Consider the following 141,489-nt stretch of genomic DNA (forward strand, 5'->3'; position numbering starts at 1 on the left):
ACCCTTCGTCAACATCTCAGGGCAAACACATGTTGTTCGTGGTTCTGCAACACAAAGGGAAAACCATTCTCCCTCCAAAGTTGAAGCCAGAAAAACTGTGCAAGGTTTTGGTTACTCGTTCCTATCTCCATACAACACCCAGGCAATGTAGAGCATCCTCCCCAAAATTAACTGTTCTCCTCTTAGCAACTGAGTAGGATACAGCATCTCATACACACATACACTCATGGAGGCCTGCCCACCTCCCTTCCATAATCAAATGACTGATTTTGTAAAGAAAAGATGTCTTACCTGGTACGAAGGTATGGTGGTTCTCAGTTACCTCCTCACTGGATTCTTCCGGGAACTATGAATGATTTTTTAAAAATCATTAGTCTATGCTCCCTTTCTGGCTCCAGAGCAACACAGCTCAAAGGCAGAGCTCCATGGTCAAATTTGTGTTTGGCCAGTTCAATCTTTGGCATATTTATTTAAAACATTTTTATGCCATCTTTCCATCCAGTTCAGGGATGCCAAGGAAACATTCAAAACATGAGAACTAATGGTACAATGCCCAAACAAAACACAAACACATACACACAAGCACTTAAACAGGAAGGAGGGTCAATGAGGAAACACCAAACAAAACAGAAAAACCTTCACTCATTGCTGGAAGCCAGTGAGCATAGGGGGTCACACAAATCTCCCCGGGGAAGAATTCCACAGTCTCAGCATCACCGGTTGACACCCACCTAACCTCAGATGGCAGAGGCAACCACATCTGGGACTCCAAAGATGACCGCAGTGGTTGGGTAACTTCATTTGGGAGTAGGCTAGGCAGTCCGTAAAGGATAGTAGATGCAAGGAAAGTTCTTTTTTTGTCCTTGGAGATCTGCTGCCAAACAAACTGACCAGAAGGCATGATGGTCTGATGGGGAGCAAGGCTGTTTCACATTTTTCCTCAGAGGGAGATTTCCTTAGTATAACCTCTGCATTCATGTAGCACCTTCAAGTGTTCCAAGCACATCACATGCACAGCCTCCTTACAACAACCCTTTAAATGGGCCAGTATTATTCCTATTTCATGCCACATTCATAGCAGAAGCAAAGCTCACACCTGAAGCATATTGCTTTGTAAATCCATCTCTTGTTTCTAGCTCTTAATTTAAAATCTCTCCAGCTATAATTCTTCCATATTTACCTTAAAATATTAATTGCCCTCCTGACCTCTCCTCAGTCCATGTACAGAGGATTTAAGGAGATATTCAAACAGTGGCATTTCCATACTCACCCTCCTTACTGCTCTACGGACAATACTTTCAGCGTTTTCAGATTCATCTGAACGGGTAATGGTTTGGTCTCCTTCTGCCAAATATTCTTGGGAACCAAAACTGTGTCTTTGCTCTCTAGGAGTATCTGCCCCGTTCATTTTTGCTGGAAATCAGGCAGAAGATTCAAATTTGGTTAAGATCCAATAGCAGAGATGATCTAGTCCCTCCCATGGTTACTAATTATAAACACTGAGACATATGAAGAAAATTTGAGATACGGGGTTCCCCTTGGCTCAGTGTTCTCCACAGTGCTTTTCAATGTTTACATAAAGCTGCTTAATTAGATCATCTGGAGCTGGGTGTCATCAGTATGGTAAGGACATACAACTATATAGGTCTTTTCCTAAGCCTTCAAGGGGCTACCACCTCAATTCTTAACCAATGCTTTGAAATTGTGGCCAAGTAACAAGGGAGAATAAATCCAGATAATATAGAGATAACATTGTTTAGAAAAGCTGATTCTCTGGAGGGTATCAAGTTACCAGCGTAAGATGAGAGTTAAGATTTGTCATTAGGTGAATCATGTAACCAGGAGTTCAGTTGAACCCAACCTTACTGATGGAAAAAAATTGGTTGGGGCTGTTGCAGAGTGTCCTCTTTTATCCACATTGGATTCAGAAATTGCCCTCCATTGCACACACTGCTATCTTGGCTACAACAATCTGTTTCTGTGACTTCTAGACTACTGCACCATATTTTATGTAGGGCTGCCCTTGAAGACAATTTATCTATATATTGCCCTTACATACTGGACCACTTTGTCATCTAATCTATCATAATATTTACTATTCATAAACACTTGACATGATAAAAAGCCTTCTTAACATTTGAGAGAGATGATACAGACAACCAGCCTATTTTAAGGTGAGCAGTCTGGTTGTCCACATGGGATCTAGTTTTAAAAGTCTATATTAATCTGCAGCAATTTGACAATCCAACATCTCCCTTATAAGCAGAAAAGAAAGGGAAAACCATCTTAGCTGCAATTTTAGAAGTGGTATGAAGCTGGATATATTGCCCCATGCTCCCCTCTTAAGTTATTGGATCCTCTTAAAAGAGAACTAATGATGTTTAACAATAAGATACAAATAACATATAATCAGGATCAAGTTATCTGCTGAGATGTGGTTAGGGAATAGCAAGTAGTACCTGTCTGGTGGCTCTGCTCCACCATTAAATATATTAGGAATATACAACTCTTTTTCTTAATTATATTACAGGGAAGGAGCTCCATATCTATCTTGGTATCTGATTTAACTTGGAGGAACATTAAAAGGATTTATAGCCCTTCTGGCTAAGATCCAAAGAGCCATTCAATAACTTCCTAATGGCTTTTATTTGAACCACAGTACATGCACACAAGTAGCAACCCAAGGGGCTTTCAAAAATACCAATTGTGATAGAGCATGAGAGAGCTGCTGTTCAAAACAAAGGCAGTCAAAACCGCTCTGGGCATACCCAAGCCCCTGGATGCACCTGAAGTGGCTGTGTGGATCACAGTATGCAAGAATAAATAGCACAGACCAACTGGAAAACTACTGTGGCAACTAAATGAACAAGATCTGGCAAAAATCCCTTAACATATTCAATTATATTAGTGAGAGGAAAGATGGTAAAGCACCTTAAAGACTGTGAACAACCTTAACAGAACAGTCTGATCACAACTGGAGCAACAAATTCAACAATCATTTATGAACTCCTTTTTCAACACATTTCTTCCTGGGCCTTCAGATCTGTTGAAAAGACCTTGTTTTTTGCATGTTTGTATGAGGGCTAAGAGAAGGAACTGCTCTAATGTGACATCCACTGTGGGGTGGGGAATGATAGCTGGGATTCTCAGGATGTTGAATTTTGCACCCAAAACCACATTCTGCAGCTTCCCTTGCTTGCATTGCAATGGAATCATGAAATACACTTGTTTCTATGGCCAATACAACAGTTCTATACAACAGCCAAAAGGCCCCCAACCCTGAAATCTCGTGTGTGGGGGGAGGGACCAAAGGTCATTTGCTAGAAAAACCAAACGCCTTTCATGATCTCAACAACCACGGAGAAAGTAGCCGCAAGCCAACCACCAGAGCAGCACTCACATGATGACGAGGCAATGATGCTCATGGAGAATACCAAGCCACCCAGACAAGCCAGCAGCATAATTGGGATGTTAGACCGATTCCCACACCCACCAAAGAATTCTGCCTGAAAAAAGCCTGCATGGCAGAGCTAGACAGAGGTTCTGCGTGGGATTCTGGGGCCAACTGTGACAGCACAATCGCTTGGAATGTTTGCCAGCCAATGGGCTGAACTTGCCCACTGTGTCTTTAGTGCCCTTCCTTGGGTTTTTATCATTAGGGCAGATCTGCACCCTGTTGCTTACCTACATGCAAAGATGATGGGTAGTATGATAGCTAAGGAGAAACTGACTTTTCTGCTAGCCAGTGCAAATCACCAATAAAAGAACTGTAGTGGCACCTAACTCCCTCGGTAGTATCAGAAATCTGAACCTGAGTGGATCTTTGTTGAGAAGAAACAACACATCCCCCTGTTGTCCTCAGTGACAGATACCGGGGTGGGAAATGACTTCCTGCATCTGAATCCTTTAACAAAACCATTTGGCCAGCAGTATCCTCAAGACACGCCACATCCTCCAAATCACGTGATCAAGTGGTCACTTATTTTTAGAGCTCTACAGAACTAACAACAGCAACAACAACATTTGATAACAACAACAACATATTGCCCTTCAGGACAACTTAACGCCCACTTAGAGCAGTTTACAAAGTGTGTTATAATTACTCCTCACAACAATCACTGTGAAGTGGATGGGGCTGAGGGAGCTCTGGAAGAGCTGTGACTGACCAAAGGTCACCCAGCTGGCTTCAAGTGGAGGAGTGAGGAATCAAACCTGGCTCCCCAAGAATTGAAGGTGGACCCTTACATGCAAAGCACATTCTTTACCACTGAGGTCCGATTCTGCTGAGCTCCTCAGCACAAATGGGTGGAGTTGGGACATTTCACCTCACGCTGTCTAAAATTCTCTTCATTTTTTGGAACTTTCTAGATACATTTCCTCACAAGTATGAGGGCTAGAGACTCTTTTTTAAAAAATAAACAGATGTTCAAAAAAAGATGTTGTATCAAGGACTGCAGCCTAAGCAATTCCAAGGCTGTGAAACACGTGGATAACTCTTAAATAGGAATACATTTTATTAAGAACAGAATCTGTGAACAACAGAAGTCCACCCTAGATACCGGAAAACTCAGTTTTGCCACAACAAGGCACCCAAATAGGTTAAGTACTCCACAATACAATATTTTAGCCAGTCCTGCCTGACAGAGGTGCAGGGAATAACACAATCCTCAGGGCTTCAGCAGGAACTGACAGATCTGTCACTCCTCTCCCCATTACTACTGATTGCATATCTTTCTCTGTTGCTTGCAATATGTGTGGTTGACTGATTCCAGCCACCATGTTTCCTGTGATATCATACACAAGTATTATAGAAAAACACAGCAGCAGGGACAGAAATGGTGGCAGCAGCAAGGTGCCCTAGGACAGGTGATAGCTCAGAAGCAAGTAAGGTGGAGGCCAGGCTGGCCATCTGCAAAATAAAAGACACTGCAATACAGTCCACGTAACTGCTGCCATTTTATTGGGAACAAGGGAGAAGGACCAAAAGACTGCTTTTTCCCAGTCCCAAAACCTGGCTTGCCTCCGCAGACTTCTGAGTGGCCCTGCATTGTTCCTGTATTTGTGCCTAGCAGACTTCCATTCACAGCCTCAGGGCAGCACATAGGCCGATAACAGAGAAAGAGAGCCTCCAACTACACCAAGTGCTGACGAACACCACACTGAACCCTTTGAGGATGGGAGGCCATTGCAGTCAACCATAATTCAAAAGGAGCTGGAACAAAGCTCAGTTGCAGCTCTTGGGCAGACGGTAGACGCCACCAGAGTAGATCAGCTGCTGGTCTCGGACCTTCTTCTGGAGGAAACCCTGTAGCTCCTGGATGTCAATCTCTGTCACCATGGGGCCTGTCATCACAAAGATCTTGAGCATACTGTGAATGCGCTCCAGGGACAGACTCTCCAGGTTGGTTAACATCGCTTGGATATATGTCCAGAAAAGCTGCATGGGGCATCAAGGAAGAGGTCATAAATACAGAGGCTGCAGGCTATGGTGTGTACAAAGGAGGACAGTGCAGTGTACCAATTATGTCCTCCCAGCTGGAAGCCTAGTCTCATTAATCAGAGATATGATTTTCCTAAAAAACATGCACTCTACATATGCTCAAATATACTGTTATTAGACCAATGCTGAAAACAAGCTCTGGATCTCCACCCAGGTTCAAATTAAATCTTGATTTAAGGAAAAAGAGACATCCCATTCAGTCTAAAAGTCATGCTTTGGACAGGGACCAGCACCTGCCTTATAAAAAAAACCAAACAAACTAATTTTACAACCTGAAAATTTGAAGCACTTACGTTAGGAACTTCTACACAGAATAAATCAGGCATATTATCTGAGGTGTTGCAGAATGTGTTTGAACTGAAGGACCTAGCTTTACTTGGCATGCAACCAGAGGGCACAGGTTACGAGGCAACTAAGCTCTAGAACCCACTTGCAGTTGGTCGAGGGGAAAAACCACTCCCCCCCCCAATAACTAGGGCTCCAAGAGCACAAGCACAGCACCTGCAACTCCTCCTCCTTCTGGTCAGCTTGCGAGGCCATGGCTGAATCGCCTTCCTCATCGCTGTCAATCAGCACCACTTTCTCTGCCCGGTCCTTCTGCTCCTCCTCAATCACAGTAAATGTGCCGGGAGGCTCCTCCCGCAGCACACCTTGCTGTAGCCACAAGGTCATCTTGCGCCGAAGGGACGTCACAGGCACCTTCAGCACCTCACTCAGGTCATCCAGAGTCCAAGTACCTGAAAAGGGTCAAAGGTCACAAGTGTTACATGGAAAAGAGTCAGAAGCCAGCACAGTAAGTATGTCTGTGGGGGAGAATCAGGATAGGTCACAACTCATCAGTGGTCAAGCACAGGCTTACAGGTAGAAATTTCCAGATTGCATTGTCCGGCACTTCCTGTTAAAAGCATCACAGTTAGTAGGGAAAGATCCTCTAGCTGAGACTCAGGAAAGCAGCTGCCAGTCAGCCTGGCTGTACAATAAAGGGCTAGGCAGCCTAAATGGTCTGACTCTGCAGAAAGCAACGCCTTATAAACAGGTCACACCCTATTTCTCTTTTTTAGAATGCTCTCTAAGCTCGGATCATCTGCCCTTCTCAAGACACCCTCCCTCCCATTCAAAGTCCTTTCCTAAACCACTAGAGCCTCATCCATGCCCATATCATTGGCCACCGCGAACCCACTGCTGTGCAAAAGCAGCTGCAACTACTTTCTCCCAGCCAGGAGAGGGCAGCAGTGTATAGACTCACTCTTGTTTTGGAAGTGCAAGATGATCGCTGCGTGCACTGGTGACACAGAGAGGGAAAGGGTGCGGTCCGCCAGCTCCACATCCAATTTCACCAAGCCCAGGTGATGCTTCCAGTTCAGTGTCCTCATGGCCTAAGAACAACCAGGCAGAAGGGGATGCTCAGAAAACTGCCCCTCACATCACATCAACGAAAGAAAGGCAGGGAACAAGAGAAGGCAGCAGTAAGCACAGCACCTGGTCTCTGCCCCCTTCCCTGAGCCATCAAGTTGCCTAGTGTAACACAGGCTCCCTAGTCCTTATTGCCATGATCCCTAGAAATATAACACTTCTGCATGCATGTGCAATTACCATTAGGAAATACAATGCCAGGAAACTGCAGATTGGTAGCTACTGCAGGTAGCAGAGGAAGATGTAGGCAGTGTAAAGGGAAGATGACCAGCTGGAAAAGCTGAGGCTTCAATATGATCTGCAGGTTGCTTATCTATCTGATACATCATCATCCTGCTCTTCCTTCAAAGAGCTTAGGGCAGCTTACATGATCCTCCCACCCCCCTCACGCCACATTATTCCCATGACAAGCCTGTGAGGTAGGTTAGGTTGAGAGCGGGCAAAGGGGCCCAAGGTCATCCATCCAGCTTTAAGGCTGAATGGGAAATATGAACCTGAATCTCCTCAGGCACTCCGACAGCTATACCAGCCTGGTTCCTATCTGTTCAACAACAGGGATCTGAAGCAAAGCAGGGAAGACAACTAGGTCTCGATCAGATCCTTTGGATAATGAGACAAGGACCACAGATCAACATTTTCAGGGGGATATTTCTGAGCACTGGGCTTGGCTATTCAGTGAAAGACTTCCACCCAACCCTTGACAATTTCCAGAAGCTGAAGACTGTGAGCTTCCTGCCTGATGCTGCTGCCCCTCCAGGCTGTCTTGCTGACCTTCAGTTTCTCATATTTCTTGGAGTAGGCCTCCATGGCCTCCTTGATTTGTTCAGGAAGTTCCAGCTTCTCTTCCTTCAGTGGGGGCCAGAACTCACTGGATAAGATAACGGCAACAAGGCTAAATGGGGGCTTCTCTTCTTCTGGGAGCTTCTGCTCTTCGTCACGAATATTAGTGTTAATGCGACGAGAGTCTGCCATGTCCTGAGGAGAGAGAAAGGGGGAAACAGCACTGCTTCATTGCTAGGCTACGGAAAGAACAAGAAAATTGTCAGTTTGGAGGCACTTCCAATCAGTCATAGTCCCACCCCTTTCTGTAAAAGGTACCAGGAGAGAAACCTGATACTCCTTTTGCTACATGAACTCACAACGGGCAGTTGCCCTAGGATGAGCCACAAGACTTCAGCTTACTTATTTTTATCCTTTCTGTTAACTGGATTGACAAGACCTTGACAGTTCAGAGTTAAAGCTTTTAATTTACTAGCCATACTCAGGACAAAAAGGGTTTCTTAAGTATGCAATATTCCTTCACATATAACTTTTGCTCAGTATCTGTGGTAGACCATCAGTTTTTCTTTTTAAGCTCAGATTATGGACACATCACAACAGAATCAACAGTAATATGATCAACATGATAAACAACAAAAGCTTGTAACACGCTTCAGCACCCCCATGTTTTCCACAGATACACCAACTGGGTGGGGTATCTTTCCAAGAAGAATAATCCTCTCTGGTCAAAAGTCTAATATGCTTACCTTCGAGTCCGAGTCAAGTTCAGGGCTACATTTAAAAATGTCGGAGGGGAAAATAAAGGTCTGAATATGTATTCCACTCCTCACTCTATTATGTCTTGGCTGTTTCTAATTTATCTTCTGAATATTACTGGATTGATGTTTAATATTAACAACAATGTAATCGACTTACTTTTAACATGACTTCACAGTAGTGCATCTGGGCTTCCCCAAAACGCAGTTTCAGAAGTTCCACATTCCGGATTTCCCTAAGAGAGAAGCAAGGGAAACAAAGGCCAAGATCTAAGCAGATGAGGGACCAAGGAGTGACAGCAAGCAAACACAGAGTAGTAGTCACCAGAAGGGGCTGTTCTAAGCAAGTACCATATACCACTTGTTGCAGGTCCAGCTGGAGCTCCAGCAGTGCTGAAGGGCCAAGGTAGGTGGCATGGGTCTGGAAAGCACTGATGAGTATGTGTCATCCTTCCATGGCACTGGCAGCCAGGACAAAGATGGGCTTTGGAGGCACTGCCAGTGGCAGCTTTGACACCCTTGCCCAGCTATGGAGCATCAAGTGATTGCTTGGGTGGTGAACTAGCCCTGAGAGCACCTGCAGGAAACATGGTCATCATTTTTGCAGTGAAGGAAATCTGCCACCATGCCCCAGCAAATTTACACTAAGGACTGGAAGCCCACTGGATAGATTCTTTAATGGCTATGACTTCAAGCAGGACCCATGGGCAATGTCCAGACCTGAAGTGCCTCTCCCCTTCCTCCTCCAAACACACGCCCAGTAGTGCTTTAAGACACGGTGAGGAAAAAGTGAAATAAATCTTCACACAATGCATAAGTAGCGATGGCTACTAGCTTACATGGCTTTAAAAGGGGACAGACTATGGAAAAGGTCTATAAATGGCCAAAATGCTGTTCAGAGGCAGTGCATTTCTGAACATCAGTAGCCCAAGGTGGGAGAAGGGACCAGCATGATCTAGTTGTTGCCTTAATTCTCTGCTTGTGAGCTTCCTGGAGACAACTGGCTAGCTAGTATGGAAAGAGGATGTTGGATGCGATGGACCTTTGGTCTCACCCAGAAGAGATAAGTCTTGTGTTGTTATGACTCGATAGCCATGATAGCTATGAGACCTCCACGTTCCAATGCAGTATACCTCTGAGTACAGGATATTGGTTGGAGGGGCCGGGGAACAGGGTTGCATTCCCCTTCATGATTTGCTCGTAAGTGTCCAAAGATAACTGGCTGGCCACTGTAGGAAACAGAATACTGGCATAGATAGATCTTTAGTCTGATCCAGCAGCAAAGCTCATGTATTTCTATGATAATTCGATGGATTGCCTACTCTGTCATTTTTGCTACAACTTCTAGGACTGAGGAAGACATGCAACTTAGGCAGCAAGGCCAGCCCTCACCTCTCTGCGCTGTAGTTGAACTGGTGTAGCAGTCGGTCAGCCAGGAGTGTGCGATACTCATTGATGAACAGGTCTTTGCTGCCATAGATGCTCACCAGCAGACTGATGATATCTGAGGAGCGCCTCTTCGAACTTGATTTCCCTGGCAGGACATGGAGACAATGAGCGACCCAAAAAAAGAACTAGCATGCAATGCAATGTGGCAAAGCCATGGAAATCATCAAATTCCTGCGGAAAACCAGCTTCTTACTCTGCACCAATACTGAGGAAAGCTAAAAATCCCGCTAAGTTATGAAATCTGTTGGGTTCCGTAATTTATACTGCTCCTGCCATTCATGGGGTAGCAACCAAGATCTCTGCAGAACATTAAACCCATGATCACTAGCAGTGGTCCCTTAAATAATGCCCAAATGGTTTAAAAGTTAATCTGGCGCATAATTCAACATTTTAAAAAGGTATTTAAACTAAATTGTTCCCATACATTTGGAGAATTTCTTATGGCTGTGAAGATTTATTTATCGCATAAATGAATAAATCTCTCTAGCACATTATTATCCTGGACTTCCTTGAAGGAGTTTAAGATAGAGTATATAGCTCTCCCTTCCTCATCATCATGGTCATAAGGACTAGAACTTCAGTAAAAAATAGTAAAACAGAGATTTCCCAATATTTGTTAAACATTTATTAAAACATCTAAGATGCTGGATCTTGGCTCAGATAGCAAATTGTACCCAGAAGCACAGAACATACACCAACAGGGCTGTTGTGCTGTTTGGGATTTTTAATAAACTGTTTGGGGGACCATTTGTTAGAAAACTGTCAATCAAACAAAGCTAAAAAAAACAAACCTTGCTTCTAGAAATAAATACACATCTCACCAACCTACAAAATTTCTGTGAATGAATGAAGTAGTCTGGCTAATAAACACTCTTTTAAGGCAATTTATCTGAGTCAAAAAATCTCTGCAAAACTTCTCAACAAGCTCAGCAATTAGATTTTGCAAGGACAACTTCTGCTTCCTGTTCAGAGGGGAAAAGGAGAAGAAGAGTGTAATATAACTCCACAGCATCTGGTACCAAAGCGGTTCAAAACTTTATTGAACATAGGCCACGCCTGGTCTGGGTCCTGCTAAGCCATAACCAGCAACCAACTTAACAAGTGAAAAGTGAAACTAAAAAAAAGCCTTTTCCTTAAAAGATCATGTTAAAATAACTATAAAATACAATAAAGAAACATCATCAAATTCACAACTCCCCACGATATAACCAAGAGAAACCAAACCAAAGGGGGGCAAGCATGCCATATTTACTAACCTGGGTCAGCATCAACTGGATCAGGTACCCAGTCCTCTGGCTGAGAGATGTCATCATCACTCTCCTGACCATTCTCCAGTGTCACCGGATCAGCTTTGGAGAGCTCATTTGCTAGGTCACCAGACCCTTCAGCATCACCTGTTAGACCGGCCACAATCTGCCTCACTGTATCCTCCCTAGTTCTGTCAAAGAGGAGGTGTGCTGCTTAAAGCCCAAAAGCAATGTACAAGCTTATACAGGTTTTTGCACTAGCACTATGCCAGCACCTACACCCGCCTGCACCCTCCCTCACAAGATATGTGACAATAATAGTTTGTGAAGGGAGCTGTGAACCGTTCTTCAGCATCCACAGAAAACTACAGCTCCCAACATTCCTTTAAGGGAAGACAGGCCTACGCTTTAAAGGGCTGTTGCTCACCTCAAATATTTCCTGATGGGTTCACAGGCTACCTCCAAGATGACCATGGAAGGGTCCAGTTCCCGCAGGGCTTTGATGGCTGAGATGTAGAGGGTAATGATATCTGAAGTGTTCACTCCTAAAACAAACATGTAAGGAGATGCAGAAACTCTAGTTTCTTCCCCCACCCCCTCATTGGAAAATGCAAATATCAAGAAGACAACCTGCTCTTTGAGGTTGATGTAGCTCTGAAAATTTACAAAAAAAAGTGGAAAGGGAAGACTTGGAGAGGAAAAGAGAGACTGGGCCGAAGGGAATGCCACAAAAGAGGGGCAGCGAGAGAGCCTTGCACAGACCATATTAGGCTCTACCCAGTGAATTAAATTCAATTTCTCATATACACTGAATAATCTCTGCTGGACACCCCCACCCCAGAATCTGTGTGTGTCTTTGGCTACTAACAGTTTCAAAGCACTTTTGAACTTTATTTGCCATCTTTCCTAGTCACAGACCTTCCCTGTGAGGCTGACCACAATTACTCCTATGTTTACAACAGCAGGAATTGTAGCTGAGCAATTCTGAGCCTGGTCAGCTTCAAGATGGGAGACCCACTGCTTTGATTAGTCCCATGATGAAAGAAAGATAGATTATAAACATCTCTATCCACTTCATCCATGTGAGTCATAATTTTATAAATTTCTATCTTATGACCCTTCTCTGCTGCAACTGCAGCTTCAGGAGAGGCACAAGGTTAAATATACTCACCAGGATGAAGAAGCCTTATTTCTAAGGCGCTCTTCAGGGAGCTCAGAAGCTGCTGTCGTTGATTGGTTCGTTCTAGACAGTACTTCAGATCATCCACTGCTGGCTTTGACTCTGGGAAATCTGCATACCAAAAAGCACAGGAAGGAAAGGGAAGCACTATACATTCAGGGCATATTGCAGAGTGGCAAAATAAAGTTATGACATTATCAAGATGAAAATAATAAGCAGATTTTATAAAGTGCATTCCAAGTTTACAAAATGCCTCATTTACACTGCCTCAGTAATCCATGCAACAGCTTTTTAATATTATTTTCACTTTGGTGTAGTGGTTAAGAGTGACAGGACTCTAATCTGGAGAACCAGGTTTGATTCCCCACTCCTCCACTTGAAGCCAGCTGGGTGACCTTGGGTCAGTCACAGCTTCTAGGAGCTCTCTCAGCCCCACCCACCTTACAGGGTAATTGTTGTGAGGATAATAATAACAATTTTGTAAATTGCTCTGAGTGGGCATTAAGTTGTCCTGAAGAGTGGTATATAAATCAAATGTTATTATTATTATTATTCATAGTAATATTATCCCTGTGTTACAGGTTGAGGTTGAGAGAATGCATTGCTTAAAACTACCAAGCAAGATTTAACTGAGCAAAATTTAAATCAGTGTTCTCAACTCGAAGGCTTAGCCCCCATGATATAACTTATCTTAATCTGAGTTGACTCTGAATTTTGCTCCATGAAGTGGTGTATGTGTTGGGGGGTGGGGCAATGACTTGGTGGATAGGTTTTGTTTGTGCTTTGAGGCTGACTGATAAGCGTGTTCTGCATCAGGAATAACTATCCCACTAGGTCAGTGCAATTATCCTCAAACTTCCCATTTGAAGTTTGAACTTTTCCTGCCTTGACTTGCCTGCTAGGAGAACCCTCTGTGTCTGCCAGGAAACATTAGACCATTGCAGAACATTCTGAGGCATGTTCTAGCACTCAAGTTTATGCAGGGTGCTGGCCACACTTTCTCGGCCTCTTGTAAAGTACACTCTAAACAAGCACAACGCCCTACCACAGCTTCACATAGCAGGGGCGACCACATGAAACTGGACACCCCACATGAAACTGAGTGGAAGGTTTCAAATGGAGAAAGGTCTTTCACAGCACTTGCTACTTGAGATTATTTAACTTGCTCTACCACTCAGCCACAAATTCCAAGGTCAGTAGTTGAGGTGAAGCTTCAAGCTACCTTTCAGGGTCTGCCACTCCCAATCTTGTCATTAAGTGACCCCAATTAAACCAGTCTTACATAGGGGTTGAAGTTTCAGGCTACGATCTGCGAGATCTAGGTACAAATCTCCACTCTACAATAAAGCTCACTAGATGACCTTAGGACAGCCACACTCTCTTGGTGTAATTAATGTGAATATAAAATGGGGAACAACTACATATATCACTCCAAGATTCTTGAAAGAAGGGCAACATAAAAATTGAAGATAGGTAGATAGAGCTTTTGAGTTCTAGACCAAGCCAGGATTGGCAGACCCCATTTATATAGGGTGAAGGGAACCTTTAAAATATCATCCAGATTATTGTGAAAGGAGTGGGGGAGAGGAAGAAACAAGCAGCATTCAATAGCCTTGCACACTTTTACCTCGGATGATGCTAAACAGTTCTTCGATGCGCATGCTAGCATACAAGCGGTAGAAGAATCTCTGGACGTGGCACCGCCAGCGCTTCAGAGTGCTGTTGGCTTCAGGGCCAGGATGAGTGGCTGCCCCTCCTTGCAGAAACACTCTGCTGAGCCAGCCAATCACCTTCTCAATCCACTGTTACAAGGGGGGAGAGAGAGAGAGAGAGAGAGAGAGAGAATCAGACTCTACAGGGCTTCCAAGATGCAAAGCCATTTACTAATTTTTGTCTCGTTCATCCACAGAGGAAGTTCTATTTCATGCTCTTCTTATAGAGAGCGGAATGCAGGCTGAGAAAGAATGAGTGGCTTACAGCCACCCAGTGAGCTTTAAGACTGAGGAGGTACTGGAACTCCCAGATAAATATGCCGAAAGCTGCTATTTGTGCTTCCCTGGAACAGTCCTGTAGCTACAGCTTGTGTAAAGCTAGCCAGCGAGGACACACAAAACTTCCTTATACTGAAGTAGACCATCAGTCAATTGAGGTCAATACTGTATACTCAGACTGGCAACAGCTCTCCTGGGTCTCAGGCTGACGTCTTTCACACCACCTTCTACCTGATCCTTTTAACTGGAGATGCCAGGGATTGAACCTGGGGCCTTCTAGAGCCTGTCAAGCACATACTCTATCACTGAGCCGTAGCCCCTTCCCCTACACCAAAAATGGCCCAAGGCGGTAGCTATTTTGAACAGAAACTTGGGTTTGTGCCCTGCTATACTGGCATGCTCTGTAAGGAACTGGCTTATTTAGGATTCTAATTCTGTAAGAATCCCTAATATTGTAACATGAGGGAGTACTTCAGGACATAGGAATTAAACTACTTGTTCAGATGCATGGGCCTTCAAGACAGACTTGCAACTAAGTCTATGCAAGTTACTCATCCTAAGAGTTCCCTACTGCCCAGCTCACTTGCCCACAAATCTCTCTTAATAATTTGACAGTGCAATCCTGTTGAATTCAGTGGACTTAGACTTGAGTATATGCACAAAGAATTGCTTCCAAGGAGACACTAAAAAGGTTGAATAGAAACTCTTTTTTCCAGCTCACAAAACTTTTGCTGCTTGGTAGCCTGGAGGTGATCTTTACTTGCCATATATGACGGGCTGCTTGCAAACTACTCAAAATTTGCCCATGGTGCGATTGTAGAATCAAAGAGATGTGGGTTCAAGCCTCACCTCTGCTATGTGGCAAAACACAGACTCTCAGGTGTGAGTTGATAAAATAGTATTTTATCTTCATGGGAAGGGGTGGGGTTTGCAAAGGTAAACCTTAAGACTGTAAACCAATCTAGCAAAACTAATAGAGGGACTGGGTGCTAGAGTAACTGTTTTCCAAAGTTTTGCTTTGGGCCAGTGGTTTTCAAACTGTGTTTCAAGGAACCCAGGGGTTTTTAAGAAGGTTATTAATATTTCCTCAGCATGGACTAGATTTTCTAAGGAGAGAGCTTTCCAACTGTTATTGAACTTTCTCTGCAACAAGCAGTCACAGAGGAGTGCTAGGTTGTGGTTTATGGCTTGAACGGTTTATGGCAATTAACAATGAGGCACGACAATCAGAACAGCATCCCATAAGGACACAGGATGAGCCCCAGAATCCTTTGCAATGGATATGGTTCCCAAGTCAAAATCTATGGAAGAAATTTCAAGGCCACCAGTTGAAGCACCCCATTTCAAAATAACTCCCCACAGAAATTGAAGATGGGACATATGATCCTTGAAAAGAAGTAAACCTTGGATTTTGAATACAACATGCAAAGCTGTCTTATAGCTTGTCATGGCATCGCTTCATGCAATTCAGTATCAACTACTCCAAGTGACATTCCAGGGTCACAAGGCTTTTACAAAAGGCCTTTCCTCACAGCCCTTTTCACTAGTGATGCCAGAGATTCTGAGACCTGATGCATTCAAAGTATGTGCTCTGCTACTGAGCCATAACCCCAGCTACCATCACCCTACTCACCTCTTGGAATTCATTCAGAAAGGAGCGTTCATATTCCCCCCGACATCTCCACTCCATCCGCTCCTTGATCATTCTGTGCAAGATGTTAGTGACGGCATCAGCACTCACTCGTTCCAGCAGGTTGAGCCTGCAACTGAAGGAACAAGGGTCTTTGCTCAGAAGTCAATACAAAAAACCTTAAATCATCCCAATATGTTCAGGAAACAGGAAAACATTTGAACAAATCTAGCTCCCTTTACTGAGCATTTTATTTTATGATCACTTAGTAGTATGTTCCCATTAAAATGATCTCTCACTCCTGTTTCTCAGCTTGGACTATCAGGATTATGTGGTACAGATGTGCTTGGGAAGACATATAAGCAAGTGTGGGGCGGGGGGGGGACACACAGTTACACTGGCCTTTTGTCATAAGATCTACTGTATTATTTTTGATGACGGACAACACTCTATCAGGTTATATTTTCAATTATAGCCAAGTATATAATAAACAAGAGAGTGGTACTAAACCTTATCCAGCACAAATTCCTCATCCTGATTTTCAAAATCCTTTGTGACCTTGACCCATCTTATTTCTTTACCTTTCTATTCCAATATACCCTACCCATAACCCTTCCAGATCCACCACGTTCAGCTAGCCAAAGGTCTTCTGGCCCTTTAAACAATACTTCCCACCCCTTGGGATCTTTCTTCCTGGAACCCTCTTCTAGAACATTTGTGAGGCTACCTCTCCTTTTTCTTTCAGATCCCCTCTCATAACGTGCTTTTTCCATTAAGCCTTTGGTAGAACCTTAGTACTAACCACCCACTAAAACAAAGCTCAAGTATGTGTAACAAGACTAAATGACCATTCTTCCCGACTTCCTTCTATTCTTCCTCCTGAGTTCTAACGTAAAGTGTATTAACTTAGAGCAGGTTGTCGTCTGTTTGCTTGTGTTACTCTGCCATGCATCCAGATAGAATACACAAATAATAAACTAAACAGCATTAGGCAAGACAATCTCCCCAGCCCCATTTTGCAATGTAGGGATAATACTGCTACCGGCCTGCCTTACACAGCTACTTAAGAATTACTGGGATAAGACAATGGAAATGCTCTGAAAATTCTGAAGCTCTACAAAATTGTCAAATGTTGTCACAAATAACCCTGTCATGTCAGCCATATTGTTATCCCTGCATTGTAACAGGAGCTCTAACAGCAGGGCTTGCCTAAGGTCCTTTAATGAGTTTACATCTGTCCCAGCTATTAACCACAACATTACATCCTTCATTTCTGTGTTCTGTACATACAATTAGCACACAACTAATTAGCAACAAGAGCCTTCAGTTATGGTTTGTCCATTTTCAGGCCTTAAAATGTACCCACAGGATGTCATTGAGCTGCTGAAACTGTTCCATGGCTGTTGGGCACCAACACTGGGCCTTCTTAAAGTTGCAGCCTGCACATTGCAGGCCCCCTCCTCCAGGTTCACCATCCTCCACCTCACTCTCTTGCTCATTGTCACTCATGCTGTTTTCTGCCTCATTTGCCTTGTCTTCACTTCTCTTCCACTGCCACATATAGATCTTGAAACTGCGGCTGTAAAACTGTTGGATCATCTCCTGGAAGGTTTTTGTGGTAGAGAAAAAGAGGATGGCTCTGAACATGGTGTAGACTTTCTCCTGCAGCCCCTGGGATCCAGTCCCAAGGAGCAAACCTGCTTTAGTCCATTTCTCCAGTAGATCCATGCTGTGAAGGTAAGGGTCCAGACGACACTTCAGTAGACAAAAGGCATCCAGGAGCAGAAGAGAGCACTGCGGCTCTTCAGCTGTGTTTTCATACTGTGCAATACAGTTCCAGAACTCTGGAGCAATGTTTGCCTGAAGGTCAGTCTGCAGAACTTCCAAAAACCATTCCTCCACAAATGAGTGCAAGTCATACCGCTGCAGTACCTCTATGGCAATCTGCAAGTCATAGTCCTTTGGTGGCCCTGACAAGCTGGATCGAGGCGCTGCCTATAAAATAAGACACCAAATGAAACATCAAAGAGACCTAGAAAAGGTTAGATAGAAGGCTGGTTGTATGCCACCCTCATGATTCCAAACAGAAGACTTCTTCAGCTGTGCTCTCTCATATTTAACTGAAAATGACCAAGGCATGTGCTTTGTGATGAGGCTATGCTTCAGCCCACCTCGCAATAAATGAGTTCCAAAGAGGTTCTTGTCTGTGGCCAGCTTACCTCAAGGCAAGGCTGCCCACCCCAGAAGACAAGTTCTGGGGTACCACTAAAAGAAAGAAACTTGCTAAATTTTTTTCAGTTTGTTATTATATTTTTACTATATAGGTGGCCCCACTTAACTTCACTTGTGCCCTTTCTGCTCCAACACTAGTAAGTACAACTGGTACATGAGGGGGTCTATTTTACACATCACCAACCCAACAGCTATCTGCTAATTATATCCAGCACACAACTGTGATAGAAGATTCCGTTCTATTTCACTTCCTTAGCAATTTACATCCCTCCAGCCCCCCCTTTTCCACCCTTCCTCTTGATCAATAGACGACTTCACCCCAGAAGTGGTAACAAAGGAGGAAAAAGGTCCTCTCACCCTCCACGCCCCTATACCCACTTGATTCGACCCTATCGGGCTGCCCACTTTTGCTCCTGTGGACCCCATTTCTGCGTCCCTGCGGAGTAGCCTTCTTCCTTCGTCACTCCCCAAATCCGCATCTGGAGACCACCCCCCCCATAGGGCAACTCCCCCCCACCCCACCCCGCTTTCCCTATCTGCGTCCCGTTTTGCACCCACCAGACCGAGGGCAGCGGGCGGTACCAGGCCGGTACTGAGCGTGTGCCAGGCGGCCGAGAGTTCCATGATAGGCTCCCCACGCAGGCCAAGCCAGGCGCTCGGCGGGGACGGTTGAAGGAGGAGCAAGGGGGAGGAGCAGAAAGAAAAGCCCCGAGAGCGGGAAGGGCGGAGACGGCTGCAGCTACCACCGCGGCCTCGAGCTCGGCGATGACCCAGCAAGGGGCGGCCCTGCAGAACTACAATAACGAGCTGGTCAAATGTGAGCGGGGGGGGGGGGGAAGCGGGCAGGTTCGGAGGAAAGACTAGGCCGCGGGTTGCCATGGCGACGAGGGCCTGCTTGGGCCGGGGAGGAGGAAGTTGCGGGCCTATCCAGCCCCCCGGAAGTTTGGCTACCTTGGAGTATCAGGAAAGCTGCGAGGAGGGGGGGGGGGGGCTATGGGGAAATGATGGGAGGGCATGAACGTATCTTCCTGTATTGTAGGACCATGCTGTATGGATAAAATATGACCTGTGTGTTAGGACATTGGCAGGAGTTTGTGGGAGGCTGGGGTGTCTTGGTTCTGCCAAGAGTGAGAAGAATCTCGTAGGGTTGCCAAGCTCCTGGAATCACGACCTAAATGATTAGTTCTCCTGGAGAAAATGGCTGCTTTTGGAAGGTGGACTCTCTGGCATTATATCCTGCTGAGGTATTTCCCCTCCCCAAACCCCACCCTCCCTAGACCCTGCCCCAAATCACCAGGAATTTCCCAACTTAGAACTGGCAACCCTACTGCTAGGATCCTGGAAATTGGCACGTGGGGTAAAAAGGTACAGAATTGGCTGTACTTGAGAAAGCAAGACACTGCTGCCTGAGGTGAGAGTAGTGTTTGTAGGGGAAAGCAGGTCATCCTTGAACATGAAGATCTGAGAGTATGAAGACTGTGGTCAAAACCTTGAGAGAAAATTGAGGGACAAGTGAGGCGTTAACCTGGGTCTTCTGGGACTGGAAGATGCTGGAGAAGAGAGGCTTTTGAAAGTAATCCTAACAAGGCTGCTCAGAAGTAACTTGTTTTATTTAAGGGGCTTGCTTCCAGGAAAGTATTCTTACAACTGTAGTCTTTGTCTTCTGTACCATGGAGACAGAGGGAGGGAGGCTATAGGATAGTCTAGTGTGCCCTGTAGTTTGGATACCTGGGTAAAGGGTCTGAGGAAATATGGTGTCTGGGTTGTCAGCAGCCACTGCAAGCTAATTGTACGTTGAACCTGTGGGAGCTCTGTGGGTTGTATCTCCCCATTTCATTTTATTTATATTATATATCGACTACCTTTTTCACTGAGAAAGGCAGATTATACAGTGTAAATCAAATTCAATGTACCAGATGAGACATCCAATAAACAGTCATTGAGTAATAATACTATCATTTAATGCCACGCGGACTGAAATGGACACCAGCCCGCAGTGCTCTGGGTTGCTCATGGTTAGATCTGTGAAAACACTAGCAGTTGCAGACCATGCACAAAGATATATGGCTGGGAGTGCTGCTGTGATAGGTGTGTATTTAGGGAGAGCTCTGGATTTCCCCATAATACAAATCTCCATTCTCAGGTATTGAAGATCTGTGCATAAAAAGGGATGAGCTGAACAAACAGATCCGGCTAGAGGAAGAAGAGAAGGTTAAGCTGCAGAATGAAATCCGTCTCTTGACAGAGAAGCTAGCCCGTATTAATGAAAACCTGGCCCGCAAGATGGCTTCCCGGAATGAATTTGATAAAACCATTGCTGAGACTGAAGCTGCTTATATGAAGGTATTGGTTGTGGAACTCTCACAACCTGGTTTGCATTTCTTTAAGGTAGCTGGACAGAAGCGCTACACTTGTATTAGGTTCAAGATTCTTGCCAGATACCAAGAATATCCTCATACTGCTCTCTGCTTTTCAAAAATTTGAACACTTATCAGTGCAACCCAAATCTTGCAGCGCCTCCCTAATGGCTGCCATACGAGAGAGTGTTGTCTCATGGGTGGCATTTTGTAGTCTGTCCATCCCCTTTCCCCTGGTAAAATGTACTATTTAGCACATTTTCTTTGAGGGAAAATAACTTCTGTTACAATGAACAACCTACAGAATACTTCTTCAGATAGAGGATCACCCCCAAAGGCATTGGCAGTTGAGTCAAAGCACGCCCAGGACGATCCCAAGTTGCGCCTAGTTCTTCTGGTGAACAGGGCTAGGCAAGTAGGAAATTATCAATGCCCATAGTAGTGTCCTTCAACGCACAGCAAATTCTACTGCTTCTGGAAGCAGCTACTTTTTCTTCTCAATAAAATTGTTTCTTCCTAACCACCCTATGGTGGTTTCCGCATGGTCACTTTACAGTGTTTCAGAATCTATTCTGCTTCCCATGTTCTCCAGAGTTCTGCATGTGCCAGGGAGTCACAGGAAGCAGAAACAGTTCAGGAAGCAGAAACAGTTTTTGTCCATCTTTTCCCCATTTTTTCCCCCTGCACACATTCCGCAAATTTTTAAAAAGCCACTGACCAGTTGCTGATGCCCATGCAGAATCAAAAACTCCCGTTCTGCTTCTCGTGCCCCCCTTGTTCCTTTCCCCCAGGAGCTGATTGATCTGTCTGCCAGCAATCACTCCCACTCTCCTCATCTCTCTCAACTCGTTTTCCACCATTTTTATCAGTAAAGCGAGGTAAGGGTCATAAGGCTGCTTCTCTGTTCACTTCCTTCCTCCTGGGTATGCATGCACTCATTTTTTTTTTCAAAGCCAAGAACTAGTCATAACACTGCTGTTTATTCCCTACTGGCTTTAAACGCCAGGAAAGGCTTAAATGACTGCTTTTCCCTGCCTCCTGGTGTCTTTGCCTAATGCCAAAGAGGGGGAAAAAACCCAACCTGTTTTTCACAGCCCTCTGCAAAACAAAGCTGCAGGGAGGGAATGAAACAGCACCATTTTAACCCTTTCCTGGCTTAGCTTTAAAAAAATAAATGAGTGGAACAAGCATGAGAAGTACATTTCCCCCCCCCAGAACTCTGCCACCAATTGCCTCTCCAGTGGGCATGGGACAGCCCAGTCAGCAAACACGGGGGTGGGGAATGGATTCCAGCACTGCAATGTTAAGACACGTGGAATTTTTTTAAAAAAATGATGTCAGCTCCAGCCCCAACAAAATGCAGCTCCAAACAGACACATCTCAACTAGTCTGTAGACACCAAATCGCCTCAAGGCCGTGCAGTGCTGAATGAGGTGACCCCAAGCCGTTTCAACATCGATCAGTGTGAACGCTCAGCATCACCAGCTTAAAGTGTGCCATGCGGAATCAGCCTATGTCTTTCTGTGCATTGAGGAACTGCGTCGTTTCAGCTAAGGATCTAGCCTTCCTTACGTGGATTTGCTTAGCCTCCTTCACTCTCTCTCAAATTCCTTTTAAGTTCCAGCCAAGCCTTTCTGCCTTCCATGGATCCTTGGTCTCCAAAATGTGCCCTGTATATTGTCCAGATTTTTAAAGGAGTTTAAGTACTAGGTCTTGAATGTGCTTTGGATTGTATTTTTATACTTGGAAGTATTGTTGCTTGTTGAATTTCTGCCCTAAATCACAAACAAATCTAAGACAGACCATGCTTATCTATGAGTTTCAGTCCTTAACTGTTATGTACAAACATGCAACAAACCCCATATTTTTAAAGTGAAAAACCTGCTTTGAGAGAGGAGAGAGTTAAGTATGGAATCAGCCTGCTCCTAATTCAAGCACTTTAAAAACCTCCTTGCATCTCATGTTCCAAAGGGAAGTAAACAAATATCCTAACTTTATTTTTACTTTTCCTTCCTGCTTTGCAGATCTTGGAAAGTTCACAGACACTACTAAATGTCCTCAAAAAGGAAGCAGGGAATCTCACCAAAGCCACAGATACAAAAAGCTCTGTGACTAAAGAAAGTTGAGCAGTTGTTTGAAATAGTTCTTTTAAGAGGGAGCGCAAGGCTCACTGGAAACTTTGCAGATACTGCTTGGTTTAAAACAATGTCTAATAAATTGTATAGTTTTCTCAAAGCTTTCTTGCTTTATGTTTAAGATGACAAAGATTCAATTGAACTGGCAAACAGCTCCTAACAGCAGAAACCTTTCATAGGCATGCTATACATAAGATGTTAACAAAGATGAGGCTGCCTTTTTCCTTAGTGGAAAGAGCTCTTGTACATGACTTTCTGTTTTAGCTTCACCCCTCTACTGCAGCATGAGATTTGCTAGCAATAACTGTATTGACTCCATATTCCCATATAGTATCTAGTGCACAGAAGTTGTAGCATGGGAGGTAGAGTACAGTTCTGAACCTGTCTAGTTTGTAGTATGAGCTGAAATAATTGCAGTGTTAAAGGCAGCATCAGGCAGGTTTTAGAGATGTCCAATAAATTATTTTCCTCGAGTCACCACTGGCTATTAGTTTCTGATGTTCTCAGGCTACTATATTTACTTAAATGCAAGACTAGGGTTTTTCCCAGGTATGCCATCCCAAAAGAAGGGGTCATCATACATTCACATATGAACTAATTATGTCCAGTAATAAAAACTGTATACAACTTTGGGGGGGGGGCATCTTACAATTGGGGTTGTCTTTCTTGAGAGGAAAGCAAGATTGAACTTCTGGATACTGTGAGCAGAAAAACTACAAAGTGTGCTCTACTAAAAAGACCTTTGTGTGAACTCATAACTTGGTCAAACTCATTCAATGAATCTGTTGCATTTATATCTCACTTCTCTTCCATCATAAATTCAAGACAGCATTCATGAAATTCTCAAGAGGCTTCCACTTAATCTCTTTGGTTCCCCTTCTTGCTGTCACCACTGTCTTATAGGACATTTGTACACATGGATCCCATACCAGGCATAGCTTTTCAGAAGTTAAATGGCTGTCCCTTCCTTTTCCAGTGGAAAGGCTGGTAAGACACAGCCTGTTGATGACACCCAAAACACACCTGCTTAGCTTCAGCAAGGTTACTTTGTCATAGCCTTCCAATCACATTAGGAACAGCATGTGGATGTTTTTTTTACTGTCACCCAAGAGTGAAACTATCCAGTTATCTTACAAGGTGTGGAAAACACTCAGAACAGATTATAGAATACTTGACCGGTGCAATCAAATTTTGTGAAAACTTCCATTCAGTTTGAACCTCCTGCCTCCCTTGGTATTAAGATATATTAGTGAAGTATAAACTAGGTTTGAAAACACGTGGCTCTGGTTAAAGTACTGGTAGACAGGCAGCACTGGTTCTAACTGAGCATAGAATTTCAGCTTTTGGCATTACACAACCTTAAAAGGGTCTTGTCACCTCCATAGTCCACACAGGTGTTCAAAGGAGGCCAAGTTCTACTTGTAGTTCAGATTCCTGCATTCCAATAGTTTAACCTTATAAGTGCTTTCCAAATTCTGCATCTGTTCACTGTCACTATGCTCTTGATTTACTTGCAGGGAACTGAAAGTGGTTCAATAGAACTACTTTTTATGGTGTGCCCGCTCACTCCTTTCATTGTCCCATTGTCTCTGGTCAAACATTATTTGAAGCATTATAGAACCGGTTAGACTAAAGCCTGCAAGACAGAAAAAAAATACATAACAAGAATGTTCATAGGTCTGTTAACACTTTAGTCAAGCATTAACCCCCTGCAGCTTCAAGTAGCAAAAGAAACTGCCGCTGCTATTTCTACATAAGTCAATTGGAAAGGAGTTCAGTGAGCTGCAGTAAGCCCAGCTGCATGGCTATATTAAGCCTCCCTCAAGCATCCAATGGCAACTAGAACTTGGAGCTCAGGTAAATGTTCCATATGTATATGATAGAAAGCTTTAGCCTCGTCAAGGTTTGGCTTGAGTTTAAAATGATGTGTAGAAGATCTGATTCTATTATCGTAGATTACCACACAAGAAACACCCCCTATGCTGCAAGAGTTGCGTACCATGAGCAAACAGAGGCAGGAACTATAGGAAGTGTTCTATGGAGAAAGTACCCTCTAATTTTGGTTTGCTATTCTGCATGTTTGTTCTAGCCACAGAAACAGACATATCCTTAGGAAACTCCAGAACATATTCAAGAGTCAACAAAAATAACAGGCAGCAGTGAAGAAATCACTTGTGTGGTTTTAATGAGCTTTGGAAGCACAAAGTGATACCATTCCTGAGGGAATGGGAATAACAAATACAGTAGTTTGGCCCCTCCAGCCAGACCCAGCAACAATGGGCAGCTGAGTACATGATCTAGAAATCCTATTCCCTCCAATAAATTGTTCTCAAGTGCAAAATGCAGAGCATTTGATAATTCATCATAGTAAATAAGCTCAATTTGTTTTGACATTCTAAACAAAAAATAGTAAAGTTTCAGAGAAGAAGTCTTGGTCCTTTGGACTAGGGCTGGACATAGGGTTTATCATTTCCATTTGCACACATTAATTTCAATCATATTTCTAAACACACACACACATACTAGAGTGCAGATAATGTTCTGTTCTTCCACAGAAGCTACTTGTATGTCAAGTTTACAGTACTTAACCTCACTTCCCTAACCTGAACTTAGCAAATTGCTATGTAGAACATTTACTGCAAATGCCATCCAAATACAGCACACATTTCAGGCTACCACATCTGTTTCTTTTGGAATCTGGCCATGAAAGGTCATTGCTGCAACTTTGAGAGAAGATCAGAAAACAATGAGAAGTTTCCCCCGCCTGCAAACATGGAGACTGCTTGACCCAACAGCTGCTCTAGAGGATATGAAGTCCTGAGATCCAGCAGCTGTGGACTTCCCAGAGGAGAACTGGGACAAGAACTCTGCTTCCCAGCTAATGAAAATGCACTTAGGGTTGTTTTGAATGAAGATTGTTCATGGAGTGGCCAATCACTAAGAGCTGCAGTTTATGTGGAGAGCTGCTCACCTATAACCCCAGCTATGCAGTATTACCCTCAACTTCTTACAAGTTTAGGGAAAGGAGTGCTTGTGGCAATGCCCAGCTCAACCGGGGATTGGAGATTACAGATAACCTTTCAGAGCTGATTAAAGTTGCCACAAAATAAGCATAAGTAACTGCCAGGTGCTTGTTCAAAACTCTCCTTAGACACATTCAGATATTGTTCCTTGTTAAAAGCCATTCCTTATAATACTAGAAACTATTCCCAAGTTTACTTTTTAAAATAAAGAACAGAGCTTCTTTTTTTCCTTTTTTCATTAACCATCTCAAGCAGGCAACATCACTCTCCATTATTTGCACAACAGAAGAATCAGACTCCAAATTTCAGTCTTTCAGAGCATGTATGTGCCCAGATGAATTCTAAAACGGTGTTTTCCATTAGGTGGCATCTGTCAAATCACACACCTTGTTTGTACAGAACCAGCACCAAGCTAATTGCCAGGCCAGTTCAAACAAGCCTGGCTGATGTGAGCAGCACAGTCAAGCGAGAAGAAAAGCAAATCAGGAATAAGCAGCCCAGTCTCAATCCAGTTCAATCTCCAAAAAAGTGATTCATACTCAAAAAAGTGATTCACATCCATTAATTCAGCAATTGGTCTTAAGCAGAACTAGTAAAGTCACAGGTAGGACAAGTAGGCTGCCTCAGAACAAGTAACGCACAAGAATCCAGTGTAAATACAGAGCTCCCCCATCCCAAATGGCTTCTTGGTATCCAATAAGGGAGAGCAACTTGGCTACAAATGCCCACCTTGTTCTCCCATTAAGTGCTTATGCAGACACCTGTAGGCAAGGAGACCAGGAATTTTGGGGTGGTCTCTGTTCAGCACCGTCGGATTAGCAGTTAGAAGTATAGGGCAGGTTCACTACCAAAGTCAGAGAGGTTGCTCTTGTCTGCTGGAGTAAGCTGTAAGGGAAGACAAACAAAAGGGATAGATGCCATACTGTTCTTCCAGATAACAGAAACAGGGAGGGAAACAAAATGGAGAAACTAAGCACTATAATTAACAAAGGAGTCTCACTTCCACACAATGCAATAAAGAAATGCAACCACTCCAAAGGGGAATAAATCTGACATTATTTCCAGATTAATAAGTCCCCAGCTGCCTCCCAACACTGGCAATGTCTGAACCTGAAGTTGTGGGTTTTCTATCTGAGGCAAGTGTGGGGAACATCTTACACTTTTAAAAGGTAAATATCTGCTTATGCTTTCCTCAGATCAAAACATAAAAGGGAAAAAGTTGAAACTTGGGCAAATACTCCCCCAGATCTTACCATGACTTGGCTGCCAGGCAGGGCAGCATCCCGTGGAAAAGCCCCTGTGTTTGGAGGTATTTCCTCATACTGCTGTTCCTGCCACTTGCTGAATTCAACTGAATGCTTTGGGGTATAACTTGACAAACCTATAGGGGAAAGAGCATGAAAATGTGTAGTTTGAACAAAAGTAGCCAGGCAAGCAAGCAAAACTTGGAGGTTTAAGAGAAAAAAAGGCTTTAACGTGCATCCATCTTCAACTTTGTGCTCCAAAGACTGGAATAAAATAATATACATCTTAATTAAATTGTATCACATAACTTAGTAACTACTTCACCTCATTTTCCTCATCAAGGGAACAGCCACCAAGTGACAGTGCAAAGTGAACAGTTCCCCTATTTAGAAAATGTATCCTTCCCAAATTACATCCACACATTATATATGACCGACTCCATGAAATGGAACGATGGAATCTGCAGCTCTTCAGTAAAACAGTACAAAATTTACAAGATTATACTTAAATCTTAATTAAATCTGGAACTAGGTTCTTGCTGGTTAGGTCCTCACAATTGTCATACTACATTTGAAAGCACTGGAAATGAGGAAAGTCCACTTTTCCACTAATTTAGGCCCCTGAATTGTGTGAATGATTAAAGAAGAAAAAAAAGGCAAACGGTGCAAGGGAAGAGTCTTTAATGTTTATATAATCCTTGCCTTGGTGCAGCCCCCCTTCTTTTCTACTGAATGATTAAAGAGCAATAGGTAGTAATTAACAGAAAAGAGAACAGCACTTTGAAGGAAAAGATAGAATTTCTGTCTTATTTGAAGTCATTGCTCTTCGTACCATGGCCATGAAAAGCAGGTTCTGCAACATGAAGAATTAGATAACAGCTTTGCCTTTTCTCCAAAGATCACTGACGGTTCACCAACAGCTTAAATCACAGTGCAGAGGGAAAATGATGGGCAAGAAAAGAATACCAGATTCCTACCATTGCTACTCTTTCCAGCATAGCCCTACAGACCTGAGTTCACTGCATTTGAGTTCGGGGTGCTGTTTGGGCGAGGAATGAACAAGGCAGGTTTCTCATCCACTTCTGTGGCATACTCTTCCTCCTCCTCCTCCTCTGCCTCCACTAAGGAGTTCTCTGATGGGTATTCAAACATAGTTTGCAGGCTGGTTTCATTGAAAGAGATCTTCATCTGGAAGAAAGCAAGGAGAGTACATGGGAAGCTGCGTTGTAACCCTACCTGAAGTTTGATAGTTGCTAGCTTACTCCACCTGAAGGGTGGTAATTATTTAGAAGTATACATTAAAGAAAAACAATCCAATTATGAATTAAAAAACAGCATTAAAGCCCCATCTTGTTCCTGCTCGTCCACCAAATGCTGGCAAAATAAGGACCATACAGCACTTCTGAAAGGTGCTGAGAATAAGAAACAAATGCCAAGAATTCCTCTAAGAGCCCATGCTGTTCATAAATTATATATTGATGGTAAATTCAAAAAAAGCCTGATAGACAGTTGTTACAGTGTTGTCCCTGCTAATCTAGACTAATGATCTAGACTCTAGACAGCCAGTGTGTGCAGTAGTTAGAATGTCAGACTAGAAACTGGGAGACCCAGGTTCAAATCCCTGCTCTGTCACGGAAGGTCACTGGGTGACCTTGGGCCAGTCGCGCACACTCAGCCTAACTTACCTCACAGCATTGTTGTGAGAATAAAATGGAGGAGAGAAGAATGATTTAAGCCACTCTGAGTCCCCATTGGTGAGAAAGGTGGGGGTAGAAATGAATAAATAAATAAATAAACCCCTGTTGGTTTGTCTCATCACAGTTGGTAAGAGTTCAATTTAAGAGTTTGCACTGCAATTGCAGGTCAAAACAACAGTACAATTTTCAGGCCTTGGTCACACATACTTATTCTAAAAGGTCTTCAACAGACCTTTGAAAAGTAACCTTGTGGAGGAAGGTCATAGAGGTGGATGCAGCCACTGGCCTTTCTTCCTCAGTAGAGGCATTTAGTTGTAGCAGGAAGTGAGAGGGTTACCATGCCCACAGTTGGAATGACTGACTGAAACTCCACTCTCAAGGCCTGCATTATTTCTGCTTAGTTTTTAATTTAGCCAATTGCTTTGGTCTGGATTATCCCAAGAATGACCAAACAAGCCAAGTATAACAAGCCAAGTAGTACATCTGGGAATTATGGTAGCCTGCTTGATACTAAAAAGTACAATATATGGCTTTTGACTTTCGTAGCCATGGTGATTGTTCACAGTGCCCCTCAGAACCCAACAGTCAGCCCCAAGCTAAGAGATGCCAGCCCAAAAGCATACCTTAATAGCTTGCAAAATCAAACACATGAACAAGTCTTGCCTAAGCTCATGAAAAGTAGTGCAAAATCTGGCTAGCAATAAAAAAGGGTGGCAGCCAGTTTTGCCATAGTCATCTCAATTCTGCATCCAGAATATACAAATCAGGCACATTTATGTAAATCACTATGGCTTGCATGACATTTTCCCTTCATAAAATTAAATTCAACGTCAGACAACTTGACTAAGATGAACATACTAAATAAATGTAAGGTACAAAATCATAACATATGTTGAAGACTCAGTTTTAAGGTGCATGTCCAGTGTTTCTGCCTGCCAGAGTCCTGGCTCTGGGGAGTGAGTCATGCAGCTTTTTGCCAGAGGGGAGAGTACCTCTAGCATTACTCCATGCTCTCAGGCCTTATAATGAAGCGCCAAGAATCTCCTCTTACAGGAGAAAGAGCCCACAAAGTGACCAGCTCTCTGTAATCAATATGCCAAGGCACATGGCAGCTAGAGCAATACACAGGGCTCAAAATACCACATGCTGCTTACAAGACATGGAGGAGTTTCAAGTTCCTTGGAAGAGACATGCAGAGTCTGGGTCCTGCCCCTGATTAAGTGCTTGAATGAAAAGCAAACTCTTTTTAATATCTGCCCAATGTGATGGTGGGCACGCCATTCATTGTATTTAAAAATAAAAATTTCTCACAGATGATCAGATGTGTGTCAAACATAACTAAGTGCATGCCATTTATAAATGAAGGATGCCATCTCAGTTTACGTGGGCAGCATTTCTAATTTTGAAAGGGGTTATTTATTTGCATCTGGATGTTGCAAATCATTTATACAGCATAATGTGCATGCCTCTGTCTTCTATGAGGAAAGCTGATGCCTTGAGAAAGGGAACAAATCACTCAAACTATTGTATCAAGGAAGAAAGATTAAAGCTATTTTTAAGATTTAAGCCATATTACCTGCTTCCAGGAGAGCACACAAATGTCTGCTTCCACTGAAACCTAACCTGTTGAAGCTTCATGAGCCATTTGGAACTTTTCTCAAGCTGGTCCTCCATAGAGAAGATTATCTGTACTTCTCTAGAAATATTCATTTTGCCAACAAGAGAAGATAGTAAACATCTGGCAGTACCACACTTTTCTCAGAAGTAACCCTTTACTGAAGAATCCATGACAAGATGAACTCAAGGTCAGAGAAGAACAAGCAGAACCCCTCCCCCCATTGCAGGAAAAAGCTGGATTTCGGCAGGTAAACAGGTCTTGCTTTTTTACTTTTTTTGTTCACAACCATCTGCACTGTCAGGCCAAGAGCCAAGAATTAACAGTCTTGGTGCCACCTGAACATAGCAGCACAATAGCTATTCAGTCACAGGTTTTCCCCTTCACAGCACAAGCTATACATAGTAACTTCAGCCAGGGGAAGAGGGGAAACCTTTCAACAGCAGCAACATCACAAACAGCAAGGAGAGAGAAGACATACTGAAGACACCTGACTGCCAGTAAACTAGTTCTCAAGACACTTGCTCTGGAAAAAAATTAAAAATTGCTTTTGACACCTGAGCAACAAGCTACAAGATCACACTGTGGTCAAATGTCAAAGGACTCTGACTACCAGTAATATGTAAGCACAAAAGTTCCTCTTCTCATACTAGCTATGACATCACCTAATTTAACCTTTTGCCTCTCAACATTCTTGACCCTTCGTTCTTCCAAGTAATGCTGCAGTCAAAACAGCCATCCAAACTCATTCTGCCCAACAAATCAGAATACTGGGAGGGAGGCAAGATAAATTTGGAAGATAAGATTGCCAACCCTCTGCCAGGTTAAGCAAGAAAGGGTAACAAAGGCAAACACAGTGTACCATTACTGCAAAGCACAGCTGCTGTTTGACACTGAACACCCCAAACAATAATGCCACAAGATCACACTGGGGTCATGATCTATACAGTTGTAATCATAGAGAGCTAGGCAAGGTGAACAAAGACTAAGCCAGATGCTTGCCCAATACAATCAGCAAGGGAGACTTCAGTGTGGCTTTCTTGCTGGTCTTTTGTACCAAATTTTTATGAACACAATCCCAATTCATTAGCAGCTTTTTAAACTCAAACTAAAAGTGCAACAATAGAAGAAAAGCAGCATATTATCTCTCATCATCTCAAATCCGCTGGGAATCTTCAAGCATAGATTCAATTCTACACTAGAGCAGAGAATATTAATTCATGGAATACATAAAGGGACAACAGCAGTCTGGAGACCTCTCCAATCAGTATCACTTAGGTAGCTGCACATTTTTTATTTGTTGTGTGAATGGATGTTTTGCAGGAAAGTCAACAATAAAATTGCTTGAAGCCCATGTTAACAAATCAAACCCTGAATGCTTTTGCTCTTTCCTTTTTGATTTTACTTTTCCCAGGGAGCACAAGGCAAAAGTGAGCATCCATTTTTGTTCTGTTGTACACTGAACAGTTCTTAGAGATATGAACTTCAGCACTGACTCACAATTCTGATCGAGATTTGGCAGTTTTTGAAGCAAAGATTTGAACAGTTCAATTGGCGGGATCAAATATTTTCTCTAGATATGAAGTCTCAAGACAAATGGAAAACTTTGTAATAGAATTTCCTCCCCCATCTCAAGCATTTTTTAATTTTCCAATTAAAATATTGGAACGTCTTGGGCACACGCCAAACTCCTGGAATATTTAAAATAATCTACACCATTAAATAATTATAATTCCCATGCATACTGTAGACATATTCATCATGTAAATATTGGATTCATTTCTACAATGAGAAGATGCTGCTGTCTTCATAATATAAGCATACGGGGCATTTTTGTTTTTGGATTGTCATGTGCCTTCTTCTCATGACCTTTAAAATTAATATATATGTGCTTAGGTAGCACAAGGTGTAGCAGTTCGCAGCTGTGTCTCAAATTTTGACAAAACTAAGGTGTTTATATTTTTAAGTCAATATACCAGTATGTACAACTTATATTTTAAGTTATAAATGATGTGTTTTATGTTATTGAAGCAATAAAATAATTTTAAAGTTTGATACAAAAGTACTGCATGTATTTCTATATTTTACAAGGCTTCAATATTTCCAAATATTTTACATCCCACTCTCACCCTCTCTTCCCTTTTTAGGCAAAGGGCAGATTCAGTGGTGACTTGCATGGTCAAACCCAGCTGGCACCGCTCACAACCACAATGATGTAGTCTAGCAACATTCTGCACCAACACATCCAAGGCCCTCCCATCTCAGCAATAGCTCTTTATGTTGAAACGACAGTGCCCCATTGTCAGCTCTCTCTCCAGTTTGGCAAATGGACAAAACTGCATAAACTCCTGCACTGCCTACAGGAGGCCCTGGTGACTTCAAAAGAGCCCTCAGTGCTCCTTGGCAGCAGTCTAATGGTAGTTTAGAGTAGACAGATGTTGCTAGAGCCAATCTCCACACGAGACCTAGGATGATAAACCTTAGGTAAGCAGGAGAGTCTGAAGAGTTCCAGACCTCTGACCAATTTGCCATCTTGGAGCTCTGCCTTTAGAGAAGGATTCCAAGTGCCCCAGGAAACAGTGTCTCCAATAAAACTCCGCAATCTCATCATCAGCATTTGCCCCAGTTTGAGTGTGTAATCCCATATGGACAGTTACAGCATGCTCAAATAGCAAGGTTTCTTAGCAGCTTGGTGAGTACCAAACAGCTACACTATATGACTGTAAGCTTAAAAACATCAGGGTTGGGGGCATCTGGCAAAGGGTTCAGTGGTGGAGCATTCAGTCATGGTACCTCTAAGTTAAAAGGACTTCGGGCAGCAAGACTGAAAAAGATGTCTCAAGATGTTTCAAGAGTGGCTGCCAATCGGATCATACAACACTGATCTAAGCAGAAGGCAGCTTCATATATTCATATCAGGCTCCATGTAAACCATGTGCTTCACCTGCAGTTCATGGGAGTTTCCAGGTTAGCACAAAAGAGCTCTCTTTATTCAAGTGCCACCTGTTTCATTTCAAGACCTCACCATAAGCCCACAACTCCAATGAATAAAACGTGTTTTGGGCTGCTACACCATGCCTTGTTTGTGAACATATAAAGCTGCTTTATGCACAAACTTTTGAACCGCATAGCTCAGCATTCTCTGTTCTTCAGGGCCTTAGACAGGAAATGAGCTTTCTCAACATCAGTGGCCTTTTAACAGGAGATGCCAAGGATTGAATTTGGATCCTGGTATTGGTACAATATCAAGTGATATTTACATTTTGAGCCATGTCCAGGAAGTCAAGGCCAACAAGTTAATTAAATATTATAGTGCACAACTGAAAACTTAAAAAGGGCCCTGGGACCCTTTTTCAAGGCATTCTCATGCTTGACTGAGGAAGACTTCTACATGAACCTTCACCAGTTCCTGTTAGCAACGTAGACATGGGGACCAGTACCAGCTGGAGAAAACCTGCTCAAATTAATTGCAAAAATATAAAAAGCCAGAACATACTGTTCTTTCTTGTTCTATATGCAGTCTCAGAGGAACTCTCAAGATCACTTCATACACATCAGCTAACATTTAACTACCCTTTAGTACATTCATACTAAGAAATTACAAAGCAGAACTAACTTGGTAAACATTGTTCAGTGATTACTTGTGCACAGCCTAATCCATATGAGCATGAAGTGCATTAAGAATTCTAAGCAACATCAGTGACTGTACTTGCATAAAGCAGACAATTTAACAGAATCAATAGTTTCTGCAGTAACAAGACAGAGAAGATAGAACCGAACACGGGGAAAAAATGAATAGTTATCATAACAATTTTCACCAATGCCTGGAAAAACAGAAGTAAGTTACCTTTTTTCGTCGAGAGCCTGATTTGCTCATACAGGACTTATCCAAGGAAAGGTAACCCCCTATCACCTCAATCTCATTCACAGTGGGGTAGCGCTTTTTGAGACGCTGACCCAAATCCTCATGGGCCACATCATTCCTAGCTTTGGCTCGGCTTTCTTCTTCCTCCTCCTCTTCCTCCTCTGGCAGCTGAGCTCTGCTGAAGGTCTCCAGTGCAGCACTAGGGGGCTTCCTTTTGGGCACGATGGTGAAAGTGTTGCTACCTTTCTCAGAGACAGTGGCATAATCAGTAGGGTGGGGCCGGTATATGGGAATAGCCAAATCCTCTATCCCAAGGGAAGAATCACCTTCTTGGAGCACATCAAAGCCCTCCAGCCTTGGACTCAGGACTTTCAAGGGTGGCAAGTCTCCAGAATCCAGTTCAACCAAATCCTCATCTATGTAAGTCACAGGCACCAAAGTCTCAGTCCGCTTCTCTGGGGCAGGTGGCTGTACCCTTCCTGGCAAAGTTGGGGTGACTTCAGGTCCTAATGGGCCAGGGGCTTCTCCTTTCCGACGGGGTACAAAAAGAAAGGAGTTTCGAGAGTTGAGGCGCAAGCTGGCCAAGGCCTGTGCTTGGAGATCATGAGCAGGGATGGCAGTCAGGTCTGGCCTGGGGGCTGGGCGGATCTCAAAGGAGCCATTAGAACAAAGGAGTGGTGGGGGCCGGGCTGAGCTGGCCGTGGCACTGCTATCCAAACTGGCACTAGACTGCTGGGCTGGTAGCTGTGGGGTCTCAGTGGTCCCCTCAAGCTTTGGCTTCCATGAATTGGCTTGAGGCGGAGAGGCGGCGGCAGCGCTTGGCGATGGCACTGGCTTAGGCACAGCTACTGCCTGTCGATTTCTGCTCCCAGGTGGAATTGGCTCTACTGGCCCATTACTAAGCACAGGGGTGGAGTTTTCAGATACAGGGCAGCATCCACGCGGGTTTACCGTGAACGAATTGGAGCCAATCTTCTGTACAAAGCCTCCAGTGGGGTGGTTGCGTGGAGAACCAGGGCGCATAGGAGCGAGAGACAGCAGCGCAGGAGTGCCTTCTTGAGAAAGGTTTGGCACCACCGGCTGCGGTCGAAGGACCTCACCAGCCCTCCACCTTCCTCGCCCCACGTTGCTCCGGGGCCGCCGATCAAACTTCTGCAGCAGCCGACTGACCCTGCCAGGTTCAGACTCAGCACCTCCGTTCCCATCAAGGGTTGAGGAGGACGGCAACGCCCGCCCAGGCTCATAGATGACAACTTCAGCAGCCCGAATCTCTGTGACTGCGGACCCGCGGCGGGAGAGCAGGTCCCGGAAGGGATCTCTGCCACAGGGGGAGCTTGGAGGCGGAGGCGGCGAGGAGGAGGTGGAAGCTGGCTGCCCCTGCTGCGGGGAGTCGGCGCGGTCTTCTTTCTGGGTGGCCGTAGGGGAAAGTTCTGCCTCCCGGGATTCGATGATGAGGATGTTATCCGCGCGGATGGTACGGATGCCCGGCACGGAGCTGTACAGCTCAAGCAGCTGCGCCAAGGCTGGAGGCTCCACGGAGGCGGAGGAAGCTGTCGAGGAGGAGGAAGGGAAGGCAGGACGAGGCGGGGAAGGCAGAGCCCGCCTACGGCGCCGTCTCCGCTCGCTCTCCAGCCTCATGAACGGATTCTCCCTCAGAGGGCCCAGGCTCTCGGCCACCACCAACCGCTCCTTCGCCGCCCCCTCTTCGCGCTCTGTCCCTGACCCCGGAGGCGGCTTCGCGTCCGTCTCCAAGCCGCGCTGGAGCTCCACACCGGCCGCCAGCTTGGCCCGCTTCCGCTCCATGAGGGCTCGTTTCCAAGCGGGCAGCGCCGCTCCTCCCAAGGCCGGAGGGCTGCTCATGGTCCGGCGAACACTCCAGCAGCCACCCGCTCGGTCGGCGCCCACCCACCGCTCTGAGCCGCCTCTCCTCCTGTCTTCGGACACCGGCAACGGCGGCAGCGCCGCCCAGAGGGCAGACGACGCCGATTGGGCGAGAGCAGAAGAAGTAGGCTGAGGTAGTGGCGAAGATGATTGGTTAACACTTTTACAGGGCGGGACTTTTTGTGGTGAGAGCGATTACTATTGGCCAAAAATGTGCCTTAGAAGAGGCCCGCGGGATAAAAAAAAACTCAGAGCAGCTGATAGGGTGTGAGAGGAAGAGCCTCGCTTTCCTGCCTAGAAAATACTCCCCATTGGACAAGGATGAGGCTTGGAATCGGGCGATTGGGCAAGACTGTGAAAAACGGAGGTAGGTGGCAAAACTGATTGGTCAAGGAAATGATGTCCCGCCTCCATATTTTCATCACTCGGCAATCAGATGAGAATTCAGCAAGAGTGAAAGAAGGTTCAGGGAGAGAGTTAAAAGTCAGATCTTTCTGAAGGCTGTTTCTAACGATGCCTTCTATTGGATAGCTCAACCAAGGGCGTCCATTGGATAAGAATATCATCCTTTCCCCTGCTTTTTTTCTATGTGACTGCTCAATTCATTGGTGCATCGGAGAGAACTACATTGGTCTTGAAAGGGAGATGATTGGGCAAGACGAGTCCCCCTTGCGCCGTGGGGGGACCTGGGGCTTAATTGCAGCTGGGTGACTTGTTCGTGAATGGCAGGAGTTCTTCTGAGCACGTGTGGCGCCTATCACGTGGTGCTTTTGTGTCATTTGGTTGGCCTTAATAAAAGGCGTTTACATAGATGTTTCTGCACATCTTAGCCAGCAAACTTCACATCATAAAGTAATGAGACAAAGAGCACTGAGCATGTACAGAGTGCTATTTCCTTTCGCAAGCAATACTGCCAAGTAATGACAGTAGGGGAGAGGGAAAAAATTCCGGGAGAACTTGAGCTCCTGCACTTCTCACACCCATACAGTAGTATAAGATATAAACATTAAGTATATCACAATAACTTTTTAATTGTCAGAGAACCCCTGAACATGATGGGTTTCTCTCTTCATCACAGTTGAACCTTAGCCAGCCCTTGTGTCTCTGGAGGGAGAGGAAGAGCTTCCCTTTTCCTTCTCTCTCTCCCTAGCATGATGCACAGCAGCTCAGGTAAAAGAATGAGATTGCCAAGGAGCCCCAGAGAGCAAGCAGTTCATGAAGAAAGGGGAATGAAAATGTCATATCCCCTTGTAGCCAACTTGCTCTTTTTCTGAGTGATGGCTAGGGTTGCTAGCCTCCAAGCGGTAGCTGGAGATCTCCCGGAATTACAACTGATCTCCAGGCCACAGATATCAGTTCCCCTGGAGAAAATGGCTGCTTTGGAGGGTGGACTCTATGGAGTTATACCATGCTGAGGTCCTTTCCCTCCCCAAACCATGCCTTCTCCAAGATTCAGCCCCCAAATCTCCAGGAATTTCCCAACTTGGAGCTGGCAAACCTAGTGATAGCTGTGGTGGTGGGGTTCACTCTCTCCTCTCTGTGGCACCCTTGTTCTCCTCCCAGCAGCTGTCTGGGTACTGGGATGGGAGTGCAGAAGCTGCAGAGAAAGGTGGGGGGTTGTTGGAGAGGATGGGCCTTTTACTGCCATCCTTGGCATGACTTGCCAACTCTTAGGTAAAGCTTGGAAATTTCCGAGAATTATAGCTGATCTCCAGACTACTGAGGAAATGGCAGCTTTGAAGGGTGTACTGTATGGTAATAAACCCTGCAGAGATCTCCCCTCCCCAAATTCCACCTTACTTTTGTCCATGCTGAATTTACTGCTAATCATCTTAACCAGGTACCATGAAATCTGCACTACGGAGTGGGTGGGGAAATATTGGGTACAAGGGCATAAACAACCAACCACTTTTTCCAAGGGAAAAATATTCACTGTCAAAACTGTACAATGGCACACACTCTTAAATTTTTAAAATACTTTGCCTGCCTGGAAGCCAACACTCTCTCCAAATGAATGAAGAAAGTGTAAGTGGTGAGGAAAAGACACCCTGTACCTACTCAGAAACACTATATTCTTTTAAGTGTACATGTTCTTGGCTGAATCATACCAATGAAAACGGGGGCAGATCCTGGTCGTGTTGCCAAAAGAAAGAAATGCTATACACCTTCCTGCCAAGTTACGTAAAAGCTGATCTTTGGTCTTTCTCATTCACCCACATCTCACTGAAAGAGCCACTCCCAGGCCCAGCCTACAGGCTTAAACAAAAGTAGTTTCGCTCCAGCATCGTCATGTTAAAACAACTAAATAAATAAAGCTGTTCAAGATTTTTTTTTCTTGCATGTGCTTCCTGGCTGTTAGTAATACATTCTGGGATTTCAACCCAGACCTCAGACCTGGATTTCCCATCCACCCCTCATACCAATCCTATACTTGGAATTTCAAGATTATTCAAAGACAAGAATACATTCAAGCACATGCAGATAGTACTTCCCTTACTTATTTTACTTACTTTTTTTTTCCTTGCATGTGCTTCCTGGCTGTTAGTAATATGTTCACTGTAGGGATTTCAACCCAGACCTCAGACCTGGATTTCCCACCCACCCCTCATACCAATCCTATACTTGGAATTTCAAGATTATTCAAAGACAAGAATACATTCAAGCACGTGCAGATAGTATTTCCCTTACTGGCAAAGTAAACACAGCCTGCCCGCTCTATAGATCAGGCAGACTCCTTGGTGCCAACATCACCCCCAACTGGACTGTTGCTATTTGTAAAATGTTATGATTTAGCATGTCTATCTGGTATGGTCACCAACTCACAATCAGGCTCTGCCATTGAGCCTCCAACAAGAATTCTGTTAATATGGAAAGATCTGAATTCAGGTCATCCTAGTCCAACACTCTAATGACTACACCACGGTGATGCAAACTTTAAAGGGAGCAATCCTAATCATGTCTACTTGCATACTCCACTTGATTTAATGGCACTTGCTCCCAGGAAAGTGTTCTTAGGATTGCAGATGATTTGTGATTGCGAGAAAAATGTTGACAACTGAGTAGGTCTCTAATGTTCCCATTTCACAGACAGGGAAGTAAGGCTGAGAGAGTATGATTTGTCCAAAGCTGTTGACTAAGTTCAAGGCTGTGGGAGGAGAAGGATGAAAAATTAGGGGTTGCAATCTTATGCTTATTTACTTGAAAATAAGTTTTACTAAAATGTATTTATTTTATTTAAAACATTTTTATGCCATCTTTCCATCCAAATAGGATTCCCAAGGCAGCAAAAGAAGGGGGAGATGCTTCCAAGGAGGCTGGTGCAATTTATTATGTATTTAAAACATTTTTGAGTGCCTCCAGTTTTAATCCAGAAACAAAAACTGTGCACCAAGAGATCAGAGTGCAAGTCCAACACTGTGCATTAAAAGCCACATTGCCTCAATCACAGACCTGATTGAAGTTTGTAAAAACTCATTAGGTGGTTTTAAAATGATACCCTCCACTTTCATTGTTATCTATCTGATTTTTATTTGTCCCTTCCTCAAGGAGTCATAGTGATGTATCTACCTAGTTTCCCCTCCTCCGTTTTATCCTCACAACAATCTTGTGGGTAGGTAACAGAGAGAAACAGCAATTGGTCCAAAGTCACCAAGTGAGCTTCATGGCAGCGTGAAGATCTGAACTGTGGTCTCCCTAGTCTAACCACTATTTCAAAGTGGCTCAGGATCTCCAATAGATTTTATGATGCAATCTACATTGGAATTACCAGGCCTGGGGGAATCCCAGAAGCATCCATATTAATCAGAATCCAAGAATCTAAAGCTTTAGAAACATAACCTTTGAGCTATTTCTGTTCTTTTATGATTCATAAAACAAATCTGTTCTTTAATATATAAGAAACCATTATATTTATTCATAAATAACCAACACAATCAGACTTTACTCAAGTCTGAAGATATTATAGAAACTGCAGATGGGTCAAATATCCAAGAACAACACTATATAAGGAGCTGCTTTTGGTCCAACTCCAAATCCATACATGCCAAAAGTGCAGAAGTGTTGGTGCAGAACCAGGGTTCCTTTTTTCTCCCACAGCTTGTTCCTCTTTATTTTATGTCAAGGCAGAAAGTCAGGTGACTTGTTCAGCAAATATCTAATACTGGACCACCCCTGTGAGGCAGCTACTTAACCACAGAGAGACCAAGAATCGTCCTGGAAGATATATGGACACCATGGACACGAAAGACGTCAATTTGTTGCAAGCAAAGAAGAAGATAAAGTAGGTCTCCACAGATTGATCTTGGATGCAATCTGGTAGTCTGCAGATAACTGACAAGACAGCATCCTTGTACAGCCATTTCAGGTTGGATAAATTCCTCTTGCCAGCGGTGGAGAAATTAGATGTTCCTACCGCACCAGAAGGATGCAGGATAGCATCTAGTTGACCCGGCAGGCCCGGATCATGAGAAGCTGGAGGAGGATGAAGACGGGTGCCATGATAAGTCCATAACCCAACTCGTGACTCTGCTCGCCCACCTTCTGGCAAAGCAGCATCTCAAAGACAAACTTGAGGCTGAGCAAGGTGAGGATCCAGAAAAGACGCAACACAGCTAGGCGCTTCTCGCCGTCTTGGAAGAGGCGCACCGAGACAATAGTGGTGAAATAGGTGCTCAGTCCGTCGGCGGCAAAGAAAGGGGCAAAGACCCCCCACCAGCTCAGCCCGGTCGCCACCCCGTCCACCTTGAGCACAAGCAGCACCGACGCCGCCAGCAGCGCCAGGGCCTGCAGGAGCAGCTCGAAGGGTGCAAAGCCCAGCCATTGTACCAGCTCCCGCAAGGAAAAAAGCATCACGGGGGAGATGCGCGGGCGGCCGAGCCGGGTCGGGCCAGAATTAGCTCGCCTCTGAGAGACAGAAGAGACAGGCCGCTGCTGCGCATGCGCCTCTGGCGTTCGTGCTTGCAGAAAGCCGCGATGAAGAGACCGAACAAGCGTGCCCCGGAAAGGCAGGGGAGCGGGAGCGTGCACGGATGAACGGAAGAAGGGGGCGAAGGGAAGCGGGGAGCTAAGGAGGCAGCCCAGGTTTTTTTGCGCCTCAGCCAGCCATCCAGCTCCGCTTCCGGTACTCTTTGCCTCGACTTCCGGCACTGTTATGACGTGTACGGAAGCGGTGGGAAACCGGCTTTGATGGAGGAGGAGCGGTGCTGGGGGAGTGAGAGATTATCGAGCAAGGGTCAGCTGTATGTCCAGTACCTGGCGGGAACTGGGCAGCTCTTTCCAGCTCAGACCCTCTGGGGATTTAGCAGCGCCTCAGTAAAGAACAAAGGTACTTCTGATCATGGACAGAGTACAGTGCCTCCTTTCCATGCTTTCACTGTAACTCTGTAGCTCTGGTCTGGGTCTGGTTGTCAGGCAGGGGAGACTTGGATTGAAATTACCATGGAGTTTAGGGTTGCCAGCCTCCAGGTGATTGTTGGAGATCTGCCGGAATTACAACATCTCCAGGCCATAGAGATTAGTTCCCCTGGAGAAAATGGCTGCTTTGGAGGGTAGACTTTATGGCATTATACCACGTCGAAGTCCTTCTCCAAACCCCGCTTTTGCCAGGCTTCACCCTCAAAATCCCCGTAGGGTTGTCAACCCCCAGGAGGGGTCAGAAGATCTTCCAGAATTATTGCTGATTTCCAGACTGCAGAGATCAGTTCTCCTGGAGAAAATGATTGCTTTGGAGGGTGGACTCCATGGCATTATACCCCGCTGTCCCCAGGCTCCACTCTCAAAATCTCCAAGAGTTTCTCAACCTGGAGCTGGCATTACTACGAACCATGTCAATCACTCAGTGTGACTTGTGAGGATAAAATGGGAGAAGGGAGAATCATGAATGTTGCCCCCAAATTCCTTTGCAGGAAAGGCAAGGTAAGAATTCATTAGCTAGCTAGCTGGATGACTATATGGATAGCAGGGCTAGTCAGTGACAGTCAAAGCATCAAAGAGTCCTGTGGGACCTTAAAGACTATCTAACTTATTGTAGAAGAAGCTTTTGTGATCCAGATCCTACTTTGTCAAATGTATACAGTTTGTTGGTAGGTCCATGTAGAGAGAGGAAAAAGTAAGTGGTTGGCTTATGAAACACAAGTGGTACAGCCTCTGATATTTCTATGCAAAACAGAAATGTATGCAAGACAAGCACAGTGATTATTTATAATAACAGTAAAGATTGTGATAATATAGTTCGTAAATAGGTGTGTTTTAAGTCACATTGATTTGCAGCAAAAAGTAGTATGTAACAAGCAAAAAGTTGAACATAAAGCATGCTAAAACAAAGTCCAGACTCTGTTGACTATCAAAGAAATATTTTTGATGTTTCAAAAGGCAAATGTGCTACTTGATAATAGTAATCATTTTATTATTGTTAACAAATAATGATATTGCCGAGAAATCCTAGAGGTTTGCATCCCTCTGGGCATACAGCAGAGGTCATGGGAGTGTGTGAAGGGGGGAGGTAGCTGTGAATTTTCTGCATTGTGCAGGAGGTTGGACCAGATCATCTTTGGGGTACCTTCTTGCTCTTTATTTCTATATTCTAAGTAGAGATGCAGATTTGTGCTGGTGTTGCCAAGGACTTCAGCCCTCCCATGGTCAAGCTGTTATCATTTGGTATCAGCCACTGTCCAAGTGTGTAGCCTTGTGTAGGCAAGAGAGATAATACACAGGATGGTTGCTCTGGGACTGTTGCTTTTAAGTAAGAGCAAGACTTCAAGCAGCCCCCCCCCCCATTCTTTCTTAGGAAGACTTGGATGCACTGTACTTGCATAGCTGAAGGCAGGCTTACAGAACCATATTTGGGGCTTATCATAAAGGAAAGGAGCATGTGCGCTGAATCTGGGCAAGTTCAGGAAAAAGAAAGCCGCTTGATTAACAAACTGAGCCAGGGAGGGAATGATCCACGGTACAGCAAGTGACATAATGGAAAGAAGGCAAGAAGGTAGGAGACGTAAGAATGAAGGAGCAAGTATGCTGTTGGAAGGCAGAGAGGGAGAGCTTTGAACATTGAGAAGAGAGAGATGATCATGTTTATAGGAGAGAAAGAGGACTCCTGCGATTTACCAGAGAGACAGCCAGGTTTGGGAGACTTGGACCAAGTCTGCCTAACCCATTGGCTCCTGAATGTTCTTGGCAAAAGTCACTGTCCTTTGAGGCTCAGCTCCACATCTGTGAAATGAAAACTGTCCTATGTTTTTCAAGTTGTTCTGAGGACAAACTCATGAAATTTTCGTTGCCCTTTGCCGATTCAACATGCTGTGCCAAAGGTACTTAGTGGGAGACCAAATTATTAAATTGACTGGTGCTGGTGTGGGAGAATGCAAACTTGCAAGTGCTGGGGTTCCAAACCCCCCTGAGTAGTCTGCAGACAAGGGAAGTGGCACTTACGGTCTTTTACTTAGCTAAATATCTTTCAGTTTTCCAGTTCTATGTATTTGACCAGTGACAGTGTCACAGTCTGTGGCTTTCTACCTCCAGTGTGTTTGAGACGTAGAACCGTCTTAAGCTACAATAAAGCTGGTTAGTCTTAAAGGTGCTACTGGACTCTTTACTATTTTGCTACTACAGACTAACATGGCTGGATCTAGAGCAGTCTAGGTGCTGGTATGTGCATTTGGATCAGACGCTTGACACAAAGTGGCTTGAAATTACTTTGTTATGTATTGAAGCTAACAAAAAGGCTGGTATAGATGGGTTAAGGGAAAGAGCTCATGTCCTGGTTTGACATCTTTCTTTACGAACTTGTTAAGTGGCCTATGGCAAGCTTCTCTTGGTGTTTTGGTCCCCAATCTGCAACATGCTGTGCACCTACCTTGCTGGATTGTTGAAAGGAATACTGAAGCGCTTCCAATACTTGAACCATGCTATTATTGTGATTTTTCTTCCTAGAGCTCATGGCAGCGTGCTTCTCTGTGCAAATTGCCAGATTTTGTGATGGTAATACATTTGGGCTCATTTAAGTTCTTAGCAGTAAAAGTGCTGGGTAGTGGCTTTGGTGTAAACGTAATAAGTCGAAGAACAGGACCACGTACAAAAGAGTTTAATTTTCTTGCTCTCAAAACTCAAATATAAGGCACAACGAAAAGCCAAAATCAATTTTCTTGCTTTCAGAACACAATTGTAAGGCAACGGGTTTGCCTGCTTGGAAATTAGGCCCCGTTTCGCACAATGTGCTTTGTCATAAGCCACATGTAAATCAATTATAGTCTGCTATTGCTACTTTTCTCTTTTACATAGAAGCCACATGTAAATCAATTATAGTCTGCTACTGCTACTTTTCTCTTAGAAGCTTCTGTTCCTGAATGATTTTACTTCATGGCTTCTATGTAAAAGAGAAAAGTAGCAATAGCAGACTATAATTGATTTACATGTGGCTTATGACAAAGCACATTGTGCGAAACGGGGCCTAATTTCCAAGCCGACAAACCCGTTGCCTTACAATTGTGTTCTGAAAGCAAGAAAATTGATTTTGGCTTTTCGTTGTGCCTTATATTTGAGTTTTGAGAGCAAGAAAATTAAACTCTTTTGTACGTGGTCCTGTTCTTCGGCTTCATTTCAATTTGTTTGGGACCACCCCCTCTTGGATTTACTCCACGTAAACGTAATACGTGACAGACATTCTTTTATATAGAGCAAGACAGAAAAGAATGCAGCATCAGTGTCATTCTTTCCTGACCTTTAAAGCCTTGGCTTTGTACTGAGCCTTGAAAGTCAGCACATTCCAAGGGGAAAGAGCAGATTCTATAGCAAAGAGGCAGCATCAGCAAGTCACTGTTTATGTCTAGGATGTTCCAGCTGAGGAATCCACATATCTGGGTTTGCACTAGGCAATGAAGAAGAATGTATTCTCCTCCAAGGCAAGTCGACTGAGGGTTTCACGTCATACTTGGGACTGTTTTTGACGATGCTTCTGGAAGGGCAGTGACTCAGTGGCAGAGCCCCTGCCCTAATTTCATCCCTTGCATCTCCAGCAAAAGGATCTCAGCAGGTGTTGAGGGAGACCTTTGTATTTAATTACTTCACTTATATTCTCTTTTATTTATTTATTGGGTTTTTTTAATCCGCTCTCCTCGTAAACAGGCTCAGAGCGGATTACAACGTAAATAAAAAAAATTACAATAAAACAGCATTCTTCCCTATTGTTAGTTAACTGTCTCAGTTATTGACTCACACCGCCAGCAGGCAGGGGTAGTTTCCTGGCTGCCAGAGCAGGAAGAATCACATTTCCAAGATTCAGGCACAGGTTAGACAACATTCATGGCTTCGAGTCCAAAGGGATATTCCAGAATCAGGTTCTCAATTACAGGCCAAGGTCAGAGATGAAATCAGTTCCAAACACAAGCAGCAAGGTCAGTAATAAGCCAACATGTTGCTTCCACACAGTCACTTCCTTCTCTGCTGCTTTTAAGCTCATGCTGCTCAGCCACCGTTGCTGCATCATGCACCTGCCAGCTGTCTCAGCCCTGCTCCTGCAAGGACTCATCATCATCACTGCTGATGCTAGGCCAGTGCGCCTTCTGGCTTGAACATCTCTCCTTGCGCTCCTCTGATGGCATTCCTGTGGCTCTGGTGACAAAGGAAGAGAACTGGCCGGTGCCTAGCCCAGGGCTGGGAAGCTGAGGGTCGGGATGTGCTGGAAACTGCCTGTGGGTCTATGTCTGATCCCTCAGCAACTGCCTCCTCCTGCAGTGCCTCTGCCACTGGCCATGGATCTGGGTCCAGTTCACCAGCTGCCTCTTCCTCAGAAGAGTCCTCTGCATCTCTATGCTCTGCTGGCCTTGGCTGGTCCATAACACCAACCCTGTGAGGTACATTAGGCTGAGAGGGTATGACTAGCCCAAGGTAACCCAGCAAGCTTCTATTAGCAAAGTGGGAGTTTGAACCTGAGTCTCCCAGATCTTACTTTGGTACTACAACGACTACACCACGCTGGCTCCTGCCCTCTGCCTGGGACCCTAAAGAGTCGCTTCCAAATCAGAGTAACAATACTCAGCTGGATGGGCCAGTGGCATGAGATATCTTCATATGGGAATATATGCTCACACTGAAGACTTGCAAACATAGTTTGTATTGTGTAGATGACAGAATCATTTTTCTTCCTAGGAGCCAGTAACAAACTTGTAGGTTCAAGTCCACAATAGAGATGGACTGAAGAAGCCAAAAATCTTAGCTGCAATATTCAGTGCTTTGATGCCTAAAACTTTTCTCAGATCCTGTTTGCACCAAGTGATCTGTTTGAACACTGTTGCTGAGGGCTGCACTAGTAGATTAGGTGCTTTTAACTAACTGGTTGAACAGTTTTGTGAAGGATACATCTATCAATACCTGTCATGATAGCTGAACAGAGGTGCAGAGGCAATATATTATTGCAGGAAAGTTGCAGCAGAGGGCTGTTGTCCTCATTCTTTGCTTGTAAATTTCTCAGAGACATTTCTTTTGGAAACAGAGTGCCAGACTAGATGGGCCTTTGATTTCTGATCTCACAGGGCAGGCCTCGTGGTACTCTGTTTGGGACCAGAGGTTGGCCTCCAGTTGCCAATTTCTGCTACATTACATTTATGTAAGAAACTAAGGCCCCCGTCATCAGACTTGTGGTTATTTTTTAAATTGTGCTTTACTAAAGCGGTGTAATGTGTCTCAGCTCTCCCAGAAGGCATAGCCCAGGCTACCCAGATCAGAAAGAGAGGCTGTTTGCAAACTCAGGTGGGAATGTCTGAGCTCCCAAAATCTCTCTCTGCCATCAGCATTGCAAAGTAAGCAGGCTGTGTTTGGGAGCACCTGGTGCCTTTCTTGTTGCTTTCCTGGGAGCATGCGGCTGTGTCCCTGGCCTCTGATCCCAGCCTCTACAGAATTTAGACTTCAAAGTCAAGGGACCCTGTTCTGCACCAAGTTATATTCTAGGTACAGCCAGTTCAAATTCTGTTAACTTTCTTTTGCAATTGATACCTGTGAATTCCCTCATCTTTTTTTTTTAATTGGAGAAATAGCTGGCTTTTAACAAAATAGCAGAGTTGGACATTTTTCTCAGCTGCTGTTTGTGACCCCCTCCCTATTTGCTTTCTTTAGATGGCAGCACGGAAGATCCTTGTTCTTTTTGGTAGCCAGACTGGAACTGCCCAAGATACAGCTGAGAGGATTGGCCGGGAAGCCAAGCGGCGCCATTTCCAGTGCAGAGTCGAGGCCTTGGACAGCTACAATGTGGTGAGGGCTGCATCGTTGGTCAGGAAGTCCTCTGCTTGAATCTCACCTCTACTGTAGACTCATTCAGTGTCTTTAAGCAGGCCACTCAGTCCTGGCCAAGGTCTGCCAGTCTGCAAAATGAGAGTAATAGTACAGCTCATAAGGGTCTACATTAGCTGTGCTGCTCCCTGGAGAAAGAGGGTGCCTGGAAGGCAATCCGTGGTTCCTCTCTTCACTTGTTACTGAATTTAACCTGCCTTGCCTTTTAGGGTTATCTCCACAACACTTAAGGACAACCCCCTCCCCAATGTATCCTACGTTGCTTCGAAGCAGGCATCATATTGCATTCTCCACTTTAATTGGTCCATTTCTAACATTATTTCTTCATCCAGTACTTAAGAATTGTGCAAACTTGTTAAGAATCTTAAAGGTACCAAAACGTAGGGGATCTTTTACATTAGCATGTTGTAATGTTTTGCCATCAGCAACACTCAAAGATTGCTGCAAGCGAATCCCTTCAAATGCACGACTGTGTCCTTGTGGTACAGGGGTAATTCAGACGGTAGCTCGTGTGTTGCTGTTCTGTAGTTACTGTAAAGGAGTGCTCCACTCCTGGACAAGGTACCAGGACTTTCAGCCGAAGAACTAGTTCATCTTTTTCTTGCTGAGAAAAATTAACGTATTACTGCAGAAGTGGCTAATATTTTTAATGCAGCCATTGAGACTAAATCTTGAATGCTATTATGTGTACAAGTGCTATAATTTGTTTTAATGACTGTATTACTGAAAGATCTGTTGAGCATATAATGACCTGCTTTGTCTGTTTTTTTTTTTTCTGAAGGCAAACCTGATCCATGAGCCACTAGTGGTGTTTGTCTGTGCAACCACAGGCCAAGGGGACCCTCCTGATAATATGAAGGTATCATGTTTAGCACCTTGATGCTGGAGTTGATCACAAGGCAATCTGACATGGGGGTATGAATGGCCTATTGGGTCAGATCCTAGACCCACTGAGTTTTCCTGGGGCCTGTGTGCTTTGCAATATTGTATCCTGTTTCTAAGTTTAATGTTTCTTTATACAAAATTGGACCATTAATTGGTCCAGGCAGGAAGAATCTCGTCTTATAATCACAACTGGAAAGGCTGAAAAAAGAAATCCTGCCTGGTACACAGCTAATAAACTGACTTAGCTTCCTAATCAAAGACAAGAGTGGTTGTTGTGGGTTTTCCGGGCTGTATTGCCGTGGTCTTGGCATTGTAGTTCCTGACGTTTCGCCAGCAGCTGTGGCTGGCATCTTCAGAGGCGTAGCACCAAAAGACAGAGATCTCTCAGTGTCAGAGATCTCTCAGTGACACTGAGAGATCTCTGTCTTTTGGTGCTACGCCTCTGAAGATGCCAGCCACAGCTGCTGGCGAAACGTCAGGAACTACAATGCCAAGACCACGGCAATACAGCCCGGAAAACCCACAACAACCATCGTTCTCCGGCCATGAAAGCCTTCGACAATACAAAGACAAGAGTCTTTGTCAGAGTCAAAGGCAACTGACTCTTGAAAGCTCATACTTTGGAAACCCAGCTGGTCATTAAGGAAATCTAGTTGGACCTGGATCTTGCTGTTCAACCAGATACCAACACAGCTGTCCACTTGGAACCAGCTAGAGACAGGATGCTGTGCTGTAAAGGATTCAGGCCCCAGTAGATTGATTTTGTCATATCTTTCCCAGCCCTGCAAGATGAAATTTTTGCAAACTGAAGATGCTAGGGACCTTTCATTAGCTGATCATGTGCATACTGAGCTGTAGATCCTCCCTTTCTGATTGTGCTAGGCCCTCCCATCTAATGATGCTGGCCCCAATTGTCCAGGAGCAAATGGGGTACATCCCCAAGGAATGCAGTCCACAGCAGCTTTCCTGCAATTAGTCCCATCAAAATCCCCCACATTTTTCAAATTTCAGAATTTCTGGAGGTTCCTCTTCCGAAAAAGCTTACCTGCCACTTCCCTGTGCCAGATGGACTATGCTGTTCTGGGCCTCGGAGATTCCTCATATCCCAAGTAAGTTCCTTTTTCTGTGAGAGTATTACAAGCAGAATGGTTGGGGAAGGTTTTGAGCTGCTTTGGTTGTTGCTAAGAGAAGAAGCAGTTCTTTGGGGCTGATGGGAAGAAGGTTATTCCCCCAGATTCCTCTAACTGCATTGCTGTGCCCTCTGTCCAGGTTCAATTTTATTGCCAAAAAACTACACAAGAGACTTCTTCAGCTCGGGGGCAACTCTATCATGCCTGTGGCATTGGGAGACGACCAGCATGACTTGGGGTAAGAAGTGACAATGACAATGACAATGACAGTTGGCTTCTCCAGCAAACTCTGGGCTTGACTTTGTTTGGACATCAGTGAACACCTGGGCTGTATATATTGATACAGATCATCAAGTTGGTAGTATTTATTGCTGTATGAATTTTTCTATTGTATTGGTATTTATTGCACTTAGCACTTTGCACTGATAATACAGTTTGAATTTATATATCTAAGTCTCCGCCCAGTTGTTGTTTACAGTTCATTAGGGAAGGTAGCTGCTGTGGGGACTATGGAGGTAAAAATGCTTTGCACGGTCTCAGAGGCAAGTTCCGGCTTTATAGCCTGCAAGCATGGAGAAAAACAATCCGAGTGGGTGTGGGAGATCCCTGTCATCTGGGTTCATACACTCTGCCATTTGAATTAGTGATTAGAATCAAACACTGAGCATGCTCAGGTTCCAGAGTAGCTCCTCTCCCATCTTCTGCTTGCTTTCTGCAGCTCAGATGCAGTAATCGATCCATGGCTTTTGGACTTGTGGGGGAAGATCTTAGCTTTGTATCCTCTTCCTTCTGGCCTCAGCATCATTGGTCCAGATATCATGTAAGTACAGAGGAAAACCCCCATGTTGAGAGTTTTGCCTTTTGTTGTTTCTAACTTTGCTTTTAAAGAAGGAAGGGGGGGGGCTGTGACTCAGTGGTGGGGCCATGGCTCACTTGCATGGCATGCTGAAGGTCCCAGGTACAATCCCTGGCATCTCAAGTTAAAAGGACTGGATTGTAGATGATGTGAAAAACCTCTCCCCGAGATCTAGGAGAGCCACTGCCAGAGTTGACAGTGCTGGCCCAAGACTTAGTGTAAGGCAGCTTCATGTGTTCAGTTTTTAGCCGTTATAGCTAAAAGGGTATGGGCAATATTTGATGATCTCAGAAGCCAGAAGAAGAAAATATATGAGTCTTCCCAAGGTTAGGGGGCAGCTGCAGAGCTTCTTTTCCTTTTGCATGGCTAGCAGAATACATTGTGCAAATATATTATCCAGGCACAGGATTTGGTTTACTGGTGCAGATTTTTTTTTAAAAAAATAGTACAGCCCGGTAATGGACTATAATCAGAGTCTGCATGGGATTTTTTAGACTTTTGTTGTTACTCACAGGGTCTGCCTCTTGTAGAACTGTAGGGAAAGGGACTGGCTTTCTGTGATTGATTGGAACACAGAGCATGGTACTCCAAAATGTAAAGAGAGCTACGTACTTCCCTCCGTGTTGTTTTCTTTCTTCCAGTTTGCCACCCAAATTCACCTTTCAGTTTTTGGAAGAGGATTCTGGCCTCCTTCAGCAGGAGGAAGTCACTCGAGAAGCCCCTTCGGAGGTGCATCCCTTTGCTGCCCGGATGGTATCCAACCGGAGGGTGACAGCAGAATCTCATTTCCAGGATGTCCGCCTCATTCAGTTCGATGTCACGGGCTCTGGAATGGAGTGAGCTTCCTTTTGCTTCTACCATTGAGGCTTCTCTAGGGTTTCAGAGAAGCAGGCATGGGAAAAGTGCCTGGACCTAACTCTGGCTGGCAATCTCTTCCTCCCAGTTAGAGCTGCTATTCCTGAGGCCAAGAGAGAGCAGCCAGGAGCTCTTCCATCATGCCTGAACCTAGTCCTCCACTAAGAACTGCTTCCTAGAACACCTTTACATTATAATTCTATCTGTATTTTAAAATTACTATAGGCCAATTTAAGAGCCAGTTTGGGCCAAAAAGCAGAATGAAAATACAGTCAATAAAATCTCATGCCCAGAAGAGTGTGTATTTGATGCACTGTGTCAGGGCACAGTGTATTAGAACAAGGGGATTTCTGTATCTTTGTGTGAGGACTGCCCCCCCCACCCCAGTCCCAATTCAGCAGTTTATAGACATGCCCTGCCATGCTGGTCTGGCATTCTGGTCTCCCAGTAGGGGTCAGCTGAGCTACTTCTGGGAACTTATATGCAGGCCATGATGGCGGTAGCCTTCTTCTGTTCCCAGCATATAACTATTGGAGGTACACTGCCTCTAATTATGGAGGCTCCATTTGGTTTGTCAAAATCACAGTTAATATCCATTAATAGCCCAATCTGCATTAGGCAGGTCAAAAAGGCAAGTCCTGGAGTGTCTGTTGGAGGGCACATGATACAGCAAGCCCAGTGATGCTTTGTATATCTGGTGTCCGGCTAATGGCTTGATGGGGAGACACCCTGAGAATCCTAGGGAGGCTACCTTGAGTTCTACAATAGGAGAAAGATAGAATATAAACGTTGTTGGTTGATGTTACTGTTTTGCATTATTACAAATAGTAATGCAAAAAGAACAAAATTAAATCCCTGCTAGATCTGAACCAATCTGCCTACTTCAGAATCCTGTTTGCCTAAGTGACCAACCAGATGCCCCCTGAATGCCCATAGCAGGGGCACAGAGGCCCAAGTTTCCCCCACCACTGCCCCCAGCAGCTGGCATCCAGAGGTATGCTGCCTCTGAAGATGGAGGTTCCTTGTAGCCAGTGTAGTATAGTGGCTAGAGTGATGGAATAGGATCTGGGTGACCCACCTGCTCACTGAGTGATCCTAGGCCAGTCACACACACTCAGCCTAACCTACTTCACAGGGCTTGTTATGAGGATACAAGGGAGGAGAATAATGTCAGCTGCTTTGGGTCTCCATTGAGGAGGAAGGTAGGGTGTAAATGACGTAAAATAAAACAAAAATTTAGCCACAGCGGCTTGCAGGCGTTGCACCTTTTCACTAGTATCCATCATTAAATCCTGGAGCATTGAGTTCCACAAGTGAATTATGCATTGTGTGAAGAAGTCTTTTTTATGCATCCTGAATCCACTGCCTGTGATTGTTATTTGTTAGCTTGCCCTGTGTGTTTTACAACTGCAGGGAGGGAGGGGGTGAGTGGAGGACTTCCTGGCCTTCAGCAGCTCAGCACTTAGCTGTAGTAGCTCTAAGCAGTTCCACGTTGACAGACATGCTAGCAAGGAGACAGGCTAGGCCCTGATCTAGTAATATTAATAAGAACAAGCCGTCCAAGAGTAGAGGGTCTCTGTTCTCTCTAGTGGAATTTTTATTGCCTGTATTTTATTATTTTATTTACTCTATTTATTTCCATTTTTATTCTGTCCTCCCCGCACAGGCAGGCTCAGGGCAGATTACATTCAATAAAACATTTCCATAAAACGTTTCTATAAAAATTACATTTAAACAGTTTAAAACAGCAATAAACTGACAATGTAATATAAATATTTAAAAGATCCAAGATAGCAGCGGGAAGGTAGTCAATCTACCACCCAACCATCTCCTAAAAAGCCCGGTGGTGGATGCCTCTAACAGGGAGGGGCCCAAGCTCCTCTATTCGGCCGGTGGAGGCCCAGCTCAGCCTCAACCATATGCCTGGTGGAACATCTCTGTCTTACAGGCCCAGTGGAAGGATAGTAAATCTGTTTCTGCTTCTCTCTCAATAATAATAATAATAATAACAACAACAACAACAACAACTATGCTTATATGCTACTAGACAGATTAGTGCCCCACTCAGAACAGTGAACAAAGTCAGTGTTATTGTTATCCCCACAATACAGCTGGGGAGCTGGGGCCGAGAGGAGTGGCTTACCCAAGGCCACCTGCTGAGCTCATGGCAGGAGTGGGAGCTGAGCCAGCAGAATGCTGATTTACAACCCAACCACATAACCACTATGTTGAAGAGCCTTCAAAATCTTTTGTATCCCTTCTTGTCATTTTTATCCCCACCCTTCATCCTAAGAGTTCATGGTTCTTTCCTGCTCTGTTTTATTTATCTTCACAAAATCCCTGTGAGGTAGTCTAGACCGATAGTGGCTGGCTTAAGGACACCCAGTGGGTCTTCTGGTAGGGTGGGGATATTAACATGTTCTAGCACCTTCCCAGTTAGTGGAAGCGGGACCCCTTGAGAGAGGAGCCACACTAAGGTGCTGCCTGTTCCCTGCAGGTATCTCGCTGGCGATGTGGTGATGATCCAGCCACGCAATGCTCCTGAGGATGTGCAGCTCTTCTGCGATCTTCTGCGTCTGGATCCTGACAAGTGTTTTGTGCTAAAACCTACAGAGTCAGGTACTGGCGACTTCCTGATGCATGCGTCAACCAAATGGCCGCTGAAAGCCATTCACAGTCCTGTCCGGCCCTTCTTCAGTGTCGGGTGGCTAGCTACTGCTCTGCAGTCATGCACACATCTTGCTTGGTGTCTGAGTAGCCTGTTCTTTTTACTGGCTGGAGTGATACCCAAGAGCTTCCCTAGAGATAGTTCCAACTGGCCAGAATGAGCAAGGCCAGTTGGCTTCATGAAGGATGCTGGAACAGAACCATCTTCCGATAGGGGGAAACGCTGGTGCCCTGGCAGAGATGCTGATGTGTCTTTGCCTTGTGACATTTCAGACACCCCCCTTCCTCCTCTCCTGCCTCAGCCATGCACTGTCCGTCGCCTGGTGAGCCACTACCTGGATATTTCCTGCGTCCCCCGCCGCTCCTTCTTTGAGCTCCTTTCCTATTTCTCACCCAACGAACTGGAGCAAGAGAAGCTGCGAGAGTTCAGCTCTGCACAAGGCCAGGAGGATCTCTATGCTTACTGCAACCGACCGCGCAGGACCACACTAGAGGTAGGATGGCCCCCCAAGTCTCTCTTGGTCTTGCAGCTCTCACCCTGTGTCCTGTGGTTTTGCTGCCTTTATGCGATTCTGTTTCACGTGGGGCTTTTGCATTACCAAGCCCACACTTATTTCTCTCCCCCACCCAGGTGCTCTGTGACTTTCCTCACACAACTTGTGCCATTCCGTCTGATTATATTTTGGACCTCATCCCGCGGATCAGGCCCCGTGCCTTCTCGATTGCTTCCTCGACACTGGTAAGGAAGGGACAGTGTCTGGTCTGTCTTACTGAGAAGGCACAGATATTGCATAACTCACTGAACTTTCAAAGCAACTTACAAACCATTAAAAGTACATTAAAAACTATCATCCTGAAAGCAAAACAATAAAATGCCATTGCAAAAATCCCATGACTGCAGCAGCAACAATAGAGCCCCCAACAGAGCTTTCAGTGTGTTTAAGCATCCTCCGTTTTCAGCATGTAAACACTGGGGAGGAACACTGGAGAAGAAACTTACTCACCTGTCCCCCAAATCAAGCTAGAGGTGGAGACAGATGAACAGCCCAGGGAAGAGAATTCCACAGTGCTGGCGTAGCTGATGCAAAGGCCCTGCTCCCAGCAGCTGCCAGTTCTGCAAACAAATTGGGGGTGGGGTGAGTGGGTACCTTGTTGCCATCTCAAAGTGAGACTAGAGGCCATATTGTACACTTAATCTCTCTCTCTCTTTCCCTCCCTCTCCCCCTTGTCCATCTTGTTAGGCATCTTTAACCTTGTTTAGAGAGAAATTGTCTGTTGTTTAACATCTCTGGACTGCTAAGCTTGAAATACTGGTGATACCGCTCTAGGGTTGTTTTTCTCTGTTAGCTTCAAGGTATAGAAAACATACTTCATGAACAGGGATAGAACCCATCTTGTGCTCACTGAAGAAATACACCACCCTGTTCATCCAGTTTGTGTCCGAACAACCAGACTTGTTAGGTAATGCAGACTGAGCATCCTTGCAGGACTCTAGTATGCTGAATAACAAGCTCAGGTCTTGCAAGGATTGTGGTTCTGAGCTACTTAATAATTTAAACTTTGCTCAGACTATCTGACTAGCTTGCAAAGGAGGTGAGTTGAAGACCCTTTTTTCTTTTTTATCATACTCTTTATTAATTTTCAATAAGGGTGCATACACATAAACATACAAATAACATCAAGGGATATCAAACATAACATCATGGGATATCAAAGGAGATAGTATACAACAAAATATTTATTTTCCATCTCTACGATTCATTCCTCTTTATACCTTCTTTTCCTTATTCTAGACCTAGTTTTTCTGTAAGACTACTTAATTCTAATAAATATTCTCTCCTCTCCTTATATCATGTACTTAATTTCTTGTTCCATATTTTGATTTGACCCATCTATAGAAGGGTGTCCATCTTTTCTGCGAGTCATGTCTACTTTGTTCTGTTATCAGTTTTGTTAACACGTCCATTTCTGCTGTTTCTAAGATTTTTTCTATCCTCCTTTGGTTGGTACCTCTATCTTCTTCCAGTATCTCGCATATGTTATTCTTGCTGCTGTAATTATATGAAGTTCAGTAAAAACAGTTCAGGTTTGAAAGGTATGGTCATGCATAGTACTTCTTGGAGTTGAAGACCCTTTCAAATAGCACAATATGCATGTTTCATTCCTTCCCACTTTTTCTGCCTGCTATGCGGAGAGATTAGGAGCGGTGCATTTTTGCAGCCCAGCACCTATTGTTTTACCAATTGCATTATATAAATTTATTTGTGCATATATAAATACAATTGGGTGGAACAGAGACTGTGTTTTAACTTCAGGGCACAGTAATTTCCTTGTTTCACCGAAAGATGGCACCCAAGAGGCAAGTTGTTAGCAGTGGTGTGGGTCCCAAAGTAAATTCCAAAAAATAAGCAAATGATCTCCATAATATGTTTTATTAGGACTACCCAAATGACGCTTACAACTGTGCAAGCTTTTGAATTCACTAAACACCCTAATCAGGCTGGACATTGTTTAACACATGTTTTTTAAAGCAAGATGGCAAATGGCTTCCAGTAGCTGTCTTTTAAAACAATTTTATAACATACAGCCAGATGAAGAGTTTTAGTGAACTCAGAAGTCCTCAAGGTGGTATATGTTATTTGGTTGGTCCTAAGAAAAGTTATTATGGAAATAATTTTATGCATTTTTTTTGGACTCCTGCTTCTCAATATTGCCTTAAGGTGTGTTTCCATCTCAGTCCTGCAGATGGTACTACTTCAGTGTTACCCCTTCTCATAGTAGTAATCTGACTCTGTAGAGCTGGGGGGGGGCGCGGGGGAGGGATATGACATGCAGCAGCCCCTACTCCTGGTACCAAATTGCAAAGTTGCATTTGGGTGGCAGGGCCATGACAGAAATTAAGGATCATTCTGTCTGTGTCCATCAGGGAAGCCCAGATGGGTCAGATGAAAGATCCTTCTAGTCCAGCATTCTTTTACCAAGGGTGGCCAACCAGACATCTCCAGGAAGCCCACAGCTGCATCCTGAAGGCAACAACCTGTTGTTGCTGCTCCCCCACCCCTCAAGACTGACACTCAGAAGTACCCTTACTCTGAACATGGATTCTGGAGAGGAAGCCGAGTTAGTTTGCTGCAAGCAAAAACATCGTGTGATGCCGTAACGACTAATGAATTTTTTGTAGCATAAGCTTTCATGCCTCAGAGCCCCCTTTAACAGATGCATCAGGACTCTGTTGTTTTATCTGAATATGGAGTTTCCATTAATAGCCGTTGAGAGACCTTCCCTCCTTCCCCAATTTGTCTGGTCTCTATTCAGAGAGGCTTGAATGAGTGATCCTTGCTGTGTCTTGTAGCAGTGAGTTCCATAAGTTAATCATGCATTGGGTAGAGAAGTACTTTCTTTCCCCCAAATGTTCTTCCTATCACCTTTATTGGGTGCCCCCATTTTCTGTGAAATAAAAGTCCTATCAATTTTCTCCTTCCCATTCATACATTTATAAATATCTATCATATCTCCCCTTGGTCATATTTTTAAACTAAAAAAATGGCCGAAGTGCTTTTGCTTCTAGGGAAAGTGCTCCATTGCGTTGATCACTCTGGGGGCCTGTTCACGTGCATTTCAGTGGCATTTCAGTCCTTCCTATCCAGTACTTTTTGAGACTGGATCCCTTTTTTCTTTTCTCGAGAGCCAACTACTGTCCTGTTTAGGATTGCCCTCCTTCCTGTTTGTCCCTGCTTCCCTCAGCTGAGCCAGGTGGAACCTCCATCTGAGACATTCCACCATATCGACTCTTTCCCTCTATCTCGGCTCCTAGGCGCTCCCCAACAGAATCGAGATCCTCCTGGCTGTGGTCCAGTACAAAACCCGTCTTTGTAAACCTCGGCGTGGCCTCTGTTCATCATGGCTTGCCTCCCTGGACCCACAGAATGGTAAGCTGAGCACCAATGAACGGGATAGGGGTGGGGGGACAGGTCACACACAGTAGATGGGGGGAGGCTTTGCTTTTGCAGTGTAGGAGCTGCCCTCCTGCCTCCGCTGATTTCAGTTCTATCCCAGTTCTGTTGTTACTCTTAGTATAGCCTCATGAATGGATGTAAGAACCCAAGATGAGCCCAGCTGGATTAGACCAAAAGTCGAGAATGCTGCCTCCCACAACTGTCAGACAGATACCTCTATTGGGGACTGGACCTGGGAGACCTTTTGGGTCTACAATCAGGAGCTCTCCTTCAGTGCCACAGCCCTTTCCAAAAGCTGTTGGTGTCTCTCTCAAAGAGCTACAAGCATTTAGTTCAGACTACAGTGGGACACTCAACATATTATAAGAGAGCCTGGTTTTGCCTCACTTCCTGTGCACAGAACAGTAGATGGCTGCATGAAGAACCAAATGACTCCCTGGACCGCTGCCATTTGGCACACCTGCTGTTGAAGTGAGCTCTTCGCTTCCTTTCTAGGGGCTGTGAGGGTGCCTCTCTGGGTGAAGAAAGGAAGCATGACGTTCCCAGCTGATCTGGGTTCACCTACCATCATGATTGGGCCTGGCACAGGAGTGGCACCTTTCCGAGCGGCGATACAGGAGCGGGTTGCCCAGGGCAAAAAAGGTGGATGCTCTTAATTGGGGACAGATGTTTGTAAAGTTCTGGTGAGGGAGAGTTGTGATGTAGGTGCTTCATTGGCGTTAACTGGATGGCATTGGGGTCCGTTGTGGGATCTTTTTTACCTTCCTCTTCAACTGTCAATAGGTGTCACTATTGAGTCTGCTTTAAGAAACACGCTTTGAAGGAATGGTGATAGATTGCAAGCAGGGGGCATGGTTTGATATTTTCCTGTGGCATTATGCTTGTAGGTCTGCTCAGATACAGGAGATTTGTTCTCATCTCAGACAGCAAGGCACAGCAATCAATTGTTGTTAGGACTGTTGATAAAGTTGAGAATTGTTAATTTTAATCTCTTCATTAACTGATCATGAATCAGAATAAAACAAATTTCAGTATTTATCAAAATCTTAGTATAGCATATCACAGAATAGTTACCGTGACATGACCCATTTCTGATGCCCCTGCGCTCCATTGCTTTACAGGGAATTGCCTGTTTTTTGGCTGCCGACAAAGAGACAAAGATTTCTATTGCCAGGCAGAGTGGGACGAACTTGTGAAAAGGGGTCTCCTGACACTCTTCGCAGCCTTTTCCCGGGATCAGGTGAGTTCAGAGCATGAGATTTTGTTGGGTCAGACATAAATGCAGGCATAGGGTGTGTATGTGTTCTTCAATCCCCAGTGGCCCTTGGTTGCTTGAAGCTTGTGCCAGAAGATGCCTGGATTGGCCAATGGAGAGGCTTTCTATGGCCTGTCTATTGCAGGAGTTTATGCTATGAGTCCCTCTTCTGTGCCCATCTGAAGAGAGTACTGAGACCTGGGCACACACTGGCAGACTTGGGTAGCTCACTAGGCCTCAGATTTTGAGGGTTCCACTTTGAAAATTCTTGGGGTTTTGTCTATGAGTGGCTGGGGGCATGTGGCAGGATACATCCTGCAGTGTTGACCACACATGTACCAGCAACAAGCCCTTTAACAAATGGGCAGCTGTAATCAGCACTGTGGAGAGGGGTGAGGTACAGCTTAAAGGGTATTGATCCTCTTGCTGTGTATTTATTCTGCTTTTTTCAGTCACGGGCTGAACAAGATGCTACTCAGGGCACCGAAACCCTGCCCTCTAGTGACTGAAATAAATCCTGTTCAGCCTCTCTGTGGCTCAGGAGATTGCCCTTGGGTGCCCGTGTTCATTCAACCTGTCTTTGCAGCCCTGAGGACTAAAAGCTCTTGCTTTACTTTTTGAAATGAAGCTGAGACTCTTGGGATGCTGAACTTCTCTGCCTAAGACCAGGTTCTGGGCTTACATGGATCATGCTGACATACAGACACTGCCCACTGATGGAATTCCCCTGTGTAAGGGCATATCATGTGGTTGTTAAACTGGTTTCTAGTGCTCTTACAGTGGAGCAGGGTGGAGGGAAAAGCAAAAGTAGCCCATCACAGGAGGCTACAGAAGAATCTCTGAGCTGCTCAATCCTGATCTGAACGTCTGTATAGCATTCTAGCCCTATAGGTATGAAGAGGTTTCCTTGGAAAGCGCAGTTGCTATCCTTGCAGTTCCCTCCTTTGGCCAAAACCTGGCAGGGGTGAAAGCAGCCTGAATCTCTCAGCTCACCTGTTCGAGACCTATTGTGTACTTGAGACTCAGCTGACAGCCAGGTTTTTGTAAGTGGGGACCGAAGTAGATCTCAGCCTTTTCACACACACACACACAGTTTGACCTTCACAGTGTGGAGACTCCTTTGTTCCTCTGGCTTGAGCAGCTGGGTCCTTTTATTTACCTGATAAAGTTCTGTCCTTCTTCCGACCTTGCAAGCATGTGTATTTTGGCTGAAATTATTGCTGCTTCCAGATCAGTGCCCTCTAGTTTCTTGCAGAGAGATTTTTTTTAGCGTGTGTATGCTGTGATTCTGTGTAAGCACAGGAATGCTGTTTCTGCATTGCGCAGGGGGTTAGACTAGATGATCTGTAAAACCCCTTCCAACTCTATGATTCTAAGTGCAGAAGGTTCTTTTCCCCACAGATCCCAGCCTCAAAAGAGCTTTTCTTTCTTGTAGTTATGGAGGTAAGGACAGGTTCCTAGTCATCTGAATGCTTGTACGCAGCACCATTTATTAGGACTTGACCCAAAGAGAGCCTAGATTTGAACTTCTATCCGAGAAGAGCTTGCCCATCTCTTGTTCAGTTCCTGATGTCTCGTATTAAAGGATGACAGCTATTTGAAAGGACTTTTCTCAGTCAGAGTAGATAAGACCAAGCTGGATGGGCCAATGGGCAACTTGCTGTAAGGCGGCTTTGTACATCAGAACAGCTAATAATTAAGGACCAAATGTTCTTGAAAAGCCCACATCACCAGCACATCACAATGCAAGCCCTTTGGAACAAACCTATACAAACACGGAAATCTAAGTAATAAGCAGCGGATCTAGTCAATTAAATACTTAATAAAAAAGCATGTGGTTAATGGACCACCGGTTCCAACGTATGAAGTACTGGCAGAAATATCAGGTGGCTGCCTTAATTCTGAGCTGTCGTTCTTCCTACTGTACTAGCTTTGTGATCTACTAGGGCTCTCCAAGCGTGAAGAAAGTTAGACTTGGCTCCCCCTCCCCCATTCTGAAGCGGCAGAGTCGCAGGGGAGGGCTGTGCCGTGTGCCGCCTTACTCGTAGCTCAACTCTGGAAAGTGGCCACCCACGTTCCTCCGAGGGGGAGAACAAGGAATGGAGCAATTAAAAGGCCTGGCCTGGTGTTCACACCCAGCTTCCGGCTGCAGCCGGCTGTTGAAGAACACACAGCACGTGCACGCACCCTCCTCGTTTACCCAGAAATGTAGTCATCAGCAACCATCTCCCTCCGTGCACCTGATTCATTGCTCTCCACCCTCTGCTTTTCTGCTTGCCTCTCACCTCCGGATCTGACTCTGCTGGCAGGCATCTTGGGTTGTTTGCCTGCATGTGCTTGTATGCACATGTGGTTCAGGACCCGTCACTCGGTAAAAATGAGGTGTGTTCTAAATATTCCCTCCACCAATCTTGGCATTTTCTTCGGTTTTTAAAAAATCCTTCAGTGCTCTTCTGGCAAGATATTCTCCACGGTAATAACTGGCACTGGGGCAGTCCATATTCTGCACCAAGGAAAGTGGAAGTCTGCACGGACATTGCCTCAAGCAGCAGCATTTTATTTTGCATTGTTTGCAACCAGGTTTTGCTAGTCATATTATTATTATTAATAGTCTGCCTTTCTCACTGAGATCCCAGGTGGATTACACAGTGCAAGAGGCAACAACACTACTAGAACCCTGACCCCAACTCTTACTCACATTCTCCTGCATGTCAATCTTAGGGTCTCCCCTTCCCTGGCTTATCTTTCCAGCAGTTACTTCTGCTACTTTTTTAATAGCAAAACTGTTGTTCTCTCTTTTTTTTTTTTTTTAGAAAATTTTTATTGGTGAGTATACTTTTCAAATTCAATACATACATTCCCTCAATATCTAATTAACCCTATCCCCCACGCTTTTCCTCCCCCCTCTCTATCGACTTCCAACAGCTTTCCAACCCTTACCCCTCTTATTACTTGATAATTCCCTTAGTCTAAGCACATTCTATTTTTTTTCCAGGTATTCTATCATATATATCAAATATCCTATCAATATAACATACTTCTATCAATTATACTATCAAATATTCTATCAGTATAATATACATCTATCAATTATACTATAAATCTTATACCCCTCAATATAGCAGACCAGTATAATATAATATAATATATAACAAAAGTCTTAATTTAAACATATTCTATTTATTTTAAACATATATTCTATCAAATATACTATTGTCATTATAATATGTATTAACACCCCTACTGTGCGCCCTGCCACCAATGTGGCACCGCACACAGCACCATACTGCACATTCATTATATAATATACAATCTGATCTACCAACATAATAGTATATATAGTATGCCCCATCAGTATATTTATTTAACTATTCCCTTATTCATATACTCTGAGAAAGGTATTACTTATCGTAACCTCCCTATCTTATTCTTTAAAAAATCAGTTCTAAATTTCACCCCTCTTCTGCTATGTTATAATCCAAGCTTAGATTAAAATAGATATAAATTCTTAATGGTAAAGTCACTTCTCTCTTCTGTTTAAAATGTCTTATTTCAAAAGTTCTCAAACTGCCACAGTTCTCCTTTCACATCCCATTTTTTTTCCAAAAATTGTTTCAGTTTCGCCCAGTCCGCCAAATACTGTCCCAGATCCAGGTCTTTAAGTTTTCTTGTCATTTTATCCATCTCTGCCATGTACAGCAATTTGTAAATCCAGTCCTCTACAGTAGGTACTTCTTGCACTTCCCATTTCTGCGCATACAGTAATCTTGCTGTAGCTGTCATATAAAATAACAATGTTCTGTTTTGCACTGGAACATTCTCCATTCCCAAGTTTAGTAGCAGCAGTTCTGGGTTCTTATTTATTTGGGTTTGTAACACCTCATTAATTACTTCTATTATATCTCCCCAGTACTGCTTCGCTACTTCACAAGTCCACCTCATATGGTATAATGATCCTTCGTGCTTTTTGCATTTCCAGCACTTATCTGACATTTTAGCGTTCCCCAGCGCAATGCAAAACTGTGATTCTCTAGTCAGTTATGCCTCCAGTATTCCATTTTGTACTCCAGCAGAATTGCAGGCCTGAATAGCTAAATGTGCACTACGGCAATCACACAAATGAGGTCTTATGGAAGGACATGACGCTTAAACCTTCTCATGGAAATGGTTTACCAAGAGCAAAGCAAACTTTGCTTTCACCACTGTTATGCCGATCAATGGGATGATCCACCTGTAGCTGGCTTGGGGTGTGTTTGCACCTTCGCATTGGGTTCGTCCTTCCCTCCATGCCTAATAGTCACAGTCTGTGAGGTATTCCATGTTTCCACCATGGAAACATGCACAAGCAAAGCATTTTGTTTTGGGGATAGGTGTCAGCATTCTGAGAATCTCGGCTGGGGGGGGGGGCGTGTTAAAGCAAGTTTCTTGTCCTGATGGTTGTGGGATATGAGGGCTTCAGCACCTTGCCAATGATTAGAGGCTGCAGCATAACTTAGGTGAAGAGGGCAGAGAATCTAGATATTTCATGTTGCTTTCAGAATTATTATGGTATTAGGTTTTTAGATGAGCAGCTAGAATTTGCAAATGGGGTAATGACGCCAACCCCTATTCTCAAAGCGGTGAGTCCTGCAGGCCACAGACTCCATTCTGTTGACTTTTTTTTTTCTTTTTCCTGAACATTGAAAAATGGGTGGGGGTGAGGGAAGTGCCTCTTGGGGAGCCAGATTTGTTCATAGGGTTTTCAGTTGCAGTTCCCAGTTATATTATACATCACCATGGCCTGAGTTGTAAGTGTCTAACAGATAGCAGAGGTTTGGATCATAGAAAGTAGTCTTCTTGGGAGGGGGCCTAGTTAGGTAGCCCCAAATGAAGGGGAACTGGTAGAGCGTTATGACTGAGAACAAGTGAGCAAGCTGTGATCCAGGAGGCCACCTGTTCAGATCTGATTGTCAGCACATAGTCATTAGATGGCTCTAGGCAATTCACGGTGTCTCAGTTTTCCCACACCCACATCTCCAACGTAGGGATAATATCACTGGCTTACCTTACAGGGGTGCTGTAAGGATGACTGAGAATTCACATGAAAGTACTCTGAAAATGCTATACGAACACGGAATGTTGTTATTAGACCATGCTTCTTCCATGACATGCAGGAGCAGAAAGTTTATGTCCAGCACCGTATCCGAGAGAACAAGGAACTCATCTGGGACCTGGTGAGCCAGGAGAATGCACACATCTACCTGGCTGGGTGAGTGCCAAAGAGCAGCAGTGAGTAAGACCTGAACTTGTCTGTGTATGGTGAGCCAGTTGCCCAGCCCATGCCAGTCTGAGACTCTCAATTAATGTTGTCTGCAATTATTTGGTTATCTAATCCTTGAAAATTACCCCCAAGCAGTTTGCTTTGGGTTTCTTTACTTAGGAAGAACCCTACAGGATCAAACAAAAGGCCCATAGGCATCCTCTTCCCCACAGATGCCTCAGAAGAGTCCACAAGCAGAAACAAAAGAGGCTGAAGCCTCTCTCTGTTGTTGCCCTCCCCTAGCAATGGGCAACCAGAGGTATACTGCCTCTGAACATGGAGGCTCTATTTAGCCATCATGGCTAACCATGATCCATAGACTTACAAGTATTTGTCTAATCCCCTTTTAAAGCTCTCTAAGCTAGTGGCGGTGAGTCTCTGAAGGCTGAGAGCAGCTTCTTGGGGTTCCCCTCAGCAAGGCTGCCCCCCTGAGTCACTGTATGGCACTGTGTCCAATTTCAAAGGACCCTCCTACACTGGGATTCATCTGTCATGTTGACACATGCTTAATGAACACTGAGTCAAGCCACAGCCAGAGAACAGCCTGCGGAGCAGGGAGAGGGAGCAAATATTTAGAGCATGAGGCCAGGAGGTGTTAGAGTTTGAAGGGAGTCTTGTCCAGGAATGCTCTAGGACATGCAGTTTAGTTCTATTATTCCTTTCCTGGGGCTGAGGGTTCCAAGGGCCCTTAATGTCTCATTAGCTGACATCCTCCATGGCATTATTCAAAGGGAAAGTATTAGGCCTAGTTCACATGGAGGAGGAAAACTTATGTTTGGGCTGTACCATGCCAGAATACAGGGGGCTGAATATTCTTCCATGTTAAAAAAAAATCCTGCACACAGAATGTGTTTATTTACTTCATTTATACCCCACCTTTCTCCCGAACGGGGACCCAGAGTAGCTCCCATAATTCTCCTCTCCTCCATTTTATCCTTACCGACAACCCTGTAAGGTAGGTTAGGCCGAGTGTTTACGACTGGCCTAGAGTCACCCATAGCAGAGTCTGGGTCTCCCAGATTCTAGTCCTGACAATGTCATGTCAGGGAGCAAGGTTCTAGCACAGACGGCTGGGCTAGTTCTCTGCATTCAAGGTATTTCTTTGTATGAGTGAGCATTCAGTCATGTGAACCACAGCCAAGCAGTACTACACAGACATGGTTTCTACTTTCGAAGAGAGAACATTAGGCCTTCACTGAAGAGAACCAGACTACACTGAAGTACATTCCAGGGCTTTCTTGAATAGGCCAGCAGAGCAAGTATTAACTTAATTCTGCTGCAAGGAAATATGGAAAAAAGAATGGAAATATGGAAATATGGAAAAAAGAAAAAGAATGGCACAGGCATTATAATAATACTTGCACTTATATGGAGCTCTTCTAGACAGAGTAGTGCCCACTCAGCCGTGAACAAAATCAGTGTTGTTACTATAACAACACTGAGAGGAGTGGCTTACCCAAGGCCACCTGCTGTGGTCACAGCAGTAGTGGGAGTTGAACCAGCAGAGTGCTGACTCACAACCCAACCACTTAACCACTAAGCTATCACAGTTCTCTGTGGCTGGAGCAGTTTTGCCATGTGCCTAAGCGATCTTGTATTCCTGAGCAGTCACCAGTGCAGAATAGACACTCTGTTCTATGCTCTTCGCATCACATGCTTGCTAAAACTCTTATTATTAATTAGTGAGAATTGATAAAAGAGATCTGTTCTCCTAATGGCACTGCTTTCCTCCAGCTCAAGGAATCTTTAGCATGTTGGTTAGCCCACCAGATACTAAGTAAGAGATCCCGGTTTTAGTAAAAGCCACAGTGTGTCTGCTTCTTTATTCCTCTACGCCTTCCTGCAAGGTGAGATTGTCCTCATTCTGCCACCTTTGAGGCCAGGCATCTATAGGGGGTGATGGCACCCAACAAACTGGTTTGTGGATTCTGATGTCACAGTAAACCACAATTTGATACAAACTGTGCTTAACTAACAAAACACAAACCCTAGTTTGAAATCTCATGTTGGTACCAACCAGCAACCCACAGTTTGTGGGATCATCTGCATTAAACATCATAATTCACTGGGGTTTGATAAAGCCATGGCTCTTAAACTATGGCTGACTGATGTCTGAATACAGCCCAGGTTCTGATATTGTCCCTAGCAGTCCTCCCTTCCTGGCCCCCATGCTCGGTCATTTGCACTGTCTTTCTCTTTCTTTGTTTTGGCTTTGCATTCTTTGGCTAGCTTGCAATTTCTGATTAAAGGCTGATGTGTTTGGCTATCCCTCTAGGTGTGCCTCCCCAGATCTCATAACAAATCGATCATGTAGTACCTCGTACTTGGAACGTGCACTCTTGTGTCATGAGCACTGTAAGTCCTCAGTAATGATAGGCGGAAGTCTTGATTCACCTCCCTCTTTGAGGTGGGGGAGACGTAGGAGCAGTTCTGTGGGCAAAACAGGTTCTGCTTCATTCTTGGAAATGCAAAGCAGGTGGGCGTACCCTTGGCCCAGCCAGCAGCCTTTCTCTTGAGCCACCTGGAGATGTCTTCAGGGATTAAAAGGTTTTGAAACAAGCTGCTTCAACCATGCCAAACAGAGGCTGGACCGTCACTATAAAAGAGCCCCAAACAATTTAGAGATAATCCAAGCTCCTGAATTTTCAGCTTCCGAGTTATCTTTTGCTTTAAAGTAAGTTTCTATCCCCTTTTAGTTACAGAGAGAGAAAGGAAAACATGAATGAAATATTCTGCCCAATTGCTCAGCAAGAGGTCAATGAATTCTTGCCTTACAGATTTCTAGAAATGAGTGGAAAGGTGCCAGGAGTGACTGACAAATAGGTTCAATTTAATAAAATAAAAATTGCAATTACTGTGTACTTGAAATTAAATACATATCTCAGGCACCCTGTACTTGGATTTTGTTGTTTCCCCTTGCCTTGAAATATCCCCACCCAACTATCACACCGCTTCCAAATTCCTGCTAAGGGCCAAACTGGGCTTACTTATTCCAGTTTCCCCCACCCCACACACACTTTTGAAGATAGGTACCACTTTTACTATCATGGTCTACTCAGGGCCACAAAATGGTTGGGGGATAATCCAGTCTCAGCTTCTTCCTTGTAACAAAGACCCTTCTCTTTCCAGGAATGCCAAGCAGATGCCAGAGGCAGTAGCAGAGGCCCTGAAGTTTGTCTTCCAGTCAGAAGGAGGCCTCTCTGCCTCAGAGGCTGAGGAGTACTTGGCAAATTTGGATCGGGCCCACCGCTTCCAGGCCGAGACCTGGTCTTGAGTTGCATCAGAGGCTCTAGTGGCCGAGAATGCTTCTTACCCAAAGCTGAACAGATGTAGCAAATGTGGGGGGGGGAGGCGTACCCAGACACTGACCAATAAATTTGGAAAAGGGAGGATGTTATTTCATTGTATCTGTGGGAACCTCCTCTAAATTACCTCCCTTCCCATGGGCTATAAGATGTCTTATTTTTTAAAAAACAGGATCATGGATTTTGGGCACTAGACAGCTGATCTTGTCATTAAGAGCACAGTAATTACCTCTTTAAGGCAGACTAGCATCCATCTTGTGTGACAGTTTGTTTCCAGTTGTGGCTGACTCTGATGGTTTCTGGATCTTCCCCAGGGTGAGGAGTGCTCTTCCAGGGTTGCGTGTCTCTTGCTCAGTCTCTTTCCCCCCGTTCCTCTCATTGTATGACATGGTAAGGAGGTTATGATATACCCTGGCAAGTTGCAGAGAAAGTCAACAGATTTTTTTTCTCCATTTCTTATGGCGCTAGAATTCAGGTGTCCCCCACTACCACCAGTAATATTGATTGGCAGCAGATTTAGGACAGACAAATAAAAGTATTTCATTATGCAATGCATAATTAACTCACTGTCATGATGCAGCATGGTGAGCGGTAGAAGGGGGAATTAAGAGAAATTTAAGATTTTTTGATTGCTAACTGGAACCTCCAGCTTCAGAGGCAGTGTATCTCTGAAAATAAGTGTATAATTGCCAAGAGAGTAAGCTGTGATCTTAGAACACTGGCTCACATCTAACCATTGTTACAAACTCAGTTGGTGACCTTAGGCTATGTGCTGTCCTCCTCTTCCAATCTGCAATAAAGGGAATCATAATACTGGCCATCCCAACCAGGCTGTTGTAAGAATTCCAAGAAGATAATGGATATGCAGCCCTATGAACACTGAAAACGCTTTATACATGCAAAGTATTATCTTGTTATTGCTGGAGCTTGATGTCCATGGAAGGCTTTTGCCTTTGTGTTTCTTCTTGAGGGCATCTCCTCAACTGCAGGAAACAGGATGCTTGCCTGTGTCTGGTATCATCTCTGGCAAGGTTCTCCTTATATCCATACCCATATTTCTTCTTGCCACTCAAACGTTCCAAAGACACAGGAGTCAAAAAGTAGGATGCCACTCTGGACTTTGGAAATAAAGCACTAATTAATTGACTGGCACAAAGGTAGTGCTGGAAGTGCATTGGGCAGACTCAGTTGTTTAGCCCCAGGTTGAGCCCTTCTCCGTGTGGATGTGTCTGATCTCTTGCTGCAGCCACAAATGCTTAATCCTCTGGCCACCCTCATTCCTTTAGGGCAAGGTTGCTGAGGTGCCAAGGTGAGCTTTTCTTTGAGGCTCCACTAAGCTTGCCCGTTGAGCAAGAAGTCAGCAAAGGCCAGCGGCTGAGTCAGGATGGTGACCCCGTTCCCATCGTAGCTGGTGACAGCGAGGCCAGGTGCTGCCTTAGGCTAGGGAGGGAAAGGGAAGTGACTGGCTGGTTTGGGCTGGCTATTACCTTGCCATGAATCGCTAAGGAAGCAGGAGCGGGTGCAAGAATGTGAGAGCAGCTCAGCTGGATCAGACCAAAGGTCCATGTAGTCCAGCATCCTGTTTGCACCTGTGGCAAACCAGTTTATCATTGTCTCCTTAACAACGTCTCCTCCACCCTTCTCCTGGAAATAGCAATCAGGGTGGTTTGCAAAGAAGTTATAAACAAAACAAAAAGTAAAAATCCATGCATTAAAATCAAATATACTAGATAGCAAAAAAAAAGGCAGAAACAGTAAAAGCAGCAATAAATAAGCTAAAAAATTAAAATCTGCTGTGCTGAAGAATCAAAGGCAAGATGCCTTTGAGGAACTCACAAGCAAAGTCTGAAGACCCTAGCCTTTCCCCTGTGGTTTGTTCTCAGGGTCTGGTGTTCAGGGGCAAGCTGCCTTTATACACAGTAGTTCTTTTTAGTGGTTACTTTCTCTCCTGTTTTTAAATGTAAGTCAGCCACCACCACCACCACATTATTTTTTATAGATACTTATAGCCTGTTTTTCTTCCCAGTGGATACCTAAAACCATTTACATCATTGTTCTCTTCTTTTTCTCCATTTAACAACAACCCTGTAAGGTAGGTAGGGCTGAGAGAGTGACTGGCCCAAGGTCAGCCATGGGAGAATGGGGACTTGAACCTGGGGCTCCCAGATCCTAGTCCAACACTCTAACCATGCAAACTGTTGTGGAAGTTCAGATTCTTTTGCCTGCAGATCAATGTGATGGGGTTACACTTACTCCTTTCTCATGTTTTCGTACCTGAAAGAGAAACTTCTATCCACTCTCCTCACACCATAATTTTATCAATCTCCTGTCATGTCCTTCCCCTCACCTTTAGTTGTCTTTATTTCTAAATGGAAAAGTTTCTCTTGGGCTTCTTTGGCTGTCCTCATAGAGATGGTGCTGTGACCCTAGGTCACTTTCGTTGCCTTTTTCTGTATCTTTTCCTTGTCACGGTATTCTTTATTGGATGAAGTGACAAGAACTGTACAGGATTGCAAATATGTAGTTTGCTTAATGGGTTTCTATAGTGGAGTTCTGACTCCAAAACATACCAGTAGCAGCTACCCCCACCCCCCCACCCCCATTGAAGCCATGGCCAGAGCATTCTCATAAGCCCCTCTCATCCCCATACTATGCATGGAGGGCCCAGCGTCTCTGGCTAAAGGGCCTTGGGTAGGTCGTGTTGGAAAATATTTTTCTCTGCCCAACACACTGGAAATCTGTCCATCAGACCAAGAGCTCTGTTTAACTTGGTACAAGGTGGCTTCTTTCATTCAGCATAACAGAAGAAATGGACTCTGGGTTTTTTTCCTCCCCTTCAGAAAGAATTTTTTTAGAGACTCTGATCATGACACACAAATGTGCAGTCACACATGAGCCGTTGTTTTTTTAAATTTTTAAAACAGATGGAGCTGGTTCAGGGATGGGAGAGGCTGGCTTTTGGAGTGGAGGGAATGGAGCAGCGCCAGGCACAAGAATCTCTCCAAACGTTTGCTTAATGGCTAAGATGAAGGGAGGAAAACCCTGTGGCCCAGGAAGGACTTACCTGCTGAGCCAGCCCTGCCCCTGGGCCATGACAGGCCTCGGATTGGAAGCTGCCTGGGTCTGGGCTGAGTTCCTGCTTTGATTCATGCAGTCTTGCAAGTTGATAAACCAGCCCAGCCACAGCCAGCCTCACATTTGGCAGTCGGAGCTCTTCGCTGCTTGAGCCTGGGAAGGTACAAAGGCGCAACCTGGGAGGGTACAAAGGCACAACCTTGGAGAGCCCGGAGCTCAGAAGAGGCTGAGCCTGCAGTGTGTGCCGCAGGGAACCATCAACCGAGGTGAACGAGTGCTGTTCCTGGACCAGGGAAGAACAAAAATATCGTCTCTCCAGCAGTTGCTTGGGAAACAGATCCTGACCGTGCTGCAAGCTGTATTTCTCTTTGGACGATTTCACAACCAGGCACCATGGGAACAGGTTGGGTACTGTGTGTTTCCCGGGCGTTGAGCAGTGGGAGGTTGTGGCTGAAAAACAGCGGGACCACAGGGCTATGCAGATGCCAGCTATTTTCTTGAGACAGAACCTGGGAGGGCAATGGCTGGGACCTCTCTGGAGTCAGGAGGAGGCCTAATGTTGGAGCAAGCCCTTTTGTGTGACCCGGAGAAGGAAGAAGTCCACTTGACTATGTCCCCTCCTGGCACCCTTGGCCAGACTATAGTGTTGGACATGGAACAGAGCTGTGGCACTCCTAGGGATGCAAAGGCTGAGGAGGATGGAGTTGCTGCCAAGGGTCCAGCAGTGCGGACGAAAGCATCGGGGACCATCCAGTGCAAAGGAAGTGACTGGTCAGAAGACTTGGGGAGTTCAGAGGAGGACCTGAGCCACAGCCAGACTGCATGGGCTGAGGAGGGGGATCCAGAGCAATCTCCTGCAAGTCCCAACAAGCCTTTAGCTGCCTGCCGTCCTGGAGGAGGTCAGCTTCCTTGCACAGTGCTGGAGGAGGAGGAGGTATCGCTTGCCCCCCTTGCAGTGGAGGAAGAGTGTTATAGCGTCAGAGTTGAGCAAGAGCTTCCTATGGAGGAAAACATGGCAGAGGTGGAACACAGTTGCCTGTTGGAAACCAGGGGCTGGGCTCTCAGCAGAGGAGAGCCGGGTATTGTAACACAGTCCTGCTGCATCCAGACAGAGGACGACAGCATGGACGAGCAGGAGTGCCCGATTTGCACAGAACTGTATGACCAAGACAAACGCAGGCCAGCCTTGCTGAACTGCAGCCACGTGCTCTGTGACCAGTGCCTGCGTTCCATCATGGAGGCATCCAGCGCTGCGGATATCGGGCGTGTGCGCTGCCCTATCTGCCGCCAAAAGACGCCCATGATGGAGTGGGAGATCTGCAAGCTGCAAGAGGAGATGCTCTTGATGAACTCCGAGCAGGGCCCGGCAGTGGCTCCTCCAACTTTTACTGCCCTTCCAGCCCGGCGTCCAGGGGTCTGGGGAAGCTTGGAGCACCACTTCCAGGTCCGCTTCCATACCACCCGCATGGTCGGCTTCCTGCCCTGCCTCCGCTACCCTCCTTCCCTTATCAGCGGGCTGGCCCGCCTGGAACAGCATTGCCGTTGGTGCTACCGCTTAGCTTTGGTGGGACTTCTCATCTCCGAGATGCTGAGCCTCTTACTTGTCTTCTTGCCCATCGTTTTGCTGCTGTTGCTCTTCCTTATTCTGGACAAATAGCGTTTAAACGAGATGGAGACTGAAGGAACGGGTTGGCTGAGCCATTCAGATAGCCGCCCCCTCCTCTTCCCGGCCCTGCCGGCTCCACTGTCTTAAACAGAACTTTGGGGTTCATGAGTCTTTTCCTCCCGTCTCTTTGCTGGACTGAGCCTTAGAAAGTTGCACTTACCACTTAACTACCCAGCACCCTGGTGGTGTCAGGAGAAGCCCATCTTTTTTTAGCCTTTCTGAAACAGAGGGGGTTGGTGGCCCCACATTCAGTTTCCAAAATTAAAAGCACCCTAAAGTTAGCTCAGAGTTGCAGCTTGCTCTCTTTGGCTGTTCAATAGGTGAAAAGCTGTTGTCCTAACGGCAAGTGGCTGGATACACGCTTGCTGCAGGTCATCTGTTGTTGATCGCAAACTTTCTTGTTGCATGGTGGGAGAAGCAGTCGCAAAATGTTATCAGTCAGTGCTATGAAGGAAGTAGAAGGTTGTTATAGCTGGTGGGTAAAGTCACTGCTAAGGCCCAGAGGGCCTGAGTGTTACTAGCAGCCAAAGGAGACTATATGTGTGGGAGACAGAGCCAAGGCAAGAGAATAGAGCTATTGGGGGGGGGGTCCACAGGCGGTGGAATCTGCTAGCCTCCTGATGCTGCTAGGCCTCAAGGGATTTGCCGTTTCCTGAAGCAAAGGCCCTCGCCCTGGGTTATCATGGGAACTGAATTCTGCTGGCTTGAGTGAAGCCCGAAATAATCTCAAAACCCCTTAATAGCTCGTTTAGTTGTGGTGTTGGTTTGAATGCAAGCACTTGCATTCAAGGCCCGCTGACTATGCTTGTACAAAGAGATCCTGATCTTCCGCAGAGTATCACGTTCAGGGTGGGGAAGCAGAGGAAAGGTGGGGCGGGTCCTGCTTCCTCCGCACATTGCGAGGCGTGTTGCAATTCTGGTGCTTGGTTTCCCAAATGACACAAGCTGACTCTCTGCTCTGCCTGCAGCACACTCCCCGTGGAGCCTGATCTCTGTTCTCGGGGTGTGTGTGTATCCTCCAGTGAGGGGAAATCACTCTGTATATGCTCAGATACTCTCTACCCTGTCTCTTTGCTCCCCCAACCGTGTTAAAGGAAGAACACCTGACCTCCTTGCACCACCCAGATGAGGGCAGCCCGTAGGCCTAATTTCCCCTTATCCAGCTTAGCTGAAGGAGCCGGTCTTCCTTTGCAACTGATCGCTCTGCTTGTTCCCTCTCTCAGACCTGGTTTTCACAGGTGGAAGAATATGGAGGTAGAAGTATGGGCTACAACACTCCAGAGCGCAGGTGCTAGATTCTAACATGCAGCTAGAAAGCTAGCACAGAAGGGGAAAGGGTTCTGTCCCTCTGCTCTGGTAGCTTATGTTGGTTTTCTATTTGTAGGGAGATCTTAAGCATAGAGGAGAATGCTAGTGTGATCCTTTTGTTGTCCTATTTTTAATTTTTTTACATCATTTATACCCTGCCTTTCTCCTCAATGAGGACCCAAAGCAACTAGCAGCATTCGCCCCTTCTCCACTTTATCTGAGAGTATGTGACTGGCCCAAGGTCACCCAGTGAGCTTCCGTGGCAGACTGGGGATTCGAACCTGAATCTCTCAGATCCTAGTCCAACACCCTGACCACTACACCAGTATTTATTCTCTGCTTCCCCCCCCCCACGATGGAGACCCAGAGTGTCTTATGACATGGTTCTCTCCTCCATTTTATCCTCACAACAAGCGTCTTGTGAGGTTGGTTACGCTGAGAGTGGCTGGCCCGAGACCCTCTAGCAATCGTCAGAGGGAGACCCAGACCCTGTGCTGATGCTCAAACCCTAACGCCACTTCATATAACTTGTTCAGAAAGAACAGACCCCACAGAAAGGGAGGGGGAAGCAGTACTGACTGTTACGAAATCTCAATGGCTGAACAGAGCAACCCTGTGAAGGAGGATGGGGAATAAATGACTAAAAACAATGTTGAGAGTCTGCTACAGACAACTCAGCAGAGACGATGTGGATGAGGTTTACCTGAGGCAAATTACAAATATGTTTTCATGGCTGAAGGGGTACAGTCTGTTTTCACTGTGTCAGTCTTCTGGATGTATGAGCCACCTGTGGTCATGGACCCAGCAACCAGGACAGGGAAATTTGCAAAATGTGTGACTTCAAGGGGGCAGGAGGGGCAAGAGTAAATCACTTTGCACGTACCCAGACGCCTTCTTTCTTACTATGTCATGTGTGGACCCTAGCTCACATTAAACCCCTGAGCCTTGGATTCACCTCTGTAACAGCCGTATGCCATACACTCAGAGTCTTGAGACGGAGAGCAAAGATTTCCAACGGCCAGCAGAGCCAAGAGGAAGTGAGAGTAGGGTGGACTCAGGGGCTGCTAGCACACCAGCCTGGCAAAATGTATTTCGGCATGATTCAGCGAAGGATCAGCCATCTTCTGCCTCCACATTAGACCAGGGAATGCATTTCCTACGGGTGGCGGACGGATTGGTATCGTAAACTGAAGGAAACTCCAGACTGCAATATCAGGAAAAGGTGGCTGGGGGAAAGGCTGCTCTTGAAACTCAAGCGTCAGGGCTTGAAGACTCGTGCAAATCAACGACTCTGGTACACTTTATGATTGATTTTTGCAAGGGCCAGATTGCATGCTTCTTCGAAATCCATGGCATTCTCTGTGTCCTGTTGTCTGGATCTGGTTCAATTCACAATGTAGGAGTTTAGCGTAAGAGACATCCTGTTCCAGCAATAACCCACTGGGGTGGAAAGCAGTAATGAAGCAATATCGGGAAAGAAGTGCCCTGCTTCCACAAAAGGATGCTTGTCCACTTACAGAATTTAACAAGTACAAAAGCAGGTCCAAGAAGATTACAGTGTCAGTTCAACAGCGAGGAAGGCAATGATGTGTGGAGAGGAGGGGGAGACAAGGGCGGTGATGGATAAATCCAAGCTAAAACTTAAGTTTGGTTTCAGTTGGGTGTTAGGATTAAGGGGTGAAGATAGAGGTCTCTCAACGAAAGTAGAGTTTTAGAAGGGATTTGAAAGAAGAGAGAAGGTACCATTAACAGTTTAGGGATGGAGGAGTACCAGGCAAAAGGAGCAGCAAGTGACTAGGAACACAAAACTGGTAAAGGGGTAGAATTGGAGGAGGGACCGTCACAGGCGGGGCTGTGGCAAAGTTGTGATTTTAAAATACCTGGTCAGTGGGCCAGAGCCAGGGTAAATTCTCAGTGGTCAGAGGAACAACCTAGTCAGTTCAAATGCCTAAGGGAGGCAGCCCGGCAAATCAGGAAGTGATGATACCTTAAAATCACTGGTCCTCTTCTGGTGCCTCTATAGATTCAAATTGACCAGGTTTCTGCTAGCTGAAGTGCTGTTTCTCTTCCTGAAATGCTGTGCTTCTTCATGTTAAGCATGCCTCTTCCTAAATGGAGTGCAAGTTCAGAACTCTGATTCATACAGAGATGCAACAAGTACCCTCATTTGAGAGTAGGGAATTCTATAGTGCATCTGAATGACCCCATGCAGAGAGATGGCAGAATTACATACATTGAGTACACAGCTGTGTGGAAGAAGTACTGTATATTGTAGAGGTGCAGTAAGAAGCCTTCTCTGTGAGTAATCGTTTTAGGCTCCCAGGAACATAAACATTTTATTTATGTTTTGCTGCACACAATTTGGGAATAATGGTCCTACACGCCAACCCATATCAAAATGAATGCATGCAGCCATAGCCAAAATATGACAATATAATGTGATAATCCATATGGCAAATGATATGATTTGGGATCGGATAGTCTTTGAATGTCAATCTGTAAGGAAAAGGAGATCCTCATCTTGTGAAAAGCCATCCATTTCCATGCATCTCTAATAGCCTGCCCATTGGTCAATGTGTTTATGTACAATGCATCTCAACTGTTTGCAAGCTATTAATGAAGATTGTATGAAACACATTGAAACTGAAGTACTGACCTCCAGGAATGCCCCTACACAGGCAACAGCCCTTTTTAGTTGTATAGCTAAAGCATCCAATGTTTAAAAGGTATGCATCTTCTATACTTGGAGGTTCTGTTTTGCTACCACAACTAATGGGCCTGCCTTCTGCAAATCTAATACTCAAAGCTATCTAAGATAGCTGCAAATGCTGTTATCTTGTGGCAGCGAGCTCCATAAATTAATCATGTGCTGGGTGCAAGAGTCCTTTTATCCACCCTGAACCCTTCTGCAAATTGGCTTTGTTGCAACTGGGGAGAAAAAAAACAGCAGCCTTGCACAAACCTCTCCTATGTAGTTTCTTTGCCCCACTCCAGACTTTTTCCAAAATGATAAAACCTGTCATCTGAGCCATTCCTTATAGGAACGGTGTCTCCATCCCTTGCTCATTTTGATTGCCCTTCTTTAGCTCTATGGTGTCATTTTGAAAGTGAGTGACCAGAGTTGTACACTGCCTTCCAAAAAGGTTTATACAATTCGATGCTGGCAGTTTTGTTCTCAATCTCCTTTTTAAAAAATCTGGAAATCGACTTTTCCCGCGGATAGTTTAGTTATTCTCCTTAAGTAACAAGAAGCTTGCCCTGCTTTTTGGAGGAAGGATAAGCATATGATGGATAGATAAAGCCTCATCAATAATCTTTTGCCATTTCTACTAGGGTTGCCAGCCTCCAGGTAGTGACTGGAGATCTCCCGGAATTACAACTGGTCTCCAGGCCACAGAGATCAGTTCACCTGGAGAAAATGGCTATGTTTGGGAGTGAACTCTCTGGAATTATGCCGTATCAAGGGCCTTTCCCTCCTCAAACCCCACTTTCTCCAGGTTTCACCCCCCCCCCCCCAGATCTCCAGGAATTCCCAACTTGGAGCTGGCAACCCTAATTTCTACATAGAGGTGAGGTGACCTCATTTAAGAACTTGGGGAAGGTTGCCTATAAAGAACAGCTTTACATAAACATTTTCAAGGAGAATTTGCCTCTTGCCAGCTAATCTGGGGAGAGAAGCAAACCCAAAGCTTTCATTGAGAGTGCCTATATATAGCAAGACCTTTAGGGGGAGTTGCAAGAAGACGGGGACTGGGGATCTTTCTTGCATCCCTTAATACTTTCTGCCAGTTGCCTTCATAGCTGGGCCTTTGCTGAATACAGATGCTTTGCAGAAACCGCCAGAGGGAGCTGAGCTGGAAAAGCCCACATGGCCTCACGCATGTGTGCGTACATGTTTCAGAAGAGGAGGACAGGGAAAGAGCCTACGTGATTGGTGCCTGCCTGAGTTGTTGCCTGGCAACACGCATGAGCTTTGTGGTACCCACTAGCTGACCAGCCTAGGGAGGGTGGAGAGGCAGGGGGAAGGCCTTTGGGCATTGACCAGAGGAGTGACAGCAAGCAGGTCAAGGCCTGGAGGAGTCAATGGGTTTCAGTCAACCTGGATCCCAAAATAAACTGCAACTTGGAATTTTTTTCCTTTTGCTTTTCTTGCAAGATTGCCAACAGACTTGAAAAAGGGGGGGGGGGGACTTTTTAAAAGTATCACTTGGGGAGCTGTTGTGAGAAATGAGTCGCACCCGTTTTTTGTCCCTTAGCTTTTTTAAAATTTACATTTTAAATTTTTTTTTGCAATGTACACTGTAGGTGAACAAAAGTGCCATCTAAGCAGGGTTACACCTTTGTAAGTCCACAACGGACTTAGGAGGATGTAATTTTGCTTGGGATGGCATTTCAAGGCTTTTTTGCACAGACCTCTGCCTCTTAACCTCAAGGCTTTCTCCACTCACAATTTTTTTTGGCAGCCCTATAAATGTGATCCTGTTGTTTGAAATGCCATTTGCTGAAGCTGAAATGACTGCCACAGCTTCGCATAGATGGCTGTAAAAGAAAATTAGAAACAAATAAAGGAGGATAGGTCTGTGAATAGCCATTCACGGAGACAGTAAAATGGAACCTCTGTGGTCAGAGGCAGTGTACCTCTGAATGCTGGTTGGTGTGGGGCAGCACCAAGGGAAAGATTGGGCCTCTATGCTCTGCTGAACTAGATGGACCACTGTTCTGATGCAGCGGAGTTCTTCTAATAAACTAAGAAGCAGCAGCTATGAACGAATGGGAGTAGCACCGGAACTTGTTTTTCTCATCAGCATGTAGTCCCCAGGTCACACATTCTGAAATAGGGTTGCCAGCTCCAAGTTGGGAAATTCCTGGAGATCTGAGGGGTGAAACCTGGAGAAAGTGGGGTTTGGGGAGGGAAAGGACCCTGGCATGGCATAATTCCACAGAGTCCACCCCCCAAAGCAGCCATTTTCTCCAAGTGAACTGATCTCTGTGGCCTGGAGAGATCAGGCCACAGGGAGATCTCCGGGAGATCTCCAGCCACCACCTGGAGGCTGGCAACCCTATTCTGAAATAAGGAAGCATGTGATGAGTACCATTCTCAACCATCACCTCAACCTCCTTTATTGGGCCTATCAACATACTAAACAGCACAGGTAGCTGTGCTGGGGCCTTTGAGTATATACTTTAAATATATCTATTAGACAAAAAGTATTTCAGTAAATGTGGCAAATATCTGGAAATGAATACAAACCAGTAGAGGGCGCTATGCAGTGTGAAAATGGCAAGCAACTGCACATAAAACACACTGCTTAATTTACAAATTAATCTGAGACTGCAGTATGCCCTAATCAAGAAATCCTTCTGATATCTCTGAGCAGGTACAGAGTATAATTTTGCTTCGATTTGAGCCACAGCAGCTCTCATTTTTGACATTAAGCAATGAAACGGTGGGAACGTGATAGCAGCCTCCTTCGGCAAGTTACCATGGCCCCCTGCTCCTCCCTACTTGCTGCGTGATACTGATTCAGGCATCACATTCTTCACTGTGGAAAACAGAATTCTCTGGACCAGACAAATTATTTTTCTAATGTTGTTCTTGTTTTCCTCCAGTGTCTGATTCTCAGAGATGCTGCCTCTGTATATGAAATCCTCATTTAGCTATCTTGGCCATTAACTGTTGAAAGACTCTATCCGTCAAAGAATTGCATCAATCCCTTCTTTCAAAACCAGAGAAACCAATGTCTGACATTACATGTTGTGGCAGTGAGTTCCATAAACCTTCAAGACACTGCCTGCAAAATCGCTTCCTTTGATCTGTCTGGGTCCTACTGCCCGTCAGTTTCATTGGGTGATCTATTGGATGGGTTTGTTGCAACGAGGATCTCCTTGGCTGCTACTCGGCTTCCAGGGACTGCTAAGCCTCACGAGCTCCTCTCTCATCTCAGTCACGCTTATGCCTTTCCACACGGTTGTCTCCACATCACAGCTCACCATCAGCAGTCCTGCCAAATTAGACACTTCCTCTTTCTACCCTGTCCTATATGTGGGGGTGCAGATCAAACTATGGAAGCGTGTGCGTGCGTGCGCTGAGCCTTTCCTCCTTAGCAACCATGACAGCACATAAATGGATCAGATCCTTGAGTTCTTCAGCTTTCCTTTTTAAAAACACAGCAACCAAGTTACCAGTCCTTGAGATAATATGGATTATTCCTACTGAAATCTCAAGATTTCAGTGGGAGTGGGAGAAATTTTCCCGTTGTTCTTCCCCTGCATTTGGTGGCTAGATGTACATTGTCCGACGTTCCATTTAATGTGCACACTTTGTACAGATCAGCTTTAAGTGGTGCAGAATTGGGTTGCCTTGGCAGAGTTCTGCCAAAGGTGGCAGACTGTATCTGGTTACACACAGGGCAACTTTGGCCTCCTGGGCTTGCACTGCAGAACAGTTTGTGTTGCAACTCCTTGTTAGAATTGCCATTTTTTTTTTTGGTCTTGGCACAGTTTTAACAGCTGAATGGCAGGCAGATTCACTAGGTGCAAATCTCGGCTGCATCAGCTAAAAACTAAATTTTAAATTGGGGGGGGCACATAGATTCTGCATCATGCTATATAATTCTGCACTTGCCAACTATGGAAGGAGGAGAAGGAATGCAAGGTTGGATTTATCAACAGGCTCTGTACTCAAGGCCAAATGGTTCAACTGAAGCAGAGAATGCCTAGAAGTTCTGCATGGTCCCAGAATTACCCTATACCATTATGCTTTAAGAATTTCATCAGGCATAACTCCCGATAGACACTCAAGAAAATATTCTAAAATGCTTCTGTTTACCAAATTAGCCTATGGCCCACATCCCCTCCTCCTTTATCCAAAAGGCTGTATATTTACAAACGGGCTTGGGGAACTGGTTTGTCTTCCTGTAACCCCCCTCCATTGTTCCTATCCCTTGGCTATTTCCTGTTTATGTCCCTCTCTGCTCATCCCCAGGTATGCAGGCGTGGCTTGTTGCCTGCAGGTGACACACTCCTCAAGGACAGTAAGATGATATCTTTATGAGGACCTGCCAGAGTTCCTGATGTGGCATGCAAGCTTTCAGGCTACACGGAATTTTTCTTCTGGCTGGATGTTTAAAAAATTTAAAGGGGGTGTGTGTTTGTGGGAAAGGCCATGGTACTAAGCCAAGCCTACAATTTGATTCAGTCTTAATAATATAAAAGAAGATCTTACAGACTAATTGTATTAGAACGGGGCCACATGCAAATAAACCTAATTTTTCTGACACAGACTTACAGGGACACAGAAACAAGGGAGGCTCTCTTTTTGCAAAGACAAGACCCTGCAGTTAACACCCAGCTCAGATCTAGCAACACTTAATGCCATCTCTCAGCCTTAGAAGCCCCCTCTTCCATGGACATCATGGCCCACCTTGCACATTTGTTGGCAAGATTACTGAGATGACGGATGTGCCGTGTTTTGAAAGCTTCAAAAGCACTGCAAGTAGGAGCATCATCTGCTGGAGAACTGAAAGTCCATCTAGTCCAGCATCCTGTTTTGAACCGGGGCCAGCCTGCTACTTCCAGGAAGCCATCAGGAGGATATGGAGAGGAGAGCCTTTCCTTGCTATTTGCCCTTAGCATCTGGCTCTGGAGATTCCAGTTAGCTATCAAGCCTCATAAGCACTGATGGATCAGAGCAGTGGGCAGTCTAGACCAGCCTCCTGTTTCCAACAGTGGCCAGCCAGATGCTGCCTCCCCTCCACATTTTCAGGAGCAGGTGTGGGTTATCCCCCCCCCTGGTTTCTCTCCAGCATTTGCATTCAAAGGCAGCTTTGGGGTTAAATTGGGCGGGGAGGGGAAGGGGTCCTGCCTCCCATCAGGTTGAAGAGGGCTGCTCTAAATCACCTGCCCTGAATTGATCCCGATTTAATGGGCTGCTTGGCATTGAATCTAGCTCAGCATATTTTCAAGCACTGCCAGTTCCGAAGGGGCAATGTTTGCAATGCACAAGGACAAAGGATGCTGGCATTGTTGCTGGGAGATGTTGGAGGGAGGGGAGCAAAGGAAGGGGAAAAGAAGGGGAGGGTGTTGCCCTCTGGCATGTATCCGTTGCAAGCTTGATTGAGCTCAGGTTGCCTGTGCTCCTTGCGTGGCCCCTCTCTGTGCCAGACAAGCTCATTTCTTACAGGGCATTTTTTTTTGCCCTGTGAAAACCTCAATTGCCTTAGAATCTGGCGCCATCAAATTGGCCCATCAATAATACTGTCACTTTCTGTTCCTTTGGTGCCAATGGAGGGACAAGCAGGATGCCCAGGCTGGGAAAAGAAGTGGAGGCAGGACGGGAGAGAGAGGAGGCCACAGATGGGCAAAATCTCCTCGCTGTAAAAAAAATTCAGTATGGTTAATGTGCTGGCTTTCATTGGCCCTGGCAAAGAAGTGTGGTTACACCCCCCCATTTTGTTCTTATTTAGCCAGTGCTGGGTAAGAGATTCTAGGAAATTGTAGCTTTCACATCAATGAGAACTGGCATTTCCACAGCCAGAGATGCCATTGAGGGAGGGCAGAATGTGCCACAAGTTCAATGAGTATTAAAGACATTTTCCTAAACTCCTGCGAGGTACGGCACAGTGCTAAGGTGGTAATGATAAAATAACTCCTCTGTTTATTTTCACTAATCACATTTACATGTCATGAAGAAAACCAGGAAAGGATATGGTTTTATGTTCACAACAAACTTGCAAATAAGATTATGCTGAGATTGACTTGCCCAAAGCCACTAGGACAAACCTTCATGATTTACAGTCAGTTGTGGGAAGGGCCCTCCACTTGGTGTCTGAGGTAAAAGGAAAGCTCTGCCTGGGGATATATAATCAGCAACAGCCAGCATCAGATTATCTTATTTATTTAGACAACGATATCCGGCTTTTCTCCCCAACAGGGACCCAAAGTGGTTTCCAACATTCTCCCCTCTTCCACTTGATCCTCTAAACAACAACCCTGCGAAGCAAGCTGGGCTGAGAGAAAGTGACTCGCCCAAGGTTACTCAGTGAACTTCTGTGGCAGAGTGGAGATTTGAACTTGGATCCGCTGTCCCCATGCATAAAAATACTGTCTTCTTGTTCTCAGATAAAGGATATTGAAAATCTAAATTGTCAGTTCTCAGTCCAAGTTTGGATGGGTGCTTAGGCTGGGATTTACCTTTTTTATCTTATTTAACTGTATTTATCTTATCTTTAACTGTAGCCAGCGTAACCCTAAATCTGGATCTGGTGATCTATTCATACCTGCAAGCTACCAAGTGGGAAGTGTGCATGTGCAGACTGGCTTATGGTGTAGATATACTACAAACACAGTGTTTTTGTATGAGTAGATCCTTGGTGGCTCACTCAGGCACCCAGGAGTCTTGGGAACTGCAGTTTGGAGATGGTGCAAGGAATCCCCAGCCACCCCTTTCTATTCTTACAGAACTGCAGTTCCATTCTCCAGGTTCCCTTAGGGGAAGAAATGGCCATCACACAAGTTTAGGTTTGCAGCGTAGCTATGAAAAATGTCTCTCATTCGCTCTCATTATCCATCTTTGGCTTCTTGGCCTGCTATGCCCCATCTGTGCCACCCACCCCTCCCATGGCACGAGACATTCCGAATGGAGATTGATTCAGTAGTATATCTTTATTTTGGGGATTCAGTTCGGGGGTGGGGGATTAACAAGACCAGGTATAAAACAAAAGCTTTGTCGCAACTAGCAGCCCAAAGGAATCGGCATAGAGGGGAGGTGTTAAACCACAGCCTCTTCTCAGCCCTGTTTCCACTTGGGAGACCACCCTGACGTCCTCCGTGGCCTTTTGGGCTACAAGAAACATCATGATTGGGGTTTGGATGAGCTTTTCTAGTAACCTGGCATAAGGCTGGCAGACCTTCCTCCAGGAAAATCACAGATACTTTTGGGGACCAGAACCACCACACCCTATGCAAGCTACTACTCTTGGGTTTGCTCTGAAGACCGCATCCTATCTGGAAACCATCCAGGCCTCCATCTCTTTGCATCTGATGCAGATACATGGCTGTAGATACATGCTTACTAGGAGCATCCTTTGAACCCAAGTGCAGAGGTCTTAGCCAGTAAGCCAGCCCCAAAGTCTTAGAAAACATTCAGCTTGAGCTATTGGTTTGTTTTGCCAGATGTGTCCGGGACACGGACTGTAGGTCAGACCTCCCCACCACTTGAAACGTTGCCACAGTTATGACAATCAACAAGCTGCATCCACCTCACCTCTTGATCTCTCTAGCCCAATCCTCAACTTCCCTTGGACTTGCTTCCTGGATTGCAAATTTGGCGTTACTGGCCAAATTTGGTTGATCTATGGTCTAGACTTGGCGATGTCAGTAGGCAGGTGAGGGTGCCTATCATTGAGTTTAGCTGCTGGAAAGATGTGCACGTGTAAGTGCATAGCAAAGAAGAAGGCTGACCAGTACACTGCCTAACATTTGCTTGAGACAGCCAGGCCCGAAATGCCTTCCTGCCCTGCCTCAAGCACCTGGGGCAGAACCCCATCAGATAATCATCCGAGGCAATCCCAGCACCCCAAGTCTCTAGCCTCATCTACTGGGAGGGCTTGTTTGTTAGCCAGACATCTAGCTAAATATGGCTTGGTTATTTTTTCATTTATTTATTTTTGCTTGGCACAAAATGGACCCCAAGAGACCAATCTCTGCAAGAGGAAGATGGCATTGCACTCCCACCCCTTCCCAGCATAAATTCAAACAAGCAAACAATACTGAGTGCAGAAAGCTACCTCCTTGCCCCCCCCCCACCCCACAAGATGGTCCTTTCTCATCAACCAGTACATCTTTGCCCACAGCGCTCTCATAACGGAGCAAGAGGGTGGTTGGCTAGCTGTTGGGTGAACTCTTCCTTCCTCCAGGGGGAAGGACAGTGCTACCTGTGGAAAGGGCTACGCCTGTACCTTTTGGCTTGGACATGGCTCTTCTTTTCCCTAACGCAGACGCAACCCAAGAAGGATCATCGCAACTTTAATCCGTTTTATTAACGGCCAGGGCCCAAACAAGATGCATTTCTAAAACAGTGATGAGGAACAGAGATCCTCCAAAACGAGGATTAAAAAAACATATCTTTAAAAAGCTTCCCTCAAGGACATCAGGAAATGGGACCCTTCCAGGAAGTTTGTTGGCAACTGTCTTTCAATTGGCAGCAGCAAAGCTGGATGCACAAAAGCTTGGGCACAGAAACGGAAGCTTTGGCAAATAACTTAAGAAAAAAGAAACTGGCATCTGAGTTGACCACGGGCACAGGCCCTGCCTAGCACTGCTTCTCTGGGATGCCCGCACCGTGCCATCTCCTTTGGCTGCTTCTCACTCTTCTTAACTTTGGTGGCTTTCCTGTCCAAGCTGCTGGTAGAAACATGACCCAAGCTGCCCTGCTAGCACCCCACACCATGAGCCAAAGGGAAGGACAAAATGCTGCCTGGGGAGATGAAACCCAGGGACTTCGGCTGCTAAGAGGCTGCAGAGAAGGAAAGAGGGAGACCTGAAGGATGAACATAGCACTGGGCTGTGAGGTCCTGCTGACAGCTTTCTCTCCACCATAATTCCTGATGGCCCATCTTCCATCCTTCATGCAGGTGCTGAGCCCCTTTCTCTCATCCTCTTTTGCTGCAGGGTGTGTCAATGTTCCCTGCACTTCAGAAGCATGACTCTCTCCACTTCCCCCATGTAAACTCATGTTGGTTTTCAGCAGAGGCTGGTTCTGGGGCCAGAATGGTTCAAAATCTGGTAAAGCCAATGGACCAATAAACCTGTCCAAACTGGGATCTCCACTCTTTCACGGTCCCTCTGCCCAGGGTGGTGGAGGGGTACAGGTGGAACCAGGGGGGAAGGCAGGAGCACGCTGCTTACATGATGGTGCAGGAAGACAGTGGGTTTCGGATGTGGCAAGTGCAAGCTGCCCCACAGTACTGGCGGAAGGTTTGATAGCAACTGCGGTCAGCGTCGCTGCTCCACTGCACAGGGTTGGTAGAAAGAGCCTCGGCCGGAAGTCTGTTGAGGATGCTTGTGTTCACCGCCAGTGCTGCCAGTCCGTAGTCAGTGAACAGCACGGTCTCCCTCTTGCAGGTGGGGCAGGAGATGAACTTGTACTTTGGGCAGGATTCGTACAGGATCTGCAGGCATTCCTCGCATACAGAGTGCAGACACGAGAGGATGCGAGGGCGCTTGTTGGTGAAGTTGTACATGTGGCCACACGTCGGGCACTCTAGTGGCTCGCACGGGGTGGAAGAATGCAACACGTACTGGTTGACAATCACTTCGTCTGATGGTGGTGGCTGGCGGTGGTAGCAGATCTCTGAGCTGCCTTTGCGCTGTCCTTGGTAGACCCGTTCACGCCGGGGCAGAGGGGGAGTCCGAGACAACCCCAGGGCGGCTGGGTTACTGTCTAAGGCTGGGATGTCCCCACAGGCCTGGTTCACGATGATCTCCGACTCCGAAGGCCAGGCCCGTTTGGCAACAAGTGGGGCCTCGCGGCGAGGAGCAGGGACATAGCGTGACTGGGAGTTCTGCAGTTCCGAGAACTTCTCCGGGTGGATGATCTTCATGGCCTCCATTTTGATGATGACCTGTTGCCCTTTCAGACATGACATGAGGAGGTTCTTAACATTACTGTCCGTGGCTCTGGGTTCTCCAAAGGTCTCCTGCATGAGGCTAGAAGGTGTTTGTGATAGGCCAGGCTTTGAATCGTGTGCGGGCCGTGAAGCGGCAATGCTGGAAAAAGCCGCTAGAACAGGGGCACATCCTGGGGCAAAAGGCGGCAAAATATTTCCTTCCTGGTGGGTTGCAACAGCAGCACTAGGACCCCAGTTTCATACGCATTCCTCCCAAGGCAGGTTGTGTGGCAAGGGCTGTGTTGAGTTACAACAATCCGTTTCCTGGTGGAACTTTGGGGGTTGTGTTCCAGAGCGCAGCTGGGTCGGCCAAACTGTAGCACCTCGCAGCAGCGAGACGGGTGGGATTGGCTGGATGAACTGGCTAGATGAACAAAGCCAATGCAGGCTGGGCTTGGGTTTTTTCCCCACCACAGGGCTAAACCACCTTGGCTGCAGGTAAGTCAGGCTGAAGCTGCATCTCCGGATGGAATGCTATCCGGGCAGCCTGTGCTATGCCTCTGGATCCTCCCTGCAGGTGCCCCTCCCCCACAGGGCCTTGATTCCTGTTTACATTCGAGGAGATCCTGACCAGGCTCAAGAATGTGTTTTGCAAATTCCAGAGCTCTGACTTTCCCCTGTCTCTCCCACTCGCCTGGTCACAGACTTCTGCAAAGCTCCTTCCTCAGGGGCAGGCACTGGAGAGAGATCCTCAGGTGAAACGCATCCTGCTCAGGCGCAAAGCAACAGGTTCCCACCTGGCAGTTGGCAGCTTCTTCACAGGAAACAGACCTGGCCTGCCAGCTCTGTCTCCACAATGTGTTCCTGTGGCGCTTGCAGGAATGTCTGGAAGACAAAGCAGATCTTTTTTTAAAAAAAAATCTAACAGTGTTTGCAGAAATACATGCTTGGACTGGAACCTACTGCTTATTCTTTCCTTGCTGAAGCAAAAGCCCCCCCCCCCTTTGAATTAAAACACATTCCTACAGCCTTGCCACCAGTGACCCAAGTGCTGTTTTAGCATTGCTGAGTTCTCTGCTGTCCTCCACTCCCCCAAATCAGCACCTCAGCATTGTAAAAAATACAAAACAGAAACCAGTATTCCTTACTATGACTTTTGCTCAAACACCTGTCCTCCCCAAGAGGAGTTCTGTGCAACCTGAAAGGTTGCTTCCAATTCGAAGTATCATTCCACTTGTCCTACGCTGTGATAGGCAGTTGTGACAGGACAGCGCACTCTTCTGACATTCCACAATGCACTGGGGCCTGTCCTTATTTGGACTATTCGAAAGGTTCAATTTTCCCCTAGTTCACAACTGTTTCCTCTTTTCCTTTTTGAAAATCTGGGGTGCACACTATTGTATGGGGAGTTGCAGCTAGCTACACCACAGGGTAATGCACACAGCCATTGCCATGGGGAAGATTCTTGATACCCACACCTCCTTACATTTTTTACATGACTATATATATTCAAAAGAAAAATGGCTCTGACTCTCTAAAACAGATTGCAAAATGGTAAAAGTTCCAAGCCCTCTGGGCACCTATTTGGCTTGTTCATTTTGCCCTGGGACAACAGCCACACTCTTTGAGCTGCACAAAGGGCTCGGAAGCTATTTGCAGTGCCAGGGCCAAGGCTGGAAATCCAAGAACATAACTGAAAAACGGCAATTGCCTTTCAGCACATACAACATACATCTTCTTTTGCCTCTGATTAACTACAACTAGTCCTCCATACATCCATTATTAAGGCAGCACTTCTTTGGCAGGGGTGGGTGAATAAATTCCAGTTTGGTTCAAACTTCAATAACTTCTCATTTTGGGAATGTAAGGAAGACTTTCGCCTGCTACTGGGCTTGGAAAAGGAGATGCTGTGGTTTCTTGCAGTGTTAATTTCAACAGCCCGCAACACAAACAGCTAACCCACTCAGACACAGGCACATCTGAAACCTGGTGCATGCAACAGGCAAAGTTTCCAAGCTCAGCCAAACAGTTTGTATGTGGTTGAGATAAGAACCACAATATGCAAGAATGAACGCCTGCCCTGTTGCTGCTCAGTTATGCTCCAGCCACTGCTGCAGCCTCTCTTTTCAAGATCTAAACCACAGACTGAAACAGGTTCCGTAGTCATTTCCTCTCCCTGGGGAACTGTAGAGCTCTGACGAAAGAAGGCTGTAGACACCAGGGGAATGAAATTATATTGGACCAGCTAAAGTTGAAGCTTGCAGATGAAGAGGAGGGGAGCAAGCTTTCAATCTTATGAAGCTTTCTAAGAGCAGGGCTGAAATGTGAAATGGCTGACTTCGGCAAGCTTTAATATACCCTCACACTCAGATCTACTGTATGGGGATAATAATACCAGCCCAGATTATTTCTGGGTTGTTTTGCAGATTAAAGAGAATAATTTATCTCATTTCATATGTATGTATCATGCACTCCAACTGTCCCAGTTTACCAGGGATGTTCTTTACCTTCTGATCCCTGCCACTGGTAAATCACTGTTCCTCTCTTTTAGTGTTTGGAGATGCCTTATTGAGACAAAGTATAGGTTACATTTCTTCGGGGTTCAGCTCCCTTCCCAGAACCTGAATTTCTGAATGGGAAGTGAATTCATTGTGTCTCCAGTGCATAGCCATGTAAATGTATGCACATTTACCTGAACACTCGGGTACCTTGCTGCACACAGCCTGCCCTTTCGCACACTGCATCTATAGTTCAAACTGTTAATAACAGTTTGCACGACAATTCAGGTTTTCCTAGCATATCTATTTATTTCATTGTTATCTTGGCCTTCCTCCAAAGAGCCCAGGACAGTACATATGACTTTCTCCTTATTTGTCTTATCTTTACAACGACCAGGTGAGGTAGGTTGGCTAAGAAAACGTGGCAAGCCCAGCGTCACCTGGTGAGTTTAATAGCTGAGCGAGGATTTGAACCTCAGTCTCCCCAAGACAAACACTCTTAACTACTACACCAAACCAAACTGGCTCATAACTGAGTTGTAACCAAACTCCTGGCTTTTCAAATAGCACAAGGCACACTGTGGCAGACTACAGGATTGGATGTGCAGCAGAAAGTAGAGCCTCCAGCAATGGCTTACAAAGCAGCAAATTTTGGTATGAAAACTGGGCTGTCACAAGTAAGTGTTGGAGGATGTGATACACTCAGTCAGAATGGAAATGTAACAGCACCGGAAAGAGTTTTGAAACAAAGCAAGCATGTGGTTTGGTTTTATTCTGAATGGTGGAAATTTGTGAGTCACACAAGGCTCTTCTTCAAATATTTCTTTCTTCTTCCTCAACAACAGGAAACATTTGATAAAAGAAAATTAATTATCGTTGCTGTACCAGCTGCTGGTAATTACCAAACTGAGCCTGGTCACTTTTCCTCTATTTCAACAATGACTGTCCAGTTCCAAGATGGGAAAAGTAAGGCTGGAGACATGTAGTTTTGTTTTTGGTTTAAAGAGAGCTGAAAGTATTTTAGAGAGCTGTGGCTTCCCGAGAGTGTTCAAATACATTCCTTGATCTCACTGGTCAAACAGGTTTTGCAAGTTTTTGGAAGCAATACAAAAACCTGCAAATCCTGTTTTGCAGATATTTTGAATAGCAATCTCTTTATCTAACTGCCTTCAGCTGCATTGGGGGGAAACCCCAGTTCAAGCTGAAATGGATGCTTTATTAGGTTACTGACAGGCCATGAGAGCAAGAAGAGGTGAGTAGCTGATACCGTGCTGGACTTGGGAGACTCAGGTTTAAATGTTTCTTCCAGCTTTTCCTACCTCAGGGGACTGTTGTGAAGATGACATGGGATTCCTACATGGAAACTGCCTCAAAAGCTGAACAGAAATCTCAGGAGGAAGAGTTATAAATTCTCCGCCAAAGATAAAATCAACTTAGGAATTTGCTGTCATGAGATGTGGTGGTTGTTAGCACAGAGAGCATAAAAGAGGCTAGGAAAACGTGTGGCAAGTGAATTGTCTGTCCACAGCTATTAACTGAATGGATCTCTGTCTTCAGCAGCAGCAAGGTTGGTTGATTTGGTGCAGTCGAAAAACACTGACAATATATGCTGAGGTTTGAGAGGCCACCTGCTATAGCACTAGGGATGGGATGATCTGTAAAATTTAAAAATATACTGATCAGTAGTATCCCCTTGTATACACGTGTAAGTGTGGAAATATTCAGAAAAAGTCCTTTATTTCCTTAATCTCCCTTCTTCTATTTATCAAAATTTTAATTGTAAGCTCCTGGAGGTGCAGACCTATTGGGGATTATTTGGCTTCTGTTATCCTGAAAAATGTCACACTCAAACTGGTGGGGCTTTGATAAGTGCTTCTGCTATGACTGGTAACAATGACTGTAAGTTATTCAGTTCTGGAGAACGTGCATCTTCCCACATTGCCTTTTGCAGCAACATGGTCTACGGTTCTCTCTCCAACAAGGACAAGCTGGGCCATGAACGCAACACCTCTCAAGACCGCTTGTCCCATCATCTGACATTCAGAGGTAGCCTGCTTCTATGCACAGATCCTTTATTTAAGTACCATGCCTGACAGGTACTGCTAGACCTTTCCTCCGTGTCATCTGACTTATTTTTTTAAGGGCCATTTAAACTAGCACCTATCACCACGTCTTGCAGGAACAGATTCCACAAGTGTAATAACTTGGTGTATAAAGAACTATTCCTTTGGGTCTGCCTTGAATCTAAAGATGTTTTCTACCATTTTAATGTAAGCTCCTTGGGGCAGCGTGCCATCGTTTTGGGGTAGTTTCAGGTGGGTAGCCATGGTGGTCTGCAACAGAAGAGCAAGATTCAAGTCCAGTTGCACCTTAAAGATCAACAAGATTTCTAGAGTATACGCTTTTGAGAGTCAAGCTTCCTTTGTATTGGACAAAGGAATCTTTTGGAGGAGGGGAGGAGGAGTGACTCTGTAAATAGCCATGTACATTAATGTTTCTCTAATACTACTACTACTACTAATAATACAGAGGTATATGTTAGGGCAATGCTGCCCACAGAAGCCCCTGGAATCTGCTTGCATCTGTCTCTTGCTCTCTGCTCTGTTCTTAGGAACTCACGTGATGTTAAACAAGTGTACCTATTTTTATCTGACAAACACTAGAGGGTACGCATCTCCTGCACGCCTACATACCTACTTACACGCGCGCGCACTTCCCAGTTGCCCCAAGACACACCAACACAGGCTAGTTCCAAAGATAACACACCAAATGATGTTCTCACCAAGCTTGGCTTGTATCTCCACAGGGCCTTGTTTACTATGGCAGCTCTACAGTGCCATCCAAATGGCCCCTCTCTCCTGCTTCCGTTCCAGGCGTGCTGCCGATGGCTCCAAGGCCCAGTCACTAGAGGTTATCTGAAAGGCAGACGAGCAAGCTAGGTGGTCCTTCTCAGCTCCCGCCAGAGGCCCCGTCCTTTTCTTGCCTGTCTCCAATCCAGCCTCGCTTGCTCCTGTCCTGGGGTGCCAGCTGATGGCAGCCACTTCTCTCCCAGGGGACGCAGCAGATCCAGGCTTATCTTGCCAAAGGCAGTGTGGCAAAGGGGTGTTCTTGCAGATGTGCCAGACCCAGATGTTTTCGGGCCTGGTCCAGATGTTCCACCAGTGCCGGAGTTGGTGCTGTCAGCTCCCGAGCAGGTTAACAAGAGGTGCTGCCTCTAATCCGGCGGTCCAGCGTGTGGATGCAGTGAAGGGCAGCCTCCAGGGCAAAGGCTTGTGGCTCCGCTCTCCCTCCTCTGCTTGGCAATGCCGTTCTAGCTTCTCAAAGCAGGAGGCCAGATTTCAATCGCCTTGCCACGGGGGGATACAAAGAATCGGGAAACAGAGCAATGGCTTGCAAGGGCTTGTGCGGGCTCAAGGAGCCAGTCGCCGGCCTGGAAGGGCTGCGCTGCTGCTTCCCATCACTGCCGAGGCACGGTCGCTGGCAAGTGCGGAGATTTGGCGGCGGGGAGCGGGAGGGGGGCAGAACGCCAGCCTGGATCCTCCCTCCGGCTGAGTACCTGCTCCCGGGCGCTGGATGGAGGGGAGGGGGTGGTCGGTGCCAAGCGCCGCGGCCGCCTGAGCCTCACCCTCCTTGGCTGGCAGAGGCTTGCGTTTCCCGGGGGTGGGGCGGCGTTGGTGCCCAAAGGATGCTCGCAATCGGGGGCGGCCGGTGCCGTGTCCAGGACGCCTCGCAAACGACAGCCGGGATGCTGCAGAAGCTGGCGGGGGGGGGGAGGCGGGTGCTGGCGGGGAGGGGTGGGGCCGATGCCCGGCTGCCTTGCCAGCCCGCTCGGGGCCGCGCGCCCTTCCTCCTTCCCTGCGGCAGGCCCGCCTGCAAGATGCTCCGCCGCGGGGGCCGCCTGTTTCCCGGGCGATGAGGAGCCGGGCGGGATGCTGGGACCGCGCGCGCGCTGCCTGCCTGCCCCTTCGCTCGCGTCTCTGCAGTGAGCACTGCAGTGATGCAGCCAGCTGAGCTCACGTTTCTCGCACTCAGCAGCCCACAGCCTCGTGGGCCGCAGCGCCTTCGCGCCCGCTGTTGGCTGCTGCCTTTTCATTCAAGGCCAGCCTTCCCTCCCTCCCTCTCTCCCGCCCAAGCCCGGCCAGCCGCAAGCGCCGGAGCAGCCCCGGCCTGCGTCGCTAGGCCCGGCCTCGGCAAGGGCAGAGGCGGCTGCACTCCCCTCCCCTGCGCTGACCCCTCACCTCCCTGCCGGGCTCCAGGGGAGCTGCCGGGGCCCCTTTGCAAAAAATGTATGAATGAATGCAATCCGGGATGATTAAACTTGCCGGAGGCGCAAGCTTCCTTATTAACAATAACAATGCTATTATTACTAGTACTAGTACTACCTCTGTTTTCTGCAGTCTAGCAGATATTTGGGCTGGAAGGTTTGGTCCCTCACCGATTCGGTTTTTGTCCAAGAGTACTAAGGCATTGCCTTAGGATGGGGCAGGTTCCAAGTAATGCGGCTGTTTGCAACTGGCTGTTTGTTATCCTGTCTAGGCTGATACTGCCTAGATGTTTAGTTAGTCCTTTTGGATGACGATGACATGTTATCACAGTCCATCAGATGTTTGGGTTGAATTTGGGTGGGGGGTATCACTAACTCAGATTTTATCCAAGAATCTAGGAGTTGGTGAGGTATCACACGTTCCAATAGTGCAGTTGTTTGTAACTGGCCTTTGTTGTCCTGTCTATACCAAAATCAATATTTAGTTAACGTTTTGTATTATTATTGCTGCATACTGTTCAAAGGGCTTCACAAACAACTCAAAAATCCTTACAACAGTCCTGAGAATCAGGGGACTGAGAGCATCTTGTCTAAGACCATCTATCAGGTTTGTAGCTGCACTGAGCCATTAGACTTAAGTTGCTTTCATGCAGAGGTTTTGCTCCAATGTAGCATCCAAACGTATGTTTTAAAAATCTGCATAACTTCATGTTCTAATTGTACATTTTTTCCAGGTTTAGCTCTGATGCAATCTTTCCCAAATCTGTTTTGATACAAGCTATTTGCAGTCGCAATAAGAGTTACATAAAGAATCACTGCTGTGTGGAAGCTGCCAGAATGAGATTGTTAAGAGCTGGAATGGATCTTAGAGGTCATCTAGTCCAACCCCCTGCTTAATACAGAATACACACATACAGCATCCCTGACTGAGGACCATCCAGCCTTTGCTTAAAGACCTTCATTAAATGAGAGGCCACTAGTTCTAGAGGCACTGCATACCACCACCAAATAGCTCTTACCATAAGGCAATTTCTCTTAATGGTTAGCTCCAATCCACTTCCTAGTTTCTGATCACCCTCTTAAAACACCATATCACCCCTGCTTTGTCATGACAACCATTAAAAGTTAACAGTACAATCTTTTGTTGGTATCTGAAGAAGTGAGCTATGGCTCACAAAAGCTCATACTACAAATTTTGGACTCTTGCTCTTTTCCACATACCTGAGGGACCGTCTCTTCTCATATACTCCCCGGAGGGTGCTGAGATCAGCTGGTAAGCACCTACTGGTGGTCCCTGGCCCCAGGGAGGCTTGATTGGCCTCAACGAGGGCCAGGGCCTTTTCGGTCCTGGCCTTGACCTGGTGGAACTCTCTCTCTGAGGACACTCGGGCCTGCCAAGATCTTGTCTCCTTCAGGCAGGCCTGTAAGACGGAGATGTTCCACCAGGCCTATGGTTGAGGCCATCAGGGTTTCCACCAAATGAGCCTCTCTCCCGGTCTCCTCTATGTCTGTAGGGGGTATTGACCATGTACCCCCCATATATGCACGACCATGCATGGTTAAGCTGCACCTCCACCTCTGTCAGATGTTACATGGTTTTTATACAGTGAACAGGTGTTTTATTAGAATGCTGTGTTAATTTATTGTGATTTTATCTTGTATATTTTATCTTCTGTTGTAACCCACCCTGAGCCAGCTTGTGGGGAGGGCGGGATATAAATATACTACTACTACTACTACTACTACTACTACTACTATAAATATACTACTACTACTACTGCACTACAATCCTAAGAAGAGTTACTCCAGTCTAAGCCCATTGAGTAACTCTGATTGCACTGTAAAAGCGTTAGAGAAATTAATGGAGGGCCACAAGAGCTAAATGGAGCCTTCACGTTCAAATGCAGTGTACCAGGTACTAGGGACAGAGGAGAACTATTTGTGGACTTTTCCAACTGCATCTGGTTGGTCATTGTAAACAGGGTGCTGAGTCAGGTAGCTCTTTGGTCTGGCCACCCACAGCAAATCTTAGGTTGGTATTACATTAATCTGTACTTTATCCTTCTGGATATGCTATATTTCTTTTTTTTTTTTAGAAAATTTTTATTGGTGAGTATACTTTTCAAATTCAATACATACATTCCCTCAATATCTAATTAACCCTATCCCCCACCCTTTTCCTCCCCCCTCTCTATCGACTTCCAACAGCTTTCCAACCCTTACCCCCTCTTATTACTTGATAATTCCCTTAGCCTAAGCACATCCTAATTTTTTTCCCAGGTATTCTATCATATATATCAAATATCCTACCAATATAGCATGCTTCTATCAATTATACTATCAAATATTCTATCAGTATAATATACATCTATCAATTATACTATCAATATAATATAAATCTTATACCCCTCGATACAGCAGACCAGTATAATATAATATAATATAATATAATATAATATAATATAATATAATATAATATAATATAATATAATATAATATAATATAATATAATATAATATAATATATAACAAAAGTCTTAGTTTAAACATATTCTATTTCTTTTAAACATATTCTATCAAATATACTATTGTCATTATAATATGTATTAACACCCCTACTGTGCACCCTGCCACCAATGTGGCACCGCACACAGCACCATACTGCACATTCATTATATAATATACAATCTGATCTACCAACATAATAGTATATATAGTATGCCCCATCAGTATATTTGTTTAACTATTCCCTTATTCATATACTCTGATAAAGGTATTACTTATCATAACCTCCCTATCTTATTCTTTAAAAAATCAGTTCTAAATTTCACCCCTCTTCTGCTATATTATAATCCAAGCTTAGATTAAAATAAATTCTTAATGGTAAAGTCACTTCTCTCTTCTGTTTAAAATGTCTTATTTCAAAAGTTCTCAAACTGCCACAGTTCTCCTTTCACATCCCATTTTTTTCCCAAAAATTGTTTCAGTTTCGCCCAGTCCGCCAAATACTGTCCCGGATCCAGGTCTTTAAGTTTTCTTGTCATTTTATCCATCTCTGCCATGTACAGCAATTTGTAAATCCAGTCCTCTACAGTAGGTACTTCTTGCACTTCCCATTTCTGCGCATACAGTAATCTTGCTGCAGCTGTCATATAAAATAACAATGTTCTGTTTTGCACTGGAACATTCTCCATTCCCAAGTTTAGTAGCAGCAGTTCTGGGTTCTTATTTATTTGGGTTTGTAACACCTCATTAATTACTTCTATTATATCTCCCCAGTACTGCTTCGCTACTTCACAAGTCCACCTCATATGGTATAATGATCCTTCGTGCTTTTTGCATTTCCAGCACTTATCTGACATTTTAGCGTTCCCCAGCGCAATTTTCTTTGGTGTTAGGTACCATCTGTATATCATCTTGTATACATTTTCTTTAATATTCGTACATGTTGTAATCTTAATTGTATTCTTCCACAAGTGCTCCCATGCCTCCATTGCTATTTCTTTATGAAAATTTATTGCCCACTTCACCATCTGTACTTTCACTGTTTCATCCTCAGTGTACCATTTTAGAAGTATCTTATAGATCTTTGAGATTTGTTTCTTGCCTTCTTGTAGCATTACTTCTTCCAATTCTGTATTTTCCATTCTTATTCCTCCCCTTGAACAGTCCGATTTGTAAAGATCCCTAATCTGTCTGTATTGAAACCAACTATAGCAAGGAGACAATTCTTCTTGTGACTTTATTCTTAATGTTGAATATTGTATTTGTGTTATCTCCTTGTAAGTTAAACGTTGCTGTTCGTTCTCGACAGTTCTCGGGTCTATTACTTCATACGGGACCACCCAAGAGGGGATTTGATCTTCCAGATACATCTTATATTTCTTCCAGATTGTGAAGAGGCTTCTTCTAATATAGTGATGCAGAAACAGAGAGTCCACTTTTATTTTATCGTACCATAGGTATGCATGCCATCCGAATATTTTCTTATAACCTTCCAATGCCAGAAGCTTGCGATTTTTCAACGTTATCCAATCCTTTATCCATGTCAAACAAATTGCTTCATAATACAGTCTTAAGTTGGGCAGTTGCAAGCCACCTCTTTCTTTTGCATCCTGTAACACTTTCATTTTAATACGTGGTTTCTTGCCTGCCCACACAACATTCAAAATTTTTCTTTGCCATTTTTCAAATTGTTTAGAGTCTCGAATAATCGGAATCGTTTGTAACAGAAACATCACACGAGGTAGAACATTCATTTTTATTGTCGCGATTCTGCCCAGCCATGATAAATTCAACTTGTTCCACTTTATCAAATCTCTCTCTATTTGTATGGATATGCTACATTTCTGTGTGCAATTTTTTTAAAGATTGAAGAGCCCTTGAACCTTGTGCAGGGGTACACTGACAAACACAGTGAGTGTGGCTGCTGCTCGTGTTTCAGCTCTGAAATCCCTTCACACAAGGAAGTGGCTGTGATTTAAATTTAGAAGTGAACGTTTTAGGGGTGCAGGGCAAAGCTTGAAATCTCTGCCTTTTATATAATGGTAAGTAGCTGTCTTAAATTCCCATAAATTAGGGTTTGGGGTTTTTGTTTTTTTAAAAAAATGAATGTTGTAATCCCTGTGATGCAAGACAGGCAAACTGCACCCACATAAACACAGTTTTTTCATGATTCCAGAACTCAGCAGTGTCCTTAAGAATAGATTCTGGGGCTTAAGAGCCTCTCTCCTCGCCAGGCCTCCCCGGCCTCAAGCTACTTCAACATTTTCTGTGAATCCCCACCCAGAGTAAAGGAACAAGCAACGGAAAAGAACACACAGGGCAAAATGACATGGCCCCCCATTCCTTCCCTGTTCTTTCCATAACATCTCCATTCTCCATTAAATCTTTTGCATTCCAGTGCTCAAGTCATTGTAGTCACTAGCAAAGGGTTTCCATCAGGACCAAGATAAGGAAGAAGTAGCTGGCCTGGTGTTTAACTCGGCATGTGCCGGATATAAAAAATGCAATCTGGCAACAACTGAAAAACGGAACAGGAGCTTGCAGGCTCTGTCAAGCTGCCTTGTGCAGAGGCAGGCCATCAAGCCCAGAACTGTCCATGGCAGCTTCTCAGGGTCTCAGGCAAAGAGAGGTCTTTCCCAGTTTCTGCTGCTAACCACTTGGCTTGCAGAGTGCATGCTTTGATGGTCATCCCTGAAGCTGCCATCAAATTATTGGTCCAGCAGCTCCCAGGTCTTCGGGTAAAGGAGGATCCTGACTGAGATCCTTTTGACCAGAGATGGTAGATGTTGAGCTTGTTGGATGTTCTGCATACAAAGCAGCCAAGCTAATATGCATTGCGTGCATTTCAAGTTTAGAACAAGACAGCTAGTGAAGGTTTATCAAATTGTACCTAGGCTGGAGAAAGTAGATAGAACTTTTTCCTTGGCTCCCCTAATACTAGGGGCATCCAATGAAAACCAATGAGCAATATATTCAGGAGGCACTAAATGAAAAGACTTCCTCACACAATTCATGATTCACTTGTGCAGGGCCTCCAGGTTAGATGGCTTTAAAAGTGGAACCTCCATGTTCAAAGGCAGACTGTTTCTGAACATGTGCTGGGCAGGGGGAGAACATCAGCAAGGGAGGGTTTGGCCTTGTGCACTTTCGGAAGTATCTGGTTGGCCACTGTGAGAAATAGCTGGACTAGAGCATCCATCAATCTAACCCAGCAGAGCTGTTCTTACGGAGTCCCCGCTCCTGCCCACACATCATTCATGCGTGGCTTATGCTTATTAGCATGTGAACTGAGGAGAAAAGCATTCTGCCCCTTGACTGATCATTGGCTCCCTTTCGCACTGCTTTGCAAAACTTATACGATCCCACAAAAGCAGAAGCCAGTTGGTTTCCTTCCTGCAGTGCCCAACAGAGGCATGCCCCTCACTATGGAAATCTTGGGCCCATGAAAGGAACTCCATATGGGTGACTGGGAAGGGCAGGACTGGGATCAAATGGCAGATTGCTGATGTAGCACTTTCAGTCAATCTACCCTGACCCCAAACAAGAAACACCCCCGTGGGATATTCAAACACCTTTTTGACACAGGATGTACAGTCAGATCAAATTGTGTGCTAATCGTCTGAGAGATACAAGCATATGTGCTCAGCAAGAGTGAAAGTAACGTACATTTCTTGCTGGCACTGTCTCCCTTGGGTGGCCTGAGGGGGTTAAAGCAGAAGGTGCAGCAGGTACCACTTTGGCCACTTCCCTACTGTCACTCCCCACACACATTGGTACTTGCTTACTTTCACCCCTGGTAAAATTCCAAAGCCGTTAAATAAGAACAGATCGGACCAATGAGTGTAGTCTAGCATCCTGTATCCCTGCAGATGTGTCTGGAAAGCATAGAAGCCAAAGCCCTCCCCAGCCATTGTTGCCCTCTCCCAGCCATTGACATTCAGAAATATGGGACATGGATGTTTCATTTACCCATCATGGCTAGCAGTCTTTGATGGATCTTTCCCCCTTTTCCATGCTGAAAACTTGTCCGCTGTTGTCTTCATTCCCACCACGTATGTGTGTTTGGATTGTAAATTTTTGCATGCTGGGTGCTTATGAGCCAGTGTGATGCTATAGATTGGAACAGTGAGAACTGAGTTCAAATTCTCTCTCAACCAGGTAACACAAGCCCTTTAGCCCAGTATGTTGTCTCAGGATCTTTTACCTCCATAGGGTTGTTGTGAAGATAAAGGGGTGCAGACCTCAGGTACACTTGGAGGACAGGTAGAATAATAAATTAAAAATGACAGATCATATCTATCACAGTGCAAATAGTTTGTACCTTGTTTTCCAAAAATACTCCTCCTTTTCTGGTCCCTGTTTTTGCCTTGGGGAGACGGCTTTGGGAAAACCCCACCCCGTTAAAGAGTTCCTGCTTTAGTTCTTAGTGCTGTTGCTGTGCTGCTTCTGTGTGGCTTCGTGCCCCTTTGTTTTGTCACAAAGCTGTCTTGTTCAACCAGCTTTTTTCCAAAAGCTTCCCTTTTGCTTGCCTTGGCTTTACTTTTCTGCAATGCCAGGCCATCCATAGTGGATGTCCTGCAAGAAGTTGCTAACATTCTTCAACAATGGATTGTGGTTTCTAGAGGGACCAGATGCATTGGTCTGTGGTGGAGAAAGAACAAAAGGAGTCCTGTGGCACCTGAAAGACTCACGGACCAACTGACAGTGCAGGAGGGCACAGCTCTGCAAATGATTGCCTTGTTAGTAGCAGAGAGTCAGTGTGGTATCAGCGTTAGCACTTTAAACTAGGACCTCAGAAACCTTGGTTAAATTCTCTGTTTTGCCATGAAAGTCACTGGGTGACCATTATCTCACCCCAACATACCTTATAGGGTTGTTCTTCCTTCCCCATTTTGCCATCACCATGTGGTGGATACAGACTAAAAATTTTAATGGCAGAATGCAACTTCCCTGTCTCCCCTGTCCCACTGCAGCCCAGGATCTCCACGAAATCCTAATTTTGGGGGGCCCTGTAGCTGACATAGGGGCCTGTAACTGGAAGGGGGAATTGCTGGAAATTGCAAATTTCATCTGAATCCAACCGAGTGTATGTTGCTCTGAGCAACTCGGAGGAAAGGCAGAATTACTGGATAGATAGATTTATCATGGGCTAGCTTTCGTGGGCTAGGAACTTGGTGGAGAGTGCCCTCAAGTCAAGAGTTGACTTATGGCAACCCCTGGTGGGGTTTCCATTGCAAGAGACTAACAGAGGTGGTTTGCCATCGCCTGCTTCTGCAACCCTGGTCTTCCCATTCAATTACTAACCATCCTGGAGGTGTCTCATCCAATTACTAACCAAGGCAGACCCTGCTTAGCTTCTGAGATCTGACAATCAGGCTCACCTGGGCTATCCAGGGCAGGACAGGCTAGGAACTTACTTAGGGGCAAATCTGCCCTTTCATTAACTGGGGAAGTATCTTGTGGGCCATTGCCCTGGAGAGCCATGGGTGTCTAGGAGTGTGCTGCCTCAGAATGCTCATGGGCCATTTTGACATCACTCAAAACACCCCAGCCACTTTGCCAGATTGCAAATTGAAAAGCACATAAACCAGAATGGAGAAAGATTATATTAATCTGAAGATGGGTGAAAGGTTTGGGCCTACTTGCAGTCAGAGTCTCTTCTAACTATTACAATAAGAAAAAAGAAAAGCCTGGTGGATCAGACCAAGGGTTGCCTAGTCCAGCATCCTGTTTCCGACAGTGGTCAGCTTGATGCTTCTGGGATGGTCTCAAACTGAGTATATAAATGACCAAGATGTAGTAGGGTATGAGATTTCGTGAGCCACAGCTCACTTCTTCAGATATGTATCTGAAGAAGTGAGCTGTGGCTCACGAAAGCTCATACCCTACCACAAATTTTGTTAGTCTGATAGGTGCTACTGGGTATAAATGAGGTGGCCTTCCCCTGTTCTTTATACCCAGAATCTTCTATTCGGAATACATTGACTCTGTACATGATAGCTCCTTGCTATTTAAATATAATTGTTAATTATCATTGTCATTATCATTCTTATTCTCTGAACATGGAAACGCACACCTACACAGCCCGGTGCTTGACACAGAATGAGTGGCATCTATTTGCATCAAGCGAGCTGCTGTCTTAAGGCAGGGCTGGCTAGGAGCCATGGCTGCTACTAGGGAGTGCTGCTACTGGGAGGGGCTCATGGTTGGAAGTGCATGTTCCAGGACAGGAAATCCTTGGTTTCTCCTCCAGCCCAGCACCCAGTAGGCGGTCACAATGCCTTGCTTTCCTCCACTTCTGCCAAAAATTCTCCTGGCCTGCCAGGCAGGCCCTTGATCTACAAGGAGGACAGGGAAGTGGGAGATGCGATAAGGAAGCTATCTCTGTTGCTGCTGGCCAGCCCAAGGCAGAGGGAGATATGCAGGCAGACAGCCTGGACCAGAGTGCCATGCACTCTGCAGCGCAAAAGGGAAGGCTTTTATTTATCTGACAGTGTTGACACATGATGACGCAAAGGCCATTGGGGTGCACTACAAAAATAGAAAAGGCTTGCAGGCCAGGAAGAATTGCAAACTTGTGCCTGCTCACAGGCTTTCATGTGCAGGGTCAGGCACACGTAGGCACATGGATGCACACCTGTTACTTCCAGACATATTCCTTTTATTCATAAGAAGATGTTTATAAGAAGGATCAGACTGAAAGTTTGTCTGATCTAGCCCTTGGTCCCCAACTGCAGCCAGCCAGTTGCTACTGGAAAGTTTGCAAGCAGGGCAAGATGGCAACAGCCCTTCCCTGTTGTTTGGCTTCAGCACTGGGAACTCAGAGGTATACTGACTTGCACATGGAGGTTCCATCATTGATGGACCTTTCCTCAATGACTTGTCCTTTTTTTAAATTTCAAAACTAGTATCCAATCATCATACCTGGTTGCACATACTTATCCACCCATACATATAGAGAATGTATCCTCCAGGATAGAACCATATATGTTCCTCAGCACTGTGGTCTCCCCAGTCCATTTCAGGAACACAGCAGCTGTTTTTAAAGATCAAATTACGCATCTGGAGTTGCAATCACAGTGACATGCAGTTTGCCCTAAATGTTACAAATTGGGTAGAACCACATTATGTGGCAATTAGTGGAAGAGTTTTACTGGATAATGCCCAGTTCCTCTTGCTTACAACTATTTCTTGATTCATCAGTTAGGTTCATTCATTCGTGTGTTCAGCTGGATAGTCTTATATTTCACTTTTTTACCCAACTGGGACCCAAAGTGTCTTACAACATAGTTCTCCTCGCCTGTGTGTTAGCCTCACAACAACAACCCTGCGAGATTAGGCTGAGAGATTGGCTGGCTCAAGGTCATCCACTAAGCTTCCATAGCAGGGTGGGGTTCAAACCAGGTCTTCCAGGTCTTAGTCTGATACTTCAACCACTACGTCAAGATAGTGTAATCTGACAGATTAAAAAGCTGCCCATGACCCACTGGAAAGTTCATGCAAAGAAACTGAAAGGTGATAAGGATGTTCCACCAGGTGCCACTTGCCAATTATCATCCATAATATTTCCTTCTTGGATGTTTCCTCCCTCCTTCTGTCCACAACCAGGCGAGAAAATAGCCCAGATTTGGGGGGACAACAAAGATAGATATTGGTATCATGTATCACACTGCTGGGCAGTTGTGGCTGCAGCGGGCAGAGTTTCTATGGACCAGAATTCCAAACCCTTCTGCCCCATGAAGATCACTAGCTGGCATTGGGCAATTTGCTCTTTCTCCATCAGTCTAACTTCCCACATGGAGGTGGTTGTGAAAACAGAACAGTTTCTTGGGGGGATGTGACAAATTTTGAGTGGTGTGTGTTGTTTTTGGTGACACAGGCAAAGGCTTGGGGTGACCCCTAGTGTTAGCATGCAGTAGCACAGATGGCAACCAGGAAGAAGTTGTTACCAGCCTGCCTTGCCTGTTGAAAAGTAAAATCCAGAAAATCATAGCACAACTAGGACCAACCCAATGACTCATAACACTGTGTGAGATTTCAGGTTCACCAGAATTCTTCTTTAGGCTGGATGTTACAAAGAACTCAGGTCAATTTTGGATGCCAAAGAGTACATCCCATGCTTTCCTGCCCTGGCAGTTAAGAAATATGGCAGCAGAAAAGCATACTCAGACAAAAGAAGTAGCCAGTTGCTGGTAATGGGGGCGGTGAAGGGGGTTGGCATTTACATATTAAATGTATTAAACTATTAGTATCATATTACACAATGTTCTTCTACATGCCACAGATGCCCTGATGAAATTGGGGGTGGGGCATGGCAGTTTGCCTTTGATCCACTAGAGGTAAACAAATTTCCCCTATTTCTTATATTTTTAATGTTCCCTTATATTTTTGTTAGTGGATTTGGATCTCTCATTCACAGTTGGGTTGTTGTTTTAGTTCTGTTGGAATTGTGTATCCATGCAGTATGGTTTCTACACACAATACATACAGCGATACATTTGATATATGCACAATGCTGTTTTTTGTATACATAACACTGGAAAAAGTGTGCATCATAGGGAAATTTTGGTATGAGGAAGAAGAAGAAAATGGTGCAGAAATACAGAATTATAGGTTGAAGTAGCAATAGGGAGCTGTGAAATGGGGAGCTACAGATCAAAACAGCAGGGATGAGAAATCCAAAATAATTTCAAACTGACGCACCTTTGCAGCACAAAGGAAACAATCCCTACCCCTGGCTGTTTAATGTGTAACCCATAAGCAGAGTGACAGGGTTGAAACCTGGAGAGTCATGCTGTCCATTACAACCAACAAGCAGAGACCATGTATCCAGATTTCCACCTGTTATTTCTCTCTGATCAGAACAGTTTGATAAATGTATTGTCCGAATGCAAGATGGCGAGATCGGTTCCCTGCTGGCTGTGTCTTTAGCAGTCTGCCATATCGAAAGTTTTTCCCAGCACAGGTTGTGTTTCTGCCCGAGGACCTTACGTGGCACTTTGCTCTGCAGGGAGGGGCCGAGAGGTGCTCTTTCGCCCTCCCTTGGGTGTGCTGCGCAGACTCACGGCTGGTTTGTTGATTTAAGGTGGTGTAGACAGCCACTTCCTGGGCCATGGGCCAAGATTGCCTCCAAGCCGCAAGGGATGCAAGAGGCCTGGGCTTAGAAAAAATAGAAATGGAAAATATATACAGGAAAGGGCAGCCCAAACGATTAGGTGGGAGCTGAGGCACCATTCCTGAAGCATTTGCATCTTTGTTTATTTAGGAGAGGAATCATCGCAACAGAAGTTCATAAAAATTAGGAATGGTGTTGAGAAAGTGCATAGAGATTTTCCTCCTCCTGTAAGACAGTCAACCTGACACCAGCTTCCAGGAATGACACAAGAAAGTACTTCTTTACACAGTGCAGAATTGCTATGGAATCCACTGCTACAAAATATAGAAGTGGCTGCTAGCTTTAGAGGGTTTGAAAAAAATGGTTGTGAAAATTCATAGAGGAGGCCCTCAATGGCAATTAGCCATGATGGCTAAATTAAACTTCCGTGGTCAGCAGCAGTCCACCTTTCCTTTAGTGTCGCACCTCGGAGAACAAACCTTGAGCCAAAAAAGTTGCCAGCCCAAATCTCATCTCGGCCACAAACGCACTAGAAGTCCTTTGGGAAGCCCTCCTCCCCAGGAACTACTGCATGAACGACTGAGACACGTTTTACTTTTTCATTTATGTAGGTAAGTACATTCCAGAGTGCTTACAGCATCAGTCTCTACGTGTCTATTTTATCCTCCCAACAATGACCCTGTGAGGTTGGTTAGGCTGAAAAGAGAGCAACTGGCCTGAGATCACCCAGGTTCTCACCGCAGAATGGGGACTGGAACCTATAAAGTACACTATAACGCGAAGCTGTTGGAACACTTGAAAGCACTAAATAAATAACGAGGATGCATTATTAATAATAATATCGTCAGCTGGAACAGATCCAGACCCAGTCCTAGGGAGCCTGGCCCCTTCCTTCTTGGTAGTTACTGGAGCAAGGGGCAGAGCCAAAGCACTCTGTTTATGCTCACTCTGTCCCCTTATTATTTTTCAAATTTTGCACAGCACCTAGCTATTTATAAGCAACTACCACTGCAATAGCAACAGGGCTGAAACGCCGCCGCAACGCGAGCTCCACACGCACGTCCTCCCGTGAAGGCTGGGCGGCAGGCAGCAATGCAACCGGTGCAGCAGAGCTCGGAGGAGAAAAAGCGGCGGGCGTGCCATTCCTCCTGGCCAGGCAGGCGTGAAAAGCGCGGTGCCGCTTGGCCAGGCGCACCTCTGGGTGGGGAGAGAGCGGACGCGACCGGTGACATCAGCGGCCTTCGCGGAGGGGCGCGAGAGGCGCTTTCGGGGTGGCACAAGGGCGAGGCCGCCCGGCCAGGCCCTCCCAGAGGCGGGCCTGAAGCCACTCGGGTAGCGGTCGCCCGAAGCCACGCCGAGCAGCTGCTGCTGCCGCCACCGCCTTGGACTCTCGGCTGGCCCCGACGGCAGGCGGGCTTGTGCGTGGCAAGATCCTGTGGGCTTGGCGCAGGTGGGAACGCGCCGGACACGCGGTGAGTCCCCGTAGGTAGCCAGCCAGGTCAGCCCCGACGGAGCAGACGCCCGATGCTGGCCCGCTTGGGGCAGCGGGACTCCTGCTGTGCCCCCAGCTGTCTCCTTGCCTCCCAAGGCGGGAAGCTGCGGGGACTGGGAGGCTGGTGGTGCGTCCTGGGCTGGCAGAGCGGTCCAGCGGCGGTGGGGTGGGAATCGCGGGCCGAATGCTGACAATTTCTTGAAAACCCAGACTCCTGAACGTGAGGAGGATAGGGTTGTCAGCTCCAGGCTGGGAAAGTCCTGGAGATTTTGGGGTGGATCCTGGAAAGGGCAGAGTTTGTGGAAGGGAAAGATCTCAGCGGGGTATAATGCTATAGAGTCCACCCTACAAAGTAGCCACTGTCTCCAGGGAAGCTGCTCTCTGTGGCCTGGAGATCAGTTGCCATTCCAGGAGACATCCAGCCACCACCTGGAGGTTGGCAACCCTAGACAGCCATCTATATTGTGGTTCTCTGAGCTAGCGTTCCATCCTGGCACCTCTTAAGCAGGCTCCTGCTTCTTTATGTAGAAATTACGTCCCTTCCCCAACTTTTGCATCTTCCAAAATTATTCTTCCCAAAATGTTCAGGGTCAGAAGACCCGGCTTTTGCAGTTAGTCTCCCTGATGGTGATGAGGAATTAACTCTCTTTGCGATGTCCCCAATGGTTATGAGGCTTTCTCAAGGGGCAGAAGTACAGAGGAGTGGATCCCTGCCCTGAGGAGCTTACAATGCCAGTTGGGCTTGCCGAGGACTCATCCATTCTTGATTAGAGACCCTTAAGAAAAGGCTTGGGGTTGGCAAGAGTGTAAAGTGGTGATGGCTGATTTTTAAATTACTGACCTGAGCATTTGCTCAGATACAGTTGCCACTTTTTAAAATAACTGGTCTTGCTCCCATATTATGAACAGAAACTCAGGCAGAAATTCAGGCTTCTGAAGCTTTCTCTCTCTTTTGTCCTGGCGTGGAAGCAACACATGACAGGGGAGCTTTGTCAGCTGAATTTCTGCCTGTTCTCTAACAAGCCCCTCCCCCCCAACCATCCAGAAAAACAGGTGTCAGTTTTATCTTCTCCTGCCTCCCCCACATTCCATCCGTATCTGGAGTGCTTTTCAAATTCCACACCGTTATTGCAGGACAGAGGGGAGGAGGCCAGATAAACTGCTTGCAGAAAATCCTAAAAATATTGGTTTTGGAAGCATGCCCAAGGACCAGAGTGCTACGGCTGCGGCACTGGCTGGTTATTTTGAATCAGACCGGAAAAATGGAACCATCTTTGTTTTCCCAGTAGACTTGCCAATTTCTCAACCCTCTCTCTGTAGCTGTGCCTTTAAGCCAAGGCATGAACTGGAAAAATCAGCAAGTGAAACTTTCACGGTACAGAAAGTTAGACCTTGTTAATAAAAGTCATGAACTGGAAAAATCATCAGGTGAAATGTTCCCCAGTACAAAAGATTAGAACCCTATTAATGAAAGTCATGAAAAGACAAAAGGCTCTTTACACAATGCATAATGGGTTTGTGGAACTTGCTGTCACATGATGTAGTGATAGCTTCAAAAGGGGATTCATGAAGGAGGAAGAGGAGGAGGAAAGTTCCATGATGTCTCAATGGAACCTCCATGTTCAGAGGCAGTCTGCTTCTGGATGCTAGTTGCCGGGGCGGCGGTGCAAGGAATGTCTTTGTGCCCTGCCTGTAGGCTTCTGGGGGGCATCTGGCCAGCCCCTGTGGGAAAAAGGTATACAGGACAAAATAAACCTTTGGTCTGATCCAGCTGTGCTCTTCTGATGTTCTTACTGTCTACATCTGTCTGCTTCTAAAAGCACAAGAGTAGGTCTAGCAACTTTTTGTGATTACTTGGCAATTCTGTTTCTCACCCCTCTTCTTACCCTCCTCCTTGTTCCTTGGCCTGTCTACGTGAGGGGCTCCATTCCTCCCTCCTTGAATGGGGCTTTCCTACCTCAGGAGTGATCCTTCCACCCTCAGCAATTATGGGCTGTTACCAATCTCTTTAGATAGAGAGCTTTCCAAAGTATGGTAGATCCTAAGTTTGTCAACTTTCCTCTGGCAGAGCCCTTGTGCCCTTAATAGCAATGCGGCAACTGAAATATGAAATACGAGGGGCTTTTCTTGGCATGGAAAAGCAGAAATGGAGGAAAGGTTCACCTACTTACATTCTGTAAAGCCTGGGGAAATGGTGGTTTCTGATAAAAGTGCAGAGCAGGGGAGAGCTAGAAACAGAGCTAAAAAGAAAAATTAGCAAAGTTCATAAGGTTGTTAGGAAGGATCTAATTGAGTAGTTCAGGGAATGGGTCTCAGGTTCAAGTGCATGTAAAGAGCGAGTGCTGTTTTTTCAGCCTTGGCCATGTGGTGTCTGCAGTGTGGAGACAGTGCCAGCCCACTTCACAAGGTTGCCATAAGGACTAGAACAGGCTTAGAACAGTTCATACCCAGAATGGCTGGACACCTGTTGGAACAGAATGAGCGCTGCTTACACATGCTGCTGCAAGAAGAAAGAGTAATTCTGTCTCAGGGAAAGTTTGTCAGTAGGGGTGTTTGGCATTCTCCATTTCCTCTCTCTCCCCACTGTACAAATGACATGAAATGCTTTGAGCGCTCCGGAAAAGCATGATAAGTGCATACCGAGAATACGAGAAATATAATTAGTGTAAAAGACCGTCTGCTCAAAAGTGGAATGAGAGTAACGTTTCAATCCCTTCTCTTCTAGGGCTGGGGTGGTCAGATGATGCTTTGATAAGTTAGTGGAAGCAGCAGCTCTGATCTGGTACACGTTACTGCTGTTAGCTGTAGAGGAGATCGCATTCTTCAGGCATCACAGTCTTCTCGGACGCAGCAGAAAACCCATCTTTGGTGCCCTTTGGCAAAGCCCTTGAGGGGTGAACTTCAGAGGAGCCATGGATCGTGGAGTCGTCGTTGAAAATCCCTATGCCAGTGTGACCATCCCCCGAGCGCAACTGAAGGACGGTTTCCTAAAGTACTATTTGGGCGATGACCTGACTCCGGACACCGTCCTCTTCAACCCCAGCACGCTGCCCACTTATACAGTGGCCCAGGAGAAAGAGAGTGACCCAAGCCAGCAGATGGCCTATGCTGAGTGGAACAATCAGAAAATCCAGACCCACGAGTCATGGGCCAGGCCATATAACCCCTACGCCAGCCTCAAGATGCCCAGTGGAAGCTCTCCAGAACCCTTTCACTGGAAGAGTCAAGAGGGAGCAACGACAGGGGACAGTAACGCGGGTTGCTGTTGCTCCTGCTGCAGGAAGTGTTGTCCTTGCTGCAGCAAATGCTGTTGTGTTATCTCCTAATTCTTCCATGTTCACTATGAGGGCAAGTCGCCACTATTTTACAGCAGGTGATCCTGCTGAATGTCCCTCTAGTGTTGTAGCATTTGCACTTTATCTTGCAGTAATTTGGTGTGAAGTTACTGCCTACGGATCCAAAACCTGTCTCCCGATCTTTCCGGTGGGTTGATTTAAGAAATAGTGGCTAGGCAATAACTTTTTGTCCTCCTGGGCACAAAGAGTTGGCAAGAGGGCCCTTTTCCAAGGGAGGGTCCTTCGCAGTATAGTTCTTAGTGTAAGGGGATATCAAATTGCCACAGCTCTTCTCGAGGCGAGGAGAATCCTCTGCTGAAGTGGTTTTGAGGCGGGTACAGGAATGAGCTAGTGAATCTAATTGGTGGAGAAAACTGTTGTTCCTTTGGGGCAAAGCAGTTGGGAAACATGGATAGCCACCATCTTGAAAAAGGGCAGAAATCATGAAATGGGAATATACATGCACAGATTGAATCAACTATATTATGTCTGAGAGGGATTTTTTTTTAGATTTTATTTTTTTCTTTAGATTCTTTTGAGCCTCCAAGTTAGAACCAGCCCTTGGGCAGATGTGTGAGAAGGCTTTGCTCCCTGCCTGTCCTTGCCCAACACAGAGGAGAATTGCAGTGGAGGCAGGCAGGTTGACCTTGGTGCCACTTGGTGGCTGCTGTTTGGATAGCAGCTTCCCATTTTAAATTGGGCCCTCTTAGTAGTCCTTTTCAGACATTCAGTTTTGGCACTCCAGCCGCACATAATGGGAGTGCACACTATATGCGATCCTCCCAGTACAGGCACTCACCATTTTGTGTGAATGGGGCAATGAGTGTATTTCCCATATGTGTATACTTTGATACACGCGAATGTGTTACCTCAAAAATCTGAGGTTCCGTTCATGCAGACCAATGCTGTGCACACATGGAAAATGCACACATAGCTTCGTTCACATTAAATGGCAACTGTGAGTATTGGGAGAATTGTGCACAGACCACACTCCTGTTATGCACAATTGGTGGGCCAAAATCAAATATCTGAAAAGGGCTATTCTTCTGCCTCTTGGCAGAGCCAGGATATGAGGCCAAGGAGGGGAGAATTGGCTGCGTTAGGCATTTTGAAAAATGCAGAGATTGCCTGAGTGGGTTGAATAAATACTTGCAGAAGTAAGACAAATGAGGACATTTCTCTATTTTGGGGTGGAAGAAGAATGGGGGGGATGAATGTTTTTTTGGAAAAGATTGTTTGGGGGGACTTGGGAGGGGGATGCATGTTTTCAACTTTGCCATTTATGGGGTCCAGACCCCACTTCTGCCTTAAAAGTGTCAAAGACCCTAGAGCAAGGGACAGATTGGGTGTCACTGACCCTCCTTCCTTGGGAAGGTGAGTTGACAATATTCTTTCCTTTGTCAGAACTGGCCTTGGAAAAACCAAAGTTTTCTCTGGCTTTTTTGCTGTTCACCTCAGGGACTTGCCCTGTAGGAAGGGGCTCTGGTTTTTCTGCATTCTAAGAAGGTTTTCCACTCCTTCCTTATCTTAACTGAAATTACTTGAAACCTTGGTTTGTTTGTTTCCGGGATTGCGGAACATTCCAAGGACACGTACTCCAAAGGTTGCTACTTGGATGTGTTTGAGTCCCTGCACACTGCTTTGATGCCAAACTGGACACACAGAAAGCTGTTCTTGTCAAACAAGATTTGCTGTGCCACTGAGCTTCCCTGGCACCATCTCAATTTCTGTTCCCTGCTGTGGACGTGGCTACCCATGCTGCATCTTCTTCTTCCACCACAACCCTCCTCTGACATTCTAAGTAACTTGAAAATGGGGAGGGGGCTCTGTCGCCCTGGATAACTAATAGCAAATAAGTAACTCTAGAATTGGGGTGTGGGGTTATTTGGTGTAGCTGTTTCTTGCGGGACTGCTGTGGACCAACGGCCCAGTTTTGCTGGAGAATGGATTCTGTTATCAAAGAAAAGGACCACACTGATCCTCATGGTTGACTGAACTGTACGTGCTGCTGCTGACTCATAATAAATCAGAAGGAGAATAAATTGTGGGTTTTTTTAACCCTTGCAATGTTAAGGCAATTTTGTTATTTCTAAATAGCCTTGTTGCTGTAAAAATGGTACAGCATTTGTCATGTTCACACAGGTTGGGCGGATGGGTTGCAGCATTTGCTGCAGAAGGAGGGAGGGGTAATTAACAGCCCTCCTCTGGTCTTTGCAGCCTGATTTTGCAGTGCATATTCAACACAGATCATGATCAGCATGGAAATAGGCAAGCTTCTGAACTGTACAACACTCATCTTCATTTTGTCTGAGTGTATTGTAATGGAGAACCCCAGGACTGCCAGGTGCAGCAGTCCTAATAGAACTGCTTCTGGGAGACCAGATCTACCTCCTGCAATAAGGGTGGGGCAGTGGAAAGAGGCTGCTTTGCATGGAGAGCCAGAAATAAATATGTCACTTGTCAATAGACGTTGATGGTTCCTGTTGGTTCAGAGGTAAAGGAATGAATTGACCAGGGAAGAGACTAAGCTCTTCAAGGAAATGGGCCTTCCATCAAAGTCAATGTGGAGTCCTAAGCATGAATAGAAAAATCAGAATTTATTGGGCTTAAGTTCTTCAAATGAGGTAGGATGGGGCTGTGTGACTCAATGGTACAGCATCTTTGCATTCAGGAAATCCCAGGTTCATCTCCAGGTAAGTACCAATAGTAGAAAAGACCTTCCTCTGCCCAAGACCCTTCTTCTGCCCAAGACAGAGCTGCTGCCTGTCAGAGTAGACAATACTGAGCTAGATGGTCCAGTGGTTTAACTGATTAGGCAGCATCTTATGGTCATGTATGCTCAATTGCTGATTTCCTTAGGCTTAACAACTGACAGGGCTTTTTTGGGCTGTACTCATTGATACTGAGTACTGACACCGGGGTGGGGGGACTTTCCCAAGTCTTGAGGGAGGGGATTGGTGGAAAACAGAGCAATTTTACATAGGAGTACCAGTACTTTTTAAATAATAAACCAAAAAATCCCCACTGATAAAGCACCTCTTCTTTCCCGTTACGATTGTGTATACTCAGAGAACCCACATGTATCTCTCCTTCCTCTGTACCTTTGTGAAAAAAGCAGAGTAATCCTTTCCCTCCTCCTCATGTTTTTTCTCATTTGTATTGCATTTGTTTCTCACTTGCCAAGAAAGTACAAGAAATGTTCAATAAAATAAGTTTTAGGGAAAAAATTAAAAAGGATTGCCAACTGATGAGGGAATGACCTGGCCTGTTCTTGTACCTCTGTCAGCAGCTCAAATTGCAAAAAAATTACCAAAATAAAGATTTCACTGCAAGGAAATATATGATTGCCTACTAATGTATATCGATCTAGCTGATGTTAACCACATAGCTACAGTGGCTGGTTGAAAATTTGGCACCTCAAATCCATCTTGAAAACCATGATCTCCATTTGCCGATGGATTGCTTGTTCTGAATTCCAGACTAAAACACAAATCTCCAACCTGATTCCCCTGGGAACCATGATGTCCGCTGACATTTTTCCAGGTGCCCATCAAGTATTTTAGAAAGTTGGTGGGGCCCTTTGCCCAGCAGGGCTTCTCACTGGCCACTGGAGGTCCAATTCACTGGATAGATTAAAATAATGTTTTCAGCAGCAGGTGCCACCCCACATTGATTTTATTCCCTTTCACTCCACTTTTCTAGTATATTTTTAAAAATTATCCTTCTTCTCCCTTGCACTTAGGCTTCCTCTGAGTTAGTGGCTCTGCCTCCTGTGGCAACCATTTTGTGGTTGGCTCCGCTTCATGTGGCAGCCATTTTGTGGTTGAGCCCACTACTTTTCAGAATTCCAAAGGTTCCCACTGGCTCAAAAAGGTTGGGGACCCCTACTCTAAACATCATTGTAATTGGGAACCAAGCTAATCAGATGCATCAGGTTGCTGTGACTTTTAAGAGTTAAAGGGAAGAGAGAAATTTGCCAGATGGGCCTTTTTCTGATTACACTGCTGCAGTTTTTCCTGTCACTACATCTACTGGCATTTCCTATTTTATGCAACTTTGGAAAGGACAGGAGTTCTCTCGCTACTTCTGTGTATGGGAAGTTGGCAACCTTACACAGGGAAGAAGAAGACACCCTGCGCCAATACACAGTAAAATGGCATTAGCAGGTAAGCAAGATACCTAAAGTGGGTACAGTGGGGAGACAGACTACAGTTCTATGCATCAGTTCAATATATAATGGTACCTTGAACCCTGTATTGAAACAGAGATGGTGTCCCTATTAAATAGGTAAAGTCAGAGGGGACATTTTTTAGTTTATTTGTTCAGATTTATGGTTCTGGCTCAAACACAGTATTAAAAGCGCAGGACCTCATAAAGACCATGTCTTGGGGGCTAGCCTAATCGTAAAGGAAACTCGTGCCCACATCCTAGGCTCATCAGTGTCTCAGAAAGATTCTGCTGCCTGTGCTTTTGGAGGAAGCTCACAGAAGCAACTGATCAGCAATTCCTTGGCTCGCTAATATCCTGGAAAAACATCCTTCTGACCACCTAGATACGTGGAATGTTGGAAATGAGAAATACTTTAAAAAAGGAAAACACCTGGTTGATTATTTAATATGACACTGTTAGGAGGGGATATTAATTCAAGCAAAGGCAGCAAAAAACATGGGCTAGATGTGCCTGTTGCACATCTAGCCCATGTATGAGGGTAGAGGCCCCTTCCCTCATATCAAGTCTTTAACTCAATATGCTTCTGGAAGGATGCCATTTCCAAAATCTATATTGTCTTCACAGTCTTATTAGGGCCCACAGCTGCCTCCAGTCCCAACTATGGATGTGTCAATCCTGACTCTCTGCCCTGAAATTCCACCTGGTTGTTTTGGCTTATCTTGAAAACTTGTGAATATTTTGTCAAACAATGACATCCCCCCTGCACTTATTCACTTTGCATGGCAACCGTGCTCCAAATGGCTCAACTGTTCCCATTTACCCAGAGAGTTTCAATTTTTCAGTGTACATCCATGCAAACACACACAAACACACATATATACATGGACGAAATGCCAAGGCACTATATCCCTTTCACTACCATCCCATCCCAATAATCACCTATAAAAGTGTTTATTATACTACTTAATAGGCTTTTTAGCATTTTAATTTTGTTTTTATTAAAGGAATCTGGTAGAGTCAGTTTACAAGCCCCCCACCCTTTTCAAAAGGCAGTGCAAAATAAACAGGTGTGTATGCAGATAGCCCCCTCCCACCCCCGTGTTTTCCCAGCCACCAGCTGGGAGTACATTTCTGAGTACATTTTTTCCCTAACAGGTTGCCTCTGTATTTCTGCCTAGTAGCAAAAGGGCGAGGAATGTGGTTGTGCTGGTCCTACATGCTCAAATGCTCTGTATCCCTGAAGTGTGTGTGTGTGGGGGGGGCAAGCTAGGAGGCTGCCGTTCTGAGGGTGGGTTGGTTGCCTTCTCCTGTACATGAGGTTGGGACCTGCATGCCCCAAAGGCTCACTGCTTGCATGGTGTGGACAGCCATGTATCCTCAATTTGTTGTGTTGTTCTGGGTCTCCTTTATGTGTACAGACCCATGTATTTCCACTTTATTTATTTATTATATTAGATTTTTAGTCCACCTTCCCCACCAGGCGGGCTTAGGGTGGAGTACAACAATTCAATTTACATAAATAACAGTTAAAAACAGATAAAACATTATACAGATAACATTAAAACAACTTTATACAATAAATACAATACAGCTTCTCTTCAGATGGCGATGATAAAACACTGCTTTTCAAGCCCTGGCTCTATATAGGCTCATATGTAGGGTGGTGGACAGACCTTTAGTGTGGCCAGTGGGGGGCCCAACCTAGCCTCCACCATATGCCTCGCTTTGGTCCACCATATGCCTGGCAGAACATCTCTGTCTTACAGGCCCAGTGGAAAGATAACAAATCTTGCCGGGCCCTGGTTTCCTCAAACAGGGAGTTCCACCAGTTCGGTGCCAGGACCAAAAAGGCCCTGGCTCTGGTCGAGGCCAGGTGGGCCTCCCTTGGGCCAGGGACCACCAACAGTTGTTTATTTGTTGAACAAAGCATCCTCTGGGGTACATATGGGGGGAGGCGGTCCAGCAGATATGCAGGGCCCAATCTGCATCAGGCTGTATAGGTCAACACCAAAACCTTGAACCTGGTACTCAACTTGAACCCGCCAGTGCAGCTGGCGTAGTATAGGTGTTATATGTTCCATAATCAGGACCCTTGCAATTACTCGCGCAGCTGCATTTGTCTTCTGAAAATTGTCTTCTGAAAATTGGTGACTATCTACAGAACAGGTTATATCGGAAAGTAAATGCTATACCTCCTTGTGCTTTAAATGCTCTGTCAATTAGGATTCTACTGTATAAAAGACAAGCCGTATTGGTGATGACTCACTTTTTATCCTTGTCCAGGTGCATTGCCAACAACTCTGGCCTTGAGGCCGCTGCAAAGCACCCACTTGCCACTGGGAGGAGGCCTGCCAAATCGACGGCCTAAACACTCCTTCCCGTACCTCCCCTCAGCACTCTCCCACTCTGGGCACCAGGCTGCTGCGAAGCGCCCACTTGCCGCTGGGAAGGGGCCCGCCGAATCAGTTTTCTAGAGCCTGTTGTATTTTTTCACACAACAGGTATTATTGCTAGTCCAATATATTCCACCTCTTCCACTTTTTAAGAAGTGCCTGAAAACATATTTCAGTTAGTTCACACTTTATGGTATTAGATCGCTTTTGCTACATGTTCCCACGAACTGCAGCTTCCTTCTCCCTCACCCTGTCCCTTTTGCTTTTGCAAGGCATCATTGCACAATCATTCACCTTCTGGTTTTTCCCCTGCTTCAGTGCACATTTTTCAAGATGTGCTTTCTTGAACAATTGTACTCAGAGTGGGTTTGGTATTAGTGTGGGCAAGAAAATGTAGATTTCCACCCCTCCCTCCCCATATCTGGTGCCATTTCCCCCCAGTCCCCTTGTGCCCATCACTTCCCCTCCCTGCCATTGGTGGGCTTTTTGCTGGCTTTTAAAGATCAGCTGTATGTTACTATAACATCATATCACTAGCATGATATATTTTCTAAATTTTCTTTCTAAATAGTATACCTACTATCCATTTTTTAAAAAGCTTGCAGAAAGCTGGCTGAGTAGGGGATGGTGGGCATGAGGGACCACTCATGTGGAGACTAGAGATGGGCATGAACAGCAATACAAACAAAAAAAAGCCACAAACAGCCCAATCTGCTGTTCCAGAACAAGCTGTTCGTGAGGCCCCATTCTAAATGAACAGGTGGTCATTACAAGCCTCTTTTGTTGCTGTTCGTCAAGCCAGTCAGTCTGGCACCTGCAATCAATTCCCTTAGCAACGTAGGCAGGGATTGTCTGACCTCTGTCTGAACTCCTGCTGTTGCCCTGGAAACCCCAATCTAAGCCCAATTTAGCTTGATAGGCAGGTCTTCCTTCCAAGTGTGGAGCTCCAAATTTGTTACAAGAGAGCAAAGACCATTGGGGGTGGGATCCCAGCTCTGGCTAGTCTTTGCAGACAGTGGAGAGGGAGAGACAGCTGCTGTTGGCATTTTGAAAGAGAGACAGGTGGGTATAGATCTACCCCTTCAGGTTCCAAGGCTGCTGCCAGACTCTGGGGCCAAGGTATTATTTACTATTGGTACATTTCCTGCTGCCTGCTCAGGCAGGGTTTCTGGGAGTGGTGCGGTAGGGATCTACCCCTTCAAGTTCCAGGGCTGCTGCCAGGCTCTGGGGCCAAGCTATTATTTATTATTGGTACCTTTCCTGCTGCCTGCTCAGGTCAGGTTTCTGGGAGTGGTGCAGTAGGGATCTTGACCAAACTTGGATGATGGCTGGAGGAGAGCCTGCTGGCCCCTACGAACAGTCAACCACGAACATGTTCGTGAACAGGGTCATGTTCATGGTTGTTCGTGAGTCCCTGTTCATGGATGGCAATGAACAATGAACATCATGTTCTTTTTTTCTGTTCGTGCCCATCTCTAGTGGAGACCCTCCATTTCCAGTGTAAATATCTCTGCATGCACAGTGGCAATGAAGGCACAATGGGGAATTGTTCCCATGTGAAAACAAACTTGTCTGGTCCCCCCCCCCCATGATTTTCTGTAATTTTGTATTTTTCTAATGTTTTGTCCCACACATTATCCAAGGAGCTCAGGGTAGCATACGTGGTTCTGTTTCCATTTTATTGTCATAACAATTTTTGAGGAAGATTAGGCTGAGGGACAATGGCTTAAATTTTGGCACACTGACTATTTCACAACACTTGTTTAGATTGTCAGCAACTCTTTGTTTAATATTGTGTACAGTGCATCATTATATTTAGGAGCTTAAGAAGTAAGGAACCTACAAATATATGAAGAGCCCTGCTGGATCAGACCAGTGGTCCATCTAGCCCAGCATCCTCTCTGACACAGTGGCCAACCAGTTACTCTGGAGGGTCAACAGCCAGGCATAGAGGCCAAGGCTGTCTCCTTAAGTTGCCTCCCGGCACTGGTATTCAGAGGTTTACTGCCTGTGAAAGTGGAGGCTCCTTTTAGTCACTATAGCTAGTAGCCACTGATAGACCTATCCTCCTAATCCCCTTTTAAATCCATCTATGCCTGTGGCCATCACTACATCCTCTGGTAGCAAATTTTTATCCCTCACTGTGTAAAGAAGTATTTCCTTTTGTCCATCTCTACTGCCCTAAAGCTTCATTGGATGCCCTTGAGTTCTAGTCTTTTGGGAGAGGGAGGACATTCCTCTTTGTCCACTCTCTCTACCCTCTGCATAATTTTATAAACCTTTATTATGCCCCTCCATTTGTCTCTTTTCTAAACAGAAAAGTCCCAGGGTGGAAATACACATTGCAAAGTACCTAGGGGTGCTCAAGTGAACCTCAAGTCATGTGCCTTCCCTGCAACTTTTCATGCATTCGCTTGCGCTGTCAGATTTCAATTTGCTCTATGTGAATACATTCACATATTCAATATCAGTTCCTCCTCAACTGCTAAAAGAGAACCAGTTTGGTGTAATGTTTAAGAACTGGTTTGTTTTTTTTTGAAAATTTTTTTATTGGGTTAGAATCCGTTATTTTTACATTTACATTCAATTTTCCCCAAATTTTTCATTTCTAACCCCCTCCCTTTCCCCCCTTTTGTTGACTTCCAACAGTTTTCCAACCCTTTGTCCCTTTTCCCTTACTTCTATTAAATTTCTCTATCTAAAACAAATACATATTCTCCATTATACTAAGCAGTACATCCTTAACTACTTTTCTTATTATATACCCAAACTGTAAGTCTTTGTTTCCATCTTAGATAAACAATTTATCCCCTTTTCCAATTTTAAATATTTCTATATTTCTATATCATAAACCTATATATCATAAACCATAAAAATCTTACACATTTAAATCAAACAATTTGACTTATTCTCTATGTATTACTCATTCTATCTTTTTATGGTAATTCTATATAACTCTCGTCACATAGTCAATCAATTTGACTCGTCTATACATTCAGTTTGGTGCATTATACAAATCTTATCAAAGAAAGAAAATATTGTTGGTTACTCAATCCGTATATTTAATCCTTATCCTTAATTATTTTCTATCAATATTCTATTTATTAACCAATATATATCTATATCTATATCAATCTGTCAATCTAACTGCTTATAAATTCACATTTATCTCTTCCCCCCCCGGTAAAGTCACCCCCCTCTACATTTTATTATACTTCAGTAGTTCTCAAACTGCCACAGTTTTCCTCCCACCTCCCATTTCTTCTCCAGATATTGTTTCAGCTTCTCCCAATCTGTGTTAAACTGCCCTGAGTCCAGATTTCTCAGTTTTCTTGTCATCTTGTCCATTTCTGCCATGTACAGCAATTTGTAGGTCCAATCTTCAATAGTTGGCACTTCTTGTACTTTCCATTTTTGCGCATACAAAAGTCTAGCTGCTGCTGTCATATAAAATATCAACGTCCTATGATGGGCTGGAATTCCCTCCATTCCCAAGTTTAGTAGCAGGAGTTCTGGGTTCTTATTTATTTGAAATTGTAAAATTTCACTCATTTCTCTTATTATTTCCCCCCAGTACTGCCTAGCTACCTCACACGACCACCACATATGATAGAGGGAGCCCTCATGCTTCCTACATTTCCAGCATTTATTAGAAGTGTTCAAATTCCCTAGCGCAATCTTCTTTGGTGTCATGTACCAACGATAGATCATTTTGTAGATATTCTCTTTAATATTTGTACATGTCGTTGTCTTCATTGTAGTCTTCCACAAGTATTCCCATGCCTCCATTGTTATCTCTTTGTTAAAATTTATAGCCCATTTCACCATTTGTGTTTTAACTGTCTCATCCTCAGTATACCATTTCAACAGTACTTGGTATACCTTGGATATTCTTTTCTTGTCCTCTTTAAGAAGGGTCTGCTCTAGTTCCGAATTCTCTATTCGTATACCTCCCTTTACAGAGTCCGAGTTATACAAATCTCTGATCTGTCTATACTGGAACCAATCGTAGTTCGGTGATAGTTCCTCTTGCGTCTTTATTCTAAGTTTAGATGCTTCTATTTTAGTTATTTCTTTATAAGTCAAACATTGTCTTTCGTTATCAACAGCTCTCGGGTCTATCACCTCATATGGAACCACCCACCAAGGAGTTCCTTCTTGTAGGTAAATTCTGTACTTCTTCCAGATTGTGTATAGACTTCTCCGTACAAAATGGTGCAGGAACATCGAGTTGACCTTTACTTTGTCATGCCATAGGTATGCATGCCATCCAAATATTTTTTTATATCCCTCTAGGGCTAATAGTTTCTTGTTCTTTAATGTCATCCACTCTTTCAACCAAACTAGGCAGATTGCATCGTGGTAAAGTCTCAGGTTGGGCAGTTGCATTCCGCCTCTTTCCTTTGCATCTTGTAAAACTTTCATTTTCACTCGAGGCTTCTTGCCTGCCCATACAAAATCTGATATTTTCCTCTGCCATTTTTCAAATTGTTTAGAGTCTCTGATGATTGGTATTGTCTGTAGCAAAAACATCACTCTTGGTAACACATTCATTTTAACCGCTGCAATCCTACCCAACCATGACAGATTGAGCCTATTCCATTTAATCAAGTCTCTCTCAATCTGAATCCACAATTTTTCATAATTATTCTTGAACAAATCTATATTCTTTGCAGTCAGTTCAATTCCCAAATATTTCACCTTACTTGTTACTTCACAATCCGTTGTTTCCATTAACAATTGTTGTTTCTGCTTAGTCATGTTTTTGCATAGTATCTTTGACTTCTTTTTGTTAATGAAGAAACCTGCCAAGTCTCCAAACTCCTTGATCTTATCTATCACTTTTGGCATGTTCTCCAGTGGGTCCTCTACAATTAACATTATGTCATCCGCAAATGCTCTGACCTTGTATGAATAGTCCTTTATTTTTATTCCTCGAATTTCCTCGTCTTGTCGTATTTGTATCATCAGAATCTCCAATACTAAAATGAACAACAGTGGAGACAACGGGCAACCTTGTCTTGTTCCTTTGCTTATAGTCAATTTCTTGGTCAATTCATCATTCACCACAATTGCTGCAGTCTGGTCTCTGTAAATTTCCTTAATTGCTCTGATGAATCTTTCTCCTAATTGTAGCTTTTCCATAGTGGCAAACATAAAGTCCCAGTTTAAGTTGTCAAATGCCTTTTCAGCGTCAACAAAGAAGAAACCAACCTCTTTATCACAACGCTTGTCATAATATTCAATAGCATCAATCACTGTCCTTAAATTGTCTCTTATTTGTCTGTCTGGCAAAAAGCCTGCTTGCTCCTCCTCTATAACTTCCGAAAGCCACCCTTTCAGTCTCTCCGCCAGTATCTTCGCAAAAATTTTATAGTCGTTGTTGAGTAACGATATAGGTCTGTAATTTTTCACATTGGTCAAATCTTGGCTCTCTTTTGGGATCAATGATATGTTCGCTTCAGACCAAGTGTCTGGAATCCTTTGATCCCTTAGAACTCCATTGATCACCTCCTTTAGGAATGGTGCCAGCTCATTGGCCATAGTCTTATAAAATTTAGCTGTAAGTCCATCTGGCCCTGGCGCCTTTCCTAGATTTGCAGATTGTATTGCCTTACTTATTTCCTCATCCGTTACTTCACTATTCAGTTTATTTCTCCAAGCGTCCGAGATTTCTGGTAGCGTCATTTTCTCCAGATATGACGCTATTGAGTCTTTATTTACTTCTTTCTTGTTGTACAGTTTAGCGTAAAATTTATAAAAGGCTCTACTAATGGTAGTCTGTTCCAAATACGTTTTGTCATCTTCACAAATTTTATTTATTGTTTTCTTTTCCCTTCTCTTCTTCAGTTGCCATGCCAGGTACTTCCCAGGTTTATTTGCACCCTCAAACGCTTTCTGATTCAGCCTTTTGAGATTCCACTCCAATTCTTTATTACTCATTGCTGTTAGCTGTTCTTGCAATATTTTAATTTCCTGGTATAATTTCTTTTTCCCTGGTCTCTTTTTTAACTGTATTTCCTTAGCTTTTATTTTCTCCTCAATCTCTTGTCTCTTCTCCTCTTTCTTCTTTCTTGCTCTACCATTTAAGTCCATTAGTATACCCCTTATAACCGCCTTGTAAGCATCCCAAACTTTATCAGTTGGTACTTCTTTATTCACATTATATTGTATGAAAAACTTTGTCTCTCTTCTCAATATTTCCAAATTCTCTTTTTCCTGTAGCAAGTCCTCATTTATTCTCCATGCTTTCCGCTTTCTCCTTTTCCCTAATTTCCACATGATTGGGTTATGATCTGAGCCTACCATCGGCATTATTTCTACATCTTTAGTCCATAACGCCAAATCTTTTGAGGCCCAGATCATGTCAATTCTTGATAATGTGGAGTGCCTTGCAGAATAAAAGGTAAACTGTCTGCTTTTAGGATATTCTCTCCTCCATACATCTTCAAGAGTCTCTTGTTGAGTCAACTCAAAAAAGAGCTTTGGTAATAGTCCTCTTTTCTTTTGTGACATTGTAGTCTTTTTATCCAATTCCAAGTCTGTCACTCCATTGAAGTCTCCAGCAAGAATTATCTGATCATATGAAAGATCGTCTAAATGCTTCCTCAGCTCCTCAAAGAAGCTCTCTTTTGCACCATTAGGTGCGTAAATTCCGACTACCAACACTCTCTTTAGGTTCCAAGTACATTCCACTGCTACAAATCTGGCTTCCACATCTTTCATTATGAATTTTGGTTGTAGCTCCTCTTTTACATACAGCACCACTCCTCTTTTTTTCTTACTTGAGGCCGCTACAAAGTCCTTGCCCAATTTTCCCAATTTTAAATATTTTACATCCTGTTTTCGAATATGAGTCTCTTGCAAACAAACAATATCACATTTTTGTTTTAGTAGCCAGTGAAAAATATTTTTTCTCTTATTCGGTGAATTTAGTCCATTTACATTCCAAGATAATACTTTACACTCCATATTCATAATCTTGTTGGTAAGTCTTTTTCATTGCCCCTTATAAATCGCTCCATCTCCCGCTCAGATCTGATACGCTTTTTGGCGCCTCCAAATTCGAAGGACAAACCCTCTGGGAGCTCCCATCTGTACCTGATTTTCATGTCCTTCAGCATCTGGATTAGCGCTTTATATTTTTTCCGATCTAGTAGCACTGATCTGGGTAGTTCCTTCATTATAATGATTGTCTTGCCATCGATCTCCAATGGATCTTGAAACTGTTTAGTCACAATCTTCTCTTTCATGTTTCTTGTTGTAAATTGTACAATCACGTCTCTTGGTACTTTTCTCTGGGTTGCAATTCTCGAGTTCACACGATATGCCACATCTAGGATAGCCACAACATCCTCCTCCTCCTTCCCCAGGTATTCAGCTAACACCTCCGTCATCTGCTCTTGCGCTGTCTTTCCTTCCATTTCCGGCAGGCCACGAAATCTGAGCTGCTTCTCCATATGTCTACTTTCCGCAACCGCCATCCTTCCCCTCATCAACCTCATCTCTGTTTGTTGCGTATCTGCTAAGTTCTCCATCGCTCCTTCTACTGTTTTAACTCTCTGCTGCGTCCCTTGTAATTCACTTTGTATTGTTTCCATACCTTTCTTCACTTCTGACAGCTCCGATTTTACTTCTGACAGCTCCGATTTTACTGTCTGTTTAACCTCTTTGATCAGCTCCAATTTCATGTCTTTAAATTCTTTAATCACCTCCAAAAGTTTTTTATCCAGGTTTTCTATTGCCAATTGCCACTCTTTCTTCGACATCGTGGGGCTTGCTTTGGCTCGCTCCCACGAATCCGCTCTCTTCCTTAGCTCCGTGGCGTTAAATTTAGTACCTTTTTATTTCAAATGTCCCGGTCTTCTTGCATAAATTAATTTTAAAGGGTCCAAAATGTCGGGCGTCTTTTCTCTATGGTCTCTCTATGATTTTATAATCCAATATGGCCTACTTCCTTTTCCGCTGAAGCCGCGACCCTTCCCCTCTCAAAGATGGCGATTCCCTTCTTCCTGCCCTCCAGCAAGGGCCGCTTCTCTCCAGCCGCTCTATTGTTGTTACGCACTTCCTGTCTCCCGTCTTCCCACAGCAGGTCTCGCGATGGTGTCTTTTTCTCACAGCTCCAAAGCCACAGGTATTCAAAACAATAATCCAATTTCTTTAATAACTTCTTTAAACTTAGTCTCTTTTCTAATACAACTCCTGCCGAAGCTTCCCCTCCTTTTCGCTAGTCTGTTGCAGTTTAAAAGTCTACTTTTTTTCCTCTCTGTTTTTATCAATCTGTCCCGTATCGGAAGATAGTGATCTTTACCTTCCCTTCACTTTCCTCGGGTTGTAATCGCTGTTTCGATTTCAAGTTCTCCTTTCCACTTCTTCCCCCAATCGAAGCTTGGGTATGTAGGTCTTATGCCAGCCGAATTGGCCCCAAAACTGCCGCAGAGATTGTAGCCGACCCGTCGCAAGGTGGGACCTCAAGGATCGGGAGGGGACCCGTTATGTAGAGCCCCCCCTCGTCCGAGATCTAACTCACCCTAGGGTCTTGAACGTTTTTTGCGTGCTCTCCGCCTGAGAGCAGTCGGCCGCGGGCTATTTTCACCCCGCCGGCCGCTTAAAACGGCAGTCCGGTCAGCTCCGCAAATGGAGCTGCGTTAGACCTCCATGAATCCCAAACCGGAACATGTTTAAGAACTGGTTGAGAGCCAGTTTGATGTAATGGTTAAGAGCGCAGGATTCTAATCTGGAGAACCAGGTTTGATTCCCCACTCCTCCACCAGAAGCCAGCCAGGTGACCTTGGGCTAGTCACAGCTTCTAGCTCTCTCAACTCCACCCACCTCACAGGGTGTTTTGTTGTGGGGATAGTAACATACTTTGTAAACCGCTCTGAGTGGGTGTTAAGTCATCCTTAAGGACCATATATAAATCAAATGTTGTTGTTGTTGTTATTATTAAAGTATCCCAGTTTCCCTCACCTCCCACCACCATTAATTGAAATGCAGATCTTGACACTTTCTCACACCTTAAAGAAATGCAGTTAGGCAAGTCAAAGGAGCCTAGTACTTGTTCTCACAGCAAAAACAGAGCTGAATTGGCTTTCTGCCCTCCAGACACATTTGCAGATGCAATCACACAAAGGGAGCTCCCGTGAAAGCAGTATGTACATGCGCCAAGCAAGAACAGCCTGCACGTGAATTGAGGACCACACATAAAATCCTGCACTTGAGCGTCTCAGGTAATTCACGTGTATTTACACTCCTGGTTTCTTCAGCTTTTCCTCGTAGGAAAGGTGCTCCAAACTAGAGATGGGCACAAACCTAAATATGAACCAAAAAAACCCATGAACCAGCCCAGTTTGGGGGTTCATGAACCAGGGTTCGTGGAAGCTTGTTTCCACGAACTTCCATGAGCTGGACTACTGGTTCGTTTGGTTCGTATTAAAGGGCCAGTTTAAATGGCCATTTCCCTGGGGGAAATGGCCATTTAAACTTTTCCTGCCACTTGCAAGTGGCAGGTCCCTTTAAACTATCAGCTGGCAGGCGGCAGGGGGGATCCCCCTCTCGCGGACTGCCAGCTGATAGTTTAAAGGGACCTACTGCTTGCAAGCGGCAGGGCCCTTTAAACGGCCCAACCCCCAGCCACAGCCCCTCACCCCCCTCCTAAGCCCCAGCCCCCACTTACCTTTCATCTGATGCTGGGGTGGTGGAGGCCTCCTCCGTTGCCCTGGAGGCCCATGCGGCAGCAGAGGAGGTGGAAAACTCCCACCCCTAAAATGGCAGCTGCAACTGCCATTCAGGAGATGGGAGGGCCCTTTTTGGCCTCCTCTGCTGCCCTGCAGGCGCACAGACCAGCTGAGGAAGCCAAAAACAGCCTTTTTGGCCCTCAAATGGCAGCCGCAGCTGCCATTTGAGGGGCGGGAGGGCCCTCTTCCTCCTCCTCTGTTGCCCTGCGGGTACGCAGGGCAGCAGGGAAGGCCAAAAATGGCCTTTCCACCCCTCAAATGGCAGCCACAGCTGCCATTTGAGGGATGGAAAGGCCGTTTTTGGCTTTCTCATCTGCTGCGCAGACCTGCAGAGCAGCGAAGGAGGCCTCCACCACCCTAGCATCAGAGGAAGGTAAGTGGGGGGCTGGGGCTGGGGCTGCACCATAAATGCAGGGGCATTATTGGCTGGTTTTTTTTTTCAATCCCTTTCCAAATAATCCCTAGCATCATTTGCCTTTTTCACTGCTGAGGCATACTGGGTTGACAGGTTGTCTATCTACTATACTAATATATTCCTGTTTCACTATCATGGCTACCAGCAAAGGAATTCTGGGAACTGTTGTTCTATGAAAGAGATAGTTTATAGAGGTTATGAGACATCAAACTGCAGAAGAGGAGATCAGTCAATGAATATCTTTCTGTGTTTTGATTCTGCTCTTTCTTCAAGGAGCTCTCTGTTGGTATTAATTGTGCTCCCTTTTGCCACAACTATCCTGTGAGGTAGTTCAGGGAGTTGAGGGAGAGTGACTGGTCCATGGTCATTCTGAGCTTCATGGCAGAGAGAGGATCTGAATACGGGTCCCCCCTTTCCTAGTCCAACACTCTACAGTGCCACACTGGCTTTCAGAATATTGATTTATTTCAAAGATTTCTACCTCAATGCTCATCTAAAAGCTTCTGGAACAGATAAAAACTCCATTCAAAACAGTTCAATAAATAGTAAACATATTAAAATATTAAAAACAGCAAATAATGTATTAATTTCCTAACCACATTCAATAAAATCAGAATACATCACAGAGAGGAAGGGAGTGAGTTATTTTAAAAAACTGAACTCAGAGCTGGAGTGAACAGAAAAGTCCCAGACTGCAGTGGCTCAAGTGCCAGGAGGACATCCATGTGGAGAGAGTTCCATATTTAGGCTGCCACCACAGAAAAGGCCCCGTCATACATAGCTACTCACCTCACCTCTGATGGAGGGAGCATCCAAACGTGCAAAACTCGCGTGAGGAAACGCGATATTTCGCATTTTCCCCGTCACGATCCGGAAGAGGGTGGCATGAAGCTCCTTAAGGTTAGTCATCTGGAATCAGCCTAGATAAGATAGCCACATACATTGCACAATGAATAGCTACCAAAGTGTCCAAAATCTTAGAGTTATGGTACAGTCCTGGGAGAAGCCCAAAAGCTAATGTTCTCTTGTCATTGACTCATTTCACTAATGAGATCCAAGGAGCTGCCACAGAGATTAATATTAAGCTCTTCCCCGGAAGACAGGCAGGCAGAGAGCTGGTGATTGCATTTCAGAGGCTATTGTCAGCTGGGGCAACAGTAACTCTACCTTACTAGGTTGGCTTCCTCGTGGCAGATACAATAGCACAACTGTGTCTGAAATGTGAACTCCTATAATTACCGGAGTGGGAAGGCTTATGAGAGAAGCGTCAAAGAGCCACACGGAAACAATCAGCAGCACCAATTTGCTGATCACAAAGGAATCCTTGGTCTAAAACCCTGAGTGGGACAGGTTTTTGGCCTGGGGACTGTAAGGATGGAACAGCAGCCGGAAACGTAAGTTGTCTCTTGTGTGGTATTTGGATGCAGGTTGTTAAGACAGACAGAGTAGGTAGTAAAACAAGCAGGGACCTGGAAGAACAGGTGCCTCAGCCATGCTAGCTTGGAGCTGAGGTATCCCCTTACTGGTTGACAGTAATGGAGTCTGTGGATCTCACTGTTTTTTATTGGCCACTTAAGGTTTGCAAGAACTGATGTTGTGGCATAACTCTTTGATGAACTAATCCCTTTCTCCATATTGTTGCAAATCCCAGAAGCAGGCCTTTATGCTCTTCCCAGAAGTGTATGGCTGGCTGATCTTTGACTTATTGGTCTGATTCAGCCAGGCAATTTTTAATCTACCGATGCCTGAAGCTGAGCAGTTGGATTGGGGTCACAATCACAATAGGGTCAGCTTTTCTAAACCTAAACTCTTAAACAGCTCAGATCTGAGGTTTGGCAAGCAGGTCATGTTTGCTGCTTTGCCAGAAAGCAAAATAGGGACATCCAGATTAGTGTGAATTACAAAGACTTAATCGTAGCTGTGTTAATCATGTTAGCCTTTTAAGTTTTGGAACATGAGTATAACTATTAAAAAATGCCTGTGTTCTGGGCTTTCAATTTTTTTTTTCATCATGGGGAGAGGCTACTAAGTGAAGGAGCCTAGAATTGTAAACCTATGAAGCTTGCTTAGAAATAATCAGCCTTCTTGTATGGTGATGACTAGCAAGTCAAGAGCTTTGGAGACCTGGGTTCAAATGACCACTCAGCTGTGATGCTCTTTTTTTATTCAATGGCCTTGGGCCAGTCACAATATCTCTCAGCCTGACTTACATCACAGAGTTGCTGTGAGGATAAAATGGAAACAGAGAGAACCATGTGCAATGCCCTGAGAACCTTGGAGGAAGGATAAAAAGATGAAAATATGTTAGAAATAAGCCCCATCAAAATGCGTGGGATTTATTTCCGAGTAAAAATGATGGGCTTTTCAACACAAGCAAATTATTCTTGCTTTTCTTAGCAGTTAATCTACTAGCATCAGAACTGTGTTGAGCATGGAGCTTCTGCACAACTTCCATCCTTCTGCATTTTTCCAGTTGCCATATAGGTTTATCTTCTTACAGATATTCCTTTAAACATTCAGGACTTTTGAGCAAGGGTGCTATCTTTGTTGGTGGCATCCTAACACTATCCCCCCTTTGTTTTTTGTTTTGTTGCAGATGCACTATATTGATACAGCACATGTGCAACAAAACTATATATACTTTTAGAAGAGGAGCTAGGTGTGCATGTGTGTGAAAATTACTATATTGTCCCTGTACAGACACCCCAATATTTGGATGTTTGGGGCTGCCAATTAGTTTTAAAAAGCATTTTTGATAACAAATTCTACGTGGCGGGGGGGCTGTGAGAGAGGAGACCGGAATGGAGCTGGGGATCCCAGTGCTCCGGGGTTGAGGAAGGTATGGCAGTGGGATGTTGTTTTGGAATGGAAGGCCACAGAGACAAGGTAGGGCTCGGTGTCCTTCCAACCTTCATCCCATCTTGAGGCATGGTGGTTGTGGGGCTAGGAGATTGAACTACATCCCTTCAACTCTGCTGTTGTGTAACACCAGGTCCATAAACAATAAGACCAAGACACTGCAAGATTTCTTCGCAGTGAAAAATGTAGACTTGGTTGTGTCACCGAGACCTGGGTGAGGGATGGCGAAACAGTCGCCTTGAAGGAATTGACCCCCCCCCCAAGGGTTCTTGGTCCTTCACCAGTCCCAGATGGATGGTTGGGGGGTGGCCATACTCATTTGGGAGTTTCTCCTTCAGGCCACTCCCCGCAACAAAGAACACTGGCATTGATTGTGTTGGCCTGACGTGGGGTGCTGAGGAGAGTTTGGCTATCCGTCTGGTGTACCGACAGGCTAGTGCACCAGCAGCTACCCTTTCAAGCCTGTTGGAGGTGGTGACAGAGTGGGCTTTGGAGCACCCTAGGCTATTAGGCTTGGGTGATTTCAATGTCCACATCGATGATGCCGCCTCCTTACAGGCTACAGACTTACAGTGCAATCCTATGCAGAGTTACTCCAATCTAAGCCCACTGAAGTCAATGGCCTTAGACTGGAGTAACTCTCCATAGGATTGCACTGTTAGTGTCATTCATGGCAGCACTAGGGCTCTCTCAATTTGTTTCAGCTCCCACACATCAAGCGGGTCACACGCTAGATTTGATCTTTGGGATGGGGATTCAGGTGGACCTTGATGCCACTGGGGCGGTGCCATGGTCAGACTACTTTGTCCTGAAGGCCCATCTGGGTGTGCCAGCCCCTTCCTCTATAGGCAGCAAGTAGATTTATGCTCACCTGTGGTGACTAATGGATCTGATTGGTTTCCAGAATGCTCTGTGGGATCCAATGCCCCTTGGCGGTTCATTAGATGAGCTGGTGGAGGACTGTCATAGCTGTCTCTCCAAAGTCATCGATGAAATTGCTCCCCATTGCCCCCTCTGTTCCCATGCCAGGCTAGCCCCCAGATACACAGAGGAGCTACGGTGGCTGAAACAGGAACTGAGATGGCTGGAGCGAGTGTGGCGGCAGAATCAGAGTGAAGAGGCAAGATCATCTTATAGAGTGTTTATGAAGGCCTATGAGGTGGCTGTGAAGGCAGCAAAGAAGCTGCCTCCATAGCATCTGCAAGCTCACGCCCGGCGAAATTATTTCAGGTAGTTTGGTCCTTGGTCTCCCTCTTGCAGGGAGACTGACAAATTAGGAATTCGGCTATTAGCTGTGAGGTTTTTTGGAGCTTTTTTGTGGATAAAGTCTTGTCCCTCCACTGCGACCTGCCGGCCACAGTTGATACAGTAAAAGAACTGGAGACCCCTTGGCCATCTTCTGGCCTGACCTTGGATCATTTCATTCTGGTCTCCCAGGAGGATGTTGACAGGATCCTGCGGCTGATGAGGCCCACTATGTGCCCCTTGGACCCCTGCCCCTTGTGGCTGGTTAAGGCCAGTGTTGATGGGCTAAGGGCCCTGTTGGAGGCTATTATCAATCTATCGTTGAGCTCTGGGGTTTTTCCTGGGGCGTTAAAGGAAGCCGTGGTGAGGCCCCTTCTGAAAAAACTGACTTTGGACCCCACCGATCCATCCAATTACCGCCCAAACTCGAACCTCTAGTTTCTGGGTAAGGTGATTGAGCGAGTGGTGGTGGAGCAGCTACAGGGTTTCCTGGAAGATTAATCGGTCCTGGACCCATTCCAGTCTGGTTTCCGCCCAGGGTGGGTTGGCACTGCTGGTATTGCTAGATCTCTCAGCAGCGTTCAACACGGTTGACCATGATCTGTTGACCCACCGCCTCTCTGATGCGGGGATTTGAGGGACTGCCTTGCAGTGGCTTGTCTCTTTTCTCCATGGTCAGGGACAGAGAGTGGTGCTGGGGGAGAGGTTATCAGCACGCCAACCATTGATGTGCGGTGTCCTGTCGGGGGTGTTACTCTCCCCTTTGTTGTTCAATCTTTATATGTGTCCTCTCGCCCAGCTGCCACAGAGTTTCGGACTGGATTGCCATCAGTAGGCGGATGACACCCAGTTGTATCTGTTCTTGGACGGCCAGCCTGGCTCTGCTCCCATTGCCCTAATTAGAGCGTTGGGGGTCGTGTCTGGATGGGTGAAGCAGAGCAGACTGAAATTGAACCCCACGAAGATGGAGGTCCTGTACTTGGACTGTGGGTGAGTAGATGTGGGGATCCAGCTCCTGGCCTTTGACAGGGCACCACTTGTGCCCGTCTCATCGGTCAGGAGTCTTGGCGTGACACTGGATTCCTCCTTCTCTATGGAGGCCCAGGTCACGGCAGCAGCCTGTACTGCCTTTTTCCACCTCCGACAGGCCAGGCAGCTTGCCCCCTATCTCTCAACCCATGACCTAATGACAGTGATCCATGCAATGGTCACATCCACATTAGATTACTGTAACTCACTCTATGCAGGGCTTCCCTTGCGTTTGACCCGGAAATTGCAGCGGGTCCAAAATGCTGCTGCTCATGACCTGACAGGAATTTCATTCAGGGCACATGTGACCCCAACTCTGCAGCAGTGACATTGGGTCCCTGTGGAGTTCCAGATCAGGTTCAAGGTTTTGGTCTTGACCTATAAAGCTCTAAATGGACTGAGACCAGCATACCTGACGGACCGCCTCTCCCCATATGTACCCTGGAGAGCCCTTAGATCAGCAAGTAAACACCTACTGGTGGCCCCTGGCCCCAGGGAGGCTCAGCTGGCCTCAACCAGGGCCAGGGCATTTTCCGTCCTGGCCCCGAATTGGTGGAACTCTCTGTCAGAAGACACTTGGGCCCGCCAAGACCTTACATCTTTTGGGTGGGCCTGTAAAACAGAAATGTTCTGCCAGGCATATGGTTGAGGCCAGCACTTGGATCCATTCTAAGTTGCCTCCCTGCTGGTCTTCTACTAGTGGGGAGGCTATATGGTCCATCTGCCCCCCCCCATGCGCTGGGGAGTTAGAGTTCACCAACCCGCACCTCCGCCCTCTTTCCCTGTGTGTATGGTGTGCAGGGAAAGGGGAATGACACCCCATCTGGGATACTGAAATGTATACTGCTATGTTGAGATGTGATTTTATTGTTCTACTGTTTTATCCATTGTAATTTATCTATTGCTGTAACCTGCCCTGAGCCAACTCGCTGGGAGGGCGGGATATAAATGTGTTCAGTCAGTCAGTCAGTCAGTCAAATGGAATTACACATCCACCTAGTCAATCACTTTCAAGCTACAAGTACTTAACGTTAATCATATAAGGGAAAGAGCAATGAGTGCTCTTCTACCTATAAAAGTTCAAGGAAGCAAACGGCTGTGTGTGACCAAGGCAGTCTCAGAGACGCCTGTCCTGGGGTGGGGACAGCTTCATGGCAACACGAACATGTGTCCAGGCACAGAGTTGACCCACATGATTCTGCTTCAAAGGCTGTTAGGAGACTGGATCAAAGAGGCCTATCAGGCAGGTGTTCCAGAGGTGACTGGCCAGCATTTGCAGGTGCAGTTGCAACTGATGTGGGCGTGCCTCATTGAAGGCACCTGAAAGGAGGTGGAAGAAGCTGGGGCATGGGCCACAGTTGGGGTGTGCTTTAAAAGTGGTGAGGAGGAGCATTTGGGGGTGACTGGGAACCAAGTGAGAGGAATAAGCCACCAGGCAGTCAGTGAAGAAACTTGCCTTGCCTCTGTGTTCAAGTAGACTATGAGGCAAAGCCCTGTAGTGAGCTTGTTTGTTGGAAGGAATGGGATGGTTGGGAGACCCCTCCCCAGCTTGTTGCAGGTACCAACCTTACTGCCCCCCCTAAAGTCATGCAGCCATAACAGCAGCTTCAACCCAGAGAGCCCAAGACTGTGGAAATATATATTTTGCAGGCACAGAAAGAAAACATTACCAATTGATGCAAGCACATAGGAAAAACAATGATCCTCCTGGAGTTCTTATAGCAATATAGAAATAGATGCCATCCAGTGAGTGTTTTAAAGAAATGCTTTCAATTTTGCTGACGCAAAGGATAAAACTTCTTCATTTTCAAGGCAGGGGAAAGAGCACAGGGTGGGAGTTTCCCACAGTCATGATCCAGTCAGTGGGAAGTAGGTAGGGTTGCCAGCCTCCAGGGGGTGGCTGGAATTACAACTCATCTCCAGGTGACAGTGATCAGTTCCCCTGGAGAAAATGGCTGCTTTAGAGAGTGGACTTTATGGTATTATACCATTCTGAGCCCTTCCCCTCCCCAAACCCCACTCTATCCAGGCCCCAACCCCCAAATCTCCAGGAATTTCCCAACCTGGACCTGGCAACCCTAGAAGTGGGTAGTCATGGGAGGAGCAGGCAAAAGTACAGGAAACATTACACACACCAACAAATGCAACTCAAATTTGATTTCTTGGAAAAGACTGGGTGGGAGGAGTGGTTCCAAAAGAACCAGAAAAAAAAATGGGGAAAATTCAAGGCAAAAACTAATGGCTCAAGAGAATACATAGTGTAGAAATTGGGGGATAAACTGATGCAACTTGGAGCCAGAACTGACATGATAACTCTTTGTGGAAAAGCTCAGTTAGGATCAAGTTTGAAACCAGAGTATATTCAGGATGTCCAAAAGCGGACAGAGATTTGTCAATATTACAGATGTTTGTCTATGATGTTGCATTGATTGGCAACTCTCTTTGTTTTCCTGTCCCCCAGGATGTCTCAGGCTCCAGAGGCTGAAAGCAATGAGATGGCAGAGCTGGGGCCAGAGGCCCAGTCCCTCATCCCAAGCTGCAGCAGTCATAAAATTGACTGTATCATCTGCTATTGCTCCTACGACCTGTCAGCCCACCTGCCGCGCCGCCTCTACTGCGGCCACACTTTCTGTCAGACCTGCATCAGACGCCTGAACATGGTGGCCAATGAGCAGTGGTGGATTCCGTGCCCACAGTGCCGCCAAAATACACCTACCCCTCGTGGAGGAGTGACCATGCTTGACTTGGACTTGACAGCCTTCTTAGCAGTCAAGTCTGAAAAGGAGCATCCTCGAGTGGTGGGCAAGATGGAATATGAAGAGGCCTCAAAAACACCTGCCAAGGAGAAGCCAATCACACAGCAGCCCACAGGCCTTTGCCAGGAGACCCTGCCACGGCCATATTTTCCACAAAATAACTGCTGTGGCCACTGCCTTTGCTGTGTGACCACAGCTGCTTTTCAGGGCTGACTGAGTTTTTGATATGGGTGGCAAGGGCTGGCCCCCATGAAACCTAAAACGAGGGCCATTTTAGGTCTGAAAACAAGCCTGTTGGCCAGCTGTTTTTCTGAAACTGTCCACCTTTCTCAGCCATTTTGCAGGAAATCCTTTGTTTTGATTGGTTCCCAATCTTATCTCCTGATTAACCCTGAGCTGTATATAAACCATTTCTGGATCAGGTCACACCACATTCGTGAATATTCTGTTAATGATGTCAGACAGTTTACAAGTATGCCAATGTTCTGTTAGGCCAGTCTTCTTCAACCAATTGTCAGTCCTTCTATGGGTCTTCTGTGGATTTTGACATTGGTTACTGCCCAATTTTATCCACAAAATTAATCTAATCTTCAACTGGACTTAGTAATGGATTCCATGGCACTGGACAGCGAAACACTGTCCCCTGGGGAAATACCCAATTATAGGCCCAGTTCCTTACTTTAAGTTATGCAAGGACATGTTCTAATACTGAGATTAATATGATATTATTTTAAGGGATATGGAACAAGAGAACAGGTTGGCTGTTACAACTTCTTTTGCTGCCTAAAGTGGTCCCAAAGGGTTTTTTTGTTTTGTATTAACACCAAAAGTATACCCTTCCAGGTATACATCCTTTTATGTTCTGCTAAGTTGGATGGGGGATGTACAAAATCTGAAAAGTGAGAAGGGAAAGAAATAAAACTTGTATGGGAAATGTGGACTTGTGCAAAGCTGGAAATGGGGGTGGAGTGGGGAGGACAAAGATAAGAAATGTTCTTCATTTTGTGAAGTCTGGTGAACATTTGGGCATGTACATATTTTAGAGAAAATACGAATTTTGATAAAGTATGGGAACCAGCAGCATAGTACTGGAACATCAATTGTTGTTGAACTACATGCATGTTACTTTCATTTGCTCTTGTCATTCCACTTTGATTTTGGAACAAGAAAAGTGAAACTAATAAATCCTCAATCTAAAATGTTTGAAGGACTTAACTCATCCAGTCTAGTAGCATCAGTCACAAAAAATGCATAGGGAGCCAGTTTGGTGTAGTGGTTAAGAGCACGGGACTCTAATCTGGAGAGCCGGGTTTGATTCCCCACTCCTCCACAAAGCCAGCTGGGTGACCTTGGGCGAGTCACAGTTCTCTTGAGCTCTCTTAGCCCCACCCACCTCACAGGGTGATTGTTGTGGGGTAATAATAACACTTTGTAAACTGCTCTGAGTGGGCATTAAGTTGTCCTGAAGGGCGGTATATAAATCGAATGTTATTATTATTATTACCGTTTTTTAAAAAATTAAATATACATGCATGTTTTTGCAAATGTGTTTTATATGTGCATTTCAGAGTTTGTAAATTTGTCTGGTCATAGTAAACTTTTGCCTATTTAAAACATCAAAATAGGTACACTCTCCGTTTATGTGGTACAAACACAGGGTTCCCTGTGCAGGGATGAACAAGCTACTTGTGGTGATGGGAGAGGAAACTGGGAAACATGCCCTGCAAGAAAGAGAGAGAGAACTATTAATTCCATACTCCACATTTTCTTCAAAATTGAAACCCTCTACGATTTTTGTATAACAGTAAAGCCTTGATTGATGGTTAGTGGTTGCTCCAAGACATAAAGGATGAAAGGAAATTGGAACACTTTTAGACTTGGCCAGAAACAGCAATCTGGGGGTCACAGTTGTCAAGAGAAGGTTGCTAAGAGTGGTTCCAAACTAGTAGAAACTTCTTAAGATTTCAGGTAACATCTTCCAGTTTTTCTTGGGTTCTGAGTAACTTAATTGGCCTGCAGCTTCTTCATAGCTTCAATAGGCCAAGTTTTGCTTTGGGCTGGATTTCTCTTGGCTGGATATTGTTTTTAAGTAGTGAGGTGCTGCTGCATAAAACTGCCTGTGACACAGAAGCTCTGTCTCAGATGTATGTGGGCAATATGACTCTTAATTAATATACCATCAATGTCATCAATATAGCATCATCAAATGTGTGAGGCATTTTACAGAGTACAAGAAAACAGGTACCTGAAGAGCTTATAATCTAAAACCTGATATGCAGGGAGGTGGCAAAATAATTAGAGGGAAAATAGAGGTATTTGGTAACATTTGTACGGACTTGGAGGTCCTCTGGTACTTTTTAGAATTTCTTGCAGCCCAGTGCTAGATTCTTGCATCCATAGTATTATCCAGGATTAAGGCTACATAGCTAATACATCCAGATAGCAATAATTTTCCGGATTGCTCTCTATTGAGCAGTACGTTTCACATTAAGAAATGACAAATATCTTGTTAGTCTAGGAACGGTGCCATATAGAAAGTAAATACACCTAAAGACTGCTATTACAGAGCAACTTAAAACAGCTTTTGTCCCTCTTACTTCTCTTGACGCAACCCATCCAAGTGAGTAAGTACCGCCCTTGTTAACAGGTTTTTCTGGGCACATTTTGTATCTTTTTCCAATTCAAGTATCTTATTGTCTAATAAGAACCCAGAACTCCTGCTACTGAACTTGGGAATGGAGGGAATTCCAGCCCAACACAGGACGTTGATATTTTATATGACAGCAGCAGCTAGACTTTTGTATGCGCAAAAATGGAAAGTACAAGAAGTGCCAACTATTGAAGATTGGACTTACAAATTGCTGTATATGGCTGAAATGGACAAGATGACAAGAAAATTGAGAGATCTGGACTCAGGGCAGTTCAACACAGACTGGGAGAAGCTGAAACAATACCTGGAGAAGAAATGGGAGGTGGGAGGAAAACTGTGGCAGTTTGAGAACTACTGAAGTATTGAAGTAGAGGGGGGAGACTTTACCGGGGGGAGAAGAGATAAATGTGAATTAATAAGCAGTCAGATTAATAGATTGACATATATATAGATATATATAGGTTAACAAACAGAACATAGAGAAAATAATTAATTATAAGGACTAAATATAAGGAGCGATTAACTAACAATCTTTTTTTTCTGACAAGTTTTCTGACAAGTTTTGTACCAAACTGAATGTCTGAAGATATAGATGGGTCAAATTGATTGACTACGTGAGGAGAGATATATAGAATTATTATAAAAAGATAGAATGAGTAATATATATAGAGAATAAGTCAAATTGTTTGATATAAACGAATGTATGATCTATATGGTTTATGATATATAGAAATACCTGAAATTGAAAAATTGGGATAAATTGTTTATCTAAGATGGAAACAAAGGCTTACAGTTTGGGCATATAATGTTAAAAATAGTTAAGGATGTACTGCTTAGAATAATGGAGAATATATATTTGTTTTAGATAGAGGAAGCTAATAAAAGTAAGGGAAAGGGGACAAAGGGTTGGAAAGCTGTTGGAAGTCAACAAAAAGGGGGGGGAAAGGGAGGGGGTTAGAGATGAAAAAATTGGGGAAAATTGAATGTAAATGTGGAAATAATGGATTCTAACCCAATAAAAATTTTTTAAAAAAAAAAAGAAAAAAAAAAGTATCTTATTGTCAAAAGATAAAGGAGTCTTTCTTTGTGTACATTCTGCAAAAGTCCCAGTATGGCCTCTGTTGACTAGGTGAGGCATCAACCATAAACAAAATCAAGAAAAAATTCCATTAAAATTACCCTGATTCAGAGGTCTGGGTGGGACCCAAATAGGTGCTACTTTTCCTGTATCTGACAGCCAGTGATGTAGTAAGTTAATATGTCAGCCTGGTGACCTGTGCTCATATTCTCACTCAGCAATGAGGAGTGACTTTGGCCCGGTTACTCTTCTAGCCTACCTCAAAGAATTATTGTGATGATAAAATGGAGGAGTGGATCTTCTTGGAGGAAGGCCATGATAAAATTGCAATAGATAAATCATTATGTTTCTATGTTGGAACAGTCTCACTTCTTAGTTTCTACCTGTTATCCTAATATTAAAAGAACAGAATGGCCATTTTTGAAAGTGGCAATGGTCAAGGTAAAAAATATTTCCTTCTTTTCTGGCAGGGCCCCATATAATGTTAGTAGTTGCAAATGACTTGGTTACCACTTAAAATAAATCTAGTATTTAAAGGCCTTTTTCTCTTTAAAGAGAAAAAAATATTCTACAGTGTAAGGAAAAAATGCCCCCCTCCCCCGCCTTATTTAAAATATTTAACCAATTTTTCTTCAGTAACATCCTCAAGATGGCTTGGCTTTGGTTTTATGTTGCAAGTGACCAATGATGACATTTTGGCTAAGACCGTACAATTTTGGCCAATTTGCAAACTTATGGCATGAGAGGGGAAAGCCTGCTCCTATTTAATATTCTTGTCCTGGCAGCTGACAAAACTGTTAAAGGGGCCACACAAAAGTGGGAATTTATCTGTGCAGAAATGCTTGGCTGATCTGTTGTCCTGGCCACGTTAAGACAGGTAGAAATACCACCTAAAATGTTTGATTACCTGTGATTTTTGTTTGTTTTTGGTGGCGTCCAGGTCCAATTTATTTCTAATGGTCTATTTCTTATTTGGTTGTTAAAAAAATAGAGGTAAGTAAAACCAGGCCTCATCAAGGCTGAATGAAGCTTAGTAAGGCCTAGTAGTTGCCTATTAAAAACAAAGCCTGTTTAAGATTTCTGTTGGGCATTAGGTTTGTAGGGTGAGGGCTGTGTTCCCGATAAGAATGTTTTAATAGACACAAGAACAAACATTTTAGTTCTATGTGACATTATCCAGAATAGCTACCCAGCACCCACAAGAATACCACCACTAATGTTAATTAGAACAGAAACCCCTCAAATGTTTGAAAGCCTAAACAAGGGGACTGACAACACTCACTTCTCTGAATTATGAATATGATGAGACGTTTAAAGATGTTTTTGTAGCCCTACTTGTTTTCTGTGATCATGTTTATTTTGGGTCCCCTCAACACTTGAAAGAAACCACTTAATCAAAAAATAAGCCCCCACAGAGTTAGGGGAGGTGAGTGATAGTCATTTTGTGGAACATTCTGGTGGTTTGTCATTTCAGTGCCTTTCACGGGGCCATTGTTGGAACTTATTTTCCATTCTGTGACCATGGCTTTTGTTTTGGTTTGCAGGGCTTTGCCTGGATTGAATGGTAGATTAGCAACAAACAAAAAACAGAAAGATAGTTTTAGCATTGCGTGTGACTAAGCTTATCACTGGTATTTTTTCTGGTCGTTTGTGCATGTTCTTTATTGTCCAGGAGAGAAAGCTTATAACCATTAAAAAAACCCACAAATATTTCAAGCAACATGAGGTTTTATGTAGTGGTTAGGGTGTTAAATTAAGCTCTGGGAGGCTTATATCATTCTCCTGTCCTCGATTTTATCTTCAAAACATCCCTGTGAGGTATGTTAGGCTAAGAGTATGTGAGTGGTCCAAGGTCACCCAACAAACAACTATGGCAGAGTTGGGATTCAACCCTGGATTGCTTAGATCCTAGTCCAACACTCCAACCACTATACCACACTGGCCCACAATATTGCGACCTGAGGACTGTAGAAGGCTAACTGTGATGTTGCTGTTATTTCAGGCTGACAGAATTGGCTACGATGGGCAGCGCTGAGTTGTGCCAGAAAACAATCCAAGTGGTACTGGGGTTGATCCTGACAAATTCTGGTGAGAAAATATTGAAGAAAGCCAAATTAAAATAAAATGATAATAAGAGGAAGACCCTGTTATAGAAAACAGCCAATCAATACTCTTAAAGCACAGTACTTTTTTAAAAAATGTCACCTTGAATATATGCAAAAGCTATGAATCTTGTTCTCTATCCACTCAAGCCTTTTGGCCCCTCCCATAAAATCTGAAATGTTGATTCAACAAGGAGGTAGCAGTCTACTTTATAGCCTATCAGTGTTTAGAGTACTGTTCCTTTTTGTTTGTTTCTTTTTGTATAAATTCTTCTGTCTTCAGCCTTTATTCTGAAAGGTAAATGTATAGATGATATCCAAACCACATTCTCATGATGATGGGTGGTTAAGGGGCGGGGGGCAAATACCCAGAGGAGGACCAATATTAAAAAGCACAATAACTAAAAATAATCTTTTAACTGTTCAGACCATTGACCAGTTTGACCCAGAAGATTTTATAGAGGTCAGGAAAGATCACTTGACTTGTTCTGGCCAATTGATGCAAGGGGGCTGGTGTGGCTGATCTCAGGTGGTTCCCTTGGCCACAGCTGACAAATTCCCACTTGATACCTTACTTATCACAAATTTAAGGCTTGCTGTGGGCAACTCTGGCAACAAGAAACCAAACTGAAAAGAAATTAAAAGCAGTAAACATTAGTTAGATGCACTTTGGAGCCAAATTCCTTGTTCTGTGGGAGACCAGCAGTTTGACTAAGGGCTATGGCATTGAATGGAGGTTAACCCTTTTTCCTCATGCTGTTTTGCTATAAGAAATTCCCCCTTTTACAAAGCTTTAATTAGGTCCAATTGGGGTGGGGAGGAGGGGCAGGCACCCAGATTGTATCTGTTTTTTAACCCCCTGCAGGGGTAAATGTCAGCATAGCGAGTGGAGATTTCTTCAGGAAAAACAGCGCCCAATGGAAAGATTTAAAGAAAAAAACTTCAACAGTGACATAAATCAAATCACTCTCCCATCCCAACAATTGCTTTTTATGGTTAAAAAAAAGTCAGGGGATCTTATGCCCTCATTTCTTGTTACTCTTCTGTGCAGTGATGGGACTGTGCCCTCCAAGGTGGATCCTATATAAGGAAGAACTTTGCTTGTATGTCGCAGATGGGCCTGCTCTGTCATGGAGTGAGGCCAGAATCTTTTGCCAGGACAAAAGAGCAGATTTGGTTGTCATCAAGAATTACAACAAGCAGGTAAGAGGTGGCTTGTGCAAGCTAAGAACACTTGAGGCGGGAAGGGGTGGAGGTAAACAGTAGAAAGGGAGAAAGCCAGGTAGAGAGCCTGGTTTGGAATCTAATTTATTTTATGTATTAATTAAAATATTTATAATTGTGACTTATAATTCTAAATTAAAGCCATACAAAACTCTTGCCTCATTAACTCCTCCCCCAAGAAAATTATTTATTTGATTATTTATTAATTTGATTTTTAGCCCACGCTCCCCACAAGTGGGCTCAGGGTGGGTTACAGTCATATAATTAGTACAAAGATTAAAACATTTAAATATGTTTAAAACCAAAACAGTACATATACAGTCAAAGTCTCAAGATGGCTGGCAGCCCCCTCCATTCTCCCCAGCTACAATATAAACAAAGGGGGTGGGGGGGTAGTTAATATAATTTCTGTGACTTTGCATGTAAGGGGGGCAGGTGGTTTTATAGTCCCCCTGGCAGGAGACTGGTAGGGAGGCTTTCAAGC

General features: G+C 45.0%; 8 protein-coding genes and 1 long non-coding RNA gene across 12 annotated transcripts; 5 read left to right on the forward strand and 4 right to left on the reverse strand.

Annotated features, from left to right (window-relative positions):
* Positions 1–4,468: 4,468 nt before the first annotated feature.
* Positions 4,469–18,833, reverse strand: ANAPC2 (anaphase promoting complex subunit 2). 2 transcript variants are annotated; one of them, XM_054998189.1, is made up of 13 exons: positions 18,736–18,833; positions 17,312–17,940; positions 15,949–16,075; positions 13,952–14,126; positions 12,316–12,435; positions 11,572–11,689; positions 11,154–11,335; positions 9,841–9,982; positions 8,609–8,684; positions 7,685–7,888; positions 6,747–6,876; positions 6,002–6,237; positions 4,469–5,437 (listed from the first exon to the last, which is right to left on the reverse strand). In XM_054998189.1, the coding sequence occupies exons 1-13, from the start codon at positions 18,799–18,801 to the stop codon at positions 5,225–5,227; spliced, it is 2,418 nt and encodes an 805-aa protein (XP_054854164.1). In that variant the 5' UTR covers positions 18,802–18,833; the 3' UTR covers positions 4,469–5,224. The 2 variants fall into 2 exon arrangements, with proteins under 2 accessions (XP_054854164.1, XP_054854162.1); XM_054998187.1 differs by having other exon boundaries at positions 15,949–16,081.
* A 28-nt stretch (positions 18,834–18,861) lies between these two features.
* Positions 18,862–23,277, forward strand: SSNA1 (SS nuclear autoantigen 1). Its single transcript, XM_054998190.1, has 3 exons — positions 18,862–18,994; positions 20,321–20,520; positions 22,559–23,277. The coding sequence occupies exons 1-3, from the start codon at positions 18,943–18,945 to the stop codon at positions 22,658–22,660; spliced, it is 354 nt and encodes a 117-aa protein (XP_054854165.1). The 5' UTR covers positions 18,862–18,942; the 3' UTR covers positions 22,661–23,277.
* A 1,552-nt stretch (positions 23,278–24,829) lies between these two features.
* On the reverse strand, positions 24,830–36,011 carry TPRN (taperin). Its single transcript, XM_054998567.1, has 4 exons — positions 34,096–36,011; positions 27,947–28,124; positions 26,946–27,073; positions 24,830–26,577 (listed from the first exon to the last, which is right to left on the reverse strand). The coding sequence occupies exons 1-4, from the start codon at positions 35,971–35,973 to the stop codon at positions 26,515–26,517; spliced, it is 2,247 nt and encodes a 748-aa protein (XP_054854542.1). The 5' UTR covers positions 35,974–36,011; the 3' UTR covers positions 24,830–26,514.
* A 3,913-nt stretch (positions 36,012–39,924) lies between these two features.
* Positions 39,925–41,121, reverse strand: TMEM203 (transmembrane protein 203). The gene has a single exon (XM_054998053.1). It carries the CDS (start codon positions 40,840–40,842, stop codon positions 40,432–40,434), a length of 411 nt encoding a protein of 136 aa, XP_054854028.1. The 5' UTR covers positions 40,843–41,121; the 3' UTR covers positions 39,925–40,431.
* Positions 41,122–41,159: 38 nt separating this feature from the next.
* On the forward strand, positions 41,160–68,279 carry NDOR1 (NADPH dependent diflavin oxidoreductase 1). 3 transcript variants are annotated; one of them, XM_054998049.1, is made up of 15 exons: positions 41,162–41,317; positions 47,101–47,235; positions 48,056–48,133; positions 49,171–49,268; positions 49,429–49,527; positions 50,008–50,109; positions 50,787–50,981; positions 53,498–53,619; positions 53,941–54,161; positions 54,299–54,406; positions 57,482–57,596; positions 58,119–58,265; positions 58,745–58,863; positions 64,032–64,126; positions 67,307–68,279. In XM_054998049.1, exons 2-15 carry the CDS (start codon positions 47,101–47,103, stop codon positions 67,449–67,451), a joined length of 1,779 nt encoding a protein of 592 aa, XP_054854024.1. In that variant the 5' UTR covers positions 41,162–41,317; the 3' UTR covers positions 67,452–68,279. The 3 variants fall into 3 exon arrangements, with proteins under 3 accessions (XP_054854026.1, XP_054854025.1, XP_054854024.1); XM_054998051.1 differs by lacking the exon at positions 58,119–58,265 and having other exon boundaries at positions 41,160–41,317; XM_054998050.1 differs by lacking the exon at positions 54,299–54,406 and having other exon boundaries at positions 41,160–41,317.
* Positions 68,280–70,676: 2,397 nt separating this feature from the next.
* LOC129342346 (uncharacterized) lies at positions 70,677–72,504 on the forward strand. The gene has a single exon (XM_054998052.1). It carries the CDS (start codon positions 71,078–71,080, stop codon positions 72,212–72,214), a length of 1,137 nt encoding a protein of 378 aa, XP_054854027.1. The 5' UTR covers positions 70,677–71,077; the 3' UTR covers positions 72,215–72,504.
* Positions 72,505–84,552: 12,048 nt separating this feature from the next.
* RNF208 (ring finger protein 208) lies at positions 84,553–86,646 on the reverse strand. The gene has a single exon (XM_054998339.1). It carries the CDS (start codon positions 86,233–86,235, stop codon positions 85,435–85,437), a length of 801 nt encoding a protein of 266 aa, XP_054854314.1. The 5' UTR covers positions 86,236–86,646; the 3' UTR covers positions 84,553–85,434.
* Positions 86,647–105,807: 19,161 nt separating this feature from the next.
* LOC129341818 (uncharacterized) lies at positions 105,808–108,870 on the forward strand. The gene is made up of 2 exons (XR_008598173.1): positions 105,808–105,992; positions 108,738–108,870. It is a non-coding gene; the product is annotated as an uncharacterized LOC129341818 (long non-coding RNA).
* Positions 108,871–127,394: 18,524 nt separating this feature from the next.
* On the forward strand, positions 127,395–134,164 carry RNF224 (ring finger protein 224). Its single transcript, XM_054997296.1, has 2 exons — positions 127,395–127,456; positions 133,657–134,164. The coding sequence occupies exons 1-2, from the start codon at positions 127,437–127,439 to the stop codon at positions 134,162–134,164; spliced, it is 528 nt and encodes a 175-aa protein (XP_054853271.1). The 5' UTR covers positions 127,395–127,436.
* The last annotated feature ends 7,325 nt before the right edge of the window (positions 134,165–141,489 follow it).

Source organism: Eublepharis macularius, chromosome 14 (assembly GCF_028583425.1).
Source record: "Eublepharis macularius isolate TG4126 chromosome 14, MPM_Emac_v1.0, whole genome shotgun sequence".
Classification (NCBI taxonomy): Eukaryota; Metazoa; Chordata; class Lepidosauria; order Squamata; family Eublepharidae; genus Eublepharis; species Eublepharis macularius.

Excerpts from the sequence above, each read along its gene's own strand:
- ANAPC2 (XM_054998187.1), bottom strand. The coding sequence starts at position 18,801 with ATGGAACTCTCGGCCGCCTGGCACACGCTCAGTACCGGCCTGGTACCG. Across the intron at positions 11,336-11,571 it reads CCCATCAGGAAATATTTGAG|AACTAGGGAGGATACAGTGA; the intron begins GTGAGCAACAGC and ends CCTCTTTGACAG. Across the intron at positions 6,238-6,746 it reads CTTGCACTTCCAAAACAAGA|GTACTTGGACTCTGGATGAC; the intron begins GTGAGTCTATAC and ends GACCCTTTTCAG.
- SSNA1 (XM_054998190.1), top strand. The coding sequence starts at position 18,943 with ATGACCCAGCAAGGGGCGGCCCTGCAGAACTACAATAACGAGCTGGTC. Across the intron at positions 18,995-20,320 it reads CAATAACGAGCTGGTCAAAT|GTATTGAAGATCTGTGCATA; the intron begins GTGAGCGGGGGG and ends CTCCATTCTCAG. Across the intron at positions 20,521-22,558 it reads CTGAAGCTGCTTATATGAAG|ATCTTGGAAAGTTCACAGAC; the intron begins GTATTGGTTGTG and ends CCTGCTTTGCAG.
- TPRN (XM_054998567.1), bottom strand. The coding sequence starts at position 35,973 with ATGAGCAGCCCTCCGGCCTTGGGAGGAGCGGCGCTGCCCGCTTGGAAA. Across the intron at positions 27,074-27,946 it reads CTCAAATGCAGTGAACTCAG|GTTTGTCAAGTTATACCCCA; the intron begins GTCTGTAGGGCT and ends TTTCCCCTATAG. Across the intron at positions 26,578-26,945 it reads TGCCTGGCAGCCAAGTCATG|CTTACTCCAGCAGACAAGAG; the intron begins GTAAGATCTGGG and ends CTTCCCTTACAG.
- TMEM203 (XM_054998053.1), bottom strand. The coding sequence starts at position 40,842 with ATGCTTTTTTCCTTGCGGGAGCTGGTACAATGGCTGGGCTTTGCACCC.
- NDOR1 (XM_054998049.1), top strand. The coding sequence starts at position 47,101 with ATGGCAGCACGGAAGATCCTTGTTCTTTTTGGTAGCCAGACTGGAACT. Across the intron at positions 48,134-49,170 it reads ACCCTCCTGATAATATGAAG|AATTTCTGGAGGTTCCTCTT; the intron begins GTATCATGTTTA and ends TTCAAATTTCAG. Across the intron at positions 54,407-57,481 it reads CGATTGCTTCCTCGACACTG|GCGCTCCCCAACAGAATCGA; the intron begins GTAAGGAAGGGA and ends CTCGGCTCCTAG.
- LOC129342346 (XM_054998052.1), top strand. The coding sequence starts at position 71,078 with ATGGCTGGGACCTCTCTGGAGTCAGGAGGAGGCCTAATGTTGGAGCAA.
- RNF208 (XM_054998339.1), bottom strand. The coding sequence starts at position 86,235 with ATGCAGGAGACCTTTGGAGAACCCAGAGCCACGGACAGTAATGTTAAG.
- RNF224 (XM_054997296.1), top strand. The coding sequence starts at position 127,437 with ATGGAACAGCAGCCGGAAAC. Across the intron at positions 127,457-133,656 it reads ATGGAACAGCAGCCGGAAAC|GATGTCTCAGGCTCCAGAGG; the intron begins GTAAGTTGTCTC and ends CCTGTCCCCCAG.